Source organism: Amblyraja radiata, chromosome 45, assembly GCF_010909765.2.
Source record: "Amblyraja radiata isolate CabotCenter1 chromosome 45, sAmbRad1.1.pri, whole genome shotgun sequence".
Classification (NCBI taxonomy): Eukaryota; Metazoa; Chordata; class Chondrichthyes; order Rajiformes; family Rajidae; genus Amblyraja; species Amblyraja radiata.
In genome coordinates, this window is record NC_046000.1 from 2,319,890 (window position 1) to 2,463,102 (window position 143,213).

General features: G+C 44.8%; 12 protein-coding genes and 7 pseudogenes across 12 annotated transcripts; 7 read left to right on the plus strand and 12 right to left on the minus strand.

Annotated features, from left to right (window-relative positions):
- Positions 1-23,559: 23,559 nt before the first annotated feature.
- On the minus strand, positions 23,560-47,514 carry LOC116968414 (histone H3.3-like). The gene is made up of 2 exons (XM_033015189.1): positions 47,395-47,514; positions 23,560-23,966 (listed from the first exon to the last, which is right to left on the minus strand). Exons 1-2 carry the CDS (start codon positions 47,512-47,514, stop codon positions 23,607-23,609), a joined length of 480 nt encoding a protein of 159 aa, XP_032871080.1. The 3' UTR covers positions 23,560-23,606.
- A 4-nt stretch (positions 47,515-47,518) lies between these two features.
- Positions 47,519-48,310, plus strand: LOC116968496 (histone H1-like). Its single transcript, XM_033015264.1, has one exon. The coding sequence runs from the start codon at positions 47,564-47,566 to the stop codon at positions 48,251-48,253; it is 690 nt and encodes a 229-aa protein (XP_032871155.1). The 5' UTR covers positions 47,519-47,563; the 3' UTR covers positions 48,254-48,310.
- A 5,296-nt stretch (positions 48,311-53,606) lies between these two features.
- LOC116968585 (histone H4) lies at positions 53,607-53,956 on the minus strand. Its single transcript, XM_033015354.1, has one exon. It carries the CDS (start codon positions 53,931-53,933, stop codon positions 53,622-53,624), a length of 312 nt encoding a protein of 103 aa, XP_032871245.1. The 5' UTR covers positions 53,934-53,956; the 3' UTR covers positions 53,607-53,621.
- A 10,832-nt stretch (positions 53,957-64,788) lies between these two features.
- Positions 64,789-65,369, minus strand: LOC116968568 (histone H2AX-like). Its single transcript, XM_033015338.1, has one exon. The coding sequence runs from the start codon at positions 65,340-65,342 to the stop codon at positions 64,962-64,964; it is 381 nt and encodes a 126-aa protein (XP_032871229.1). The 5' UTR covers positions 65,343-65,369; the 3' UTR covers positions 64,789-64,961.
- Positions 65,370-66,291: 922 nt separating this feature from the next.
- LOC116968577 lies at positions 66,292-66,777 on the minus strand (annotated as a pseudogene).
- Positions 66,778-67,830: 1,053 nt separating this feature from the next.
- On the minus strand, positions 67,831-68,393 carry LOC116968570 (histone H2AX-like). Its single transcript, XM_033015341.1, has one exon. The coding sequence runs from the start codon at positions 68,383-68,385 to the stop codon at positions 68,005-68,007; it is 381 nt and encodes a 126-aa protein (XP_032871232.1). The 5' UTR covers positions 68,386-68,393; the 3' UTR covers positions 67,831-68,004.
- Positions 68,394-69,333: 940 nt separating this feature from the next.
- Positions 69,334-69,819, minus strand: LOC116968575 (annotated as a pseudogene).
- A 6,158-nt stretch (positions 69,820-75,977) lies between these two features.
- On the plus strand, positions 75,978-76,543 carry LOC116968415 (annotated as a pseudogene).
- A 675-nt stretch (positions 76,544-77,218) lies between these two features.
- Positions 77,219-77,616, minus strand: LOC116968587 (histone H4). The gene has a single exon (XM_033015356.1). The coding sequence runs from the start codon at positions 77,574-77,576 to the stop codon at positions 77,265-77,267; it is 312 nt and encodes a 103-aa protein (XP_032871247.1). The 5' UTR covers positions 77,577-77,616; the 3' UTR covers positions 77,219-77,264.
- Positions 77,617-89,666: 12,050 nt separating this feature from the next.
- Positions 89,667-90,163, minus strand: LOC116968550 (histone H2AX-like). The gene has a single exon (XM_033015319.1). It carries the CDS (start codon positions 90,134-90,136, stop codon positions 89,756-89,758), a length of 381 nt encoding a protein of 126 aa, XP_032871210.1. The 5' UTR covers positions 90,137-90,163; the 3' UTR covers positions 89,667-89,755.
- A 6,356-nt stretch (positions 90,164-96,519) lies between these two features.
- Positions 96,520-97,016, plus strand: LOC116968525 (histone H3). The gene has a single exon (XM_033015292.1). It carries the CDS (start codon positions 96,554-96,556, stop codon positions 96,962-96,964), a length of 411 nt encoding a protein of 136 aa, XP_032871183.1. The 5' UTR covers positions 96,520-96,553; the 3' UTR covers positions 96,965-97,016.
- Positions 97,017-97,175: 159 nt separating this feature from the next.
- On the plus strand, positions 97,176-98,362 carry LOC116968416 (annotated as a pseudogene).
- Positions 98,363-98,947: 585 nt separating this feature from the next.
- Positions 98,948-99,351, minus strand: LOC116968588 (histone H4-like). Its single transcript, XM_033015357.1, has one exon. The coding sequence runs from the start codon at positions 99,304-99,306 to the stop codon at positions 98,995-98,997; it is 312 nt and encodes a 103-aa protein (XP_032871248.1). The 5' UTR covers positions 99,307-99,351; the 3' UTR covers positions 98,948-98,994.
- A 9,841-nt stretch (positions 99,352-109,192) lies between these two features.
- Positions 109,193-109,770, minus strand: LOC116968551 (histone H2AX-like). Its single transcript, XM_033015321.1, has one exon. The coding sequence runs from the start codon at positions 109,729-109,731 to the stop codon at positions 109,351-109,353; it is 381 nt and encodes a 126-aa protein (XP_032871212.1). The 5' UTR covers positions 109,732-109,770; the 3' UTR covers positions 109,193-109,350.
- Positions 109,771-110,722: 952 nt separating this feature from the next.
- LOC116968576 lies at positions 110,723-111,277 on the minus strand (annotated as a pseudogene).
- A 9,983-nt stretch (positions 111,278-121,260) lies between these two features.
- LOC116968418 lies at positions 121,261-121,819 on the plus strand (annotated as a pseudogene).
- Positions 121,820-122,256: 437 nt separating this feature from the next.
- Positions 122,257-122,806, minus strand: LOC116968597 (histone H2B 7). Its single transcript, XM_033015363.1, has one exon. The coding sequence runs from the start codon at positions 122,590-122,592 to the stop codon at positions 122,347-122,349; it is 246 nt and encodes an 81-aa protein (XP_032871254.1). The 5' UTR covers positions 122,593-122,806; the 3' UTR covers positions 122,257-122,346.
- Positions 122,807-136,826: 14,020 nt separating this feature from the next.
- LOC116968539 lies at positions 136,827-137,314 on the plus strand (annotated as a pseudogene).
- A 1,915-nt stretch (positions 137,315-139,229) lies between these two features.
- Positions 139,230-139,663, plus strand: LOC116968546 (late histone H2A.L3-like). Its single transcript, XM_033015314.1, has one exon. It carries the CDS (start codon positions 139,230-139,232, stop codon positions 139,611-139,613), a length of 384 nt encoding a protein of 127 aa, XP_032871205.1. The 3' UTR covers positions 139,614-139,663.
- The last annotated feature ends 3,550 nt before the right edge of the window (positions 139,664-143,213 follow it).

A 143,213-nucleotide genomic window follows, 5' to 3' on the forward strand; every position in this document is an offset into this window, starting at 1 on the left:
AAAAGAAAAAAGACGAATGAGTGAAGAAAGTTGAGAAAAAGAAAATAGAAAAAAGAGAATAAAACATAAAAATAAAAAGAGAATAAAAATAAAAAAGTACGGAGATCATGGTTTATAATCTTGACCAACTCTCGTCCAGTCCTGAAACAGTTATTTTTTACAATTGTGTTGCACCATATGATTCCAAAAAGACGACAAATGGAGACCAACTCGTTATGAATTGGTCTGATTTATCCATTAGGAGGAATCGCATTTCCTCAAGATGTGCGGTGTCCAACATACATGCAATCCACATTTTAAGCGTTGGTATTGATGTATTTTTCCAAAATTTAAGTATTCATTTTTTTGCTATTATTAAACCATAGTTAAAAAATAAATTTTGAGATGTGTTCAATTTATTCCCATCTTCCATTACGCCAAATATCATAATTTCAGTATTAGGTTCCATTCTTATCTTAAATAATTTTGTAAATATTTCGAAAATATCACTCCAAAATCTATAAAGTTTTATGCAGGAAACTAAGGAGTGCATTATAGTTGCATTTTGGGATAGACATTTATCACAAATGGCGGATATATTTGGATAAAATTTGTTCAATCTTGTTTTTGAATAATATAATCTATGTAAAATTTTTAATTGAATTAGATTATGTCTTACATTAATCGAACATTTGTGAATATATATAAAGTACTTTTCCCATGTAACCTTCGTAATTTTTATCATTAGTTCCCGTTCCCACTCTTCTCTAAGTACCTCTGTCGATGGTAGGTCTATATTTAGAATACTATTATATAAATATGATATTAATTTTTGTGAGTCAGCTTTAATATTCATTGCTTCTTCCAATAATTCAGGAGTTATTTTTTGATATCCATGTATATATTTTTTCATGAAATCGCAAAACTGAAGATATTTAAAATATTGGTTGTTTTTCAGTTTAAATTTTAATTGTAATTGTTGGAATGATAGTAGATTTCCCATTTCGTACATATCCCCGATCCTTCTAATTCCGAGACTTTCCCATTGGTTATATGTCTTATCAATAAGAGATGGTTTAAATAAAGGATTATTCGCTATTGGCATTAACAATTATAAATTTCTTAATTTTAAAGATAATTTTATTTGTTTCCAAATTCTTATTGTACCATATATAATTGGGTTCTTCTTATATATTGTGTTATTCAGTTTTTTCGGGGAGAAGAGGATCGTTCCTATATTACAAGGATGACAATCCTCTTTCTCCATTTTGATCCATTCTGTCTGTTGGGTAGAACTATCCAGCCAATAAATTATATTCTTAATATGCACTGCCCAGTAATAATACATAAAATTCGGAAGTGAAAGTCCCCCGACCTCTTTTGGTTTACTTAAGTGTTTTTTTGTAATTCTATGTGATCTATAGTCCCAAATAAAATTAATAATATTAGAGTCTAATTTTTATTTTAAGTATTTTGGTATATACACCGCTATAGACTGAAATAGGTATAGTAATTGTTGTAGGAAGATCATTTTTATTGCATTTATTCTACCTAATAATGATAAAGGAAGTGTTTTCCAAAATGTAATCAGCGTAATAAGTTTATTTAATAAAGGTATAAAATTAGCGTTGAATAATGCTTTATATTTTCTAGTAATCTGAATACCCAAATATTTAAATTTTTCTGTTGCGATTTTAAAGGGGAACTTCAATAAATGTGTAGGTTCTTGAGGTTTCAATGTCATGATTTCACTTTTATTCCAGTTTATTCTATATCCAGAAAAAGACCCAAATTCCTCTATTAAATTTAATAAATTTGGAATGCTCGTTTGTGACTTTGTAATATATATAAAAGTATATCGTCTGCATATAATGAGATTTTATTCTTTGAGTCCCTGGTATTATAGCCCTGAATATTCGGATGAATTCTTATACTTTCAGCCAGGGGTTCTATCATAAGGGCAAATAGCAGGGGTGATAACGCACATCTTTATTAACCCTTGATAGTTGAAATTTTTGAGATAACATGTTGTTAGTTAAAATTCTTGCCATCGGTTTATCATACAATAATTTTACCCATGTTATAAAATTCTCTCCCATATTAAATTTTTGCAGTACTTTATATAAGTATTTCCACTCTACTGATCAAATGCTTTCTCTGCATCCAAAGAAATAATTGATATATCTTCTTCCTCTACTTTATGCGAGTACATTATATTAAACAGGCGTCTCAAATTATTAAATGAGTATCTTTTGGGTATAAACCCCGTTTGATCAGGGTTTATCAATTTACTAATATATTTGCTTAATCTTCTTGCTAAAGTCTTTGCTAAGATTTTCTGATCTGTATTTAAAAGTGATATAGCTCTATATGAGCCCGGATCTTCTAAATCTTTATCTTTTTTTGGAATAAGCATAATAGTTGATTCTGATAGTGTTTCAGGTAGTTTGTTTTCTTTAAAAGCATGGGAGTATAAATTAAATAATAAGGGGTCGTTATCTCATGAAATTTTTTATAAAATTCATTACTAAAACCATCTGGTTCCCGTGTCTTTTCAACGATTTTATTGTTTCACCTATTTCTTTAATTGTAATTTGCGCTCCAAGTTCCTCTTGTTCCAAAAGGTCCAGTTTTGGAAGATTACAGTTATCTAAAAATTTTTTAGGTTTGTCACCTAACTCAAAATGTTCCTGTTTTGTAATTTGGAATAGTCTTATTACTCTTGCCGATAAAATTCGATTAAGTTTAAATTTCGGTAATATTATCTTATTGTGTTTATCTGTCGTGGAATCTTTAGCATTATCTAACTCTAACTGTCTGATTTCTTGTTCTAACAACGTTTGTTCTGTCTTATTCTTTTTATTTTGAAAACTTTGATATGAAATTATAATTCCTCTAATAAATGCCTTAAAAGTTTCCCATAAAAAGAAGGCGAAGTACCTGGTGTATCATTTGTATCAAAAAAAAGTTTCATTTGTTGTTATAAATATTGATAGCCTTGCAAGTCATTTAAAATATGTGAATTAAACCTCCAAAAATATTTTTTTACCCGGCATTCCCTCAAATTTTACTGAAAATGTCAACGGAGAGTAATCTGAGATACTACTAATGTGGTATGTTGGATTGTTTGTATATGGCATTAATTTCATATCCACTAAAAAATAATCAATTCTTGAATAGGTTTTATGCACCGAAGAGTAAAACGAGTATTCCCTTCCAACTGGATTAGCACATCTCCATACATCTATTATATTAGTGTTTTTTATATATGTATATAAATCCCATCCATTATTATTATTATTATTTAGAAGTTCACTAGTCTTAGATTTTAAATTACTCCTCCTTTGTCTTGCTGATTTATCTAGATATGAATCTAAAACACAGTTGAAGTTCCCCCCTATTATCACATTTTGGTAATTAAACTGATATTATGTCTATAATTTTATCAAAAAATTGGGGGTTGTCAAAATTCAGAGCGTAAATATTTATCATAGTTAGTGGGGTTGCATAAATTTCTCCCGAAACTATAATATATCTTCCCTCTTTATCTGATATAGTATTCTTTAATTTAAAAGGAATACCTTTTCGAATAAGAATAGCCGTACCTCTAGATTTAGAAGTAAATGAGGAGTAGTATGTTTGGCCTATCCACTTCGCCTTTAATCTCATTTGTGTTTGTTGTTTCATGTGCGTTTCCTGCAAAAACATTATGTCGCTTTTCAAAGATTTTAGTTGGGCAAAAATTTCACCCCTCTTAATTGGTTTGTTGGCACCCCTTGTATTCCAACTACAAAATGTAATTCCTCCATTCTTTATTTGGGGAGAGAGGAGGGGGGGGGGAGAGGAGAGGAGAGGGGGGGAGAGGAGAGAGGGGGGGAGAGGAGGGGGGGGAGAGAGGAGGGGGGGAGAGGGAGGAGAGGAGGGGGGGGGAGAAGGGGGGGGGAGAGGGGAGAGGGTAGGGGGGAGAGGGGGGGGAGGGGGGGGGGGAGAGGAGAGGGGGGGGGAGAGGAGAGGAGGGGGGAGAGGAGAGGAGGGGGGGAGAGGAGAGGAAGGGGGGAGGGGGGAGAGGAGGGGGGGAGAGGAGAGGGAGAGGAGAGGGGAGGTGAGGGGGGAGGGGGAGAGGAGAGGGGGGGAGAGGAGGGGGGAGACAGGAGAGGGGGAAGAGGAGAGAGGGGGGAGAGGAGAGGAGGGAGGGGGGGAGAGGAGGGGGGAGAGGAGGGGGGGGGGAGGTGAAGAGGAAAGGGGGGTGATGGGGAGAGGGGGGAGAGAGAGGATGGGAGAGAGAGAGACTGGGGGGGAGAGAGAGAGAGAGAGAAAGAGAGAGAGGGATAGGGAGAGAGAGAGGTGGGGAGAGAGAGGAGGGGAGAGAGAGAGAGGGTGCCTTTTTACTTCAACCCAAACAACCATTTGCAGGCAGTGCTGTTTTCCTCAAACTAACCATATTTTCATTTTCAAACCACATTATGGGTACTCACAGCTGTGGTGACATTTGTTCAGTGTTATTCAGAGCTCTGATTGATGCACACCACTTGCAGATACTGATTGAGGCACACCACTTCCTGGTTTTATAGTACCTCCCCCTCCCTCCAGCAGGGGCAGCAGAGAGAATGGGGAATTTTGTAAAAACATTGTTATCTCTGTCATTTTTCATCGACGTGAAAAATCCTCGGCCCACATGCGGCGGAGGGGGGCTCTGAGCGAGGTGGCCAAAAATGACGGCCGTAGGTGGCGGCGTTCTCTCGGAAATCGCAGCACAGAAGGCCAAAAGCGGTCAAGAACAGAGATTTAGTAATATAGAAGATAGATATCCACCCAGGATTCTTACATAATATCCCATTCTTTAACTACCATACAAGCAGGTACCAACACCATACAAGCAGGTACCAAAGGGTTAACTACCATACAAGCAGGTACCAAGGGGTTAAACTTTGAGCTTTTCGTTCAAGGTGAAATATGGCCCTGGCTCTCCAATAACACATTCCAGAGAGATAAGCTTTATATTTGTCTGGAAAGCTCGGCCATTTTAACCAGTTCAAAACACTATCATAAGAATTAAAAAGTTCAATCTTCTTCCTTGTCGGCAGCTTCCCCCGATGTTTTCTTAACGATATCCTCTGCATACCTTAAAGCTTTTCCAGGATCTGTAAATGAGCGTTCAGTGATGTTATAAGATACCTTCATTCTTCCAGGAAAGATGACCCCATATCTAATTCCAGGGACATCCTTCAGAGTGTGTCTTGCCGGTGTGAACCATCTCATTCTCCGGACTACCTCGGGTGGGTAATCGCGGAAGATTCGAACATTATCCCCACGGTATGTCAGCTTCTTCCCATGGGTAATCTTTCTCAATATAAATTCCACTGAAGAGATATCACGGAATTTCACGATTATCTTTCTTGAATAATTTGTTCCTCTTGCAACATGCCCAACTCGGTGAGCGACGTCTATTCTTGGTTCTTCCGACAGTTCAAAGACATCTTTGAATAAATCAGTAACGAAAGTACATACTTGAGTTTCATGTCCCTCTCGTCCTTCTTTTAGTCCTAGAATCCTCAGATTTTGTATTCGAGATCTTGCTTCCAGGTCCAGACATTTATCAGTCATTCTTCCAAGTTTTTCCTCTTCTGTTTTCTGTGATTTTTTCAAACTCCTTATTTCCGTGACCATCTCTTTTATCTCATTCTCCATCTCTTCCATTATCTCATCCAGTTTTCCGATATCATCCTGCACACCTTTAAATTTCTTGTTGTAATCATTTTCAATTCTGACACACTCTTTTGTCTTTTATCAAATTCCTTATATTGCTTCTTCAGTTCTTTTAACTCACTGCAAGTATTATCAATTTTTGGAGAAATTCTTTCCATGTTAGTCTCCATACTCTGCTTGTTACTCTCCATATGAGACTCCATACTCTGCATCTTCTCCAGTGTAATATTGATTGTAGCAGTCATATCTAAAAGCATTTGTTTTACCTCCTCCTTCTTGTCTCCCTTTGTCGCCATTTCAAGCAGAGACCATTGGCAGTAAGATTCTTCTTCTTCTGAACCTTCTTCTGTCGTTTGCAGAGTATCCAATACTTTCTCGAGCTCAAGACTAATCGTGTTTTTCTTAGGTGCTCTTGAGCCTTTTTCTTTGCTCATTTAAAACTCCCGATTTTACCGTTAATCTCCCCGATTTTCACGTCACCTTCTGATGATGTCACCTTTACACGACACCCAGCAGCTCCGGTGAGTTTTTTTAAAAATCGGTACTGACTTTAAAACGGCTTTTTCTGCAATTTTTGCGGGAGAGAAGCTCAATGCCGTGCCTTAATGCTCCATGGCGCCACCGGAAGTCCATTTTATATGTTTCTATAAGATATCCTCTCATCCTTCCAAACTCCGGTGAATACAAGCCTAGTCTTTTCAATCTTTCCTCATATGACAGTCCCGCCATCCCAGGGATCAATCTCGTGAACCTACGCTGCACTGCTTCAATCACAAGGATGGCCTTCCTCAAATTAGGAGACCAAAACTGTACACAATACTCCAGATGTGGTCTCACCAGAGCCATATACAACTGGAGAAGAACCTCTTTACTCCTATACTGAAATCCTCTTGTTGTGAAGGCCAACATTCCATTAGCTTTCTTCACTGCCTGCTGTACCTGTAAGCCAACTTTCAGTGGCCAGTGTACAAGGACGCACCTCCCCCTTACCTAACCTAACCCCATTGAGATAATAATCTGCCCCCTTGTTTTTGCCGCCAAAGTGGATAACCTCACATTTATCTATATTATACTGCATCTGCCACACATCTGCTCACTCACCCAACCTGTCCAGGTCACCCTGCAACCTCCTAACATCCTCTTCACAGGTCACACTGCCACCCAGCTTTGTGTCATCTGCAAACCTGCTAGTGTTGCTCCTAATTCCCTCTTCCAAATCATCAATATATGTGGTAAACAGTTGCGGCCCCAACACCGAGCCTTGCGGCACTCCACTCGCCACTGCCTGCCACTCTGAAAAGGACCCGTTCACTCCTACTCTTTGCTTCCGGTCTGCCAACCAATTTTCTATCCATGTCAACACCCTACCCCCAATACCATGAGCTCTAATTTTTGTCACCAGTCTCCCATGCGGGACCTTATCAAAGGCTTTCTGAAAGTCTAGATACACTACATCCACTGGCACCCCTTCATCCATTTTACTTGTCACATCCTCAAAAAATTCCAGAAGATTAGTCAAGCATGATTTCCCTTTCATAAATCCATGTTGACTTGGACTAATCCTTTTACTGCTATCCAAATGCCCCATTATTACCTCTTTAATAATTGACTCCAGCATCTTTCCCACCACCGAAGTCAGGCTAACTGGTCTGTAATTCCCCGTTTTCTCTCTCGCTCCTTTCTTGAAAAGTGGGATAACATTAGCTATCCTCCAATCCACAGGAACTGATCCTGAATCTATTGAACATTGGAAAATGATCACCAATGCGTCCACTATTTCTCGAGCCACCTCCATGAGGACCGTGGGATGCAGACCATCAGGCCCAGAGGATTTATCATCCTTCAGTCCCATTAGCCTACCCAATAGTATTTCTCGCCTAATGAAATTTTCTTTCAGTTCCTCTACCCCCTTATATCCTCTGTCCTCCAGTACATCTGGGAGATTGTTTGTGTCTTCCTTAGTGAAGACAGATCCGTGTACCTATGCCATTTCTTCTGCCATTTCCTTGTTGCCCATAATAATTTCACCTGTGTCTGCTTTCAAGGGACCCACATTTGACTTTGCTACTCTTTTTTCCTTAACATATCGAAATAAACTTTTACTGTCCTTTATATTCCTGGCCAGCTTCCCTTCGTACTTCATCTTTTCAGCCCGTATTGCCCGTTTTGTTTCCTTCTGTTGTCCTATGAAAGTTTCCCAATCCTCTGGCTTCCGGCTACTCTTTGCTGTGTTATACATCTTTTCTTTTAGTTTTATTCTATCCCTAACTTCTCTTGTCAGCTCTTATGATCACTACCTCCAAGTGGTTCCTTTACCTCGAGTTCTCTTATCATATCTGGTTCATTGGACAACACTAAATCCAGAATTGCCTTTTCTCTGGTTGGCTCCATTACAAGCTGCTCTAAGAATCCATCTCGGAGGCATTCTACAAACTCTCTTTCTTGGGGTCCTTAACCAACCTGATTTTCCCAGTCAACCTGCATATTGAATTCGCCCATCACCACAGTGGCATTACCTTTGTTACATGCCAGTCTCATGCCTTCATAGTTCCCTTTGTTCAAGGGATGTGGTTTTGCTGGAGAGAGGGCAAAGGAAATTCAGCAGGATGTTGCCTGGACTGGAGGACTTGAGCCATGGGGGGAGCTTGGAGAGGCTGGTCTTGTTGTCCTTGCAGCAAAGGAGACTGAGGAATAACCTGATGGCTGTATGTATATGAGGTTATGAAACACATGGAAGGGTAAATAGTTCAATAGGTTAATAGTCAATATTGTTTTCCCATGGCCGGTGTTTCAAAAACATGAGGGGACAGGTTTGAGGTAAGGCACGTGGATTTTAAAGGAAATCTGTAGGGTTTTTTTTACACAGGGATTGATTGATGTCTGAATCATGTGCCAAAGAAGGTGGTGGAATCGGATACAGTCACCGTGTTTAAGAGACATTTAGACAGATGGATAAATAGGTAAAGCATAGAAGATGAAGTCCCAATGCAAGCAAATGAGATTAATATACGTGGGCAAAAAGATCAGCATGAATGCGGTGGGCCAAAGGCTCCATTTATTGGCTGGACGACTGTCCATCTGAATATAAAATTATTATATTTGGTGTATTATACATGTTGAAAATTTCAGCGACCTATGACATGTGCCGGCAGTCGCCTGTAAAGGTAGCATAAGTGGGACAGGCCCTTAACCCCCGAGAATCCACAGCACGGGTCGATCGTCGAGGTAATTCCACCCTGGGAATGGTGCAACGGGCCACCTGTCTGAGCTGTGAATGTCAAGTCAAGTCACATTTATTTATATAGCACATTTAAAATACAACTCTCGTTGGCCAAAGTGCTTTACATTTGTTATAAGAATAGTATAAACAAACAAACTACATACATATATACATATAGCCCTCGCTCAGTGGACGTCAGGAAAGGCTTGGGAGTATAGATTAAAATTTAGTCTTGACTTAAAGGAGTCGATGGAGGGGGCAGTTCTGATGGGAAGGGGGATGCTGTTCCACAGTCTAGGAGCTGTAACCGCAAAGGCGCGATCGCCCCTAAGCTTATGCCTAGACCGTGGGATATTCAGCAGCCCCAAGTCGGCCGATCTGAGGGACCTGGAGGTGGAGTGGTGGGTGAGAAGACATTTATTTTAGGAGGGGGCAAGCCCATTGAGGGCTTTGTAGACATAGAGGAGGGTCTTGAAATGTACATGGAACCGCACAGGGAGCCAGTGGAGAGAGGCCAGGATCGGGGTGATGTGGTCCCTTTTTCGGGTGCCCGTCAGGAGTCTCGATGCGGCGTTTTGGACCAGTTACAGGCGGGACAGGGAAGATTGGCTGATGCCAGTGTAAAGGGAGTTGCAGTAATCTAGACAGGAGGAGATAAATGTGTGGATGATCTTTTCGAGATCATCAAAGTGGAGGAATTGTTTTATTTTAGCTATCGTCCGAAGCTGAAAGAAGCTAGCTTTTACCACGGCATTGACTTGTTTGTCAAATTTCAGTGCTGAGTCAAATATCACGCCGAGGTTTTTGACGTGGGGTTTGAGTAGTGGGGTAAGGCTTCCAAGACTGCCTGCTATCATTTTGATTGAGTCCGAGGGGCCTAGAAGGATGACCTCAGACTTACTCTCATTTAGTTGGAGGAAGTTCTGGGCCATCCAGCACTTTATATCCTCGAGGCAGCGAGTAAGGTTAAGTAGATTTGATTGGTTTTTGGGCTTCAGGGGGAGATAGAGTTGTGTATTGTCTGCGTAGCAATGGAAGGAAATGCCGTGCCTTTCAATGACGGCCTAAGGGGAGCATATACAGGGAGAAGAGAATGGGGCCAAGGATGAAACCTTGTGGAACCCCACAGCAGAGATTACCTGGGGAGGAGAAAGAGTTGCCTATGTTAGTCGAGAAACTCCTACCTTTGAGGTAAGAGATGAACCATCTCAGGGCAGTGCCATCAATACCAACCCCGTACCGGAGACGGTCAATTAGGATGGTGTGGTCGACAGTGTCAAATGCTGCACTGAGGTCAAGAAGGAGCAGGATTGTACAGTCGCCGGAGTCAACGGTGAGCAGTAGGTCATTATGTACCTTCAACAAGGCAGACTCTGTGCTGTGGCGAGCCCTGAAACCTGATTGGAAAGTTTCCAGGATAGTGTTTTGGTGTATGTATAGATGTGAACATTGTGTCAGAGAGTGTGTTGAAGGGGCGGGCGGCTCAGGCTGATGTCAATGTGTTTGTGGGTCCGAACACTTTGCCGGGTTTCCCGGCCCCTCTGGTGAAAAATGTAAAGCTATCAGTGGCACGCGATCGCCCCACTTCCCAGCTCAGTCCTGAAGTTGGAATTAACCGGATAGTTTACGTTGCTTCGATATTTCTGACGATAAGCAGCGAGCATGTCAGCGATCGGGGCAGAGAACGCCCTCAGTGCAGCAGTGAAACCGGGCGAAATGGAAAGCGCTGCCTTTAATTCCTATCAAATCAACTGGACAATAAACATTCCGGTCTCAGAGATGTACCGAGACCAGTTTAGGTCTCCGAGCTATCTGATTTTAATTGGAATCGGAGAGTTTTTGAGGACAGAGAAACACAGCGAGGCGAAGGGGCCGTGAGCTGAGACAAAGATCCTATAGCGGAGCAAGATGGGCTACTCCTGCGAAATGCAATGGGCTGACGTGTAGTAGGCCACGGAGGGGATCCTGGGCATGTTTCCCTGCCCATTTTAGTATCCGGAACCTACCCGACCTGACTCGCAGTGTAATCCATAGATCCTATAGCAGAGCAAGATGGCCGACTCTCACGCAAACGCGTAGTACGGTCATGGGCAGATTCATGGGTGATTATAGGACCCATTTTAGCAAACAGCCTCCGCCATCTTGTTCCGCCATCTTGTTCCGCCATCTTGTTCCGCCATCTTGTTCCGCCATCTTGCTATCGGCCAAAGATCGGATCTTTGCTTCCGCCTCCGCTCCCGTATCTTCTCTTTGCTCTTTGTCTTGGGCGGGGAGAGGGGGTGTGCGGCCCGGGGAGAGGGAGTGTGCGGCCCGGGGAGAGGGGAGAGGGGAGAGGGGCATAGGAGGGGGGGAGACATTGTAGTGTGGGGGGAGGCGAGGGAGTGCCGGGGGGGAGGGAGAGTTGAGGGGTGGGATAGGGCCCAGTGTGTGTGAAGTTGCGGGGAGGTTTACAATGTTTCTTATTTAATGTCCCTTGTCTAGTCTGAAATAAAGTTCATCATTGGATATAAAAATCAGAAGAAATATAATTGTGTGTGTTATATGATTGTATACATTTATATCTCTTTCATGTATGTGTGTTCTTTCCAGCACAATCTAGTCAGTTGTATGCTCATGGAATAAAACCATCCTTAAGTTATACATCTTTTGTAAATCTTGCTCAAAACAAAGTTAATTTTGTGAAATTCTTCAATTAGATAACCCCACAGGCAGATCTCATTCCACTCTCTGGCTACTGGCTATATAGACCAGACCCCTTTTTATTTGTGGAGAAACAACTCCATAGAAAATAAGCACAAAAACTTTAAGTAACATTCCAGGGCTAGAGCAACTGGAATCTTCATATTGCTAATTATTTTCCTGCAGCTGTGAACAGTGTGATTACATTAATGTGATTAGATGAATGAATTACAGAGTGCAAGTGTAATACTAAATCAACTCAAACACAGCCTATGAACCATTTAAAAAGAAATGATTTAAAAAAACATTAAAAAAGACAATTACCAGAGTCAAATTTTATTCTTGACAAGAATTAACAGAAGTGTGAACTAACAGAATTACATCAAAGATCCTATAGCTCTGCTATACGATCTTTGGATTTTACTTCGGAGTCACGTGAGTGACTACGTGAAGAGCCCGCTCAGCACGCATGCGCGGCATTACGTTCAGCAGTGCAACAGCGGCCGCATCGGGAGTCAGGCGCTCCCGCCACAAGTGAAAGAACGGACCGTCAGGTAAGCTCTGAGGTCGGGTTTTCTTTCACAGGGAGCCTTCTGCTTTTCAGGCAGAGAAGAAAGGCTCTTGGACAAACATGTCCCCCGCTCGACTCCACGGAGGAGCGTTCCATTTCGGGGGGGGGGCAGCAACAAGGCGGTAGGACCGCTTACCCAGCGCTCCGCTATTTCCCCGACACCGTGCCGAGCCCAGTCCCGCTAGCGCCTGAGCAGCGGGCTGGAAGTAAAGCCACGGAAGAGGCGTCCGGCCGGTGGCTTCCGACTTGTCGGACGGGGACGCCTCTCCACCCGCACGGGGAGGGGAGACAGCCGCCTGAGCCGCATGGAGCGGCTCCTGGAGCAGGAGCTCCAGCGGGACGAGCTTCGTGAGGGGCGCTCTCACAGGGGGAGTTCAGGCACTCCCTCCCCAGTGTCTTGTGCACTTTCCATTGCTTCCTCCTTACCCGAGGGTAGCTTTGGTGACCAGGACTGGGCTGGTCAAGAAGAGGGGACGATGGCTGAAGATCTCGGGAGTATGCAAGGGGTGCAGGAACAGGAAGAGCTGCTAGGTGTAGTGGACCGCTACGTGGCAACCCCACGTGCAGGAGGCCGTTAAAAGCCTGACGTCAGCCATCACATCGTTTGCTCCTTCCGTGGACAAATACGGAGATGACCACAACCTTCGTAAACAAATCATAAGACCTGCCATAAAATCTTAAATTTGCGGGGTTGTGCATACCCCAGCCACTGAGCCAGACCCACTGCTCTTTGGCAAAAACCTCACAAAGCATATGAAGGATATGGAAGAGGCTTTAAAAAACTTTTGGTCTCATGAGGGCAGGCCTGGGACGAGCAAACCAAAAACAATAATTCCTAAGCAGCAGCACCCCATCGCGTCCATCAGTCGACGTCTACCATATGGGACTGATGAAAGCTCGGGGTCCGCATTCAATCCCCGGAAGTCTTCTTTAGACCAGGGCCCAGAGCGGACCCCATGGAAAATGCGCCACCCCCCAACATCACTGCCACTTCAGACAACGTGCAACACTCGTTGGACTGGCAGGAAACAGAAGAATACCCATAACCATGGAAGTAGGTGGGTCTGGTTCCTACCAGCGTATAGAGAATAGGGGCTTAATACTAACAGGGGGGAGATTACACCTGTTTAAAGAAGCATGGGAGTCTATCACGAGTGATCAGTATATACTCAATGGCATTAGTGGATACAAATACAATTCATACTAGAAAAATTGCCACCAGTTCAACATTCACCCCAGAAGGTATTTTCCCCTCTCCGTTAAAGAAACGAGAGGGACAAGCTGAACTGGTGAGACTAATTACAAAGGGTATCATGGGAAAACATGAACCCTTGGAATTCGTATCAAATATATTCACTAAACCCAAAAAAGATGGTGGATGTCGCATCATCATTGACTTAACTTCACTAAATATGTTTGTTAAGTATATACATTTCAAAATGGAAACGGTTGTTACTGCCAAACAACTAATTTCCAAAGGATACTTCATGGCAAGCATTGATCTGAAAGATGTTTACTATTTAGTACCATTCACAAGGATCATCGCAGATACCTGAAATTTACCTGGATGGGGCAGCTATAGCAGTTTAAAGCGTTACCCAATGGGTTCACATCAGCCCAAGATTGTTCACCAAGATACTAAAACCAGCTCTGGCAATAATCAGAAGACAAAAACATATTGTCATGGCATATCTTGATGATATCTTAAATGGTAGGCAAGACCATGGAATTGACTATGTTAGCTGTATCAGCTACCAAACAGTTATTCGAAACCCTGGGATTGTCTTACATCCAGATAAATCTAAGTTGAAGCCATCCATAATCATGAACTACTTGGGCTTCACAAATAATTCAGTCTACGTGACTGCAACATTGCCAAGAGACAAAATAGTTGAATTGGCACAATCATTCAACAATTTAATGGTCAACGAACTACCAACTATTCGACAAGTAACAGAGTAATTGGGAAAATGGTAGCAGCATTTCTGGCTACATAATTCGGACATTTGCACTGTCAAAACTTACAAAGTGCAAAGGTACAGGCACCAAAAACGACATACAGGTCATTATGATCGTGTCATGAAGTTACCCACTGAAGCAATATCAGAACTACAGTGGTGGGCAAAAAACGTTTGGCATAGTTTCAGCCCTATTATCATCACTAATCCTACGTTAGTTATCCAAACAGATGCCAGTGCTCAAGGCTGGGGAGCAACTAACTCTATATCCAGCACAGGTAATAGATGGACTAACCCAGAGTCATCATTACCACTTACACTGGGCATTAATTATCTAGAGATGTTGGGTGACTTTTATGGTTTAAAGCATATGCACAAATATGCATCACTTGCATGTACGGTTACAAACAGATAATACTACGGTGGTGGCCTACATTAACCATATGGGCGGCATAAAATCGGTATCATGCGACAAGTTGGTCAACACAATTTGGCAATGGTGTGTCGAAAGACATATTTGGCTATCAGCAACTTACCTGCCAGGTAAGCTAAATACAGTGGCAGACACCAGGTCACGTAAATTTAATGACAACATCGAATGGATGTTAAAACCTCAAATTTTTTTGCAAAAGTTATCAAGCAATATGGCATATTGCTTGATAACAGATACCAGATATCGATTTATTTGCATCAAGGCTAAATCACCAGGTACCTATGTATGTCGCTTGGGAACCAGACCCTGAGGCAGCAGCTGTAGATGCGTGCGCGCTGGATTGGGGAAATTCTTCTTCTATGCATTTCCTCCCTTCTGCCTCATCAGTCGGGGACTACGCACAATACAAATGGACTCTGCTTCAGGTATTTTGATAGTACCCGACTGGCCTACGCAGCCATGGTTCCCAATACTCCATGACATGGTTGTTGAAACTCCGATGGTATTCCCCAGTGACCCAGAGTTATTAACACCCAGTGTCGGGCACAAGCCACCCGTGCCATGGAAAAAAATCAAACTCCTGGGTTGCAGATTCTGCACAAACCACTTCTGGGACTGGGATTATCAGAACAAACCGTCGACACCATGTCAGCATCCCTCCGAACATCCACTAAAAAACAGCACTTGTCCAGCATCAAAAAATGGGAGAAGTACTGCTTGGATACAGGGACCACCTACTCAACCGCTACAGTTACCAACGTACTGGAATTCCTGGCGAACCTTCACCACGATGAAGGACTCAGCTACAGAGCCATCAACACAGCTAGAAGTGCCCTGTCTGTCTATTTAAAACCAGCTCCAGGACAACAGGCCATGGGGTCCCACCCGCTGGTGGTCAAACTAATGAAGGGTATTTACAACTCTAACCCCCTAGACCAAGGTACAACCATACATGGGATGTCAGTGTGGTCCTGACATACCTCAGGGGATGGCCACCAGCCAGATCCCTCAACCTGGAACAATCTATGCTCAAAACACTCATGTTGATGGCACTTGTATCTGCACAGAGGGTCCAGTCACTACACCTATTGCGACTGGACACCATGCTCACAGCTCCAGACCAGATCTCTGTCATTATCCAGGGAATGATCAAACAGAGGAGACCAGGAACACCTAATCCAGTCGTGGAATTCCGGGCTTACCCACCAGAAACACGGTTATGTGCCATGACCCACCTACTATCCTACATAGACACAACCAAAAATATTCGAGGGAGATGAAAAGCCTTGTGGGTCAGTCATAAAAAACCTTTTGGTCGGGTGACGAGCCAAATCATTTCGAGATGGCTCAAGCAGGTGCTAAAAGCTGCTGGGATAAACACTAACATGTACAAATTTGACTCCACCAGGGCAGCATCCACGTCGACGGCCAAAAGAAAGGACGTGCCTATAGACCACATCCTGGCTACAGCAGGATGGTCGGGGGAAGAGTGTTCAGAAATGTTATAATAAGCCGTTGGGAAAACCTGCTTTATTTGCAGAGAATTTTTTTTTACAGACTGCAAATATTAAATTTAAGCCCAGGGGAGCAATTTAATTTCTTTGTTGTTATTGTTAAAAAATACCATTGTGTTTTTCTACAAACAGATTCATTGGTTGATTACGATAACACACTTCCTCCCTCAAGGACTTCGGCAGTGCGTGAAGTAATACCTGTTACACGGTTTGAAATCACAGAGCTTTGAAGTATTCACGTAGTCACTCACGTGACTCTGAAGTAAAATAGTAAGATTAAACGAGAACATACCAGTTTGAAGTTTGATCTGTATTTTATGAGGAGTTACGATGAGGGATTACGTGCCCTCCGCTCCCACCCTCAATAATATGGGTCAAACTGATAAACTGATGTCTCCTTTTCTTTACTATGTTAACTTCAATAACTGTGTCTATCTGTGATTCCACACCGCTGCTTTGAAGTATGCCGCGCATGCGTGCTGAGCGGGCTCTTCACGTAATCCCTCATCGTAACTCCTCATAAAATACAGATCAAACTTCAAACTGGTAAGTTCTCGTTTAATCTTACTATTACACTGCGAGTCGGGTCGGGTAGGTTCCGGTTACTAAAATGGACGGGGAAAAATGCCCAGGATCCCCTCCGTAGCGTACTACACGTCAGCCCATTGCATTTCACAGGAGTAGCCCATCTTGCTCCGCTATAGAATCTTTGATTTCCACCAACTTCTACGCACAAAGAATGAGGAAATCCTCCCGCACTCGCCCTTCTTGTAGCTTCTAGAGGAATGCGGTGGAGCGCTTCCCATTGGTGGCGCAGCGCTTCATCTCATTGGTGATTTCAAATAGGCCAATCGTACAGCTGCCTCTTCTCCAATGAGCAGACGAAAACCAGAGATGCGCGGAAAATAACCGCCTGGCCCCAAAATAACAGGTTTGAAAAGCCCGCCCAAAAAGAAAATGTCTTTTCAGGCAAAAAAATAAAAATAAAAACCTCCTCCAAGCTCATCTACTGCAACCGCTGTTCCAAGTGTCAACTTCTCTACATCGGCGAGACCAAGCGCATGCTCGGCGATCATTTCGCTGAACACCTCCGCTCAGTCCGTCTCAACCAAGCTGATCTCCCGTTGCCCAGCACTTCAACTCCCCCTCCCATTCCTAATCTGACCTTCCTGTCCTGGGCCTCCTCCATTGTCAGAGTGAGGCCCAGTGCAAATTGGAGGACCAGCACATATTTTGCTTGGGTAATTTAAAACCAGCGGTATGAACGTTGGCTACCTGAAGTTAGAGAACTTCAGGTAGCCCTTGCTCTCTCTCTCCTTCCCAGTCCTCCCACTAGTCCCACTGTCTCTGCCACCTTTGTTTCTTAGTCCTACCCCCTCCCCTGACATCAGTCTGAAGAAGGGTCTCGACCCAAAATGTCGCCTATTCCTTCTCTCCATAGATGCGGCCTCACCCACTGAGTTTCTCCAGCATTTTGTATCTACCTTCGATTTTACCAGCATCTGCGGTTCTTCCTTAAACAGGGAGAAGGAGTTGGTGCAGGGGGCAGGAATTTGGATTTCTAGACCACTGAGATATCTTCTGGGGCATGGGTGACCTGTACAAAAGGAATGGGTTGTACCTTAATGGAGGTATGGACCAACATTCTGGCGGGCAGGTTTGCTAGTGCGACACGGGTGAGTTTAAACTAAACAGTGTGGGGGTCAACAACGTTAAGCGTATGAGTGCTGTTAATGAGAATAAGTGCAGTAAAGGTCACGTTTAAACTAACAGGGCAGGGGGATGGGAACCAATGCAAGGAGACAGAGGGCCTTAAAAGGAGGACAGCAGCAAAATGTAGAAGGGAGATATGAAAAACAAACCTGAAAGCTTTGTTTGTTAATACGAGGAGCATTCGTAATAAGGTGGATGAATTGGATGCGCAGTTAGTAGTTAAGGGATATTATATAGTTGGAATTACAGAGACATGGCTCCATGGTGACCAAGGTTGGAAGCTAAACATCCAGGGGTATTCAATATTCAGGAAGGAAAGACAGAAAGGAAGAGGAGGTGGGGTGGTATCGGTTGTTAAAGAGGAGATTAATGCACTAGCAAGGAGAGACATTAGCTTGGATGCTGTAGAATCGGTATGGGTAGAACTGTGAAATAGCCAAGGGCAGAAAGCGCTTGTTGGAGTTGTATACAGACCACCAAACAGCAGTACAGAGGTTGGGGATAGCATCAATCAGGAAATTAGGAATGCATGTAGTAAAGGTACTGAAGTTATCATGATGACTTTAATCTACATACAGTTTGAGCCAACCAAATTGGTACTGAGCTGACGAGGAGATTTCCTGGAATGTATACGGGATGATTTTCTAAAACAATATGTTGAGGAACCGACAAGAGGGCAGGGCATCCTGGACTGGGTATTGTGTAATGAGGAATTATTAGTTAGTGATCTTGTTGTGCAAAGCCCCTTGGGCAACAGTGACCATAATATGGTGGAATTCTGCATTAGGATGGAGAGTGACATGGTTAATTCACACTATGGTCCTGAACTTAAAGAAAGGAGACCTTGAAGGTATGAGACGGGAATTGGCTAGGATAGATTTGCAAATTATACTTAACGGGTTGACGGTGGAGATGCAATGGCAAAGATTTAAAGACCGCATGGATGAACTACAAAAATTGTTCAACCCTATCAGGCAAAAAAATAAAACTGGGATGGGGTCTCAACTGTGGCTTATGAGGGATTTCAAGGATAGTGTTAAAACAAGGAAGAAGTAGAGAATTGGCCAGAGGAAGCAGCAAACTGGAGGACTGGGAGAAATTATAGAACTCAACAAGGGATAAAGGGGTTATTTAAGAGGGGTAACAATAAGAGCATGAAAGAAACCTTGTGGGGAAATAAAAATGGACTAAAAGCATCTTTAGATATGGAAAAAGGAAAAGATTAATGAAGACAAATATCAGAGTTACAATCAGTCAGATAACTTGAAAATGGGAAACAAGGAAATGGCGGAACTATTAAACGAGTACTTTGGTTCTGTCTTCACTGAAGAAGATACAAACAATCTCCCAGAAATACTAGAGGACCGAGGATCTATTGGGAGGGAGGAACTGAAGGAAATCTACATTAGTCAGGAAATGGTGTTAGGTAAACTGTTGGGACTGAAGGCACATAAATCCCCAGGGCCTGATGGTCTGCATCCCAGAATACTCAAGGAGGTAGCCCTAGAAGTCGTGGATGCATTGGTAATCATTTTCCAATAGACAATAGACAATAGGTGCAGGAGTAGGCCAATCGGTCCTTCGAGCCAGCACCGCCATTCAATGTGATCATGGCTGATCATCACCAATCAGTACCCCATTCCTGCCTTCTCCCCATATCCCATGACTCCGCTATCTGTAAGAGCCCTATCTAGCTCTCTCTTGAAAGTATCCAGAGAACTGACCTCCGCCACCCTCTTAGGCAGAGAATTCCACAGACCCACAACTCGCTGTGAGAAAAAGTGTTTCCACGTCTCCGTTCTAAATGGCTTATACCCTATTCTTAAACTGTGGCCTCTGGTACTGGACTCCCCCGACATCGGGAACATGTTTCCTGCCTCCAGCGTTTCCAAACCCTTATCAATGTTATATGTCTCAATGATGCCCTCTCATCCTTCTAAACTCCAGAGTGTACAAGCCCAGCCGCTCCATTTTCTCAGCAAATGACAGTCCTGCCATCCCGGGATTCAACCATGTAAACCTACGCTGCACTCCCTCAATAACAAGAATGTCCTTCCTCAAATTAGGGGATCAAAACTGCACACAATACTCCAGGTGTGATCTCACTAGGGCCCTATACAACTGCAGAAAGACTTCTTTGCTCCTACACACTCAACTCAATGTTCAATATACTCTGGATCAGTTCTTGACCAATTATAGACCAATTAGCCTTGCATCTGTAGAGGGGAAGATGCTTGAATGATTAATAAAGATGTAATAGCACATGCGTCGGGGGTCGGAGTTGTTGTTGAAGTGCTCCTCAATCCTGAGCTTATGGCAGTGCTTGGCTTTCTTGATGCCCCTCTTTAGGTTAGCCCTGGATGAACTGTAGGCTCGAGCATCGCCTGACCTGAAAGCGGTGTCCTGTGCTTTCAGCAGTACCCTGACCTCGCTGTTCATCTATGGCTTCTGATTCGGGAATATGGTCACCCGTTTGAGGGAGGTGACACTATTGATGGTGGAGTTTATAAAGTCCAAAACAGAGGATGTGTAGGAATCAATGTCCGTGTGGGAGTCAAGGGTGGCCTGGGCTGCAAACGCCTTCCAGTCAGTGTTTCCAAAACACTGCTGAAGTGTGGAGTCCGCTTCCTCTGACCAGACTTTAACTGTCCTAAACCACTGTATGTGAACAGATAAACCATAACTGGTAGAAAGACAGAGGCCATTAACACATGATGCCAACTTTACATACATGTACATCGCCCTTAACAAGACCACAGTCCCATTTGCCTAGGAGTTACATACAAAACAGTTCATGTAACACTGTCCAAAATTCTATCTGCAATCGTCCAGACCTGTTAAGCAGTTTATTATAAATGTTCCGAATGTGCGTTCATCTGATCATCCTGCTGTTGCAAGAATGTGATCAAGAGGAACATCCATTCTTTTGTTTCACCCCCTGTCCGTCCACATTCATCCAGGTAAGTGACTGGCAAACGGTTTCCCCCTATGCCCCCCCGCCATCCCCCACATAAAAAAGACTAACAAACTTTTAAAACATACTTTTTGAAATCCTACAAAAAAGGGTGAAATGATGAACAGCTGCTGGCGAGGCTGCCACACTCGATGGCGCTACTGGATGTTTACAAGGTAATTAGTTTTAGCTCCAGGGGCTAAAGGAAACAAGGGATATGGGGAAATTGCAGGAACAGGGTACTGATTTAGAAGTTCATCCATGAACAAATGGCCTACCCCCGCACCTATTTTTCTATGTTTCTATCATGGTCTAATGTTTCTCAGAGCCGACACAGTAATGTGAACACTTCTTCTTCTTCTTCTTCTTCTTTCCTGTCCATCTTGCTACAAATGTTGACCTCGCTGTCATCGTCTGTCTTGAACAGGATGCAAGCTTCTGACGACAATCAGTGGGAGCCATCACTTGTCATAATAGATGATTGTGGTAGCAGAATTTGCTCAGGATACTTCCAGTTTCCAGCCCCGTGACGTGGACGCTTCTGCTATGGGGCCGTGTGAACACTTAATATGTCGGAAGGAAGGAACAGAAATAGACACAAAAAGCTGGAGTAACTCAGCGGGACAGGAAACATCTCTGGAAAGAAGGAATGGATGACATTTTGGGTCGAGACCCTTCTTCAGACTAGTCTGGGGAAATGGTAACGAGAGATATAGACGATGATGTTGAGAGATAAAAAACAATGAATGAAAGATATGAAAATAAGTAACAATGATAAAGGAAGCAGGCCATTGTTGGCTGTTTGTTGGGTAAAAACGAGAAGCTGGTGTGACTTGGGTGGGTGAGGGATGGAGAGAGTGGGAATGCCATCGTTACTTCAAGTTTGAAAAATCAATATTCATACCACAGGGCTGTGAGCTGCCAAAATGCAATACGAGGTGCTGTTCCTCTAATTTGCATTTAGCCTCATTCTGACCAAGGAGGAGACCTAGGACAGAAAGGTCAGCGTGGGAATAGGAAGGAATACTAATGTGTTTAGGATCCGGGAGATCAGGTTGGTCCAGGGGGACTGAGCAAAGATGTTCAGCGAAACGATCGCCCAGTTTACCTTTGGTAATTGGTGGTGAAGTAGATGAAGTCCATGAGTTTTGCATGGATGCAGGAGGTAGCACCAACACAGTCATCAATGTAATGGAGATAGACTTCAGGGATAGGGCCAGAGTACACCTAGAACAGGGATTGTTTGACTACCCTACAAAGCGGCAGGCGTGGCTGGGGCCCATGTGGGTTCCCACACCAATGCCTTTGACTTGGAGGAAGTGGGAGGAGTCGAAGGAGAAGATGTTAAGGGTGAGGACCAGCTCTGCTAGGCGGAGAGAAATTGGATGGTTCTGCGGTTGAGGAAGAAATGGAGAGCTTTAAGGCCTTCCTTGTGGGGTTGGAGGTGTGGAGTGACTGAATGTCCATAATGAAGATGATGGATTGGGGGCTCGTAAAGCGGAAGTCATTAAAGAGAAGAAGTGTGTGTGAGGTATCTTGGACATAGGTCAGGAGAGATTGGACCTGGGGAGATAGGTTGGACTTGATGTACATGGAAATCATTTCAGTTGGACAGGAGCAGGCAGAAACAATGGGTCTGCCAGGGCAGTTGTGTTGATGGCAAAACCAGGCTGTGCGTGGATGGGAAATGATGAGGATGGAGGGTGTGGAAGGCAGACACACAAAATGATAAAATCAGAAATGTTCTGTGAAATTATAACCTGATGTGTGGGATCCATGGATAGGTAGGAAGAGGTGCCTGAGAGCGGACACTTAATATGTTATTTTTTAGAATAGATAATGGAATGTATGCTTTCAAAACAACAGACTGCAGTCACTAAAAGTCAATCACTTCACAATCAAAACAGCAGCAACAAACACAAACATCTTGTTCACGTTAATCCCCTCTGAAGGGATACATCACGCAGAGAGAAGTATGCAGATATAACCAAACTAACGGGGAAGGAGAGGGTGAAGTTTCCGTTTTAGAGTGACACCTGGATTATAAAAACATAGAAAATAGCTGCAGAAGTAGGCCATTCGTCCCTTCGAGTCAGCACCGCCATTCAAAATGATCATGGCTGATCATCCAAAATCAGTACCCGTTTCTTCTTTTCCCCCCATATCCTTTGATTCAGTTTGCACTAAAACTCTCTTGAATACATCCAGTTAATTGGCCTCCACTGCCTTCTGTGGCAGTGAATTCCGCAGATACACAGCTCTGGGTGAAACAGTTTTTCCTCATCTCAGTCCCAAATGGCATACCGCTTATTCTTAAACAGTGACCCCTGGTTTTGGACTCCTCCAAAGGGGTACACTATACCGGGGTTTGGACGGTTAATTTGATCAAATTATCGCCTGAAGCGGAAATATCGAACCAGTTGCAGCAATGCGGTGTGGAAATATCAACACACTTACAGCGAGACCGGGAACAGAGCCGTTCGGATTTCCGTTTGCTGCGTTAGCGCTGTGTGGAACTTTACTTTGTAGATGTAGATGGAGCAACTCGGTGTCTGTGGAAAGGGCTGATCAGCGGCGCGGGGAAAGGTCTGTTGTCCTTCGACTTAGAGCGCGGAAGAAAAGGGGACGTAGAGCTGGTCGTGTACACATCATCAAAGATCCTATAAAAATACCGCTTTGGTATTTGAATCGTAACCATTTACACTTGAATCATTAGAGTCAGACTCCACTCAGCGGCAGACTATGCGGTATAATTTCAGACTAAACCCCGCAGAAAGAAGAGAACATTGATGTAAAAGGACATTAGAAAGCCACCGCTCTTTCTTCTGCTGGATTAGTGGCTCTTAAAAGAGCCGTTTGTTGTTGGTGGAGAGGTGGAGTTTAGGCGCGCTCCCCGCGGATGCGGCGGGCCAGCTGGATGTCTTTGGGCATGATGGTGACTCGCTTGGCGTGGATTGCGCACAGGTTGGTGTCCTCAAAGAGCCCCACCAGGTAAGCCTCGCTGGCCTCCTGCAGGGCCATGGCGGCCGAGCTCTGGAAGCGCAGGTCGGTCTTGAAGTCCTGAGCGATCTCCCGCACCAGGCGCTGGAAGGGCAGTTTGCGGATGAGCAACTCGGTGGATTTCTGGTAGCGCCGGATCTCCCTCAGAGCCACGGTGCCGGGTCTGTAGCGATGAGGCTTCTTCACTCCGCCCGTGGAGTAATAAGTGACTCTAGCAGTTCCCCCACTACCAATGTTAGACTAACTGGTCTGTAATTCCCCGTTTTCTCTCCCCCTCCCTTTTTAAAAAGTGGGGTTACGTTTGCTACCCTCCAATCCTCTGGAACTAATCCAGAATCTAAAGAGTTTTGAAAAATTATCACTAATGCATCCACTATTTCTGGGGCTACTTCCTTACTCTGGGATGCAGTCTATCTGGCCCTAGGGATTTATCAGCCTTTAATCCATTCAATTTACCTAACACCACTTCCCGGCTAACTTGGATTTAACTCAGTTCCTCCATCTCATTTGACCCCTGGTCCCCTGCTATTTCCGGCAGATTATTTATGTCTTCCTTAGTGAAGATAGAACCAAAGTAGTTATTCAATTGATCTGCCATGTCCTTGTTCCCCATGATCAATTCACCTATTTCTGACTGCAAGGGACCTACATTTGTTTGTAGCATCCTCCCCTCCAAGACGACCTCTTATGAATCCAACTCTGCCCCCAGGGAGCTAGCCTTCCTGATGAGTTTGTTAATCCTGTTGGCATCTGCGGCTTCGCCCTGCTGCCCCAACACACTACAGTGAAGAAGTTGGCACTGGCTACCACCGTTTGCTAGAAAATTGGGTGATTCAATCCACACCACCCAACAAAGTTGTTGAAAACACCTCTGTATTCAGCTTCCCTCTCCTCTAATGCTGCCCACAAGTGTAGAGTCATCCGAAAACTTCTGCAGGTGGCAGGAGTCATAGTTATATCTGAAGTCCGTGGTGTAGATGTTGAACAGGAAGGGAGAGAGATGTCCCATGTGAGCCCCTCGTGTTGCTCATTACCATGTCCGAGACACAATTCTGTAGCCTGACATTGTGGTCATCCAGTCAGGTAGTTGGTGAGCCAGGACACTAATGGAGCATCCACACATATCATCGTCAGTTTGCTGCCTAGCAGTGCAGGCCAGATGGTGGTAAAGTCACTGGAGAAGTTAAAAAACATGACTCTCACATTGTTTCCTGGCTTCATGGAGACATTTTGGTGTAAAATCTGCAACTGGGGAAGCAAAATAGAAACTGTTTTCTCAAGACGGAAACTTGAACAAAATAAAATCTTGTTTCCAAGGCAGTAGCAATGAAAAAGATCAGCGAAAAATTAATGAAAGAGATAAAGAACAAAGTAAGTGGTGAGAGATGCAGCCAGTCAGAATCGTGTAAAGAGTAAACATTCTGGTGAAATAAAATAAAAGGGAAATTTATTGAGAAAGTGAGCGGTGATTCCGTGCAAAGTGAGCCTGAGGGGCAATGGTGGTAAATCGTTGACAGCAGCGTGAGTGGGAATCACTACCAGGTAAGGAAGTCGAGGAGGCGACCAAAATTGGTTCCGCCCTGTCCCCCCCCCCCCCCCTTCCCCCCACCACTCCCTACACAAGACCCACCAAGAGACACCTAACTAACATTTAGACACACCAAAAAAAACAAAAAAAAGTTGAAATAACGAATACGCCGCTGGCAGGCAGCCGGCTCGCTGCGCTCCCACCGACCGAGGGCTCTCAAGACTCAAGAACGTTTAATTGTCACTAGACCAAGTGCAGACCCATTGGGTCTGCTCCGACAACGCAAGGTCCCACCACTCACCAGTTCCCCCAAGGCAAGCCGTTCCCCCAACACAATATTGCACCACTCACTCATAGTCCCCAACTACGCAGGCGCAACTTATTTTTCCTCATCCACCAGCACTACTTCCTCCTCCTCTTCAGCCTCCCTCTTCAATCTCTGGAGAGGGAGGTGGGTAGAGAGGGAGGGGTGGTAGCATAAACACTGCCCAGGCCATCACTGACTCTGACCTCCCCATCATCGAAGGGATCTATCGTAGTCGCTACCTCAAAAAGGCAGCCAAAATCATCAAAGTCCCACACCATTCTGGCCACACACTCATCTCACCAATGCCATTGGGAAGAAGGTACAGGACCCTGAGAACTGTAACATCCAGGTTCAGTAACAGCAACCTCCCTACAGCCATCAGGCTATTAAACATTACAACCTCAAAAGTTGTGAACTACAATAGACGATTATTATAATTATTATTGCACCTGTGTCCACTGTTGTTTATCATCTATGTCCATCATTTGGATGATTCTACAATTGTCATGGTTAGCAAGTTAACGGATGACACATTAGCTGTATCGTGGACAGTGAATAAAGTTATCTAAGATTGACGCTGGGTCTAAATCAGCTGTGACAGAGGCCCAAGTAATGGCAAATGGAACTTAAGATTCAAGTCAAGAGTGTTTTATTGTCATGTGTCCCAGATAAAACAATGACATTCTTATGTGCTGCAGTACAACAGAATATGGAATCATAATAAATAATATCACAAAAACTCAGAAATAAAAGAACAAACATGTGAAAGAGGATTCTCTTGAACTTCTACAGGTGCACAGTAGAGAGCATACTGACTGGTGCATTGTGGCTGGTTCGGCAACGTGAACGTCCAGGAGCTGTAAAGACTGAAATCTCCGTAATGTTCTCAGGAAGTAGAGGCGCTGATGTGCTTTCTATATGATTGCATCAGTGTGCTGGGTCCAGGAAAGATCGGCAGAAATCTGCACGACCAGGAATTTGAACCTTTTAACTCTCTCCACCATAGTCCCATTGATGTAAACAGGATTGTGGGTGGTCAACCTCCCTCTTACAAAATCCACAATCAGTTCTTTCGTTTTGCTGATATTGAGAACCAGGTTGTTGTGCCAGCAGCATATGGTCAGTCCCTCGATCTCACTTTTATACTCTGACTCATCACCATCTGTAATTCAACCCACAACGGTGGTGTCGTCAGCGAACTTGAAAATTGAGTTTGCACTATGTCCGGCTACACAGTCATGAGTATAGAGCAGGGGGCTGAGCACGCAGCCTTGAGGTGCTCCCATACTGATTATCACTGAGGATGAAGTGTTTCTGCCAATTCGAACAGATTGTGGTCTGTGGATGAGGAAGTTGAGGAACCAAATGCAGAGGGATGCGCAGAGACCCAGTTCCATGAGTTTCATAACCAGCTTGGAAGGGATGATGGTATTGAACGCAAGTGCACAGTGTTGCATTTTGGCTGAACAGTAAACGTCACCAGATTGTAGGAAGGATGTGGTTTTGCTGGAGATTCAGCAGAATGTTGCTTATACTGGAGGACTTTAGCCATGGGGAGAAATTTGAGAGAATTTTCTTGTTTTCCTTGCAACGAAGGAAACTGAGGAACATCCTGTTGCAAGTATATGAGGTTATGAAACACATGGAACACATAAGGCCTTTGACAAGGTTCCACATGGTGGTTAAGAAGGTTCAATTGTCGGGTATGAATATTGGAGTAGCAAGATGGATTCAACAGTGGCTGAATGGGAGATACCAGAGAGTAATGGTGGATAACTGTTTGTCAGGTTGGAGGCCGGTGAGTAGTAAGGTACTGGAAGAGAGAAGGTGGGTGACTTTGAGAAATGGAGGGAAACATGGAATGCAAATGTCCCCGGGTGTTGTACCTCTTGTGAACAGGTTCACCCACTTAGAAGGTGTCGGGACAGAAGACATTATCACACTGAGCGGCGGACTGGCTTGTGAAGCCATTGTGGTTGGAGACTCCATTTTAAGAGGTATGGACAGGGGTTTCTGCGGCAACAGATGGGATTCGAGGATGGTGTGCTGCCTTCCTGGTGCCAGGATCCCGGATGTCATAGACAGAGTGCAGAAAATCCTCAAGGGCGAAGGTGAACAGCCGGAAGTGGTAGTGCATTTCGGCACAAACGATGTTGGAAAGAAGGGGATAAATATTCTGCAGCGTGACTTGAGAGCTCGGAAAAATGCTGAAAAGCAGGACCTCCAGTGTTGTTATCTCCGGTTTGCTTCCAGTTCCTCGTGCTGGCGAGAGCAGGAACAGGGAGATATGGGACCTGAATGTGTGGCTGAGGAACTGGTGCACGGGGCAGGGATTTAGATTCTTAGATCACTGGGATCTGTTTTGGAGTAAGGGGGAACTGTACAAAAGGGACGGATTGCATCTTAACAGGTGGGGGACCGACTTCCGGTGGCGCCATGCTGGACTAGCAGTCGCAACTTTTAGCTCCGCTCCTGTAAAATCGCGATTTTACGCGTTAAAATCGGGTCTGGAGGTCGGGACCGATTCAAAAATTCACCGGGTCCCGGGACGTCGCGCTGATGATGTCATCAGTAAGCGCTGTGATTTAAAATGGAGGATAAAGGATTTTAAATGAAAAAATCGTCTTCAGCTCAGAGCCCTCAGAGAACAATCTCAAAACTGCTGAAAACACAGAAAACTGAAGAACAGACCTCTGAAGTGGATTCTGGAATGGCTACAAAGGCCAAGACTGAGATGGCTACTAAGGAGAAAAATGAAATGGAGGAGATAAAGAACTCGGTAAGAGAACTGAGAAAGTATATTGAGGCTGGAAACTCAAAAATGATGGAAAATATTAATGTTAAATTGATGGAAAATATGTTGAACATTAATGCTGGTAATCAAAAAGTTATTGACTGCATTGGCATTATACAAAAACTAATTGAGGATGTGCATGAAGAGCTAATGGGGAGAATTAATAAAGGGGAAGAAGAATCTAAGAAGACGTTTGAGGCTGTGCATGTAATTGTTTCTTCACAAGTAACTGCAATGAAAGACATGGAAACAGTTGTTGATCAAATGGCTGAAGATATGCAGGGAATGAAGTTAGAGCTAGACAGCCTCAAGAGTCAACTGGCGAAAGTCTCAGATAAATGTCTTGATCTCGAAGCTCGCTCAAGGCGCCAAAATTTACGAATACTGGGAGTAACTGAGGGAGCAGAGGGAAATAACGCCCGTGAGTTTACTGCCAACTTAATCGAAAAGGTACTCAATCTACCCGTGGAACCGGAAATTGAAGTGGCACATCGAATACCTAGATTTAAGCCAAGATCACAAGCAGATCCAGCCCACCCACGACAGATCATAGTCAAACTTCGGGACATTTCAGCACTTGAAGAGCTGATGAAAAAAATCAAATATGGAGTGAAGATGACCTTTGGAAATGACACTATCAAACTCCTCCGGGATTATCCCTATGAGATCGTGCAAAAGAGAAGAAAGTTCGCACAGACAAGACAGATTCTCCATGGAGTTAAAGATGTCAGATGTGGTGTTTTTTATCCGGCCAGGATGCGCATTACTTTCAAGGGAAAAGAGAAAACTTTCACTAATTCGGACGCATCTTATAAATATGCCCAAGAGATTGTGGCAGAAACAGAAGATTAATCAAGGCAGCGGGACGATATGGACAATTTCTTTCCTTTTATTACTTCACAGAGAACACCTGAAGATAAGGGAAGAAACACTATTCTCTAAAAGTTTAAAATGGAAGAGCATTTCCACGTGCGCCGGTCTAGACACCTTATCTCCTTTGGACGCTTTGGAATTCAACTCAAGGACATTCTTTGTTCAAAATGAAGGAAAGACTGATAAGCAACGCAGAGACGAACAGCAGAGCCGAATGTGGAAAACACCACAAGGACAAATGGCGGTTTAAGATCTTAAAACTGTTTTACAAAATATAGAGAATTAACAATAATTAACAATACTAATATAGAAATATAAATGGAAACTAACCTGAACTATATAATGGGCAAAATGTAATAATGTGCTAAAAAGACTGACTAGCGCGTATATAGAGATAACAAATTTTAGAATTAAAGTAGATAATACTGAATGTTTAAGTGTTATGTAGTTCGTGTGAAGAAGGGAGGAGACTCAGGCACCGGTCATAATTCCAGGAGCCTGTTTCTGGTTAACCCTTATAGCTAACAGCTTACTATTATCAAAAGTATAACTAATTATAAATAATTAGTAGATGAAAGTGTTAGATAAATACATTTCACAGTAGCTGAACACAGATCTGATATGTCTGAATGAAATATATATATAGTGTAATTGGGTGAAATATAATTGATTTTGAAATGGTACCGCCCTCCTAGGTTTAGAGTAATAAAAGGAGCGGAGCTAATTGTACAACATCAACTTCGGAAGTCGAATAGATGTCGAATTCCACAGACGCATGGGACATGCACTACAGTGTCAAATACTTCAGACACTGTAATTTTACATGTTAAATTTTTTTTTTAAATCACAATATGTCACTACTATGTGTTTTTTTTTCAAGGAAAATCGCAAAAGGGATCTAGCAAGGAAGTTAGTAATATAAACGCCCCCTAAATATCCAGAGTCCTGAGGTATGGATGCACCGTAATAAATAAGGGTATTAAAATCAGAGAAAATGCAAGATGATAAACAAAAGAAAATGGGAGGAATCACATTGTGTAACTGGAATATAAGGGGTATTAATGAACCAATTAAAAGGGGCAAAATACTAGCTCAGTTGAAATCATATAACACGGACATTACTTTTCTACAATAAACGCACCTTAAACATCAAGATCAGATGAGATTGAGGGCGAATTGGATAGGCCAAACATTTCACTCCTCATATACTTCGAAATCCAGAGGCACCGCAATTATTATTCGCAAAGGAATACCATTCAAATCAAAGAACATTATATCAGAAAAGGAAGGGAGATATCTTATAGTTACAGGAGAGATCCATGCTACGCCAATCACCTTGGTAAACATATATGCGCCCAATTTTGATAATCCTCAATTTTTTAATAAAATCCTAAATACAATCGCAGAATTTAACTACCAAAATGTTATAATTGGAGGAGACTTCAACTGTGTTTTAGATCCGTACTTAGATAAATCGATGCAAAAACAAAGAGGTAATATGAAATCTAAAACTAGTGAACTCTTAAATACATATATAAAAAATACAAATATAGCAGACGTCTGGAGGATCGCGAATCCGACTGGAAGGGAATACTCGTTTTATTCAATGGTACACAAAACATACTCACGTATAGACTACTTCCTAGTGGATACAAAACTAATCCCTTATACTATGAACCCTAAATATCACACCAATACGATTTCAGATCACTCCCCCGCTAATTTTCGTTCTAAAATTAGAAGGAATGTCTACGAACAAATCGTTCTGGAGGTTTAACTCGCAAATTTTGAAAGACCCACAAGGGATTATATATCTAAAAAAACAGATGGACCTATTTTTTGAGACAAACGATACACCAGATATATCGCCCACTTTATTATGGGAATCCTTCAAACCATTTATTAGAAGAGTGATTATCTCGTATCAAGCTTTTCAAAACAAAAAGAATAAGAATGAACAGACAATTAGAAGAACAAATCAGGCAACTAGATATACGTAATGCTAAAGATCCAACTATGGATAAACATAATAAAATTTTAATACTGAAATTTAAACTAAATAAATTATTATCAGAGAAGGTTATAAGATTATTCCAAATTACAAAACAAGAACATTTTGAATTTGGGGATAAACCCCATAAACTTTTGGCACGCCAACTGAAAAAACGGGAAAAAGATCATGCAAGTTTAAAGATTAAATCAGATAGAGGGGAATTATTAACACTGCCTAATGATATCAATAAAAGATTTGCTCAATTTTACAAGAATTTATACACATCAAAAATGCTAATAGACAATAATAAAGTTTCAGAATTTTTGGACAATTGTAACCTTCCAAAACTAGAACTGAAGGAACAAGAGGAACTGGGAGCACAAATTACATCTAAGGAAATAGAAGACACAATCAACACACTTAAGAATGGAAAAACACCAGGACCAGATGATTCAGTAATGAATTTTATAAATGTTTTTACGACATAGTTACACCACGTCTACAGAAAATGTATACATACGCTTTTAAAGAACAAATCTTACCTGCAACACTAGCAGAATCAACGATAACATTAATAATTAAAAAAGATAAAGATATAGAAGAACCAGGCTCATATAGAGCTATTGTTTTGTTAAATACGGATCAAAAAATATTAGCGAAAACACTAGCTAGAAGACTAAGTCAATATGTTAGTAAATTAATAAATGAGGATCAAACGGGATTTATACCTAAGAGACATTCATTTAATAACCTGAGACGTCTGCTTAACATAATGCACTCTCACAAACCTCAAGAACAAGAGTTATCTATCATTTCATTGGACGCAGAGAAAGCGTTTGATCAAGTAGAATGGGATTATATGATTAAAGTATTGCAAAAATTTCAAATGGGAGAGAACTTCATCGCATGGATAAAATTATTATATAACAAACCCACGGCTAGAATATTAACTAATAATATATTATCTACGAAATTCCAATTAACAAGGGGCAATAGACAAGGATGTTCATTATCACCGCTGTTATTCGCTCTGGTAATTGAACCTTTAGCTGAAATAATTAGAACACACCCGGATATTTCGGGTTATAATACAAAATATTAAAATAACAAAATATCCTTATATGCAGACGATGTATTACTGTATATCACAAAACCCCAAATCAGTATACCAAACATATTAAATCTAATTGAGGACTTTGGATCTTTCTCAGGATACAGAATAAACTGGAACAAAAGTGAAATTATGTCGATAAAACCGAAAGACTCAACACATCACTTGAAATTCCCCTTTAAAATAGCCACAGAAAAATTTAAATATTTAGGAATTGAAATCACTAGAAACTATCACGCTATGTTTAACGCCAATTATAGCCCCTTACTTAAGAAACTAAATAATCTAATCAAATTCTGGAAAACGCTCCCGATGTCTTTAATAGGTCGAATAAATGCTATAAAAATGATCTTTTTACCACAAATCCTATATTTATTTCAATCAATTCCAATATATCTTCCAAAAAAGTTTTTCAAAAAACTAGACTCAGACATTACAAATTTTATATGGGATTATAAATCCCACAGAATACAAAGAGCACACCTTAGTAAACCAAAAGAGATGGGTGGTCTAGCGCTCCCTAACTTTATGTTCTATAATTGGGCAGTAAATATTAAAAATATGATTCACCTGCTGGACAACTTTGCCCAGCAGGTGGACTGGATTGTAATGGAGAGAGAGGACTGCTCTCCGTGTAATACAGGAGCGACTCTCCTCTCACCAATGAATCTGAATAACAAATATTATAATAAAAATCCAATGATACATAGCACAATTAGAACTTGGAAACAAATAAAACAGAATCTAAAATTAAGAAATCTATCTCTTTTAATGCCAATAGTCAATAACCCATCGTTTAAACCCTCAATTATAGATAAATCATTTACACAATGGGAAAGAATGGGAATCAAAACGCTCGGAGACTTGTATGAATTAGGAAAATTATTATAATTTCAACAATTACAACTGAAATATAATTTGAAAAATAATCAATATTTTAAATATCTTCAAATCTGTGACTATCTGAAAAAATACACAAAAGACTATCATAACATGTCCCCAGACATATTGGATGAAGCCATGAAGACAAAGGCTGAATCAGCAAATCTAATATCATACTTATACAACATTATTTTAAATATAGAAATACCTACAACCGATGGTATTAGAAGAGACTGGGAACAAGAACTAGCTATAAAAATTGCAAAAGAGAGCTGGGATAAACACTTACTATACGTGCATAAATGCTCGATCAACGTACGACATACTCTAATTCAATATAAAACATTACATAGACTATATTATTCAAAAACTAAAATAAATAAACTTTTCCCCAATGTCTCACCCATTTGTGATAAATGTCAGTCACAAGAAGCTACCATAGCGCACTCTTTTGTTTTTTGTAAAAAAATCCAAAAATTCTGGAACGAAATATTTGAAATCTTCACAAAATTATTTAAAATAAAACTTGTACCAAAAGCAGAATGGATCATTTTTGGAATATCGGAAGGTAACCCCGAATTAAACGTGTTTCAAAAGAACTTACTTAATTACGGGCTAATAATGGGAAAAAAGCTTATGCTCAAATTTTGGAAAAATGCTCCAATACCAACAATAAAAATGTGGATTTCAAACATGTTCGAAACACTACACTTGGAAGAGATGAGACTCCTCCTAGCAGGCAAAGCAGACCACTTCCAAAAGACGTGGTCTGCATTTATGGAATTATTACAAGCATAAGGTGCAATAGTAATTTAAAATATAAATGGTACCGACTTCCGGTTGGCGCCACGATGTGAGTGGAATCGCGCCATTACAGCTCCGAAAAAAACTGAATTTAAAACGGGGGTAAAAGGGTCAAACAAACGCACTTACCACAGGAGATCGATTGCGAACGGCTCCGGCAGCGTTTAAAAGGTGCGTGACGTCATCAGGCGCGCGAATTTAAGAAGAAATTATGACCCAGCGCTCCCCTCCCCCCACCACTGGAAAAAAATCTACGAGAAAGGAAACTGGCCTCAGCTCGGGTGCAGCTGCTGCTTCTCAAGAAGATGTCTCACAGAGGAAAGCTGAAATGGAGGAACTTAAGACTACCATTCTAGGTGAGATAAAGAAGCAGAGGAAGGAGTATATGGAGGAGATAAAGAAGCAGAGGAAGGAGTATATGGAGATAAAAAGTTTAAAAGCGGATATGCTGGTGTCTCACGAGAAAAATAAAGAAGATAAAGAAGACTTAATAAAACAAGTTATAACGACGGTAAAAAGTATGATGGATGAGTGGAAGGAAAAGGCTAATGCCGAGTTACAAACTCAAATTGAGGATGTAAAGGAAATAGCTGCTGGGATGGAAAGAAAGCTGGATGACAAGATAGATCCTACTATAATTTCGCTAGACCAACAAGGCGAAGCAATTAAAGAGCTAACTAAAATTGCTGAAGTGAATACTAAGGAGACCGAAAAACTCCGTGCCGAGAACAAACGCCTCTTAGAATTATTACATAAAACAAACGAGAAATGTATTGATCTGGAGGGACGCCAACGCCGTAAAAATTTGCGTATAGTTGGTCTGAGCGAAGGTCGTGAGGGGAGTCAAGATCCTCGAAAATTTGTTGCAAAACTTTTAATGGATATTTTGAATTTGGATCATGAACCCCTGTTGAGCCGTGCACATAGGGCTCTAAGACGGGCCCCTGGGATAGGTTCATCGCCCAGACAAATGATTGTAAAAGTGGCCTTTGACCATGTCTTCGAAGAAATGATGAAGATAATAATAAAAAAGAGAAACCTGAAATACGAGGGAGACAACATCAGTATTTTTAGAGACTTCCCAGCAGAAGTGGCCAAGAAAAGAGCACTATTTAAAGAAACAAAAGGTATCCTGAGGAATTTACAGAATACTAAGAATCTGAGATATGGCTTGATGTACCCAGCAATACTGAGAGTAACTTATGATGACAAGGAATATCGTTTCGTTAAGCATACTGAAGCATTGAAATTCGCCCGAGGCATACAGCAGAAGCCAGAAGATGAAGAGAGAGAAGATGCGGAGGAAGAACCCGAGGGAGAAGGAGAGGACTGAACTTTTATCATCGACCTGTGGTTATGAAATACTCACTTAGAAGGAAGTGGAATAATGGGCATTTAGTAGTAGTTCTGTATTAATTATTAGAAAATATTTAATTATTCCATGATAATAGTATTACATATTATAGTATTAAATACAATTGATATTAGTAATTAGCAAATAGTAATATGAATAATAGAAATAATTACTAAGTACTAAGTATATAAAGTTAGTACCCCACCCCAATATATATAGCATTTAAGATAGGAGCTGGTATAATCAACATCTTTTTTTTTTTATTAAAAAAACGGAAGTCTTTAGATTAATGGCCACGTTAGTGTGGCTTTCACCTTCACATACTACACACTATACAAGTGTAGTTTCTTTTTTTTCTGAGCACCCTATTAACACCCTTTACTTTTTTTTTATTATTGATATTTCTTATTGTTTTTGTTTTTTATTGATCTTATATTATATATTATTTGAATGTAGATGTGAAGGATATTGTGTATTTAGTTTAAGAAGACATAGATGTGGATTAAGGTGGAAAGAAATTCTCATTGGATTGATGTCCGGGTGCAACGGGGAGCTGGGGGAGTCAAGAAGGCTACTCCAAAAAAAGCCGCCCTAATAGTAAAATGCATGATATAAAGGTGAAGACTGGGGGTGATGGAGTAACCTTCTGCAGTTGGAATGTAAAAGGAATTAATGAACCAATTAAAAGGGGAAAGGTGTTAGCTCAGTTGAACAGATTGAAGACAGATGTCATTTTCCTTCAAGAGACTCATCTTAAAAAAGATGCTCAACATAGATTAACAGCTAAATGGATTTCTAAGGTGTATCATTCTACATTTATTCATAAATCTAGAGGAGTTGCAATAATTATTCGCAAAGGTATACCTTTCATACAAAGTTCTATTATAGAGGATAAAGAAGGCAGATATGTAATAATTACAGGGGAATTATATTCAAAAAAGGTAATTTTAATGAATATATATGCCCCTAATTTTGATAATCCATTATTTTTTAAGAAAATATTTAATAATATTCCTATATCCACTCAACACAATTTAATAATTGGAGGTGATTTAAATTGTACTTTAGATAATTATCTAGATAGATCATCTGCAAAAAGGAAAGCTGCCTCGAAATCAAGTAAATTCATAAATGCTTTTATCAATACATCTAATATTAAAGACATCTGGAGGTTAGATAATCCATCCGGACGAGAATATTCTTTTTTCTCGCCCGTACATGGAACCTATTCGAGGATAGATTATTTTTTAATAGATTCTAAATTACTTCCTTTTACGTATGATGCAAAATATCATAATATTATCATCTCGGATCATGCGCCATTAACATTTAAGATAAAATTAAAAGATATCTATTATTATATAAAACTCTCGCCCCAGATTCCGAAACGGAACTCCGTCCGGCCGTCCGGCAGCCTGGCCCACTCCCTTTGCTGGCGCGCTCCCTTTGATTCTCCGCAACTCCAAAACCGGACGCAGGACCGCCCGCGTCTTTTCCATTTCGGTAGAGATTTCACTTTTCTTTCTAAGTATCCGCTCCTCATTACATTCCGTCGTGTTTAAGTACACGTTTTTAATCAAATCCTTCCCCCCCCCCCAAATATTTCAAAACTAAACTGGCTTCTCACTCATAGATTCAGCTTCAGCACCAGCCCCTGCTGAACGTTCCATCGTGTGATGTCACAATGCCCAATGCTCACAGATGTCCAATCGGAATGGAATCATTTACATATGCCAATGCAGGAGCCCCAGCCCCAGCCCATGTTGAACGTTCTATCGTGTGATGTCACAATGCCCAATGCTCAAATACATTCTTGCTATAGAGTGAGTACAGAGAAGGTTCACCAGACTGATTCCTGGAATGTCAGAACTTTCATATGAAGAAAGACTGGATAGACTCGCCTTGTACTCGCTAGATTTTAGAAGATTGAGGGGGATCCTATAGAAACGTTTAAAATTCTTAAGGGGTTGGACAGGCTAGATGCAGGAAGATTGTTCCGGATGTTGGGGAAGACCAGAACAAGGGGTCAAAGTTTAAGGATAAGGGGGAACGCTGAATCGCCGACATCTTTTCCATTTTGGTAGGTATTTCACTTTTCTTTCTAAGTATCCGTTCCTCATTACATTTCGACGTGTTTAAGTGTACGTTTTTAATCAAATCCTAACCCCCCCCCCCAATATTTCAAACCTAAACTGGCTTCACACCCACAGAACCTTCACCAGCCCCAGCCCCTGCTGAACGTTCCATCGTGTGATGTCACAATGCCCAATCTTCACATATGTCCAATCGGAATGGAACCATTTACATATGCCTATGCAGGAGCCCCAGCCAATGGTGAAGGTTCCATCGTGTGATGTCACAATGCCCAATGCTCAAAGACATCGTTGCCATAGAGAGGGATTACAGAGAAGGTTCACCAGGCTGAGTCCTGTTATGTCAGAACTTTCACCACTTAAAAGTGTAATGCCCCAACGCAAAAGTGTAATGCCTCCCCCCCCCCCCCCCCCCCCCCCCCCCCAGTTTTTCAAATAAAAACTGGCTACTCACCCATACAAGCAGCCATTTCGGTAGACATTTCACTTTCCCTTCCAGCTATCCACTCCTCATTACATTTCGTTATGTTTATGTCCATTTTTTTCTTTAAAACATTCTCCTCCCCCCCCCCCCTCACTCATTTTGTCGCCTCCTGCTGGCCTGCGACCATAACGGCTGCTGGTGCCCGCAGCACAACCTCACGCGACGCCATTTAAAAACGGCCTTTCGGGAACGGCTCTACTTCGAGGACCACGTCTCCCGTGGGGGCTACGGGTAGGCAACGGCTGCGTTGGGGCATTACACTTTTAAGACTCTGTGTGTGGGGATGCTTCGTGTGTGTGATGCCGCCCCGCCACCCCCTCCCCCCCCCCGTTGCCGAGACGGACCCGACTTCAACGACTTCAATATACGCTATTTTAAGACGGCCAGAACCCGACTTCGACGACCACGTCTCCGCTGGGGGCTACAGGTAGGGGACGGTCTTTATACACTTTTCCAACTCTGTGTGTGGGGGTGGTTAGTGGGGGTGATGCCGCCCCCCCCCCCCAGTGGGGGCTACGGGTAGGGTACGGCTGCGTTGGGGGATCAGACCCAACGGGTTTGCCATTGGTCGTCGTGTTTAAGTGCACGTTTTTAATCAAATCCTTCACCCCCCCCCCCAATATTTCAAAAATAAACTGGCTTCTCACCCATAGAAGCATCACCAGCCCCAGCCCCTGGTGAACGTTCCATCGTGTGATGTCACAATGCCCTATGCTCACAGATGTCCAATCGGAATGGATCCATTTACATATGCCTTTGCAGGAGCACAAGCACTTGGTGAACGTTCCATTGTGTGATGTCACAATGCCCAATGTTCAAATACATTGTTGCCATAGAGGGAGTACAGAGAAGGTTCACCAGACTAATTCCTGGGTTGTCAGGACTTTCATATGACGAAAGACTGGATAGACTCGGCTTGTACATGCTAGAATTTAGAAGATTGAGGGGGTATCTTATAGAAACTTACAAAATTCTTAAGGGGTTGGACAGGCTAGATGCAGGAAGATTGTTCCAGATGTTGGGGAAGTCCAGAACAAGGGGTCACAGTTTAAGGATAAGAGGTAAATCCTTTAGGACTGAGATGAGAAAAACATTTTTCACACAGAGAGTGGTGAATCTCTGGAATTCACTGGCACAGAAGGTAGTTGAGGCCTGTTCATTGGCTGTATTTAAGAGGGAGTTAGATGTGGTCCTTGTGGCTAAAGGGATCAGGGGGTATGGAGAGAAGGCAGGTACAGGATACTGAGTTGGATGATCAGCCACGATCATATTGAATGGTGGTGCAGGCTCGAAGGGCCGAATGGCCTACTCCTGCACTTAATTTCAATGGTTCTATGTTTCCCTCTCCGCACCCCCTCCCACCCATCCCTCTATCCCCTTCCCTCTCTACGCCACCCCCTTCCTCCTACCCCTCTGTCCCTCTTCCATCACTCCCCCTACCCCTCTCCACCTCCCTCCCCACTCTTCCACCTCTCCCCCTTCCCCCTCCACTCTCCCTCCCCACTCTTTCCCCTCTCTCCCCCACCCCTCTCCCCCTCCCTCCCTCCTCCCTACCTCCCCATCCTCCCCCTCCCCCACATCTCTCTCCCCATCCCCCTCTCTCACCCCCTACCCCGCTCTCCTTTCCCTCCCAAATCTGTCCCATTTCCTCCACCTCCTCTCCCCTCCCTCCCCTCTTCACATCCCCCCCCCTCCCCCACCTGTGTGTTTGGGGGTTGGTTAATATGAGTTTGATGCCGCAGCCCCCCCTCCCCCCCCCCCCGCAAAACGCCGTTGGGGAAACAGACCCAACGGGTCTGCACTTGGTCTAGTATCTAATAAAACTACTACCTGGAGATTTAACCCTCAGATATTAAAGGACAATGACTGTTGTAAATATGTGATGGATCAGATTAAATTATTTTTTGAAACTAATGATAATCCTGAAACTTCTCCATCACTATTTTGGGACACATTTAAGGCATTCATGCGTGGCGCAATAATATCCGCACAAGCACATCTCAATAAAGAAAATCGAAAAATAGAACAAAATTTAGAAAATGAGATAAAACGTCTAGATAATGAAAATATAAAACAGCCTTCCAAAGAGTTAAGTAATAAAATTGCATCAGTAAAATATAGATTAAATAAAATATATTCTAATCAAGTGATTAAACTTTTTCAACAAACTAAGCAAGTGTATTTTGAATTTGGAGATAAACCACAAAAATTACTAGCACGACAGCTTAGAAAATTAGAAGATGAGAAGATGATACACGGAATTAGATCTGAGTATGGAAATATATTAATTACTCCAAAAGATATTAATGATAGATTTTTACAATATTATAAAAATCTTTATTCGTCAAAACTAACAGGACAAACAGATAGTATGGAAATATTTTTACAAGAATGTCAAATCAATAGTTTAGATCAGGAAGGTAGAGAATTGTTAAATGCGGAAATAACAGTAAAAGATATTATAGAATCAATTAGTTCGCTAAAGAACGGAAAAGCAGCGGGCCCAGATGGCCTGAGTGCAGAATTTTATAAAAAATTTCAAGATCTGATTTCCCCAAGATTACAAATAATGTATAGATATGCATATGACCAAGGAAAATTACCAGAATCTTTAAATGAATCCACAATTACACTCATCCCTAAAGTAGATAAGGATTTGGAAGATCCTGGATCATATAGAGCGATTGCCCTTTTAAATACAGACCAAAAAATATTAACTAAGGTCTTATCTAGGAGATTAAGTTTAGTGATCTCTAAATTAATACATTATGATCAAACAGGTTTTATCCCAAAACGTTACTCATCCCATAATCTCAGACGTTTGTTTAATATTATATATTCAAAAAGAATACGAGATACGGAACTAGCGGTTATATCACTAGATGCAGAAAAAGCGTTTGATCAGGTGGAATGGATGTATTTATTTAATATAATGGAAAAGTTTCAATTGGGGGATAGATTTTGTAAATGGGTAAGAATTTTATACTCGAATCCTATGGCAAGAATTTTGACTAACCAAATTTTATCAGCCAAATTCAAACTCTCTAGGGGATGCAGACAGGGATGTCCGTTATCACCCTTATTGTTCGCATTGGTGATAGAACCATTGGCGGAAAAAATTAGATCTGAACCTGAAATATATGGCTATAATACTGATACAACAATTAATAAAATTTCTTTATATGCAGATGATGTTTTGATTTATATTACAAAACCGGAAATTAGTATTCCCAACCTGCTAAACATTATAACTAAGTTTGGTGCATTTTCTGGGTATAGGATTAATTGGGATAAAAGCGAGATTATGCCAATAACAGGAATAAATCTAAATACATTACAACAATACCCATTAAAAGTAGTTACAGACAAACTTAAATATTTAGGGATTAACGTAACTAAAACTCATAACTCATTAATAAAATCCAACTATCCTCAACTATTAGATAAACTTAGAAAAAATATTTTATATTGGAAAACACTTCCTATATCCATGATTGGTAGAATAAGTGCCATAAAGATGGTATTTCTACCGCAGTTGTTATATTTGTTTCAGGCTATTCCTTTTTTTCTTCCGAAAACTTTTTTTTAAAAATTGATAATATTGTCAATAGTTTTATTTGGGATTATAAAAATCACAGAATAAATAAAAAACATCTATGCAAAGCTAAGATAAATGGAGGATTAGCACTTCCAAACTTTTTATATTATTTTTGGGCTGTTCAGATTAAGAATATGAATTTCTGGTGGGTAAATATGGATCATGAACCGACATGGTTAAATATAGAAAAGGAGGACTGTCTACCTTTCAATGTAGGTTCGATAATTTTTGCACCAACGGAAGTACAAAAAAAATATTATAAAGACAACCTAATAATATATAATAATAGACGTATTTGGAAACAAATAGTTAAGACTCTACACTTGGATAATCTCTCATTTAGATTACCAATTATGAATAATCCATCGTTTAAACCTGCTATATTAGATGGGGGGTTTAAACAATGGGATGATTTAGGAATTACAAGGATAGAACACCTGTATAGAAAAGGAAAATTTCTTTTATTCCAGGAGTTACAAGATATTTATGGATTGTCTCCACAACATTTGTTTAGGTATTTACAAATTAGAGATTATATTAAATCCAATACACAAGATTATAAAAATAAAGAAGCAGGATTGTTAGACGAACTGTTTAATTTATATCCAAATACAGAAAAATTAATAGCCTATATATATAACATCATTTTGGATAAGGAGAATCCAATAACGGAAGTATATCGTCAAGCATGGGAAAATGAAATGGGATTGGCTATAACAAAAGAAAACTGGGAAGAAAGTCTACAACGAATACACCGGTGTTCATTAAACGCCAGACATATACTGATACAATTTAAAGTATTATATAGGTTACATTATTCGAAAACTAAATTAAATAGTATTTTTCCGAATCTCTCCGCTATTTGTGATAAGTGCAAGAAAGCAGAGGCAAATTTAATACATAGTTTCGTTACATGTCCTAAATTGAATTATTACTGGACAGAAATTTTTAAAGTTATTTCTGAAGTCATCAAAGTTAAATTGGACCCTAACCCAAAGCTAATAATATTTGGAATTCCGGATTTACATCTATCACTTACAGTAAATCAAAGAAATTTCTTTGATTACTGTTTGATAATTGGAAAAAAAATCATATTGAAATTTTGGAAGGGAACATTATCCCCCACAACCAAAATGTGGGCAACAGAGATGATGGAGACGTTACATCTGGAAAGAATTAGATTTGTCCTATTGGACAAGTATAATTCTTTTGAACAGATATGGTCTCCATATATACAGTATTTAGAGAAGTAGCTGTTCTTGGCAACACAGCTCGGCGTGCACCCTGCGGGATTTGGTGAGAATAATTCATTTTTATATTGGAATTAACATATATGTCTTTATTGATACTATCACTTGTAGTAGTGTTATTAATAATACATATTGTGGTTACTCAAATTTTTTTTTTTTTTTTTTTTTCGTTTCTCTTTTCTTTCTTATATATAATCAAATTATTATTTAATCACTCTCTTAATGATTTATAACTGTTCTATTCTTTCTCTATCATTATTTCTAAAAAAATAGTAGATAAGTATTACTAGTGTTTTACTTAATGCAAATTGAATTAATTTGATATAAAGTTGTTTGAAGCATTGTAATTGATTATCTTTAATAAAAAAATATATTAAATAAATTAAAAAAAATATATATATAAATGGTACCAGGATCTGGTAACGGGGGGTATAAAATATATATTTTTTTAAAACACGGTTGGTATATCCTTTTTCGCGGAGTTTTGTGTTACAATAGAGCGATTGTTTTTCCTTTTTTTTCTTTTCTTTCTAGGGTCTTATTTCCTTTCTTTACTTCCTTCTCTAACTTCTTCCCTAAGGGGCTTTCTTCTCCCAACACTTTCCTGCACCTTCACGATTCTTGCTCACTTTCCTTACTTCTTTTATTTCTATCTTTTTTAAAGCTCGAAAAACGAAGTGGTACAACAAATGTAATAAGATATATCTGATGTGTATTATTGTAATTTACTGTACTTCTAATAAAAATAAAATTAAAAAAATAAAAATAAAAAATAAAAAAACAGGTGGGGGACCAGCATTCTGGCAGGCAGGTTTGCCACTGCTACACGGGTGGTTTTGAACTGAATATGTGGGGTGGGGTGTCAATTGGGATAGACGAGGATGGAGTTAAAGGGAAAGAGAGTAAAGGGATGGCTAATGACCCCAGAATTAATGGGAAAGGAAGCTCACAAAGGGATAGGAGAGTATGACCAAGTTTAATAGGGATTGATGTGAAAGGTGAGATGCGTAAGGAATTAAAAGTATTGTATATGAATGCGCAAAGTATAAGAAGTAAAGTAGATGAGCTTGAGGCTCAGTTAGAGGTTGGTACATATGACATTGTGGGGATTACTGAGATGTGGCTGCAGGAGGATCGGGCCTGGGAACTTAATATTCAGGGTTATACATCCTATAGAAAGGACAGGCAGGTGGGCAGAGAGGGGGGGGGGGGTAGCTCTGCTGGTGAGAGATGGAATTCAGTCCCTTGCGAGGGAAGACATAGTGGCTGACGAGGTAGAGTCACTGTGGATTAAGTTGAGGAATTGAAAAGGCAAGAAGACACTAATTGGTGTTATGTACAGACCCCCAAATAGATGCCCGGATGTAGGGTGTAAGTTGCAGCAGGAGTTAAAACTGGCATGTAACAAAGATAATGCCACTGCAGTGATGGGGGATTTCAATATGCAGGTTGACTGCGAAAATAAGGTTGGTTCAGGACCCCAAGAAAGAGAGTTTGTAGAATGCCTCCGAGATGGATTCTTAGAGCAGCTTGTAATGGAGCCGACCAGAGAAAAGGCAATTCTGGAGTTAGAGTTGTCCAATGAACCAGATATGATAAGAGAACTCGAGGTAAAGGAACTGCTTGGAGGTAGTGATCATAATATGTTTCATTTTAACCTGCAATTTGAGAAGGAGAGCGTTAAATCGGAAGTGGCAGTGATGCAGTTGAACAAAGGGGACTATGAAGGCATGAGAGAGGAGCTGGCCAAGGTAGACTGGAAAGGGATCCTAGCAGGAATGACGGTGGAACAGCAATGGCAGGAATTTCTGGGCATAATCCGGAAGACGCAGGATCATTTAATTCCAAAAGGGAAGAAAGATTAGAAGGGGAGTAGGAGGCAACCGTGGCTGACAAAAGAAGTTAGGGATAGAATAAAACTCAAAGAAAAGATGTATAACATAGCAAAGAGTAGCCGGAAGCCAGAGGATTGGGAAACATTCATAGGACAACAGAAGGAAACAAAACGGGCTGAAAAGATGAAGTACGAAGGGAAGCTGGCCAGGAATATAAAGAAGGACAGTAAAAGCTTCTTTAGATATGTTAAGGGAAAAAGAGTAGCAAAGTCAAATGTGGGTCCCTTGAAGGCAGGCACGAGTGAAATTATTATGGGCAACAAGGAAATGGCAGAAGAGTTGAATCAGATCTGTCTTCACTAAGGAAAACACAAACAATCTCCCAGATGTACTGGAGGACTGAAGATCTAAGGGGGTAGAGGAACTGAAAGAAATTTTCATTAGGCGAGAAATAGTATTGGGTAGTCTAATGGGACAGAAGGATGATAAATCCGCTGGGCCTGATGGTCTGCATCCCAGGGTCCTCAGGGAGCTGGCTCTAGAAATAGTGGACGCATTGGTGATCATTTTCCAATGTTCAATAGATTCAGGATCAGTTCCTGTGGATTGGAGGATATCTAATGTTATCCCACTTTTCAAGAAAGGAGCGAGAGAGAAAACGGGGAATTACAGACCAGTTAGCCTGACTTCGGTGATGGGAAAGATGCTGGAGCGGTAAAAGGATTAGTCCAAGTCAACATGGATTTATGAAAGGGAAATCATGCTTGAGTAATCTTCTGGAATTCTTTGAGGATGTGACAAGTAAAATGGATGAAGGGGTGCCAGTGGATGTAGTGTATCTAAACTTTCAGAAAGCCTTTGATAAGGTCCCGCACGGGAGACTGGTGATTAAAATTAGAGCACATGGTATTGGGGGTAGGGTGGTGACATGGATAGAAAATTGGTTGGCAGACCTGAAGCAAAGAGTAGGAGTGAATGGGTCCTTTTCAGAATGGCAGGCAGTGGCGAGTGGAGTGCCGCAAGGCTCGGTGTTGGGGCCTAAACTGTTTACCACATATATTAATGATTTGGAAGAGGGAATTAGGAGCAACACTAGCAGGTTTGCGGATGACACAAAGCTGGGTGGCGGTGTGAATTATGAAGAGGATGTTAGGAGGTTGCAGGGTGACCTGGACAGGTTGAGTGAGTGGGCAGATGCGTGGCAGATGCAGTATAATATAGATAAATGTGAGGTTATCCACTTTGACGGCAAAAACAAGGGGGCTGATTATTATCTCAATGGGGTTAGGTTAGGTAAGGGGGAGGTGCAGCGAGACCTGGGCTTACAGGTACAGCAGGCAGTGAAGAAAGCTAATGGAATGTTGGCCTTCATAACAAGAGGATTTAAGACTGAGGTGAGAAAAAACTTTGTCACCCAGAGAGTTGTGAATTTATGGAATTCCCTGCCAAAGATGGCAGTGGAGGCCAAGTCACTGGATGGATTTAAGACAGAGTTAGATAGAGCTCTAGGGGCTAGTGGGGTCAAGGGATATGGGGAGAAGGCAGGCACGGGTTATTGATAGGGGAGATCAGCCATGATCACAATGAATGGCGGTGCTGGCTCGAAGAGCCGAATGGCCTCCTCCTGCACCTATTTTCTATGTTTTTATATACAAAATAAACGTTGTCACAATATATTGCTACGTGACAATAATAAACCAACTCTAAATACTGAGATGACAAAGGCCCGAGGTTCACAGAGATCTTAGGGCCCTGCTGCCTGATTTGCAACAATTCGCAAGCAGACGCAGAAAGAATTAGTGAATTAGTGAACTTAACGGGTTACCTGATGTTGGGGAGGGGGTTTGCAGAAAGCTGCAAGTATAACAGGGTTATACTGGTAGGTGATTTAAACTTCTGGGACTGGGACTGCCATAGATTTGAGGCTATGGAAGGGGTGGAATTCCAGGAAAGATTTTGCGAACAATATGTGGAAGGGCTTGACAGAGAGGCAACCCTGGGTCTCCTATTGGGAGATTAGGCAGAGCAAGTGACTGAAGAGTCAGTGGGGAGACAGTGACCATAATACTATCCGTTATATAAAAAGTAAATACATTACATTTCAGACATACAGTGAGTTGTTGAAACCACAACTGGAGTTTGTGTCCGGTGCGGGACTGTTTAAAAATGCAGGGTCGCTCATGTAAGAAAGAGACGAGACGAATTCGAATCCAGGGATCAGAGACTCTGATGAGCGGCGGCGTCAGCGAGTTTACTGAACTGGAAAACTACACGTAACCCCCGAGAATCCACAGCATGGGTCGAGCGGAGAGGTAATCCCACCCTGGGAACTGTGCAACGGGCCAACTGTCTGAGCTGTGAATGTGTAGATGTGAATATTGTGTCAGAGAGTGTATTAAAGGGGCGGGCGGCTCAGGCTGATGTAACTGTGTTTGTGGGTCCGAACACTTGGACGGATTTCCCAGCCCCTCTGGTGAAAAATGTAAATATATCAGTGGCAGGGAATCGCCCCACTTCCCAGCTCAGTCCTGAAGTGGGAATTAACTGCAAAGTTTACGTTGGTTTGGATATTTCTGTCGAAAAGCAGCGAGCATGTCAGTGACGTGGACAGATAACGCGCTCAGTGCATCAGTGAAACGGGGCTAAATGGAAAGCGCTGCCTTTAATTCGTATCAGACTTACTCTACAATAAACATTCCGGTCTCAGAGATGTACCGAGGCCAGTTTAGGTCTCCGAAGTGTCCGATTTTAATTGAAATTACAGGATTTTTGAAGACAGAGAAACACAGCGAGGCGGAGGGGCCGGGAGTTGACAGCAGGATGTCTCCGCCCCGTCCGCTCGCTGCCTTTAAGTTGCTCAGTGCCGCCGCCACTCGCTTCATTTCTCACTCAGTTCTGAGTGTGAGAGAGAGCTTGTGCATAGTTGCCGATATGACGGAGACCGCAGCCGCTGAAGCGGCTCCTCAAGCCGTCCCCACCGCTCAAACTAAGGCTCCCAAGAAGAAGAAGCCGCCCGCCCGAAGCAAGGCAGCCGGTCTCAAGCTGGGCGAACAGATCGACAAGCTTGTGGCGGATTGCCGCGATCGCAGAGGGTTGTCTTTATTTGCGATAAAGAAGGGTCTGGCCGCCAACAGCGTCGATGTGGACAAGTACGGCCATCTGATCAGGATGTGCATCAAGAGGAGATTAGTAAACGGTTTACTGGTCCAGAACAAGGGCTCCTTCAAGACCGGAAAGGGAGAAGCGGCCGTGAAATCAGTAAAGAAAGCGAAGGTTCCAGCAGCCAAGACATCCAAGAGCAAGAAACCGACGGCCAAGAAACCCCCGACCAAGAAATCACTGGCAAAAAAATCTACCCCCAAGAAACCAGCGGTCAAGAAAGTTGGGGCCAAGAAACCAGCGGTCAAGAAAGTTGGGGCCAAGAAACCAGCGGTCAAGAAAGTTGGGGCCAAGAAACCAGCGGTCAAGAAAGTTGGGGCCAAGAAACCAGCGGCTAAACTAACGGCGGCGAAGAAAGCATCGCCCAAGAAGGCGGCGACGAAAACCCCCCAAAAGGCAGCAAAGAAGCCGGTAAAACGCCAGGTGAAGGCGAAATCCAAGAAGGCAGCGTCCAAAAAGTGAAATAAAAAGCACTGTCTGTAAAGACCAGAACCCAACGGCTCTTTTAAGAGCCACCCACGTCTATCGGAAAAGAGCTGATCTAAACTCAAGCGATGCCGGGACCAGGCTCGGTGCGAGGCGGAAATCATTGCAATTAACCCGGGACTCATCCTCCTAACTCTCTCTCCCTCTCTTCCCACCCCCCTCTCTCTGTATATGATTAGGGATGCGGTCACCGACACTGAGCACGCCAAGCGTAACTGCCGTGGATGTGAAGGTACGCTCTGAAGATAGTCACAAAAAGCTAAACTCAGCAGGTCAGGCGGCATCTCTGGAGAGATGGAATGGGTGACGTTTCGGGTCGAGACCCTTCTTCAGACGCTCTTGTAAGGCTCTTAGAGCCAACCACAGAGAGAGCAGTGACCCGGAATGAAAGTGGATGCAGATTGCGATGTGCTTTAATAAAACCTTTCGTTCAACCACTGAACACAAAAGTGTTTAGCTTGATCCCCGCGTTCATTAGAGATGCAAAAAATATCGACAGCCGACAGTAAAAGATCATACACAAGGCGATATCAGCTTCCCTTTTACCTATGTACCTCGTGATTAATGCAACAACAGGAGGGTCGACTCCAAACTGTTCCCCGGTGTAAGGTATTCTCGTCCGAGGTAAGGCTTGGTTGTGACTAGCACAAAGGACAGGTCCACACCGGGTTTGTGTTCCAGAGCAAGAGCACGTTTATTCTGCAATCATTGCCTTTTATCTTGAAGGTCACGACCTCAGTCACGAGGCTCATGCACGAGTTTCTGTTACATTGATTGCAAAGACATCACATCTCCCTCTTTACTTTTAAAATGTTACAGGCACTTGTATTTACATTATATACATATTACATTTATTACATAACGTTATATACATATTATATTTATTACATCACGTTATATACATATTACATTTATTACATAACGTTATATACATATTACATAACGTAGCAAGAAATCACATCTCCCTCTTCATTTTACAGATCATACATCTCCCCCTTTTCACTTTGTTTATCATCATTCTTCAGATCATACATCTCCCCCTTTTCACTTTGTTTATCAATTCCCCTGATGTCCACTTAATTTTACACTCTAGCAGAGGGCCTCTCTCAATTGCCTTCTGGTACGAGTGGGAGACTGGCTCCCACCTCTCGTCTAGCTAGGCTTCTGGGGACTTCTTCTGGCATCTAGGAGACGGGCTCCTCTGGCCATTTCTCACCCCTGGGAGACTGGCTCCTCTGACTAAGTTTCTCCTACTTAAAGACCCTTCTGGGAGACTACTGCTGGATTCTGGAAGACGGGCTCCTCTCTCCAGTTTTCTCCCATCTGGGCATCTGACTTCTGATGCTCCATCCACGGCTATCCAGGGTTTTTTTACACATTGCTACACAGGGCTACAAGAGAAGAGATAATGAGCTGCGGTAATCACCTGCAGCTATTGTAAACACAATTAACAGACACAAACTTAGTTTGGCCTCGATGAGCGAGAAGAGAAAAGATAATTAACTGCATGATCAAGACAAAACATTGATTGCCCCCCAATTAGTACACCCGAATCACCTGTGCAGACTGAACAGTACCAAATGCATGTTTTTTTTAACTCACAGCACAATGGCAGTGTGTATCAGTAGAAAAGAGCAAAATAATTACACGGTTCTGTATTATTTTTACGTCCAAAAGAACCGAGGCAGTACATATCTGTGAAAAAAAGCAACAGTACCGAGGCAGTATATATCAAGTAAACAAAACCCAATTGGGAGAGACCCATTTCTTACAGCATGTCATACAGCATTTCAATATAATTTATTTTACAGCACTTCCACATGTGTCTGTGTCTTTGCACTTCGCTTCTTCTGTTGTGACTTCATCTCTCTGCAGTTCCCGCTTCTCTGCCCACCGTTGGCTCTCGGGCTCACCTGGTTGCTGCCATGCTGGTCGCTGCTTCTTCCGTCGGGGCTGCACCTCGCTCCCCTGCGTCGGGACTGCTTCTTCCGTCGGGGCTGCACCTCGCTCCCCTGTGTCGGGACTGCACCTCTCGTCGGGCTGCACCTCTCTCCACCGCTGGCCACTCCAGACCTCCAATACTGGTTGCCTGCTGACCTTCCTCTTTGCCTCGTTCCCCTGCGTCGGGGCTTTCACGACCGGGCTGACACTCCTTCCGGCCGGGCTCACTCTGTTTCGTCGGTCTTGTAGTGGCTCCACTGTCCTGTTTGAACCTTCCTCTTTTACTTCTCTTCCACGGAGGCTTGAGGCTTGTTCTCCTCTACTTCTTTCCCTTTTTTCTTTGTTTTCTTCTGACACCATGTAAGGTATTCTCGTCCGAGGTAAGGCTTGGTTGTGACTAGCACAAAGGACAGGTCCACACCGGGTTTGTGCTCCAGAGCAAGAGCACGTTTATTCTGCAATCATTGCCTTTTATCTTGAAGGTCACTTGACCTCAGTCACGAGGCTCATGCACGAGTTTCTGTTACATTGATTGCACAGACATCACACCCGGGTAACAGTCGTTTATTTCCAGTCACGGGCAGAGACAAATACCCTCTGTAAATCCGCGCCGCATATTCGTTCAATTATTTAAGGGAGAAGTTGAAATGAATTTGATGTCAAGTTGACAGAAACTGAATGAATTCAGAATTATAAGACAAAAGACTGGCCTCGTTTACCGGCTGCTCCGAAATTGGCGGGCAATTTGAAAATGTATCCTCAACCAATAACACTCCTAGAATGTGTGCTCTCTGGTTGGCTGAGCTTCCCCCACCCCACCCGCAGGTCACAAATCTCGGTATCATCTTGGTACCGCCTCCACCCTCCCTCCCTCTCTCCCCTCTCTCCCCTCTCTCGCCTCAGACCTTCTGAAACAACCGCTTGGTGCTGACAAACCTGCAGCCACTCGCAGGGATGGGACACCGTGAGTGACATCTCTGCTCCATCCATTCAGAGGCTGTGGGCCGGCCCTTCACCAACGCTACAAAAGCGGGTCCCAGAGCCGGTCCGTCATTCAGTCCCTGTATTTCACACTGTGCTCCCGCTGTTGAAGGAGAATGGCCCGGACAAAGCAGACAGCGCGTAAATCGACTGGAGGGAAAGCTCCTCGCAAACAGCTGGCGACCAAAGCGGCGCGGAAGAGCGCTCCAGCCACGGGCGGAGTGAAGAAGCCTCATCGCTACAGGCCCGGCACCGTGGCTCTGAGGGAGATCCGGCGCTACCAGAAATCCACCGAGTTGCTCATCCGCAAACTGCCCTTCCAGCGCCTGGTGCGGGAGATCGCTCAGGACTTCAAGACAGACCTGCGTTTCCAGAGCTCGGCCGTCATGGCCCTGCAGGAGGCCAGCGAGGCTTACCTGGTGGGGCTCTTTGAGGACACCAACCTGTGCGCAATCCACGCCAAGCGAGTCACCATCATGCCCAAAGACATCCAGCTGGCCCGCCGCATCCGCGGGGAGCGCGCCTAAACTCCACCTCTCCACCAACAACAAACGGCTCTTTTAAGAGCCACTAATCCGGCAGAAGAAAGAGCTGTGACTTTCTAATGTCCTTTTACATCAATGTTCTCTTCATTCTGCGGGCTTTTATCTGAATTGATGCCGCAGAGACTGCTGCTGAGTGGAGTCTGACTTCAGTCATTCAAGTGGAACTGGTTTCGATTGAATTAACGTAAACAAGATGTTTGTGTGTTTGTTGCTGCTGCTGTTTTAGTTGTGAAGTGACGGACTTTTATTGACTGCAGTCTGTTGTTTTGAACGTGTGAGTCCCGGTTTCTATTCGAGAAACATTGCTGCGACGGCTCCGAGAGTCATTAGACAATTGATCGTCAATAGTTGATCCGAAAATAGTTGTATTCGCTCCATAGATGCTGCCTCACCCGCTGAGTTTCGCCAGCATTTTTGTCTACCGCCAATACTCTAATGTCGTTTAAGCAAAGAGCGATCTTGTTCCCATAGGTTAGCGGTTTAAAATAGTAAGAATGCATTCCTAGGAGTCTCACCATGAAACTAATTCACACTCGGTGTGTTTTGTAGGTGGGTCAGCATAGAATAACTGGATGCGGGGACCCATTATCATACATAAATGTGTAATTAATTTCTTAAAGTCTAAGGTATTGATGAAAATATATGTTATTTTTGGGCGGGCTTTTCAAATGTCAGTTCTTTTGTGGAGCGACGGTTGTTTTCCTATTGGCGTCTGGTCATTGGAGAACGAGGCAGCTCTACGATTGGCCTATTTCACATTACCAATGAGATGAAGCGCTGCGCCACCAATAGTAAGCGCCCCACCACAATCCTCTCTAGAAGCTACAAGCAGGGCCAGTGCAGGAGAATTTCCACCAAAGATCCTATAGGATCTTTCATTTCCACATTCTCTTTCCGCAGAAGTTTGTAGAAATTGACCGGACGAGGGAAAACCGGGGGCAAAGCCAAGACCAAGCCTCAGTCACGCTCGTCCCGAGCTGGACTGCAATTCCCGGTGGGCGGTGTTCACAGGCTCCTAGAGAAAAGGCAACGGTCTATCTGGCTGCTCTGCTCGAATATTTGACGGCTGAAACCGTCGAGCTGGCCAGCAACGCGGCCCGGGACAACAAGTAGACCCGCATCATCCCCAGACATCTGCACCTGGACGTCCGCAACGACGAGGAGCTCCACAAGCAGCTGGGAGACGTGACCATCGCTGGGGTGGGCGCGGTGTATTTCCGTTCAGTTTACCCGCTGTCGTATGAAACACCCGGACTAACTCACATTCCACGTTACGTCCCTCCAGTTGCCATGAATAAAGCCAACATCTTCCCCACACAAAGCGCGCCGCCTCTATCCGGGTTTCTACACAGTCCGCATTCTCTCCGTCAGATACACGGAGCTCTCTCCCAACGGGGTGCAGTGAGTGGGGAGCTGGGGAATTTCAGACAGGTCGAATGTGGGAAAATTTATCAATCCGCAGAGGGAAAATTTAATCTACTTTCATTTGTGTGACGACTCCAATTACGTGAAATAACTTAACCGGTCAAACTGCATTTGTGGAGGGAAGGAATAGGCGACATTTCGCCAACCCGAATCTGTGTGTCTCCATGTAGCAACGCCTCTCTTCATCACCTAATGCCACCCAGACTGTTCGACACAAGACCGGTGACACCACTCCACAACAGTACAACCGATCACCAATGTAACAAAATGTCCATTTACAGGAACACATTGACTGCTGCAGGATGCAATATAATTAGTTGCAAATCTCATCGGCCCCAGTTAACCTATAATAAATTATAATTAATCAGATCTCGTGGTCATTGCTCCCTCTGTGAGGCTGTGGGCGGCTCTTAAAAGAGCCTTTGTTTTTTGTTGGAATAAAGGGGAGTTATTTAGCCGCCGAACCCGTAGAGTGTGCGGCCCTGTCGTTTCAGAGCGTACACCACATCCATGGCAGTGACCGTCTTGCGCTTGGCGTGCTCGGTGTAGGTGACCGCGTCCCTGATCACATTCTCCAGGAAAACCTTCAACACCCCGCGGGTCTCCTCGTAGATCAGACCCGAGATCCGCTTGACCCCACCACGCCGAGCCAGGCGGCGGATAGCTGGCTTGGTGATGCCCTGGATGTTATCGCGAAGCACTTTGCGGTGCCGCTTTGCGCCGCCTTTGCCTAATCCTTTGCCTCCTTTCCCTCTGCCAGACATGATTCTGCTTCACTCGAGTCGCTGCTCAGTGATAATTTACTGGTGCTATCTCGTTTTATACACAGCGCCCCGACCTGCCCGAGATACGCTGAGAGTGAGAGGCGGGGAGAGGAGACAAAGTGATAGACAGAAAGAGGGTCGTCTCTCATCTTCCAGCTCCGCCCTCGGTTTTTTGCAACAGAAAGACGCCCACAGACCTAGATTGTGCCGATGACATTGCACTACTAGCAGAGTCGAGACAAATCCTTAAAGAGATATCAGCTCTGGACGAAAATGCATCAAAGGTTGGATTAAAGGTCAGTTGCCAAAAGACAAACACCATTCAGACTGCAGACCAGCAGCCAATAAACCAACTGATAATCAATGGGGAAGCTGTGGAAAACGCCACAAGATTTACCTTTCTTGGCAGCATAGAACCACAGAAAACAGGTGCAGGAGTAGGCCATTCGGCCCTTCGAGCCTGCACCGCCATTCCATATGATCATGGCTGATCATCCAACTCAGTATCCTGTACCTGCCTTCTCTCCATACCCCCTGATCCCTTTAGCCACAAGGGCCACATCTAACTCCCTCTTAAATATAACCAATGAACTGGCCTCAACTACCTTCTGTGGCAGAGAAATCCAGAGATTCACCACTCTCTGTGTGAAAAATGTTTTACTCATCTCGGTCCTAAAAGATTTCCCCCTTATCCTTAAACTGTGACCCCTTGTTCTGGACTTCCCCAACATCAGGAACAATCTACCTGCATCTAGCCTGTCCAACCCCTTAAGAATTTTGTAAGTTTCTATAAGATCCCCCCTCAATCTTCTGAATTCTAGCGTGTACAAGCCGAGTCTATCCAGTCTTTCATCATATGAAAGTCCTGATCTCCCAGGAATCAGTCCGGTGAACCTTCTCTGTACTCCCTCTATGGCAAGAATGTTTTTCCTCAGTTTAGGAGACCAAAACTGTACGCAATATTCCAGGTGTGGTCTCACCACAACCCTGTAAAACTGCAGTAGAACCTCCCTGCTTCTATACTCAAATCCTTTTGCTATGAATGCTAACATACCATTCTATTTCTTCACTGCCTGCTGCACCTGCGTCCTACATCCAGACTTGAGTCTGAAGAAGGGTTTCGGCCCGAAACGTCGCCTGAGTCTGAAGAAGGGTTTCGGCCCGAAACGTCGCCTGAGTCTGAAGAAGGGTTTCGGCCCGAAACATCGCCTATTTCCTTCGCTCCATAGATGCTGCTGCACCCGCTGAGTTTCCCCAGCCATTTTGTGTACCTTCCTACTTTCAATGACTGGTCTACCATGACACCTAGGTATCGTTGCATCTCCCCTTTTCCTAATCGACCACCATTCGCATGTTCACAGTAGATGGAGATGTAGAGATCGACATCAACTCACGAATTGGTAAAGCTTCATCAGTCTTCAGAAAAATGCAGGCATTTTGTTCTAGTGGCGGGATATCCAAGATGCTAAAAGTCAAGCTCGTCCAGTCTGTAATCGTCCTTACAGCCCTCTCTGCCAGTGAGACATGGAAAATCAATGTGAAGATGAAAAATAAATTGAATGCATTCCAACAACATTGCTTGAGGAAGATCCTGAAGACTAGCTACAGAGACCGCATCACAAATGAGGATATCTACTGGGAAACTGCTACAAAGCCTCTCAGCCAGGACATAGAGGTACACAGGATGAAATTTGCAGGACATGTGCTCAGAATGTCACCAGATCGTGCATCTAAGATAGCAATAACCTGGCAACCTGACGGAAGAAGAAAAAGAGGCCGAACAATACTCACATGGAGGCGGAAATTCCAGAAGGATTTGGAAGCCCGGGACACAAACCTATCGAGGGTGGAACACATTGCACATAACCAAACAGAATGGCGAAAGCTTGCTGCACAATGCACTCAACAGTGGGAGGAACTAAGTAGTAGTAAACATAAAAACATAAAAAATAGGTGCAGGAGGCGGCCATTCTGCCCTTCGAGCCAGCACCGCCATTCATTGTGATCATGGCTGATCCTCCCGTATCAATAACCTGTGTCTGCCTTCTCCCCATATCCCTTGACTCTACTAGCCCCTAGAGCTCTATCTAACTCTCTCTTAAATCCATCCAATGATTTGGCCTCCACTGCCCTCTGTGGCAGGGAATTACATAAATTCACAACTCTCTGGGTGAAAAAGATTTTTCTCACCTCAGTCTTAAATGACATCCCCCTTATTCTTAGACTGTGGCCCCTGGTTCTGGACTCGCTCAACATCAAGAACATTTTTACTGCACCTAGCTTGTCCAGTCCTTTTATAATTTTACATGTTTCTATAAGATCCCCCTCATCCTTCTAAACTCCAGTGAATACAAGCCTAGTCTTTTCAATCTTTCCTCATATGACAGTCCCACCATCCCAGGGATCCATCTTGTGAACCTACGCTTCACTGCCTCAATCACAAGGATGTCCTTCCTCAAATTAGGAGACCAAAACTGTACACAATACTCCAGATGTGGTCTCACCAGAGCCCTATACAACTGCAGAAGAACCTCTTTACTGAAATCCTCTTGTTATGAAGGCCAACATTCCATTAGCTTTCTTACATAGAAACATAGAAAATAGTTGCAGGAGTAGGCCATTCGGCCCTTCGAGCCTGCAGCAACATTCAATATGATCATGGCTGATCATCCAACTCAGTATCCTTTACCTGCCTTCTCTCCATACCTCCTGATCCCTTTAGCCACAAGCTTCACTGCCTGCTGCACCTGCACGCCAACTTTCAGTGACCGGTGTACAAGGACACCGAGGTCTTGCTATACCTCCCCCTTACCTAACCTAACCCCATTCAGATAATAATCTGCCACCTTGTTTTTGCCGCCAAAGTGGATAACCTCACATTTATCTATATTATACTGCATCTGCCACGCATCTGCCCACTCACTCAACCTGTCCAGGTCACACTGCAACCTCCTAACATCCTCTTCACAGTTCACATTGCCACACAGCTTTGTGTCATCTGCAAACTTGCTGATGTTGCTCCTAATTCCCTCTTCCAAATCATTAATATACATGGTAAACAGTTGTGGCCCCCAACACCGAGCCTTGCGGCACTCCACTCGCCACTGCCTGCCATTCTGAAAAGGACCCGTTCACTCCTACTCTTTGCTTCCGGTCTGCCAACCAATTTTCTATCCATGTCAACACCCTACCCCCAATACCATGTGCTCTAATTTTAGTCATCAGTCTCCCATGCGGGACCTTATCAAAGGCTTTCTGAAAGTCTAGATACACTACATCCACTGGCACCACTTCATCCATTTTACTTGTCACATCCTCAAATAATTTCAGAAGATTAGTCAAGCATGATTTCCCTTTCATAAATCCATGTTGGAAACATAGACATAGAAACATAGAAAATAGGTGCAGGATTAGGCCATTCAGCCCTTCGAGCCTGCACCGACATTCAATATGATCATGGCTGATCATCCAACTCAGTATCCTGTACCTGCCTTCTCTCCATATCCCTTTAGCCACAAGGGCCACATCTAACTCCCTCTTAAATGTAGCCAATGAACTGGCCTCAACTACCTACTGTGGCAAAGAATTTCAGAGATTCACCACTCTCTGTGTGAAAAATGTTTTCCTCATCTCGGTCCTAAAAGATTTCCCCCTTATCCTTAAACTGTGACCCCTTGTTCTGGACTTCCCCAACATCGGGAACAATCTTCCTGCATCTAGCCTGTCCAACCCCTTAAGAATTTTGTAAGTTTCTATAAGATCCCCCCTCAATCTTCTAAATTCTAGCGAGTACAAACCGAGTCTATCCAGTCTTTCTTCATATGAAAGTCCTGACATCCCAGGAATCAGTCTGGTGATATTGACGTGGACTAATCCTTTTACTGCTATCCAAATGACCCATTATTACCTCTTTAATAATTGACTCCAGCATCTTTCCCACCACCGAAGTAAAGACATTTCCAATCGTCAATCAACAACAGAATTTAAATTTAGCAAACCCGCTAATCCCTGTGTTGAACTGGTTGAAATAAGAAGCTGCAGATGCTGGTTCATAATAAAGATAGACACAAAGTGCAGGAGCAACCAGCATCTCAGGCGAAAAGGGATAAGTGACGTTTTTGTTCAGACTGAAATTGAGGAGGGGGTGTCGAGAAATTGGGGAGGGGGTGGGGAGGGCGGAAAGTTGGAGGTGAGAATAGACTGGGACAAATCAGGGACGGCAACAATTTACCTTTCCGTCTGGACATTGGAGGAACAGCACCTGATGTTTAGCTTGTGAAGCGGTATGAACGGTGATTCTCTGTGTTTAAATTACTTCTACTAACACCCTCCTCTCCTAGGATGGGCAGATGGCAAATAAGAGATGTTGCATTTTGGTCCATGAAACAATGGACAAGACTTGCACATAAATGGTAGGACCCTGAAGCGTGTGGCAGAACATAGAGATCTGGGTGTACAGCTCCCTGAAAATGGTGAGTCAGGTGGACAGTGCGGTGCAGGCGGTGTTTTGCATGTTTTACTTCACTGGGAAGGATATAGAGTACAAATGTTGCCACATCATGATGCAGCTGCACAAGTCGTTGGTGAGACCATGATTGCAGTATTGTATGTAGTTCTGGTCGCCCAGCTTTTACAAGAATGTCATTAAATTGGAACGGGTGCAGAAGAGATGCACCAAATGTTACCTGGGCTTGCATTATAGGGAGAGGATGGATGGGCTGGACCTTTTAACTTTGCAGCATTGAAGGCTAAACAGTGACCTTTTTGATGTGTACCTGAAACTGATGGGCAGGATAAACTGAATGAACAGTTTTTCCCCCAGGGTAGAGGATTCATAAAAAAGGCACACGGTGAAGGTGAAATGAGATAAACTTAAGAGAAACCTCAAGGGCAACACTTTTATTCAGCGTGTCGTCCACATCTGGAATGAGCTTCCAGAAGATTATATAGGGGTGGATATAATTATGACATTTGGACAGATACAAGGCCAGGAAGGTTTTAGAGGGATATGGGCCAAAAGTAGGTAAAAGAGACTAGCCCATTATGTCAACTTAGTTGGTATGGACAAGGTTTCCATGCTGTACAGCTCTATCACTTTATGACTTGTATGTTATACAATGACAGATGACTGGCACTCACTGTGTGAATTAAAAACATTTAGGTTTATTATTGTCACGTGTACCAACAGGAAACAATAAAACTTCCCTGCACTGTACTGCAAGGAGACAGGCCTGGAAAACACACTATTTGACCATCACACCGCACAATAATGTAATGACATGGACCTCACACTTCCCTGTGGGGCAACAGATTTCCAACACCAACCCCTCGTGTACAGATAAAGACAGGAACACCCCCTGCACTACACTGTGAAGTCACAGCCCAGTACAGACCACACAGCCTGTGGTCTGAGAGATTTGCACCAGCCACTCCCAACATTGTAAGGGCACAGACCTGCACAAACCATCTCAAAACTGCATGGAGACTGCCCAGTACAGCTCCAGCACTGACAGCAGGGAGATGGACAAAGGGAAATCAGCCACAGTCCAAGACCAAGCTCAGGGAACTGGGTCTCTGCACATCCATATGCAACTGTATCAAATTCCTGGGCATGCATATTTCTGAAGATCTGTCCTGGCCCCAGCACATTGATGCAATCATAAAGAAAGTGCATCAATGTTTCTACTTCTAAGACTGGGGAAATTCAGTATGCCAACAAATACGTTATTTAATTTCTATAATTGCATCATGGCCTAGTTCAGCAACTTGAACGTCCAGAATCAAAGATGATTGGACAAATGGATGAACACTGCCCAGTCCATAGACACAAAAAGCTGGAGCAACTCAGTGGCACAGGCAGCATTTCTGGAGAGGTTGACGTTTCAAGTCAAGACCCTTCTTCAGGCTGGTTAGGGAAAAGGGATACAAGCGATATGGAAAGGTAAAGAACAATGAATGAAAGATATGTAAAATAGAAACAATGATAAAAGTAACAGGCCATGCCTAGCTAAGAAGCTAGTGCGTCTTGTGTGGGGGAGGGATAGAGCGAGAGAGAATGCCGGGGCTACCTAAAGTGAGAAACATAGAAAAAGGTGCAGCACAAGGCCATTCGGCTCTTTGAGCCAGCACCACCATTCATTATGATCACGGCTGATCATCTAAAATCAGTACCCAGTTTCGGCTTTTTCCCCCATATCCCTTAATTATTTCAGCCCTACGAGCAAAACCTAACTCTCTTGAAAACATCCAAAAAAGTGTAGTTACAGTGTCTACCCTCCAGTACAAGGAACTGATCCAGAGTCGAGTGAAAATTGGAAAATGATCACCAATGCATCCATGATTTCTGGGGTGCACCTCCTTGAGTACGCTGGGATGTCGACCACCAGGCCCTGGGGATTTATTTGCCTCCAGTCCCAACGGTTTACTAACACCATTTCTTGACTAATGTGAATTAGTTTCAGTTCCTTCCTCTCATTAAATCCTCGGTCCCCCAGTATTTCTGGGAGATTGTTTGTGTCTTCCATAGTGACGACAGAACTAAAGAACTCATTTAACTGTTCTGTCATTTCCTTGTTTCTCCATTATAAATTCATCTGTCTCTGCTTATAAGGGACCTACATTTGTGTTCACTAATCTGATACTATTTACATATCTAAAGAAGCTTTTACAGTCTGTTTTTATATTCCCGCAAGCTTTCATTCATGCTCTTTTTCCACCCTCTTAATTAACCCGAGCGAGAAAGAAAACCAGGAATTACAGACCAGGTTCGGTGTTGGGGCCGCAACTGTTTACCATATATATTAATGATTTGCTAGAGGGAATTAGGAGCAACACTAGCAAGTTTGCGGATGACACAAAGCTGGGTGGCAGTGTGACCTGTGAAGAGGATGTTAGGAGGTTGCAGGGTGACCTGGACAGGTTGAGTGAGTGGGCAGATGCATGGCAGATGCAGTATAATATAGATAAATGTGAGGTTATCCACTTTGGCGGCAAAAACAAGGTAGCAGATTATTATCTGAATGGGGTTATGTTAGGTAAGGGGGAGGTACAGCGAGACCTGGGCGTCCTTGTACACCGGTCACTGAAAGTTGCTGTGCAGGTACAGCAGGCAGTGAAGAAACCGAATGGAATGTTGGACTTCATAACAAGAGGATTTCAGTATAGGAGTAAAGAGGTTCTTCTGAAGTTGTATCGAGCTCTGGTGAGACCACATCTGGAGTATTGTGTACAGTTTTGGTCTCCTAATCTGAGGAAAAACATTCTTGCCATAGAGGGAGTACAGAGAAGGTTCACCGGACTGATTCCTGGGAGATCAGGACTTTCATATGAAGAAAGACTGGATAGACTCGGCTTGTACACACTAGAATTTAGAAGATTGAGGGGGGATCTTATAGAAACTTTCAAAATTCTTAAGTGGTTGGACAGGCTAGATGCAGGTAGATTGTTCCTGATGTTGGGGAAGTCCAGAACAAGGGGTCACAGTTTAAGGATAAGGGGGAAATCTTTTTGGACCGAGATGAGTAAAACATTTTTCACACAGAAGGTAGTTGAGGCCAGTTCATTGGCTATATTTAAGAGGGAGTTAGATGTGGCCCTTGTGGCTAAAGGGATCAGGGGGTATGGAGAGAAGGCAGGTACAGGATACTGAGTTGGATGATCAGCCATGATCATATGGAATGGCGGTGCAGGCTCGAAGGGCCGAATGGCCTACTCCTGCACCTATTTTCGATGGTTCTATGTTGCCAAGAAAGGTAAATCTTGTGGCGTTTTCCACAGCTTCCCCATTGATTATCAGTTGGTCTATTGGCTGCTGGTCTCCAGTCTGCATGGTCTTTGTCTTTTGGCAGCTGATCTTTAATCCAACCTTTGATGCATTCTCCTCCAGAGCTGATATCTCTTTAAGGATTTGTCTCGACTCTGCTAGTAGTGCAATGTCATCGGCAAAATCTAGGTCTGTGGGGCGTCTTTCTGTTGCAAAAAACCGAGGGCGGAGCTGTGAAGAGGATTTTAGGAGGTTGCTGTGTGACCTGGACAGGTTGAGTGAGTGGGCAGATGCGTGGCAGATGCAGTATAATATAGATAAATGTGAGGTTATCCACTTTGGCGGCAAAAACAAGGTGGCAGATTATTATCTGAATGGGGTTAGGTTAGGTAAGGGGGAGGTACAGCAAGACCTGGGTGTCCTTGTACACCAGTCACTTAAAGTTGGCGTGCAGGTGCAGCAGGCAGTGAAGCTTGTGGCTAAAGGGATCAGGAGGTAATGAGAGAAGGCAGGTACAGGATACTGAGTTGGATGATCAGCCATGATCATATTGAATGTCGCTGCAGGCTCGAAGGGCCGAATGGCCTACTCCTGCAACTATGTTCTATGTTTCTATGTAAGAAAGCTAATGGAATGTTGGCCTTCATAACAAGAGGATTTCAGTATAGGAGTAAAGAGACCACATCTGGAGTATTGTGTACTGTTTTGGTCTCCTAATTTGAGGAAGGACATCCTTGTGATTGAGGCAGTGAAGCGTAGGTTCACGAGATGGATCCCTGGGATGGTGGGACTGTCATATGAGGAAAGATTGAAAAGACTAGGCTTGTATTCACTGGAGTTTAGAAGGATGAGGGGGCTCTTATAGAAACATGTAAAATTATAAAAGGACTGAACAAGCTAGATGCAGTAAAAATGTTCTCGATGTTGGGCGAGTCCAGAACCAGGGGCTACAGTCTAAGAATAAGGGGGAGGTCATTTAAGACTGCGGTGAGAAAAATCTTTTTCACCCAGAGAGTTGTGAATTTATGGAAATCCCTGCCACAGAGGGCAGTGGAGGCCAAATCACTGGATGGAGTTAAGAGAGAGTTAGATAGAGCTCTAGGGGCTAGTGGAGTCAAGGGATATGGGGTAAGGCAGGCACGGGATATTGATAGGGGATGATCAGCCCTGACCACAATGAATGGCTCGAAGGGCCGAATGGCCTTCTCCTGCACCTATTTTCTATGTTTCTATGTATCTATGTTAGCCCCGTTGTCCTCGTCCATTGAGTTCTAAATGTTGCGGTTCTTCTCACAGTCCTGGTGTCGCTGTTATGTTCCCGCCCTCTGCACTGACACGGAAAATTTATCTTCTTATTCCCTCAGCTTGTCTCTATCTCCAAATATTTCACCCACAACATTACATATAGAGCAGACTAATATGAACAAGGTACTGCATTTGCATTTTGCTGCTGTTGGTGTGGTTTAATTGCTGTGGTGAACATGATATATTAACTGTAACCTCCTTTGTTGTAAGTCCCCTGAAATCTCACTTCTTATCAAGATCACTACAAGTTCTCGGTCCTTTCACTGAACCAACTTTTACACCTGAGGATTTGACCCAGCTATATGAATAATAACCTGTCCATAACTTAATCCCCTTTGCACAAAAATCCAACCGCTGTTATGTTCCATGAATCGTATTTGTTTCGAATGGTTAGCCGGTGAAATTAATGGGAGGTTACATTCCCAGAATCTCCTATCAGATAATTAATTCACTCACAGTCTGTATTGTAAATGGATCGGGATCAAGTGAAGGGTGAAGTGGCTAAACCACATTCACACATTTATAAACTACTAGACTAAGTGGGACCCGTTGGGTCCCAGCATCACACGGGAGGGCTGGTCACCCAAAGCAATATTCCAGCTCTCCACCAATTCCAATATTGCTCGCCAGTGTGTGGGGGGCGGGGGCTTTCTGTTGCACTAGTATGGGTGTTGTGCGCCGAAGGTACTGGTTTCCAGAGGGCTAGTATAGACATTGTGGGCAGAATGGATTATTGGGCTGGCAGTTCAGTCACTGAGGCCTGCCATACTGGCAGCTGAGAAACTGGCAGAAATTCTGCCCAAAACAGGTGACATACTGGCAGTTCATTCGTTATCGCTCCTCCCTTCATCCCCCCACTCTGCTCCTTGCCATTCCCCTCCCTCCCCCCCCACACATTCAGTCCATCTCCCTACAACATGCACTCTTAGCGGCTCTCCCACAGAGCAGCCATTCCTGCCTATTAGGTTCCCATTGTGATGAAGAACACGCAGGCATTAAAAGAGGAAAGAGGATTTATTAACGTTTAAATTGCGAATTACTCTTAAAATATAAGAACAATTTAAATGTTAAAGATGAGAGTTATTAAGTTATTACTTGTTGTGATCTGCTGCTCACTGCCTCTTTGCTGTTGATAAAAAAAGAGACAATTTTAATATAGAGATTGTGCGGTTGTAATTTGTTGTAATTCTCAATCCTCTGTACTCACTGAAGAATTTGTGCAAAACATTTTTTGAGGCGGGGGCTGTCGAGGTGTGGTGGGGGGTGGCTTCTTGTTTCGTGCGGCGTGCACAGCCTAAAGTTGTAGGACAACTTGTTCTATTTGATCTTCTGTTTGTGCACGTCGAGTTGATTGCATTACTCCAAACGGGGCGGACCACGTGAAGGTTGCAATCTTCCACCCCGGGGGTGGCAAACGTCCTGCAGCCGAGAGAGGGGGGGCAGCTTCAGGCGGGGGCTCTCGTGGGCTGACTGACTTATGTTGACTTCTGGACTTCTGGAGTCATGTCCGACTTTTGTAAACTGAAAACTGTAACATCCACATTGAGGACCAGCTTCAACCTGACAGCCATCACATACACACAATTAACTAATTGACTCACTTACTTCCAGCCAATACTAGCTCTCGCTGCTTCTCTCCTCTCTCCGGCTGTCGGAGCTCAGTCAATCGGAGAAAAGACTGCAGTGTGATTGCCGACCAATTTCGTTTCCATCAATTTATATCGACTTTAAATTGTGTACAGGGAAGCGCCCGTAGTCGGGATCGAACCAGGGTCTCCGGCGCTGTAAGGCAGTTGGTCTACCGCTCCGCCACCGTGTAGACAACTCAATGTGCAGTCAGTTTTCGACAACGACAAGGAAGACTTGTCCCGCACTAAACATAATCGATGATCAGCCCTTCCACAGACATGGTGAGTGGCTCTGAAAAGAGCCTTTGGGTCACTATGTTGAGTTTCTCTCGCTTACTTGCCCGCTGCGCCGGTTTTCTTGGGCAACAGCACGGCCTGGATATTGGGCAACACACCGCCCTGAGCGATGGTCACCCCTCCCAGCAGCTTGTTGAGCTCCTCGTCGTTGCGTACGGCCAGCTGCAGATGTCTGGGGATGATGCGGCTCTTCTTGTTGTCCCGGGCCGCGTTGCCGGCCAGCTCGAGGATTTCAGCCGTCAGATACTCGAGCACAGCAGCCAGATAGACAGGGGCTCCTGCACCCACCCGATGAGCATAGTTGCCTTTCCTCAAGTGCCTATGAACACGACCGACCGGGAACTGCAGTCCAGCCCGGGACGAGCGAGACTTGGCCTTGGCCCGAGCTTTGCCGCTGGTTTTTCCTCGTCCAGACATCTCCTGATGTTTTGTACACGCAGAATGAGAAAATGTTCACAGACTCGCCTTTCTTATACCTGTTTGAGGAATCCAGAGAACCGCTGGTGATTGGTGAAAAAGGACATAATCTCATTGGTGTGAAGAATGACCCAATCACAGAACTGTTTTATTTACCAATCAAAACCCACAACAGAAAAGCGCTGAAAATAACTGCCAGTCCCTCCAAAACTCGAACTTTGAAATAGCCGCCAAACTATAAATCTGTATGTCAATACAATTTGCTACATCACATAATCATTGCTTTTTTAATTATCATTTTTTATGTAAGCGCATTGCGTTAAGATGTTAATTATACTGCTGCGAGTAAGAATTTCATTGTTCCGTTCACGGTACATATGACAATTAAATACTCTTGATTGTTGACCATCTTGAACCCCGGGAAATACAGCACAATATTTAATTAACGATTTATTTGGGCCGGTAACCGATTACAATAAAAATCGATCCTCGGCATCAATTAGCGATCGGTCACTATGTAAACGGTCTCGGATTATCGTCTGGTTCATTTTCACAAAAGACGGAATTTGGGCGAAAGTGTGAAATGTTCCTCATTGAAAAACTGGACGAATTGCCGAGTAGAAATGCAATTCAGAACAGTAACAGAGATGAAGACAGGAGTTCATAAACCCCAATACCCACAGCAAATAAAACAGTAAAGGCAGCACTAGTCGACTGGCCGTGGGCACAATTTATGATGACTGGGACAAGTTGACGTGAAGGGAAAGGAGTTTTACTTCTGTTTGATGGACAGGAACGCAACATGGATACCGGGAATATCCCGCGTATATTGGAATTTAATTTAATCACTAAACAGAATGTGAAATAAATTCGCCAAACAGAAATATCCTGAAACAATTCTGCTGCGATTGAATGTCGAAACATTAGTACAACTCTTTCTGCGAAAATGTGGGTGGCTCTTATAAGAGCCGTTGGGTTTTGGGTGTTTTTTCAACAATGTGTGGATCTTTATTTGGAACTGGTGTACTTGGTCACCGCCTTTGTCCCTTCCGACACGGCGTGCTTGGCCAGCTCCCCGGGAAGAAGCAGGCGCACGGCGGTCTGAATCTCTCGGGAGCTGATGGTCGCCCGCTTGTTATAATGCGCCAGGCGGGAAGCCTCGAAAATATCGTTCACGAACGAGTTCATTATGCCCATGGCCTTGGACGAGATGCCGGTATCCGGGTGAATCTGCTTCATCACTTTCTATATCTAGATGGAGTAACTCTCCTTCCTCGACCTCCTGCGCTTCTTGCCCCCTTTGCCTGCGGATTTCGGCAAAGCTTTATTTGCTCCCTTCTTGGCGGCTGTTTTCGGCGGATCAGGCATTTCCTCGGTGGATTTCAAACACAAAAACAAAACACGATCTTTGCACAGAAGTGACCAGAAACCGCTCGGAGCGCGGATTAAATAGGCAGTGACGTCATCCTATGCTAATGAGGGATGGAGCAAGAGCGGATCGTCATTGGACGGTCGGTGCGGACCACGTGAAGGTTGCAAACTCCCACCACGGGGGTGGGAAACGTCCTGCAGCCGAGAGAGGGGGGCAGCTTCAGGCGGGGGCTCTCGTGGGCTGACTGACTTATGTTGACTTCTGGACTTCTGGAGTCATGTCCGACTTTTGTAAACTGAAAACTGTAACATCCACATTGAGGACCAGCTTCTTCCTGACAGCCATCAGGCTATTAAACATAACGAATAAGCTCTGAACTACGAAATACTATATTATTTGTCCTATTTGTTATTTGTTGATTACACACACACCCTCCACCACACATACACACAATTAACTAATTGACTCACTTACTTCCAGCCAATACTAGCTCTCGCTGCTTCTCTCCTCTCTCCGGCGGTCGGAGCTCAGTCAATCGGAGAAATGACTGCAGTGTGATTGCCGACCAATTTCGTTTCCATCAATTTATATCGACTTTAATGTCCCCATAAATTGTATGCGGTGCGGATTTACTGATCCACTAGCGAAACTGAAGGAATTCAGCTCTGCCCGAGGCTGGATATTAGTCGCTGTTTTCGCAGAGAGACCTTGAGTCGATGTTAGTGTTGCTGCATTAATTGTTCTGTAGGTGAGAGAGAAACGCAGTTGGTTTCGAGGAGGATCTTACTGTCGGTCGCTGCCAATGTTCTGAGGAATATCTGCCAAAATGCAGCTTTCCGCATCAGCCAACCGTTGTTTCATGTTTAGTTTTGAGGTACAACGCGGAAACTGACCCTTCGGACCAGCGAGTCCGCACCGATTAGCGATCCTCACACATGAACACTATCCTACAAATGGTAAGTGTTTGAAAAACATATATTTTTAAACATTTATATCAAACCAATTAACCTCCATCCCTGGACGTCTTTTGAGTGCGGGAGGAAACGGAGAGAACGTACAAATTGTGTACAGGGAAGCGCCCGTAGTCGGGATCGAGCCAGGGTCTCCGGCGCTGTAAGGCAGTTGGTCTACCGCTCCGCCACCGTGTAGACAACTCAATGTGCAGTCGGTTTTCGACAACGACAAAGCACACTTGTCCCGCACTAAGCATAATCGATGATCTGCCCTTCCACAGACATGGTGAGTGGCTCTGAAAAGAGCCTTTGGGTCACTATGTTGAGTTTCTCTCGCTTACTTGCCCGCTGCGCCGGTTTTCTTGGGCAACAGCACGGCCTGGATATTGGGCAACACACCGCCCTGAGCGATGGTCACCCCTCCCAGCAGCTTGTTGAGCTCCTCGTCGTTGCGTACGGCCAGCTGCAGATGTCTGGGGATGATGCGGCTCTTCTTGTTGTCCCGGGCCGCGTTGCCGGCCAGCTCGAGGATTTCAGCCGTCAGATACTCGAGCACAGCAGCCAGATAGACAGGGGCTCCTGCACCCACCCGCTGAGCATAATTGCCTTTCCTCAAGTGCCTATGAACACGACCGACCGGGAACTGCAGTCCAGCCCGGGACGAGCGAGACTTGGCCTTGGCCCGAGCTTTGCCGCTGGTTTTTCCTCGTCCAGACATCTCCCGATGTTTTGTACACGCAGAATGAGAAAATGTTCACAGACTCGCCTTTCTTATACCTGTTTGAGGAATCCAGAGAACCGCTGGTGATTGGTGAAAAAGGACATAATCTCATTGGTGTGAAGAATGACCCAATCACAGAACTGTTTTATCTACCAATCAAAACCACAACAGAAAAGTGCTGAAAATAACTGCCAGTCCCTCCAAAACTCGAACTTTGAAATAGCCGCCAAACTATAAATCTGTATGTCAATACAATTTGCTACATCACATAATCATTGCTTTTTTAATTATCATTTTTTATGTAAGCGCATTGCGTTAAGATGTTAATTATACTGCTGCGAGTAAGAATTTCATTGTTCCGTTCACGGTACATATGACAATTAAATACTCTTGATTGTTGACCACCTTGAACCCCGGGCAATACAGCACAATATTTAATTTACGATTTATTTGGGCCGGTAACCGATTACAATAAAAATCGATCCTCGGCATCAATTAGCGATCGGTCACTATGTAAACGGTCTCGGATTATCGTCTGGTTCATTTTCACAAAAGTCGGAATTTGGGCGAAAGTGTGAAATGTTCCTCCTTGAAAAACTGGACGAATTGCCGAGTAGAAATGCAATTCAGAACAGTAACAGAGATGAAGACAGGAGTTCATAAACCCCAATACCCACAGCAAATAAAACAGTAACGGCAGCACTAGTCGACTGGCCGTGGGCACAATTTATGATGACTGGGACAAGTTGACGTGAAGGGAAAGGAGTTTTACTTCTGTTTGATGGACAGGAACGCAACATGGATACCGGGAATATCCCGCGTATATTGGAATTTAATTTAATCACTAAACAGAATGTGAAATAAATTCGCCAAACAGAAATATCCTGAAACAATTCTGCTGCGATTGAATGCCGAAACATTAGTACAACTCTTTCTGCGAAAATGTGGGTGGCTCTTATAAGAGCCGTTGGGTTTTGGGTGTTTTTTCAACAATGTGTGGATCTTTATTTGGAACTGGTGTACTTGGTCACCGCCTTTGTCCCTTCCGACACGGCGTGCTTGGCCAGCTCCCCGGGAAGAAGCAGGCGCACGGCGGTCTGAATCTCTCGGGAGCTGATAGTCGCCCGCTTGTTATAATGCGCCAGGCGGGAAGCCTCGAAAATATCGTTCACGAACGAGTTCATGATGCCCATGGCCTTGGAGGAGATGCCGGTATCCGGGTGAATCTGCTTCATCACTTTCTATATCTAGATGGAGTAACTCTCCTTCCTCGACCTCCTGCGCTTCTTGCCCCCTTTGCCTGCGGATTTCGGCAAAGCTTTCTTTGCTCCCTTCTTGGCGGCTGTTTTCGGCGGATCAGGCATTTCCTCGGTGGATTTCAAACACAAAAACAAAACACGATCTTTGCACAGAAGTGACCAGAAACCGCTCGGAGCGCGGATTAAATAGGCAGTGACGTCATCCTATGCTAATGAGGGATGGAGCAGGAGCTGATCGTCATTGGACGGTCGGTGAGATGTTTAATGACACTCCTCCTGTAAACGCTCTGATTGGATATCTAATCATAATCGCTCGCTCCGCCAATTAGAAGCCGCTCTCACTCACTGTTCGTGTCCTGTCCGGTCCCAGAAAGCTGTCGTTTGTCATCCTTTAGTTTTAGAGACACAGCGCGGAAACAGGCCCTTCTGCCCACCGAATACTCGCCGACCAGCGATCCCCCTACACGAGCACTATCCTACACACTGGGGACAATTTACAATTGTACCAAGCCAATTAACCTACCAACCTGAACGTCATCAATGTGATAGGTAACCCGAGCACCCACAGAAAACCCACACAGGTCACGGGGAGGACGTAAATCGGTTTCAGAATCATTTCACCAAAACGCATGTCCAGGGACCACGACTGTCCTTTCAGACGCCTCCTATATATATCAAAGATCTATAAGATCTTTGATATATATCGTCTGAATAAAGGCTTTGACCCGGTTAACTGAGAGTAGTTCATATTTGGAATGAGCTGTTGAGGAAACAGGTACAATTACAATGTTTAAAATATATTTTGACCAACATTGGGATAGGACGGGATTAGAAGCTAAGGGTCAAATGTGGGCAAATGGAACTGACCCAGAATGCATACATGGTCACCATGGCCAAGGTGAACAAGGTGGCCTGTTTCTGTGCTATAAAGCTCCATGAAATTCAAGAGATGTTCCACCAGTGTTAATATCCCGGGCCCAGCGCATTGTTAGCTAAGGTGACATGGAGGCATAAAATCAGTAAAATTATCAGAACAACAGTGCAACTAGTCGCAGAATTAGGGTGGGGGAGAGTCAGAACTAAACCAAGGTCAGCACATTTGCTTATTTATCTCACAGGGACTTGCTGACTCCGACCTCGTACTCCCTCACTGTTTAATGCGTCCCACACACCAGATCGTTTCCCCCTTTAGCCGTTGCTTCCAAATACTTCCAATGGTCTTTGACATAACAATCCCCTTTGACACCAAATTCCGTAATCTTCTCAGAAAGTGGAGGCGCTGATGTTTAAGAAAGAACTGCAGATGCTGGAAAAATCGAAGGTAGACAAAAAATGCTGGAGAAACTCAGCAGGTGAGGCAGCATCTATGGAGAGAAGGAATAGGTGACATTTCGGGTCGAGACCCTTCTTCAGCCCAATGTCGGAGGGCGGGGGGGGGGGGGGGGATAGGGACAAAGAAAGGAACGGGTGGAGAAAGTAGGCTTTGTGGGAGAGCTGGGAAGGGGGAGGGGAAGGAGGGAGAAAGCAATGGCTTTCTAAAATTAGAGAGTAGAGTAGGACTATGGAGTAGAGGCACTGATGTGCTTTCTTTATAATTGCAATAGTGTGCTGTGTCCAGGAAAGATCTTCGGAAAAATGCATGCCCAGGAATTTGAAGTTTTTTACTCTCTCCACGATCGTTCCATTGATATAAACAGGATTGTGGGTCCTCATCCTTCCTCTTCCAAAGTCCACAACCAGTTCCTTGGTTTTACTGGTATTGGGAGCCAGGTTATTGTGCTGGTACCATCTGGTCAATTTGTCAATCTCACTTCTATACTCTGACTCATAGCAGGGCAAACATTGGGTGAGAGTTGGGAGTGAGAAATTGCGAGAGTATGGATTCATGCGATATAAGAGTCTGTATAGGAGGTGTGCGGACGTCACCTGTATGTGCACTACAGGTGGAAACTGGGGAGATGCCATTGATACTGCGCCGCAGACAACTAATGGCTAATTACTGGCTAAGCCTTAAGGGTCATGGAGAGAACCACCCAACAAAACAGGTAGTACAGGAATGCTGGGAGAGAGGGGTGGCTCAGTCTGGAAGCTTCGGCTGGGTTGGAGGAGTTGTGGCAAGGGACATGGGAGTAGAGGACAAAGAGTTCTGCCCTGCAGTATTGTGGCCATCTGTGCCAATATGGTTACTGAACATCCCAAAAGTTGATCTGGAGATATGGGAGGCAAAAAGGAGGAACAAAAATTCAGACCTAAAGACAGAATTTCATAGCCATATAGATACAGGGAACACCTCTTAATTTTCACAGATGGATCAAAGGACCCAGTAGCTGAAACAACAGGGGCGGCTGTGGTAGTCCAGGGGATGAATGTTGAGCTTTGCAAAAGAACAAATAACTATTTGACAGTATATACAGTGGAACTGTACGCTATTTTGATGGCAGTTCGGTGGATGGAACAGGTGCAACAATGCAAAGTATTAATTTGTAGCGACTCATTATCTGCAATCCAGAGTATTGGGTCGGGTGCATCCCATAGGCGGTCTGACCTAGTTTATGAAATCCTACTACTATTAAGCCAAGTGACAAGGAGGGGCAGTGACGTGACTTTGTTGTGGGTCCAGCACACATTGGTGTTCTAAGAAATGAAAAGGTGGATAAATTAGCAAAGGAGGCTTTAAAAAAAAGAAACATAGAGGTAAACTTACAATTATCCAAATCTGAAGGAAAACACATTGTGTGGAAGAAAATAAATCAGGAATGGCAACAATACTGGGAACAGGAGACAAAGGGGAGACACCTCTATTCGCTACAAAACAGAGTGGGCATTACAGCAAGAAGAGGGGGGAAGAGGAGGGAACAGGTAGTATTAGCAAGATTGAGGATAGGACACACTCAGCTGAACAGCACATTAAAAATATTGGGAAAACACCCTACTGGGCTGTGTGAGGAATGCCATCAGCCGGAAACAGTTCAGCATGCCCTAATTGCATGTAGGAGATATGAGACAGAAAGAGGAGTTATGACCAGTGAAATGAAGAAAATTGGAGTGACAGAAATATCAGTAAAGAACATTCTAGAGTGTGGAGGGAAAGGAAAAGGAATAAAGTTGTTGTTTGATTTCTTGAGGGCCTCTGGGCTTATAAAAAGGATATAATGTAAAGACATGAGTACTGTGGAATGAAGCCAGAAGGTGGCAGCAATGCAACATTGCGGATGCCAGCTGCCGTAAAACTCCGAAGAAGAAGAAGAATTGCCTTCTGCTACGACTGGGAGACTGGCTCCCACCTCTCGTCTAGCTAGGCTTCTGGGGACTTCTTCTGGCATCTAGGAGACGGGCTCCTCTGGCCATTTCTCACCCCTGGGAGACTGGCTCCTCTGACTAAGTTTCTCCTACTTAAAGACCCTTCTGGGAGACTACTGCTGGATTCTGGAAGACGGGCTCCTCTCTCCAGGTTTTTCCCATCTGGGCGTCTGACTTCTGATGCTCCATCCACGGCTTTTTTACACATTGCTACACAAGAGAAGAGATAATGAGATAAAGAGATAATGAGCTGCGGTAATCACCTGCAGCTGTTGAAAACACAATTAACAGACAGAAACTTAGTTTGGCCTCGATGATAGAGAAGAGATAATGAACTGCGGTAATCACCTGCAGCTATTGTAAACACAATTAACAGACACAAACTCAGTTTGGCCTCGATGAGCGAGAAGAGAAAAGATAATTAACTGCATGATCAAGACAAAACATTGATTGCCCCGCAATTAGTACACCCGAATCACCTGTGCAGACTGAACAGTACCAAATGCATGTTTTTTTTAACTCACAGCACAATGGCAGTGTGTATCAGTAGAAAAGAGCAAAATAATTACACGGTTCTGTATTATTTTTACGTCCAAAAGAACCGAGGCAGTACATATCTGTGAAAAAAAGCAACAGTACCGAGGCAGTATATATCAGGTAAACAAAACCCAATTGGGAGAGACCCATTTCTTACAGCATGTCATACAGCATTTCAATATAATTTATTTTACAGCACTTCCACATGTGTCTGTGCCTTTGCTCTTCGCTTCTTCTGTTGTGACTTCATCTCTCTGCAGTTCCCGCTTCTCTGCCCACCGTTGGCTCTCGGGCTCACCTGGTTGCTGCCATGCTGGTCGCTGATTCTTCCGTCGGGGCTGCACCTCGCTCCCCTGTGTCGGGACTGCACCTCTCTCCACCGCTGGCCACTCCAGACCTCCGATACTGGTTGCCTGCTGACCTTCCTCTTTGCCTCGTTCCCCTGCGTCGGGGCTTTCACGACCGGGCTGACACTCCTTCCGGCCGGGCTCACTCTGTTTCGTCGGTCTTGTAGTGGCTCCACTGTCCTGTTTGAACCTTCCTCTTTTACTTCTCTTCCACGGAGGCTTGAGGCTTGTTCTCTACTTCTTTCCCTTTTTTCTTTGTTTTCTTCTGACACCATGTAAGGTTTCTCGTCCGAGGTAAGGCTTGGTTGTGACTAGCACATAGGACAGGTCCACACCGGGTTTGTGTTCCAGAGCAAGAGCACGTTTATTCTGCAATCATTGCCTTTTATCTTGAAGGTCACTTGACCTCAGTCACGAGGCTCATGCACAAGTTTATGTTACATTGATTGCAAAGACATCACACCCGGGTAACAGTCGTTTATTTCCAGTCACGGGCAGAGACAAATACCCTCTGTAAATCCGCGCCGCATATTCGTTCAATTATTTAGGGGAGAAGTTGAAGTGAATTTGATGTCAAGTTGACAGAAACTGAATGAATTCAGAATTATAAGACAAAAGACTGGCCTCGTTTACCGGCTGCTCCGAAATTGGCGGGCAATTTGAAAATGTATCCTCAACCAATAACACTCCTAGAATGTGTGCTCTCTGGTTGGCTGAGCTTCCCCCACCCCACCCGCAGGTCACAAATCTCGGTATCATCTTGGTACCGCCTCCACCCTCCCCCCCTCTCTCCCCTCTCTCCCCTCTCTCGCCTCAGACCTTCTGAAACAGCCGCCTGGTGCTGACAAACCTGCAGCCACTCGCAGGGATGGGACACCGTGAGTGACATCTCTGCTCCATCCATTCAGAGGCTGTGGGCCGGCCCTTCACCAACGCTACAAAAGCGGGTCCCAGAGCCGGCTCCGTCATTCAGTCCCTGTATTTCACACTGTGCTCCCACTGTTGAAGGAGAATGGCCCGGACCAAGCAGACAGCGCGCAAATCGACCGGAGGGAAAGCTCCTCGCAAACAGCTGGCGACCAAAGCGGCGCGGAAGAGCGCTCCAGCCACGGGCGGAGTGAAGAAGCCTCATCGCTACAGGCCCGGCACCGTGGCTCTGAGGGAGATCCGGCGCTACCAGAAATCCACCGAGTTGCTCATCCGCAAACTGCCCTTCCAGCGCCTGGTGCGAGAGATCGCTCAGGACTTCAAGACAGACCTGCGCTTCCAGAGCTCGGCAGTCATGGCCCTGCAGGAGGCCAGCGAGGCTTACCTGGTGGGGCTCTTTGAGGACACCAACCTGTGCGCAATCCACGCCAAGCGAGTCACCATCATGCCCAAAGACATCCAGCTGGCCCGCCGCATCCGCGGGGAGCGCGCCTAAACTCCACCTCTCCACCAACAACAAACGGCTCTTTTAAGAGCCACTAATCCGGCAGAAGAAAGAGCTGTGGCTTTCTAATGTCCTTTTACATCAATGTTCTTTTCTTTCTGCGGGGGTTTATCTGAATTTATGCCGCAGAGACTGCTGCTGAGTGGAGTCTGACTTCAGTGATTCAAGTGGAACTGGTTTCGATTGAATTAACGCAAACAAGATGTTTGTGTGTTTGTTGCTGCTGCTGTTTTAGTTGTGAAGTGACTGACTTATTGACTGCAGTCTGTTGTTTTGAACGTGTGAGTCCCGGTTTCTATTCGAGAAACATTGCTGCGACGGCTCCGAGAGTCATTAGACAATTGATCGTCAATAGTTCTATTCGCTCCATAGATGCTGCCTCACCCGCTGAGTTTCGCGATCTTGTTCCCATAGGTTAGCGGTTTAAAATAGTAAGAATGCATTCCTAGGAGTCTCTCACCATGAAACTAATTCACACTCGGTGTGTTTTGTAGGTGGGTCAGCATAGAATAACTGGATGCGGGGTTCCATTATCATACATAAATGTGTAATTAATTTCTTAAAGTCTAAGGTATTGCTGAAAATATATGTTATTTTTGGGCGGGCTTTTCAAATATCAGTTCTTTTGTGGAGCGACGGTTGTTTTCCTATTGGCGTCGGGTCATTGGGGAACGAGGCAGCTCTACGATTGGCCTATTTCATATTACCAATGAGATGAAGCGCTGTGCCACCAATGGTAAGCGCCCCACCACATTCCTCTCTAGAAGCTACAAGCAGGGCCAGTGCAGGAGAATTTCCACCAAAGATCCTATAGGATCTTTCATTTCCACATTCTCTTACCGCAGAAGTTTGTGGAAATTGACTGGACGAGGGAAAACCGGGGGCAAAGCCAAGACCAAGCCTCAGTCACGCTCGTCCCGAGCTGGACTGCAATTCCCGGTGGGCCGTGTTCACAGGCTCCTAGAGAAAAGGCAACGGTCTATCTGGCTGCTCTGCTCTGCTCGAATATTTGACGGCTGAAACCGTCGAGCTGGCCAGCAACGCGGCCCGGGACAACAAGAAGACCCGCATCATCCTCAAACATCTGCACCTGGCCGTCCGCAACGACGAGGAGCTCCACAAGCAGCTGGGAGACGTGGCCATTGCTCAAGGCGGGTGCTGCTATGATCTTTGGTGCTGCCTAATATCCAGGCCCAAGAAAAGCAGCGCAACCTCTGGCAGTAAGAGCAAACAAATCAGCGAAACGTCAATCTAACGACCCAACGGCTCTTTTCAGATCCACCCACCGTGTATGTCGAAGGGCTGAATACCGGCTGGGGTGGGCGCGGTGTATTTCCGTTCTGTTTATCCGCTGTCGTATGAAACACCCGGACTAACTCACATTCCACGTTACGTCCCTCCAGTTGCCATGAATAAAGCCCAACAACTTCCCCACACAAAGCGCGCCGCTTCTATCCGGGTTTCTACACAGTCCGCATTCTCTCCGTCAGATACACGGAGCTCTCTCCCAACGGGGTGCAGTGAGTGGGGAGCTGGGGAATTTCAGACAGGTCGAATGAGGGAAAATTTATCAATCCGCAGAGGGAAAATTTAATCTACTTTCATTTGTGTGACAACTCCAATTACGTGAAATAACTTAACCTGTCAAACTGCATTTGTGGAGGGAAGTAATAGGCGACATTTCGCCGACCCGAATCTGTGTCTCCATGTAGCAACGCCTCTCTTCATGACCTAATGCCACCCAGACTGTTCGACACCAGACCGGTGTTTTGACACCACTCCACAACAGTACAACCGATCACCAATGTAACAAAACGTTCATTTACAGGAACACATTGACTGCTGCGGGATGCAATATAATTAGTTGTAAATCTCATCGACCCCAGTTAACCTATTACAAATTATAATTAATCAGATCTCGTGGTCACTGCTCCCTCTGTGAGGCTGTGGGCGGCTCTTAAAAGAGCCTTTGTTTTATGTTGGAATCAGGGGGGTAGTTATTTAGCCGCCGAACCCGTAGAGAGTGCGGCCCTGTCGTTTCAGAGCGTACACCACATCCATGGCAGTGACCGTCTTGCGCTTGGCGTGCTCGGTGTAGGTGACAGCGTCCCTGATCACATTCTCCAGGAAAACCTTCAACACCCCGCGGGTCTCCTCGTAGATCAGACCCGAGATCCGCTTGACCCCACCACGCCGAGCCAGGCGGCGGATAGCTGGCTTGGTGATGCCCTGGATGTTATCGCGAAGCACTTTGCGGTGCCGCTTTGCGCCGCCTTTGCCTAATCCTTTGCCTCCTTTCCCTCTGCCAGACATGATGCTGCTTCACTCGAGTCGCTGCTCAGTGATAATCTAACTGGTGCTATCTCATTTTATACACAGCGCCCCGACCTGCCCGAGATACGGATAGAGTGAGAGGCGGGGAGAGGAGACAAATTGATAGACAGAAAGAGGGACGTCTCTCATCTTCCAGCTCCGCCCTCGGTTTTTTGCAACAGAAAGACGCCCACAGACCTAGATTGTGCCGATGACATTGCACTACTAGCAGAGTCGAGACAAATCCTTAAAGAGATATCAGCTCTGGACGAAAATGCATCAAAGGTTGGATTAAAGATCAGTTGCCAGAAGTCAAACACCATGCAGACTGCAGACCAGCAGCCAATAAACCAACTGATAATCAATGGGGAAGCTGTGGAAAACGCCACAAGATTTACCTTTCTTGGCAGCATAGAACCACAGAAAACAGGTGCAGGAGTAGGCCATTCGGCCCTTCGAGCCTGCACCGCCATTCCATATGATCATGGCTGATCATCCAACTCAGTATCCTGTACCTGCCTTCTCTCCATACCCCCTGATCCCTTTAGCCACAAGGGCCACATCTAACTCCCTCTTAAATATAACCAATGAACTGGCCTCAACTACCTTCTGTGGCAGAGAAATCCAGAGATTCACCACTCTCTGTGTGAAAAATGTTTTACTCATCTCGGTCCTAAAAGATTTCCCCCTTATCCTTAAACTGTGACCCCTTGTTCTGGACTTCCCCAACATCAGGTACAATCTACCTGCCTCTAGCCTGTCCAACCCCTTAAGAATTTTGTAAGTTTCTATAAGATCCCCCCTCAATCTTCTAAATTCTAGCGTGTACAAGCCGAGTCTATCCAGTCTTTCTTCATATGAAAGTCCTGATCTCCCAGGAATCAGTCCGGTGAACCTTCTCTGTACTCCCTCTATGGCAAGAATGTTTTTCCTCAGTTTAGGAGACCAAAACTGTACGCAATATTCCAGGTGTGGTCTCACCACAACCCTGTAAAACTGCAGTAGAACCTCCCTGCTTCTAGAGGAGGAGGAGCCATCTTGGTGAACGGCTGCTAGCCAGCAGCCGTCCGTCTTAAATTCGTTTTTTTTTTGTTTTTAGTGAGTCCTGTTTTTTTGTTTGTAGGGGATATGGTCTTTTAATGTGGGGGGGGTAGGTGTTACTTTATTTATAGGTCCCTACCTGGTCGGTGTGGCAGCCTTTTTTCCGGGCTGCCCGTCGACCCGTCCTCGTGGCCTACCAGCGGGCTTGGAGCGCCGTTTCTTGGCGGGAACCACCCAGCACCTCGGCCTGGGTGGCGGCACAGCATTGGAGCGCTGGAGCGGAGCGGGCGATGCCTTGCCTGGGTCGCCGCGCTGGAGCTTTGGCGAGCTGGACCGCCGTGAGCAACATCTCCGGGCTGCGGGTTTGCGGAGCGGAGAGGCGGCGTGCGGAGAGACGGTGTGCGTAGAGGCGGCAAGGCGGCAGTGCGGAGAGCGGGCGCCGACTTTTTCATCTGGAGCCTGGGAGCGCCAAACCGGCGCGGCCTTGTCGGCTTCGGCAGCCGCGGGCTCCAACCAAGAAGCGGCCGTTCCAAGTGGCCCAGCCGCCGAGAGGACTCTCCCGACGCCGGGGCAAGACCACCCGGTGAGAACGGCCAGGGACATCGGGCCTCCGTAGAGGCAATTGCGGTGGCCTCAATAGGCCTGACTTTGGGGTGAACATGGGGTGGGGACTGGACATTGTGCCTTCCTCCACAGTGCTATCCACTGTGGGGGGATGATTTTTTTGTCTAATTGTAGTACTGTAGGTCTGTGTCCAAGATGGCTGCCGTGAAGAGAGAGTGAACGCTGGCGCGCTTTGGCTGCCGCTGCTCTCTTTTCACACTGTGTTTTTGATTTTCTGTTTTTGGATTGAATTCTGTTTTTAATTTGTGTCACTGTGATGTCTTTAATTACTTGTTTTATTCCGATTATATGTTTTTATTCCGATTACTATGTAAGGTGTCCTTGAGATGTATGAAAGGCGCCCATTAAATAAAATTTATTATTATACTAAAATCCTTTTGCTATGAATGCTAACATACCATTCGATTTCTTCACTGCCTGCTGCACCTGCATCCTACTTTCAATGACTGGTGTACCATGACACCCAGGTCTCGTTGCATCTCCCCTTTTCCTAATCGACCACCCACCCGCATGTTCACAGTAGATGGAGATGTAGAGATCGACATCAACTCACGAATTGGTAAAGCTTCATCAGTCTTCAGAAAATGCAGGCATTTTGTTCTAGTGGCGGGTTATCCAAGATGCTAAAAGTCAAGCTCGTCCAGTCTGTAATCGTCCCTACAGCCCTCTCTGCCAGTGAGACATGGAAAATCAATGTGAAGATGAAAAATAAATTGAATGCATTCCAACAACATTGCTTGAGGAAGATCCTGAAGACTAGCTACAGAGACCGCATCACAAATGAGGATATCTACCGGGAAACTGTAACAACGCCTCTCAGCCAGGACATAGAGGTACACAGAATGAAATTTGCAGGACATGTACTCAGAATGTCACCAGATCGTGCATCTAAGATAGCAATGACTTGGCAACCTGACGGAAGAAGAAAAAGAGGCCGAACAATACTCACATGGAGGCGGAAATTCCAGAAGGATTTGGAAGCCCGGGACACAAACCTATCGAGGGTGGAACACATTGCACATAACCAAACAGAATGGCGAAAGCTTGCTGCACAATGCACTCAACAGTGGGAGGAACTAAGTAGAAGTAAACATAGAAACATAAAAAATAGGTGCAGGAGGCGGCCATTCTGCCCTTCGAGCCAGCACCGCCATTCATTGTGATCATGGCTGATCGTCCCGTATCAATAACCTGTGTCTGCCTTCTCCCCATATCCCTTGACTCCACTAGCCCCTAGAGCTCTATCTAACTCTCTCTTAACTCCTTCCAGTGATTTGGCCTCCACTGCCCTCTGTGGCAGGGAATTCCATAAATTCACAACTCTCTGGGTGAAAAAGACCTCAGTCTTAAATGACCTCCTCCTTATTCTTAGACTGTGGCCCCTGGTTCCCAACATCGAGAACATTTTTACTGCATTCAGCTTGCCCAGTCCTTTTATAATTTTACATGTTATATTGTATTGTATTGTATATCTTTATTGTTATTTTCCTGAGTACTCGCATACCCAGAGGAAACAAAAAAACGTTACTCAAACCAGTGTCCATTCAGTGTGCAGTAAAAAATAAATAAATAGAAATAAAAATACATATATCATGAACAAGTTTAACACTACTCTCAACTAAACATCAACAGGCGTTCCGATCGGCAGCGGCACGATAGTGGCTCTGTCCAGGTTGGTGGTTGGTGTGCGATACTTTGGCAGGGGGCAAAGTCCGTTTAACAGTCTTATAGCCTGCGGGAAGAAGCTGAGGAGCATCCTGCTGGTTTTGCAGCTAATGCTCCTGTACCTCTTCCCAGATGGCAGGATGGAGAATATGTGATGCGATGGGTGGTAGGGGTCTTTGATGATGGAGATGGCTCTGTTGATACATCTCTTCCTGTATATGTCCAGCAAGAAAGGGAGTGGAGCACCAATGTTTCTATAAGAACCCCCTCATCCTTCTAAACTCCAGTGAATACAAGCCTAGTCTTTTCAATCTTTCCTCATATGACAGTCCCACCATCCCAGGGATCCATCTCGTGAACCTATGCTTCACTGCCTCAATCACAAGGATGTCCTTCCTCAAATTAGGAGACCAAAACTGTACACAATACTCCAGATGTGCTCTCACCAGAGCCCTATACAACTGCAGAAGAACCTCTTTACTCCTATACTGAAATCCTCTTGTTATGAAGGCCAACATTCCATTAGCTTTCTTACATAGAAACATAGAAAATAGTTGCAGGAGTAGGCCATTCGGCCCTTCGAGCCTGCAGCGACATTCAATATGATCATGGCTGATCATCCAACTCAGTATCCTGTACCTGCCTTCTCTCCATACCTCCTGATCCCTTTAGCCACAAGCTTCACTGCCTGCTGCACCTGCACGCCAACTTTCAGTGACCGGTGTACAAGGACACCCATGTCTTGCTATACCTCCCCCTTACCTAACCTAACCCCATTCAGATAATAATCTGCCACCTTGTTTTTGCCGCCAAAGTGGATAACCTCACATTTATCTATATTATACTGCATCTGCCACGCATCTGCCCACTCACTCAACCTGTCCAGGTCACACTGCAACCTCCTAACATCCTCTTCACAGTTCACATTGCCACACAGCTTTGTGTCATCTGCAAACTTGCTGATGTTGCTCCTAATTCCCTCTTCCAAATCATTAATAAACATGGTAAACAGTTGTGGCCCCAACACCGAGCTTTGCGGCACTCCACTCGCCACTGCCTGCCATTCTGAAAAGGACCCGTTCACTCCTACTCTTTGCTTCCGGTCTGCCAACCAATTTTCTATCCATGTCAACACCCTACCCCCAATACCATGTGCTCTAATTTTAGTCATCAGTCTCCCATGTGGGACCTTATCAAAGGCTTTCTGAAAGTCTAGATACACTACATCCACTGGCACCACTTCATCCATTTTACTTGTCACATCCTCAAATAATTTCAGAAGATTAGTCAAGCATGATTTCCCTTTCATAAATCCATGTTGGAAACATAGACATAGAAACATAGAAAATAGGTGCAGGAGAAGGCCATTCAGCCCTTCGAGCCTGCACCGACATTCAATATGATCATGGCTGATCATCCAACTCAGTATCCTGTGCCTGCCTTCTCTCCATATCCCTTTAGCCACAAGGGCCACATCTAACTCCCTCTTAAATATAGCCAATGAACTGGCCTCAACTACCTACTGTGGCAGAGAATTTCAGAGATTCACCACTCTCTGTGTGAAAAATGTTTTCCTCATCTCGGTCCTAAAAGATTTCCCCCTTATCCTTAAACTGTGACCCCTTGTTCTGGACTTCCCCAACATCGGGAACAATCTTCCTGCATCTAGCCTGTCCAACCCCTTAAGAATTTTGTAAGTTTCTATAAGATCCCCCCTCAATCTTCTAAATTCTAGCGAGTACAAACCGAGTCTATCCAGTCTTTCTTCATATGAAAGTCCTGACATCCCAGGAATCAGTCTGGTGATATTGACGTGGACTAATCCTTTTACTGCTATCCAAATGACCCATTATTACCTCTTTAATAATTGATTCCAGCATCTTTCCCACCACCGAAGTAAAGACATTTCCAATCGTCAATCAACAACAGAATTTAAATTTAGCAAACCCGCTAATCCCTGTGTTGAACTGGTTGAAATAAGAAGCTGCAGATGCTGGTTCATAATAAAGATAGACACAAAGTGCAGGAGTAACCAGCATCTCAGGAGAAAAGGGATAAGTGACGTTTTTGTTCAGCCTGAAATTGAGGAGGGGGTGTCGAGAAATAGGGGAGGGAGTGGGGAGGGCGGAAAGTTGGAGGTGAGAAAAGACCGGGACAAATCAGGGACGGCAACAATTTACCTTTCCGTCTGGACATTGGAGGAACAGCACCTGATGTTTAGCTTGTGAAGCGGTATGAATGGTGATTCTCTGTGTTTAAATTACTTCTACTAACACCCTCCTCCCCTAGGATGGGCAGATGGCAAATAAGAGATGTTGCATTTTGGTCCATGAAACAATGGACAGGACTTGCACATAAATGGCAGGACCCTGAAGCATGTGGCAGAACACAGAGATCTGGGTGTACAGCTCCCTGAAAATGGTGAGTCAGGTGGACAGTGCGGTGTAGGCGGTGTTTTGCATGTTTTACTTCACTGGGAAGGATATAGAGTACAAATGTTGCCACATCATGATGCAGCTGCACAAGTCGTTGGTGAGACCATGTTTGCAGTATTGTATGTAGTTCTGGTCGCCCAGCTTTTACAAGAATGTCATTAAATTGTAACGGGTGCAGAAGAGATGCACCAAATGTTACCTGGGCTTGCATTATAGGGAGAGGATGGATGGGCTGGACCTTTTAACTTTGCAGCATTGAAGGCTAAACAGTGATCTTTTTGATGTGTACCTGAAACTGATGGGCAGGATAAACTGAATAAACAGTTTTCCCCCCAGGGTAGAGGATTCATAAAAAAGGCACACGGCGAAGCTGAAATGAGATAAACTCAATGGAAACCTCAAGGGCAACACTTTTATACAGAGTGTCGTCCACATCTGGAATGAGCTTCTAGAAGATTCTATAGGGGTGGATATAATTATGACATTTGGACAGATACAAGGAAGATTTTAGAGGGATATGGGCCAAAAGTAGGTGAAAGAGACTTGCCCAATATGTCAACTTAGTTGGTATGGACAAGGTTTCCATGCTGTACAGCTCTATCACTTTATGACTTGTATTTTATACAATGACAGATGACTGGCACTCACTGTGTGAATTAAAAACATTTAGGTTTATTATTGTCACGTGTACCAACAGGAAACAATAAAACTTCCCTGCACTGTACTGCAAGGAGACAGGCCTGGACAACACACTATTTGACCATCACACCGCACAATAATGTAATGACATGGACCTCACACTTCCCTGTGGGGCAACAGATTTCCAACACCAACCCCTCGTGTACAGATAAAGACAGGAACACCCCCTGCACTACACTGTGAAGTCACAGCCCAGTACAGACCACACAGCCTGTGGTCTGAGAGATTTGCACCAGCCACTCCCAACATTGTAAGGGCACAGACCTGCACAAACCATCTCAGAACTGCATGGAGACTGCCCAGTACAGCTCCAGCACTGACAGCAGGGAGATGGACAAAGGGAAATCAGCCACAGTCCAAGACCAAGCTCAGGGAACTGGGTCTCTGCACATCCATATGCAACTGTAACAAATTCCTGGGCATGCATATTTCTGAAGATCTGTCCTGGCCCCAGCACATTGATGCAATCATAAAGAAAGTGCATCAATGTTTCTACTTCTAAGACTGGGGAAATTCAGTATGCCAACAAATACGTTATTTAATTTCTATAATTGCATCATGGCCTAGTTCAGCAACTTGAACGTCCAGAATCAAAGATGATTGGACAAATGGATGAACACTGCCCAGTCCATAGACACAAAAAGCTGGAGCAACTCAGTGGCACAGGCAGCATTTCTGGAGAGGTTGACGTTTCAAGTCAAGACCCTTCTTCAGGCTGGTTAGGGAAAAGGGAAACAAGCGATATGGAAAGGTAAAGAACAATGAATGAAAGATATGCAAAATAGAAACAATGATAAAAGTAACAGGCCATTCCTAGCTAAGAAGCTAGTGCGTCTTGTGTGGGGGAGGGATAGAGCGAGAGAGAATGCCGGGGCTACCTAAAGTGAGAAACATAGAAAAAGGTGCAGGACTAGGCCATTCGGCTCTTTGAGCCAGCACCACCATTCATTATGATCACGGCTGATCATCTAAAATCAGTACCCAGTTTCGGCTTTTTCCCCCATATCCCTTAATTATTTCAGCCCTACGAGCAAAACCTAACTCTCTTGAAAACATCCAAAAAAGTGTAGTTACAGTGTCTACCCTCCAGTACAAGGAACTGATCCAGAGTCGAGTGAAAATTGGAAAATGATCACCAATGCATCCATGATTTCTGGGGTACACCTCCTTGAGTACGCTGGGATGTAGACCATCAGGCCCTGGGGATTTATTTGCCTCCAGTCCCAACGGTTTACTAACACCATTTCTTGACTAATGTGAATTAGTTTCAGTTCCTTCCTCTCATTAAATCCTCGGTCCCCTAGTATTTCTGGGAGATTGTTTGTGTCTTCCATAGTGACGACAGAACTAAAGAACTCATTTAACTGTTCTGTCATTTCCTTGTTTCTCCATTATAAATTCATCTGTCTCTGCTTATAAGGGACCTACATTTGTGTTCACTAATCTGATACTATTTACATATCTAAAGAAGCTTTTACAGTCTGTTTTTATATTCCCGCAAGCTTTCATTCATGCTCTTTTTCCACCCTCTTAATTAACCCGAGCGAGAAAGAAAACCAGGAATTACAGACCAGGTTCGGTGTTGGGGCCGCAACTGTTTACCATATATATTAATGATTTGGAAGAGGGAATTAGGAGCAACACTAGCAAGTTTGCGGATGACACAAAGCTGGGTGGCAGTGTGACCTGTGAAGAGGATGTTAGGAGGTTGCAGGGTGACCTGGACAGGTTGAGTGAGTGGGCAGATGCATGGCAGATGCAGTATAATATATATAAATGTGAGGTTATCCACTTTGGCGGCAAAAACAAGGTAGCAGATTATTATCTGAATGGGGTTATGTTAGGTAAGGGGGAGGTACAGCGAGACCTGGGCGTCCTTGTACACCGGTCACTGAAAGTTGGCGTGCAGGTACAGCAGGCAGTGAAGAAACCTAATGGAATATTGGCCTTTATAACAAGAGGATTTCAGTATACGAGTAAAGAGGTTCTTCTGCAGTTGTATCGAGCTCTGGTGAGACCACATCTGGAGTATTGTGTACAGTTTTGGTCTCGTAATCTGAGGAAAAACATTCTTGCCATAGAGGGAGTACAGAGAAGGTTCACCGGACTGATTCCTGGGAGATCAGGACTTTCATATGAAGAAAGACTGGATAGATGCGGCTTGTACACGCTAGAATTTAGAAGATTGAGGGGGGATCTTATAGAAACTTACAAAATTCTTAAGGGGTTGGACAGGCTAGATGCAGGTAGATTGTTCCTGATGTTGGGGAAGTCCAAAACAAGGGGTCACATTTTAAGGATAAGGGGGAAATCTTTTTGGACCGAGATGAATAGTGGCAGATTATTATCTGAATGGGGTTAGGTTAGGTAAGGGGGAGGTACAGCAAGACCTGGGTGTCCTTGTACACCGGTCACTTAAAGTTGGCGTGCAGGTGCAGCAGGCAGTGAAGCTTGTGGCTAAAGGGATCAGGAGGTATGGAGAGAAGGCAGGTACAGGATACTGAGTTGGATGATCAGCCATGATCATATTGAATGTCGCTGCAGGCTCGAAGGGCCGAATGGCCTACTCCTGCAACTATTTTCTATGTTTCTATGTAAGAAAGCTAATGGAATGTTGGCCTTCATAACAAGAGGATATCAGTATAGGAGTAAAGAGGTTCTTCTGCAGTTGTATAGAGCTCTGGTGAGACCACATCTGGAGTATTGTGTACAGTTTTGGTCTCCTAATTTGAGGAAGGACATCCTTGTGATTGAGGCAGTGAAGCGTGGGTTCACGAGATGGATCCCTGGGATGGTGGGACTGTCATATGAGGAAAGATTGAAAAGACTAGGCTTGTATTCACTGGAGTTTAGAAGGATGAGGGGGCTCTTATAGAAACATGTAAAATTATAAAAGGACTGGCCAAGCTAGATGCAGTAAAAATGTTCTCGATGTTGGGCGAGTCCAGAACCAGGGGCTACAGTCTAAGAATAAGGGGGAGGTCATTTAAGACTGCCGTGAGAAAAATCTTTTTCACCCAGAGAGTTGTGAATTTATGGAAATCCCTGCCACAGAGGGCAGTGGAGGCCAAATCACTGGATGGATTTAAAAGAGAGTTAGATAGAGCTCTAGGGGCTAGTGGAGTCAAGGTATATGGGGTAAGGCAGGCACGGGATATTGATAGGGGATGATCAGCCCTGACCACAATGAATGGCGGTGCTGGCTCGAAGGGCCGAATGGCCTTCTCCTGCACCTATTTTCTATGTTTCTATGTATCTATGTTAGCCCCGTTGTCCTCGTCCATTGAGTTCTAAATGTTGCGGTTCTTCTCACAGTCCTGGTGTCGCTGTTATGTTCCCGCTGTTAATGGGAGGTTACATTCCCAGAATCTCCTATCAGATAATTAATTCACTCACAGTCTGTATTGTAAATGGATCGGGATCAAGTGAAGGGTGAAGTGGCTAAACCACATTCACACATTTATAATCTACTAGACTAAGTGGGACCCGTCGGGTCCCAGCATCACACAGGAGGGCTGGTCACCCAAAGCAATATTCCAGCTCTCCACCAATTCCAATATTGCTCGCCAGTGTGTGGGGGGCGGGGGCTTTCTGTTGCACTAGTATGGGTGTTGTGCGCCGAAGGTACTGGTTTCCAGAGGGCTAGTATAGACATTGTGGGCAGAATGGATTCTTGGGCTGGCAGTTCAGTCACTGAGGCCTGCCATACTGGCAGCTGAGAAACTGGCAGAAATTCTGCCCAAAACAGGTGACAGACTGGCAGTTCATTCGTTATCGCTCCTCCCTTCATCCCCCCACTCTGCTCCTTGCCATTCCCCTCCCTCCCCCCCACACATTCAGTCCATCTCCCTACAACATGCACTCTTAGCGGCTCTCCCACAGAGCAGCCATTCCTGCCTATTAGGTTCCCATTGTGATGAAGAACACGCAGGCATGAAAAGAGGAAAGAGGATTTATTAAAGTTTAAATTGCGAATTACTCTTAAAATATAAGAACAATTTAAATGTTAAAGATGAGAGTTATTAAGTTATTACTTGTTGTGATCTGCTGCTCACTGCCTCTTTGCTGTTGATAAAAAAAGAGACAATTTTAATATAGAGATTGCGCGGTTGTAATTTGTTGTAATTCTCAATCTTCTGGACTCACTGAAGAATTTGTGCAAAACATTTTTTTGAGGCGGGGGCTGTCGAGGTGTGGTGGGGGGTGGCTTCTTGTTTCGTGCGGCGTGCACAGCCTAAAGTTGTAGGACAACTTGTTCTATTTGATGGTACACAAAATTGCTGGAGGAACTCAGCGGGTGCAGCAGCATCTATGGAGCGAAGGAAATAGGCGACGTTTCGGGCCGAAACCCTTCTTCAGACCCTTCAGGAATATGTGGTAATAGAAGTGTGGTCTTCAGGGTTTCGGCCCGAAACGTCGCCTATTTCCTTCGCTCCATAGATGCTGCTGCACCCGCTGAGTTCCTCCAGCAATTTTGTGTACCTTCGATATTCCAGCATCTGCAGTTCCCTTTTGAACACTTGTTCTATTTGATCTTCTGTTTGTGCACGTCGAGTTGATTGCATTACTCCAAACGGGGCGGACCACGTGAAGGTTGCAAACTTCCACCCCGGGGGTGGCAAACGTCCTGCAGCCGAGAGAGGGGGGCAGCTTCAGGCGGGGGCTCTCGTGGGCTGACTGACTTATGTTGACTTCTGGAGTCATGTCCGACTTTTGTAAACTGAAAACTGTAATATCCACATTGAGGACCAGCTTCTTCCTGACAGCCATCAGGCTATTAAACATAACGAATAAGCTCTGAACTACGACATACTATATTATTTGTCCTATTTGTTATTTGTTGATTACACAAACACCCTCCACCACACATACACACAATTAACTAATTGACTCACTTACTTCCAGCCAATACTAGCTCTCGCTGCTTCTCTCCTCTCTCCGGCGGTCGGAGCTCAGTCAATCGGAGAAAAGACTGCAGTGTGATTGCCGACCAATTTCGTTTCATCAATTTATATCGACTTTAATGTCCCCATAATTGTATGCGGTGCGGATTTACTGATCCACTAGCGAAACTGAAGGAATTCAGCTTTGCCCGAGGCTGGATATTAGTCGCTGTTTTCGGAGAGAAACCTTGAGTCGATGTTAGTGTTGCTGCATTAATTGTTCTGTAGGTGAGAGAGAAACGCAGTTGGTTTCGAGGAGGATCTCTTACTGTCGGTCGCTGCCAATGTTCTGAGGAATATCTGCCAAAATGCAGCTTTCCGCATCAGCCAACCGCTGATTCATGTTTAGTTTTGAGGTACAACGCGGAAACTGACCCTTCGGACCAGCGAGTCCGCACCGACTAGCGATCCTCACACATGAACACTATCCTACAAATGGTAAGTGTTTGAAAAACATATATTTTTAAACATTTATATCAAACCAATTAACCTCCATCCCTGGACGCCTTTTGAGTGCGGGAGGAAACGGGGAGAACGTACAAATTGTGTACAGGGAAGCGCCCGTAGTCGGGATCGAACCAGGGACTCCGGCGCTGTAAGGCAGTTGGTCTACCGCTCCGCCACCGTGTAGACAACTCAATGTGCAGTCGGTTTTCGACAACGACAAAGCACACTTGTCTTGCACTAAGCATAATCGATGATCAGCCCTTCCACAGACATGGTGAGTGGCTCTGAAAAGAGCCTTTGGGTCACTATGTTGAGTTTCTCTCGCTTACTTGCCCGCTGCGCCGGTTTTCTTGGGCAACAGCACGGCCTGGATATTGGGCAACACACCGCCCTGAGCGATGGTCACCCCTCCCAGCAGCTTGTTGAGCTCCTCGTCGTTGCGGACGGCCAGCTGCAGATGTCTGGGGATGATGCGGCTCTTCTTGTTGTCCCGGGCCGCGTTGCCGGCCAGCTCGAGGATTTCAGCCGTCAGATACTCGAGCACAGCAGCCAGATAGACAGGGGCTCCTGCACCCACCCGCTGAGCATAGTTGCCTTTCCTCAAGTGCCTATGAACACGACCGACCGGGAACTGCAGTCCAGCCCGGGACGAGCGAGACTTGGCCTTGGCCCGAGCTTTGCCGCTGGTTTTTCCTCGTCCAGACATCTCCTGATGTTTTGTACACGCAGAATGAGAAAATGATCACAGACTCGCCTTTCTTATACCTGTTTGAGGAATCCAGAGAACCGCTGGTGACATAATCTCATTGGTGTGAAGAAAGACCCAGTAAGGGCTTTGAGGGTCGCTTACATACTGTTGCACAATTATGCCTTGACTGTCACTATCTGTTATCATTGTATGTATGCAAATTGCTGTGAAATTCAAATAAAAAGATTTAAATCATAAAAAGGACATGATCTCATTGGTGTGAAGAATGACCCAATCACAGAACTGTTTTATCTACCAATCAAAACCCACAACAGAAAAGCGCTGAAAATAACTGCCAGTCCCTCCATACTCGAACTTTGAAATAGCCGCCAAACTATAAATCTGTATGTCAATACAATTTGCTACATCACATAATCATTGCTTTTTTAATTATCATTTTTTATGTAAGTGCATTGCGTTAAGATGTTAATTATACTGCTGCGAGTAAGAATTTCATTGTTCCGTTCACGGTACATATGACAATTAAATACTCTTGATTGTTGACCTCCTTGAACCCCGGGCAATACAGCACAATATTTAATTTACGATTTATTTGGGCCGGTAACCGATTACAATAAAAATCGATCCTCGGCATCTATTAGCGATCGGTCACTATGTAAACGGTCTCGGATTATCGTCTGGTTCATTTTCACAAAAGTCGTGTTGCAGTGAGATGTGATTGGGGAAATGGGGGAGGAGGGGGTTGCGCCACTTTCATTAAAAAAGGGATACCATACAGGGTATTAGGAATTGGGCAGGAACAGGAATATGTGGTAATAGAAGTGTGGTCTGAGAGGAGGAAAATAGCGGTAATAAATTACTATAATCCATGTAAGCGATTAGAGGTCAGTAAGTTACAGGAAGTAGAAGGCCAGAGCAAATCTAATGTTATTTGGTGTGGGGACTTTAACGCACATAATACATTATGGGGCAGTGGAAAGTCAGATAATAATGGGCAGGTAATTGAGTAATTATTAAATGATGGTAATCTAGTGTGTCTAAATGATGGAAAGAAGACCAGGGTAGATGTTAGGACAGGGAAGGAGTCTGTGTTGGACCTTACACTTGTTTCTAATAGGATTGCTGCTAAATGTAACTGGGAAATATATGAGAAGGGTACCATAGGAAGTGATCATCATCCTGTGCTATGCAAAATAAATGTTACTTTAATTATGAGTAAAGAAAACAGAAGTGGACGATGGGTTTTTGGAACGGCTAATTGGGAGAAATTTAAGGAGGAAAGTGATAGATATGTAAAACCGATACAAGAAGAGACAGATATAGAAAGCTTTGAGAATAAATTGTCAGAAGGTATCAAAAGAGCAGAATTAGTTTCCATACCTAAAAGTAAAGGAAGATCAAAAAGGAAAGCTGTGCCGTGGTGGGACAATAAGTGTAAAGAGGCGGTGGTGAATAGAAACAGAGCATTCAGATTATTAAAAAGAACTCATAACTACCAACACATGATTAATTACAAACAGGCTCAGGCAATTGTCAGGAGGACTATAAGACAAACAAAAAGAGCATATTGGAGGAAGTATTGTGATTCAATTGGAAACACAACACAGGTAGGGGAGATATGGGGGATGATTAAAAAAATGGAAGGTGATAAAAGGGAGTGGAGTTATCCTATCCTAACAAATGGAGATCAAACTAGTCTCAAATAAAGACAAAGCAGAACTAATGGTTAACACTTTTAGTAGGGTTCACAGCTCCCACATCTTGTCAGATGAAGGAAGAAGAGGTAGGGAAAGGACAAGAGAGGAAAATGTTGAGGCCTTACAAAGGAAAGGTATCACAGAGGACAAGTACAATATTCCATTTAATTTGGGGGAGCTAAAGAGAGCTCTGGCCAAGTGTAAGAACTCAGCCCCAGGGAAGGATGATATTTGTTACATAATGATAAAGCATCAAAGTGAGGAGGGACTCCAAAAGATACTTGCACTATATAACAAGGTGTGGGAAGAAGGGCGAATACTGAGAGGTGGAAGGAAGCAATCATTGTGCCTATTAGGAAACCAGGGAAAGATGCAAGTAATCCAGTAAATTATAGACCTATAGCTTTAACAGCACACATGTGTAAACTGATGGAAAGAATGGTACTAGAGACGGAAATTAGCTACTGATTGGCTACAATCTCGCATATTTACATGCAAATGTTCATTAATATGCACTGTCCCTATAAACAAAAAAACAAACAAAAAATGAAAGATTAATGCATCTAATAGAAGAAAAAGGTATAGTGGCTAATTATCAGAGTGGCTTTAGAAAAGGGAGAGGTACTAATGATCCAGTTCTGTGCTTGGAAGATGATATAAGGAAAGCACAAGTCAAAGAAGAATCTGTAGTTACCATATTTTTTGATGTAGAGAAGGCTTACGATATGTTGTGGAGAGAAGGTCTTCTAATAAAGCTGCATTTAATGGGAGTAGGAGGAAATATTTTTTACTGGATAATGGATTTTCTCAACGGTAGAAGTATCCAAGTTAAAATAGGGTCAGACATCTCTAGTAAATGTGTAGTCGAGAATGGAACTCCCCAGGGAAGTGCGATAAGCCCGATCCTATTCTCAATCATGATCAATGATATATTTGCAAACATTCAACCAGAGATGGGGCGATCGCTCTTTGCAGATGATGGCAGCCTATGGAGAAGGGGGAGGAATATAGATTTTATCGTGGAAAAAGTACAGCAAGGGATAGCCCAGGTGGAAGAGTGGGGAGGGAAATGGGGTTTTAAATTCTCTATAGAGAAGACAAAGACAATGGTTTTCACAAGGAAAAAAATTAAAGAGGATGTCCAGTTAAAACTATACGGCAACGATTTGGAAAGAGTAAAAGATTTCCGTTTCCTGGGGGTTCATTTTGACTCCAGATTAACATGGAGGGTCCACATTACAAAAATAATTGAACAATGCAAAAAAGCCATCAATGTAATGAGATGCTTGGCAGGTTTAGAGTGGGGAGCAGATGTATTATCTCTTAAACGTATTTATGTATCACTGATCAGATCCAGACTAGAATATGGCAGTATAGCTTATGGGTCAGCATCTAAGTCAGTGTTGTCCGAGTTAGACAAAGTCCAAGCGGAAGCTCTAAGAGTCTGTATAGGAGGTGTGCGGACGTCACCTGTATGTGCACTACAGGTGGAAACTGGGGAGATGCCATTGAGACTGCGCCGCAGACAACTAATGGCTAATTACTGGCTAAGCCTTAAGGGTCATGGAGAGAACCACCCAACAAAACAGGTAGTACAGGAATGCTGGGAGAGAGGGGTGGCTCAGTCTGGAAGCTTTGGCTGGGTTGGAGGAGTTGTGGCAAGGGACATGGGAGTAGAGGACAAAGAGTTCTGCCCTGCAGTATTGTGGCCATCTGTGCCAATATGGTTACTGAACATCCCAAAAGTTGATCTGGAGATATGGGAGGCAAAAAGGAGGAACAAAAATTCAGACCTAAAGACAGAATTTCATAGCCATATAGATACAGGGAACACCTCTTAATTTTCACAGATGGATCAAAGGACCCAGTAGCTGAAACAACAGGGGCGGCTGTGGTAGTCCAGGGGATGAATGTTGAGCTTTGCAAAAGAACAAATAACTATTTGACAGTATATACAGTGGAACTGTACGCTATTTTGATGGCAGTTCGGTGGATGGAACAGGTGCAACCATGCAAAGTATTAATATGTAGCGACTCATTATCTGCAATCCAGAGTATTGGGCCTGGTGCATCCCATAGGCGGTCTGACCTAGTTTATGAAATCCTACTACTATTAAGCCAAGTGACAAGGAGGGGCAGTGACGTGACTTTGTTGTGGGTCCCAGCACACATTGGTGTTCTAAGAAATGAAAAGGTGGATAAATTAGCAAAGGAGGCTTTAAAAAAAAGAAACATAGAGGTAAACTTACAATTATCCAAATCTGAAGGAAAACACATTGTGTGGAAGAAAATAAATCAGGAATGGCAACAATACTGGGAACAGGAGACAAAGGGGAGACACCTCTATTCGCTACAAAACAGAGTGGGCATTACAGCAAGAAGAGGGGGGAAGAGGAGGGAACAGGTAGTATTAGCAAGATTGAGGATAGGACACACTCACCTGAACAGCACATTAAAAATATTGGGAAAACACCCTACTGGGCTGTGTGAGGAATGCCATCAGCCGGAAACAGTTCAGCATGCCCTAATTGCATGTAGGAGATATGAGACAGAAAGAGGAGTTATGACCAGTGAAATGAAGAACATTGGAGTGACAGAAATATCTGTAAAGAACATTCTAGAGTGTGGAGGGAAAGGAAAAGGAATAAAGTTGTTGTTTGATTTCTTGAGGGCCTCTGGGCTTATAAAAAGGATATAATGTAAAGACATGAGTACTGTGGAATGAAGCCAGAAGGTGGCAGCAATGCAACATTGCGGATGCCGGCTGCCGTAAAACTCCGAAGAAGAAGAAGAATTGCCTTCTGCTACGACTGGGAGACTGGCTCCCACCTCTCGTCTAGCTAGGCTTCTGGGGACTTCTTCTAGCATCTAGGAGATGGGCTCCTCTGGCCATTTCTCACCCCTGGGAGACTGGCTCCTCTGACTATGTTTCTCCTACTTAAAGACCCTTCTGGGAGACTACTGCTGGATTCTGGAAGACGGGCTCCTCTCTCCAGGTTTTTCCCATCTGGGCGTCTGACTTCTGATGCTCCATCCACGGCTATCCAGGGGTTTTTTACACATTGCTACACAAGAGAAGAGATAATGAGATAAAGAGATAATGAGCTGCGGTAATCACCTGCAGCTATTGTAAACACAATTAACAGACACAAACTTAGTTTGGCCTCGATGAGCTAGAAGAGAAAAGATAATTAACTGCATGATCAAGACAAAACATTGATTGCCCCCCAATTAGTACACCCGAATCACCTGTGCAGACTGAACAGTACCAAATGCATGTTTTTTTTAACTCACAGCACAATGGCAGTGCGTATCAGTAGAAAAGTGCAAAATAATTACACGGTACTGTATTATTTTTACGTCCAAAAGAACCGAGGCAGTACATATCTGTGAAAAAAAGCAACAGTACCGAGGCAGTATATATCAGGTAAACAAAACCCAATTGGGAGAGACCCATTTCTTACAGCATGTCATACAGCATTTCAATATAATTTATTTTACAGCACTTCCACATGTGTCTGTGTCTTTGCTCTTCGCTTCTTCTGTTGTGACTTCATCTCTCTGCAGTTCCCGCTTCTCTGCCCACCGTTGGCTCTCGGGCTCACCTGGTTGCTGCCATGCCGGTCGCTGCTTCTTCCGTCGGGGCTGCACCTCGCTCCCCTGCGTCGGGACTGCTTCTTCCGTCGGGGCTTCACCTCGCTCCCCTGTGTCGGGACTGCACCTCTCGTCGGGCTGCACCTCTCTCCACCGCTGGCCACTCCAGACCTCCGATACTGGTTGCCTGCTGACCTTCCTCTTTGCCTCGTTCCCCTGCGTCGGGGCTTTCACGACCGGGCTGACACTCCTTCCGGCCGGGCTCACTCTGTTTCGTCGGTCTTGTAGTGGCTCCACTGTCCTGTTTGAACCTTCCTCTTTTACTTCTCTTCCACGGAGGCTTGAGGCTTGTTCTCTACTTCTTTCCCTTTTTTCTTTGTTTTCTTCTGACACCATGTAAGGTATTCTCGTCCGAGGTAAGGCTTGGTTGTGACTAGCACAAAGGACAGGTCCACACCGGGTTTGTGTTCCAGAGCAAGAGCACGTTTATTTTGCAATCATTGCCTTTTATCTTGAAGGTCACTTGACCTCAGTCACGAGGCTCATGCACGAGTTTATGTTACATTGATTGCAAAGACATCACACCCGGGTAACAGTCGTTTATTTCCAGTCACGGGCAGAGACAAATACCCTCTGTAAATCCGCGCCGCATATTCGTTCAATTATTTAGGGGAGAAGTTGAAATGAATTTGATGTCAAGTTGACAGAAACTGAATGAATTCAGAATTATAAGACAAAAGACTGGCCTCGTTTACAGGCTGCTCCGAAATTGGCGGGCAATTTGAAAATGTATCCTCAACCAATAACACTCCTAGAATGTGTGCTCTCTGGTTGGCTGAGCTTCCCCCACCCCACCCGCAGGTCACAAATCTCGTTATCATCTTGGTATCGCCTCCACCCTCCCCCCCTCTCTCCCCTCTCGCCTCAGACCTTCTGAAACAGCCGCCTGGTGCTGACAAACCTGCAGCCACTCGCAGGGATGGGACACCGTGAGTGACATCTCTGCTCCATCCATTCAGAGGCTGTGGGCCGGCCCCTCACCAACGCTACAAAAGCGGGTCCCAGAGCCGGCTCCGTCATTCAGTCCCTGTATTTCACACTGTGCTCCCGCTGTTGAAGGAGAATGGCCCGGACAAAGCAGACAGCGCGTAAATCGACCGGAGGGAAAGCTCCTCGCAAACAGCTGGCGACCAAAGCGGCGCGGAAGAGCGCTCCAGCCACGGGCGGAGTGAAGAAGCCTCATCGCTACAGACCCGGCACCGTGGCTCTGAGGGAGATCCGGCGCTACCAGAAATCCACCGAGTTGCTCATCCGCAAACTGCCCTTCCAGCGCCTGGTGCGGGAGATCGCTCAGGACTTCAAGACAGACCTGCGCTTCCAGAGCTCGGCCGTCATGGCCCTGCAGGAGGCCAGCGAGGCTTACCTGGTGGGGCTCTTTGAGGACACCAACCTGTGCGCAATCCACGCCAAGCGAGTCACCATCATGCCCAAAGACATCCAGCTGGCCCGCCGCATCCGCGGGGAGCGCGCCTAAACTCCACCTCTCCACCAACAACAAACGGCTCTTTTAAGAGCCACTAATCCGGCAGAAGAAAGAGCTGTGGCTTTCTAATGTCCTTTTACATCAATGTTCTCTTCTTTCTGCGGGCTTTTATCTGAATTTATGCCGCAGAGACTGCTGCTGATTGGAGTCTGACTTCAGTGATTCAAGTGGAACTGGTTTCGATTGAATTAACGCAAACAAGATGTTTGTTGCTGCTGCTGCTGTTTTAGTTGTGAAGTGACTGACTTTTATTGACTGCAGTCTGTTGTTTTGAACGTGTGAGTCCCGGTTTCTATTCGAGAAACATTGCTGCGACGGCTCCGAGAGTCATTAGACAATTGATCGTCAATAGTTGTATTCGCTCCATAGATGCTGCCTCACCCGCTGAGTTTCGCCAGCATTTTTGTCTACCGCCAATACTCTAATGTCGTTTAAGCAAAGAGCGATCTTGTTCCCATAGGTTAGCGGTTTAAAATAGTAAGAATGCATTCCTAGGAGTCTCTCACCATGAAACTAATTCACACTCGGTGTGTTTTGTAGGTGGGTCAGCATAGAATAACTGGATGCGGGGACCCATAAATGTGTAATTAATTTCTTAAAGTCTAAGGTATTGCTGAAAATATATGTTATTTTTGGGCGGGCTTTTCAAATGTCAGTTCTTTTGTGGAGCGACGGCTGTTTTCCTATTGGCGTCTGGTCATTGGAGAACGAGGCAGCTCTACGATTGGCCTATTTCATATTACCAATGAGATGAAGCGCTGCGCTGCGCCCCACCACATTCCTCTCTAGCAGCTACAAGCAGGGCCAGTGCAGGAGAATTTCCACCAAAGATCCTATAGGATCTTTCATTTCCACATTCTCTTTCCGCAGAAGTTTGTGGAAATTGACTGGACGAGGGAAAACCGGGGGCAAAGCCAAGACCAAGCCTCAGTCACGCTCGTCCCGAGCTGGACTGCAATTCCCGGTGGGCTGTGTTCACAGGCTCCTAGAGAAAAGGCAACGGTCTATCTGGCTGCTCTGCTCTGCTCGAATATTTGACGGCTGAAACCGTCGAGCTGGCCAGCAACGCGGCCCGGGACAACAAGAAGACCCGCATCATCCCCAAACATCTGCACCTGGCCGTCCGCAACGACGAGGAGCTCCACAAGCAGCTGGGAGACGTGGCCATTGCTCAAGGCGGGTGCTGCTATGATCTTTGGTGCTGCCTAATATCCAGGCCCAAGAAAAGCAGCGCAACCTCTGGCAGTAAGAGCAAACAAATCAGCGAAACGTCAATCTAACGACCCAACGGCTCTTTTCAGATCCACCCACCGTGTCTGTCGAAGGGCTGAATACCGGCTGGGGTGGGCGCGGTGTATTTCCGTTCTGTTTATCCGCTGTCGTATGAAACACCCGGACTAACTCACATTCCATGTTACGTCCCTCCAGTTGCCATGAATAAAGCCCAACATATTCCCCACACAAAGCGCGCCGCTTCTATCCGGGTTTCTACACAGTCCGCATTCTCTCCGTCAGATACACGGAGCTCTCTCCCAACGGGGTGCAGTGAGTGGGGAGCTGGGGAATTTCAGACAGGTCGAATGAGGGAAAATTTTTCAATCCGCAGAGGGAAAATTTAATCTACTTTCATTTGTGTGACGACTCCAATTACGTGAAATAACTTAACCGGTCATACTGCATTTGTGGAGGGAAGTAATAGGCGACATTTCGCCAACCCGAATCTGTGTGTCTCCATGTAGCAACGCCTCTCTTCATGACCTAATGCCACCCAGACTGTTCGACACAAGACCGGTGACACCACTCCACAACAGTACAACCGATCACCAATGTAACAAAATGTTCATTTACAGGAACATTGACTGCTGCAGGATGCAATATAATTAGTTGCAAATCTCATCGGCCCCAGTTAACCTATAATAAATTATAATTAATCAGATCTCGTGGTCACTGCTCCCTCTGTGAGGCTGTGGGCGGCTCTTAAAAGAGCCTTTGTTTTGTGTTGGAATAATGGGGGTAGTTATTTAGCCGCCGAACCCGTAGAGTGTGCGGCCCTGTCGTTTCAGAGCGTACACCACATCCATGGATGTGACCGTCTTGCGCTTGGCGTGCTCGGTGTAGGTGACCGCGTCCCTGATCACATTCTCCAGGAAAACCTTCAACACCCCGCGGGTCTCCTCGTAGATCAGACCCGAGATCCGCTTGACCCCACCACGCCGAGCCAGGCGGCGGATAGCTGGCTTGGTGATGCCCTGGATGTTATCGCGAAGCACTTTGCGGTGCCGCTTTGCGCCGCCTTTGCCTAATCCTTTGCCTCCTTTCCCTCTGCCAGACATGATGCTGCTTCACTCGAGTCGCTGCTCAGTGATAATCTAACTGGTGCTATCTCATTTTATACACAGCGCCCCGACCTGCCCGAGATACGCTGAGAGTGAGAGGCGGGGAGAGGAGACAAAGTGACAGACAGAAAGAGGGACGTCTCTCATCTTCCAGCTCCGCCCTCGGTTTTTTTGCAACAGAAAGGCCCACAGACCTAGATTTTGCCGATGACATTGCACTACTAGCAGAGTCGAGACAAATCCTTAAAGAGATATCAGCTCTGGACGAAAATGCATCAAAGGTTGGATTAAAGATCAGCTGCCAAAAGACAAAGACCATGCAGACTGCAGACCAGCAGCCAATAGACCAACTGACAATCAATGGGGAAGCTGTGGAAAACGCCACAAGATTTACCTTTCTTGGCAGCATAGAACCATAGAAAACAGGTGCAGTAGTAGGCCATTCGGCCCTTCGAGCCTGCACCGCCATTCCATATGATCATGGCTGATCATCCAACTCAGTATCCTGTACCTGCCTTCTCTCCATACCCCCTGATCCCTTTAGCCACAAGGGCCACATCTAACTCCCTCTTAAATATAACCAATGAACTGGCCTCAACTACCTTCTGTGGCAGAGAATTCCAGAGATTCACCACTCTCTGTGTGGAAAATGTTTTACTCATCTCGGTCCTAAAAGATTTCCCCCTTATCCTTAAACCATGACCCCTTGTTCTGGACTTCCCCAACATCAGGAACAATCTACCTGCATCTAGCCTGTCCAACCCCTTAAGAATTTTGTAAGTTTCTATAAGATCCCCCCTCAATCTTCTAAATTCTAGCGTGTACAAGCCGAGTCTATCCAGTCTTTCTTCATATGAAAGTCCTGATCTCCCAGGAATCAGTCCGGTGAACCTTCTCTGTACTCCCTCTATGGCAAGAATGTTTTTCCTCAGATTAGGAGACCAAAACTGTACGCAATATTCCAGGTGTGGTCTCACCACAACCCTGTAAAACTGCAGTAGAACCTCCCTGCTTCTATACTCAAATCCTTTTGCTATGAATGCTAACATACCATTCGATTTCTTCACTGCCTGCTGCACCTGCATCCTACTTTCAATGACTGGTCTACCATGACACCCAGGTCTCGTTGCATCTCCCCTTTTCCTAATCGACCACCGTTCGCATGTTCACAGTAGATGGAGATGTAGAGATCGACATCAACTCACGAATTGGTAAAGCTTCATCAGTCTTCAGAAAAATGCAGGCATTTTGTTCTAGTGGCGGGATATCCAAGATGCTAAAAGTCAAGCTCGTCCAGTCTGTAATCGTCCCTACAGCCCTCTCTGCCAGTGAGACATGGAAAATCAATGTGAAGATGAAAAATAAATTGAATGCATTCCAACAACATTGCTTGAGGAAGATCCTGAAGACTAGCTACAGAGACCGCATCACAAATGAGGATATCTACCGGGAAACTGCAACAACGCCTTTCAGCCAGGACATAGAGGTACACAGAATGAAATTTGCAGGACATGTACTCAGAATGTCACCAGATCGTGCATCTAAGATAGCAATGACTTGGCAACCTGACGGAAGAAGAAAAGGAGGCCGAACAATACTCACATGGAGGCGCAAATTCCAGAAGGATTTGGAAGCCCGGGACACAAACCTATCGAGGGTGGAACACATTGCACATGACCAAACAGAATGGCGAAAGCTTGCTGCACAATGCACTCAACAGTGGGAGGAACTAAGTAGAAGTAAACATAAAAACATAAAAAATAGGTGCAGGAGGCGGCCATTCTGCCCTTTGTGCCAGCACCACCATTCATTGTGATCATGGCTGATCGTCCCGTATCAATAACCTGTGTCTGCCTTCTCCCCATATCCCTTGACTCCACTAGCCCCTAGAGCTCTATCTAACTCTCTCTTAAATCCATCCAATGATTTGGCCTCCACTGCCCTCTGTGGCAGGGAATTCCATAAATTCACAACTCTCTGGGTGAAAAAGATTTTTCTCACCTCAGTCTTAAATGACCTCCCCCTTATTCTTAGACTGTGGCCCCTGGTTCCCAACATCGAGAACAGTTTTACTGCATTCAGCTTGCCCAGTCCGTTTATAATTTTACATGTTTCTATAAGAGCCCCCTCATCCTTCTAAACTCCAGTGAATACAAGCCTAGTCTTTTCAATCTTTCCTCATATGACAGTCCCACCATCCCAGGGATCCATCTCGTGAACTTACGCTTCACTGCCTCAATCACAAGGATGTCCTTCCTCAAATTAGGAGACCAAAACTGTACACAATACTCCAGATGTGGTCTCACCAGAGCCCTATACAACTGCAGAAGAACCTCTTTACTCCTATACTGAAATCCTCTTGTTATGAAGGCCAACATTCCATTAGCTTTCTTACATAGAAACATAGAAAATAGTTGCAGGAGAAGGCCATTCGGCCCTTCGAGCCTGCAGCGACATTCAATATGATCATGGCTGATCAGCCAACTCAGTATCCTGTACCTGCCTTCTCTCCATACCTCCTGATCCCTTTAGCCACAAGCTTCACTGCCTGCTGCACCTGCACGCCAACTTTCAGTGACCGGTGTACAAGGACACCCATGTCTTGCTATACCTCCCCCTTACCTAACCTAACCCCATTCAGATAATAATCTGCCACCTTGTTTTTGCCGCCAAAGTGGATAACCTCACATTTATCTATATTATACTGCATCTGCCACGCATCTGCCCACTCACTCAACCTGTCCAGGTCACACTGCAACCTCCTAACATCCTCTTCACAGTTCACATTGCCACACAGCTTTGTGTCATCTGCAAACTTGCTGATGTTGCTCCTAATTCCCTCTTCCAAATCATTAATATACACGGTAAACAGTTGTGGCCCCAACACCGAGCCTTGCGGCACTCCACTCGCCACTGCCTGCCATTCTGAAAAGGACCCGTTCACTCCTACTCTTTGCTTCCGGTCTGCCAACCAATTTTCTATCCATGTCAACACCCTACCCCCATTACCATGTGCTCTAATTTTAGTCATCAGTCTCCCATGCGGGACCTTATCAAAGGCTTTCTGAAAGTCTAGATACACTACATCCACTGGCACCACTTCATCCATTTTACTTGTCACATCCTCAAATAATTTCAGAAGATTAGTCAAGCATGATTTCCCTTTCATAAATCCATGTTGGAAACATAGACATAGAAACATAGAAAATAGGTGCAGGAGTAGGCCATTCAGCCCTTCAAGCCTGCACCGACATTCAATATGATCATGGCTTATCATCCAACTCAGTATCCTGTGCCTGCCTTCTCTCCATATCCCTTTAGCCACAAGGGCCACATCTAACTCCCTCTTAAATATAGCCAATGAACTGGCCTCAACTACCTACTGTGGCAGAGAATTTCAGAGATTCACCACTCTCTGTGTGAAAAATGTTTTCCTCATCTCGGTCCTAAAAGATTTCCCCCTTATCCTTAAACTGTGACCCCTTGTTCTGGACTTCCCCAACATCGGGAACAATCTTCCTGCATCTAGCCTGTCCAACCCCTTAAGAATTTTGTAAGTTTCTATAAGATCCCCCCTCAATCTTCTAAATTCTAGCGAGTACAAACCGAGTCTATCCAGTCTTTCTTCATATGAAAGTCCTGACATCCCAGGAATCAGTCTGGTGATATTGACGTGGACTAATCCTTTTACTGCTATCCAAATGACCCATTATTACCTCTTTAATAATTGATTCCAGCATCTTTCCCACCACCGAAGTAAAGACACTTCCAATCGTCAATCAACAACAGAATTTAAATTTAGCAAACCCGCTAATCCCTGTGTTGAACTGGTTGAAATAAGAAGCTGCAGATGCTGGTTCATAATAAAGATAGACACAAAGTGCAGGAGTAACCAGCATCTCAGGAGAAAAGGGATAAGTGACGTTTTTGTTCAGCCTGAAATTGAGGAGGGGGTGTCGAGAAATAGGGGAGGGAGTGGGGAGGGCGGAAAGTTGGAGGTGAGAAAAGACCGGGACAAATCAGGGCCAGCAACAATTTACCTTTCCGTCTGGACATTGGAGGAACAGCACCTGATGTTTAGCTTGTGAAGCGGTATGAATGGTGATTCTCTGTGTTTAAATTACTTCTACTAACACCCTCCTCCCCTAGGATGGGCAGATGGCAAATAAGAGATGTTGCCTTTTGGTCCATGAAACAATGGACAGGACTTGCACATAAATGGCAGGACCCTGAAGCATGTGGCAGAACACAGAGATCTGGGTGTACATCTCCCTGAAAATGGTGAGTCAGGTGGACAGTGCGGTGTAGGCGGTGTTTTGCATGTTTTACTTCAATGGGAAGGATATAGAGTACAAATGTTGCCACATCATGATGCAGCTGCACAAGTCGTTGGTGAGACCATGATTGCAGTATTGTATGTAGTTCTGGTCGCCCAGCTTTTACAAGAATGTCATTAAATTGTAACGGGTGCAGAAGAGATGCACCATATGTTACCTGGGCTTGCATTATAGGGAGAGGATGGATGGGCTGGACCTTTTAACTTTGCAGCATTGAAGGCTAAACAGTGACCTTTGTGATGTGTACCTGAAACTGATGGGCAGGATAAACTGAATGAACAGTTTTTCCCCCAGGGTAGAGGATTCATAAAAAAGGCACACGGTGAAGGTGAAATGAGATAAACTCAAGAGAAACCTCAAGGGCAACACTTTTATTCAGAGTGTCGTCCACATCTGGAATGAGCTTCCAGAAGATTCTATAGGGGTGGATATAATTATGACATTTGGACAGATACAAGATTTTAGAGGGATATGGGATTTATTTGCCTCCAGTCCCAATGGTTTACTAACACCATTTCTTGACTAATGTGAATTAGTTTCAGTTCCTTCCTCTCATTAAATCCTCGGTCCCCTAGTATTTCTGGGAGATTGTTTGTGTCTTCCATAGTGACGACAGAAGTAAATAACTCATTTAACTGTTCTGTCATTTCCTTGTTTCTCCATTATAAATTCATCTGTCTCTGCTTATAAGGGACCTACATTTGTGTTCACTAATCTGATACTATTTACATATCTAAAGAAGCTTTTACAGTCTGTTTTTATATTCCCGCAAGCTTTCATTCATGCTCTTTTTCCACCCTCTTAATTAACCCGAGCGAGAAAGAAAACCAGGAATTACAGACCAGGTTCGGTGTTGGGGCCGCAACTGTTTACCATATATATTAATGATTTGGAAGAGGCAATTAGGAGCAACACTAGCAAGTTTGCGGATAACACAAAGCTGGGTGGCAGTGTGACCTGTGAAGAGGATGTTAGGAGGTTGCAGGGTGACCTGGACAGGTTGAGTGAGTGGGCAGATGCATGGCAGATGCAGTATAATATAGATAAATGTGAGGTTATCCACTTTGGCGGCAAAAACAAGGTAGCAGATTATTATCTGAATGGGGTTATGTTAGGTAAGGGGGAGGTACAGCGAGACCTGGGCGTCCTTGTACACCGGTCACTGAAAGTTGGCGTGCAGGTACAGCAGGCAGTGAAGAAACCTAATGGAATGTTGGCCTTCATAACAAGAGGATTTCAGTATAGGAGTAAAGAGGTTCTTCTGCAGTTGTATCGAGCTCTGGTGAGACCACATCTGGAGTATTGTGTACAGTTTTGGTCTCGTAATCTGAGGAAAAACATTCTTGCCATAGAGGGAGTACAGAGAAGGTTCACCGGACTGATTCCTGGGAGATCAGGACTTTCATATGAAGAAAGACTGGATAGATGCGGCTTGTACACGCTAGAATTTAGAAGATTGAGGGGGGATCTTATAGAAACTTACAACATTCTTAAGGGGTTGGACAGGCTAGATGCAGGTAGATTGTTCCTGATGTTGGGGAAGTCCAGAACAAGGGGTCACAGTTTAAGGATAAGGGGGAAATCTTTTTGGACCGAGATGAGTAAAACATTTTTCACACAGAAGGTAGTTGAGGCCAGTTCATTGGCTATATTTAAGAGGGAGTTAGATGTGGCCCTTGTGGCTAAAGGGATCGGGGGTATGGAGAGAAGGCAGGTACAGGATACTGAGTTGGATGATCAGCCATGATCATATGGAATGGCGGTGCAGGCTCGAAGGGCCGAATGGCCTACTCCTGCACCTATTTTCGATGGTTCTATGTTGCCAAGAAAGGTAAATCTTGTGGCGTTTTCCACAGCTTCCCCATTGATTATCAGTTGGTCTATTGGCTGCTGGTCTGCAGTCTGCATGGTCTTTGTCTTTTGGCAGCTGATCTTTAATCCAACCTTTGATGCATTCTCCTCCAGAACCGAGGGCGGAGCTGTGAAGAGGATGTTAGGAGGTTGTAGTGTGACCTGGACAGGTTGAGTGAGTGGGCACATGCGTGGCAGATGCAGTATAATATAGATAAATGTGAGGTTATCCGCTTTGGCGGCAAAAACAAGGTGACAGATTATTATCTGAATGGGGTTAGGTTAGGTAAGGGGGAGGTACAGCCAGACCTGGGTGTCCTTGTACACCGGTCACTTAAAGTTGGCGTGCAGGTGCAGCAGGCAGTGAAGCTTGTGGCTAAAGGGATCAGGAGGTATGGAGAGAACGCAGGTACAGGATACTGAGTTGGATGATCAGCCATGATCATATTGAATGTCGCTGCAGGCTCGAAGGGCCGAATGGCCTACTCCTGCAACTATTTTCTATGTTTCTATGTAAGAAAGCTAATGGAATGTTGGCCTTCATAACAAGAGGATTTCAGTATAGGAGTAAAGAGGTTCTTCTGCAGTTGTATAGGGCTCTGGTGAGACCACATCTGGAGTATTGTGTACAGTTTTGGTCTCCTAATTTGAGGAAGGACATCCTTGTGATTGATGCAGTGAAGCGTAGGTTCACGAGATGGATCCCTGGGATGGTGGGACTGTCATATGAGGAAAGATTGAAAAGACTAGGCTTGTATTCACTGGAGTTTAGAAGGATGAGGGGGCTCTTATAGAAACATGTAAAATTATAAAAGGACTGGTCAAGCTAGATGCAGTAAAAATGTTCTCGATGTTGGGCGAGTCCAGAACCAGGGGCTACAGTCTAAGAATAAGGGGGAGGTCATTTAAGACTGCGGTGAGAAAAATCTTTTTCACCCAGAGAGTTGTGAATTTATGGAAATCCCTGCCACAGAGGGCAGTGGAGGCCAAATCACTGGATGGATTTAAGAGAGAGTTAGATAGAGCTCTAGGGTCTAGTGGAGTCAAGGGATATGGGGTAAGGCAGGCACGGGATATTGATAGGGGATGATCAGCCCTGACCACAATGAATGGCGGTGCTGGCTCGAAGGGCCGAATGGCCTTCTCCTGCACCTATTTTCTATGTATCTATGTTAGCCCCGTTGTCCTCGTCCATTGAGTTCTAAATGTTGCGGTTCTTCTCACAGTCCTGGTGTCGCTGTTATGTTCCCGCCCTCTGCACTGACACGGAAAATTTATCTTCTTATTCCCTCTCAGCTTGTCTCTGTCTCCAAATATTTCACCCACAACGTTACATATAGAGCAGACTAATATGAACAAGGTACTGTATTTGCATTTTGCTGCTGTTGATGTGGTTTAATTGCTGTGGTGAACATGATGTATTAACTGTAACCTCCTGCGTTGTAAGTCCCCTGAAATCTCACTTCTTATCAAGATCACTACAAGTTCTCGGTCCTTTCACTGAACCAACTTTTACACCTAAGTGAGGATTTGACCCAGCTATATGAATAATAACCTGTCCATAACTTAATCCCCTTTGCACAAAAATCCAACCGCTGTTATGTTCCATGAATCGTATTTGTTTCGAATGGTTAGCCGGTGAAATTAATGGGAGGTTACATTCCCAGAATCTCCTATCAGATAATTAATTCACTCACAGTCTGTATTGTAAATGGATCGGGATCAAGTGAAGGGTGAAGTGGCTAAACCACATTCACACATTTATAATCTACTAGACTAAGTGGGACCCGTTGGGTCCCAGCATCACACGGGAGGGCTGGTCACCCAAATCAATATTCCAGATCTCCACCAATTCCAATATTGCTCGCCAGTGTGTGGGGGGCGGGGGCTTTCTGTTGCACTAGTATGGGTGTTGTGCGCCGAAGGTACTGGTTTCCAGAGGGCTAGTATAGACATTGTGGGCAGAATGGATTCTTGGGCTGGCAGTTCAGTCACTGAGGCCTGCCATGCTGGCAGCTGAGAAACTGGCAGAAATTCTGCCCAAAACAGGTGACAGACTGGCAGGGTTTCGGCCCGAAACGTCGCCTATTTCCTTCGCTCCATAGATGCTGCTGCACCCGCTGAGTTCCTCCAGCAATTTTGTGTACCCTGGCAGTTCATTCAGTTATCGCTCCTCCCTTCATCCCCCCACTCTGCTCCTTGCCATTCCCCTCCCTCCCCCCCCCACACATTCAGTCCATCTCCCTACAAAATGCACTCTTAGCGGCTCTCCCACAGAGCAGCCATTCCTGCCTATTAGGTTCCCATTGTGATGAAGAACACGCAGGCATGAAAAGAGGAAAGAGGATTTATTAAAGTTTAAATTGCGAATTGCTCTTAAAATATAAGAACAATTTAAATGTTAAAGATGAGAGTTATTAAGTTATTAATTGTTGTGATCTGCTGCTCACTGCCTCTTTGCTGTTGATTAAAAAAAGAGACAATTTTAATATAGAGATTGTGCGGTTGTAATTTGTTGTAATTCTCAATCCTCTGGACTCACTGAAGAATTTGTGCAAAACATTTTTTTGAGACGGGGGCTGTCGCGGTGTGGTGGGGGGTGGCTTCTTGTTTCGTGCGGCGTGCACAGCCTAAAGTTGTAGGACAACTTGTTCTATTTGATCTTCTGTTTGTGCACGTCGAGTTGATTGCATTACTCCAAATGGGGCGGACCACGTGAAGGTTGCAAACTTCCACCCCGGGGGTGGCAAACGTCCTGCAGCCGAGAGAGGGGGGGCAGCTTCAGGCGGGGGCTCTCGTGGGCTGACTGACTTATGTTGACTTCTGGACTTCTGGAGTCATGTCTGACTTTTGTAAACTGAAAACTGTAACATCCACATTGAGGACCAGCTTCTTCCTGACAGCCATCAGGCTATTAAACATAACGAATAAGCTCTGAACTACGAAATACTATATTATTTGTCCTATTTGTTATTTGTTGATTACACACACACCCTCCACCACACATACACACAATTAACTAATTGACTCACTTACTTCCAGCCAATACTAGCTCTCGCTGCTTCTCTCCTCTCTCTGGCGGTCGGAGCTCAGTCAATCGGAGAAAAGACTGCAGTGTGATTGCCGACCAATTTCGTTTCCATCCATTTATATCGACTTTAATGTCCCCATAAATTGTATGCGGTGCGGATTTACTGACCCACTAGCGAAACTGAAGGAATTCAGCTTTGCCCGAGGCTGGATATTAGTCGCTGTTTTCGGAGAGAAACCTTGAGTCGATGTTAGTGTTGCTGCATTAATTGTTCTGTAGGTGAGAGAGAAACGCAGTTGGTTTCGAGGAGGATCTCTTACATCGGTCGCTGCCAATGTTCTGAGGAATATCTGCCAAAATGCAGCTTTCCGCATCAGCCAACCGCTGATTCATGTTTAGTTTTGAGGTACAACGCGGAAACTGACCCTTCGGACCAGCGAGTCCGCACCGACTAGCGATCCTCACACATGAACACTATCCTACAAATGGTAAGTGTTTGAAAAACATATATTTTTAAACATTTATATCAAACCAATTAACCTCCATCCCTGGACGTCTTTTGAGTGCGGGTGGAAACGGGGAGAACGTACAAATTGTGTACAGGGAAGCGCCCGTAGTCGGGATCGAACCAGGGTCTCCGGCGCTGTAAGGCAGTTGGTCTACCGCTCCGCCACCGTGTAGACAACTCAATGTGCAGTCGGTTTTCGACAACGACAAAGCACACTTGTCCCGCACTAAGCATAATCGATGATCTGCCCTTCCACAGACATGGTGAGTGGCTCTGAAAAGAGCCTTTGGGTCACTATGTTGAGTTTCTCTCGCTTACTTGCCCGCTGCGCCGGTTTTCTTAGGCAACAGCACGGCCTGGATATTGGGCAACACACCGCCCTGAGCGATGGTCACCCCTCCCAGCAGCTTGTTGAGCTCCTCGTCGTTGCGGACGGCCAGCTGCAGATGTCTGGGGATGATGCGGCTCTTCTTGTTGTCCCGGGCCGCGTTGCCGGCCAGCTCGAGGATTTCAGCCGTCAGATACTCGAGCACAGCAGCCAGATAGACAGGGGCTCCTGCACCCACCCGCTGAGCATAGTTGCCTTTCCTCAAGTGCCTATGAACACGACCGACCGGGAACTGCAGTCCAGCCCGGGACGAGCGAGACTTGGCCTTGGCCCGAGCTTTGCCGCTGGTTTTTCCTCGTCCAGACATCTCCTGATGTTTTGTACACGCAGAATGAGAAAATGGTCACAGACTCGCCTTTCTTATACCTGTTTGAGGAATCCAGAGAACCGCTGGTGATTGGTGAAAAAGGACATGATCTCATTGGTGTGAAGAATGACCCAATCACAGAACTGTTTTATCTACCAATCAAAACCCACAACAGAAAAGCGCTGAAAATATCTGCCAGTCCCTCCAAAACTCGAACTTTGAAATAGCCGCCAAACTATAAATCTGTATGTCAATACAATTTGCTACATCACATAATCATTGCTTTTTTAATTATCATTTTTTATGTAAGCGCATTGCGTTAAGATGTTAATTATACTGCTGCGAGTAAGAATTTCATTGTTCCGTTCACGGTACATATGACAATTAAATACTCTTGATTGTTGACCACCTTGAACCCCGGGCAATACAGCACAATATTTAATTTACGATTTATTTGGGCCGGTAACCGATTACAATAAAAATCGATCCTCGGCATCAATTAGCGATCGGTCACTATGTAAACGGTCTCGGATTATCGTCTGGTTCATTTTCACAAACGTCGGAATTTGGGCGAAAGTGTGAAATGTTCCTCCTTGAAAAACTGGACGAATTGCCGAGTAGAAATGCAATTCAGAACAGTAACAGAGATGAAGACAGGAGTTCATAAACCCCAATACCCACAGCAAATAAAACAGTAACGGCAGCACTAGTCGACTGGCCGTGGGCACAATTTATGATGACTGGGACAAGTTGACGTGAAGGGAAAGGAGTTTTACTTGTTTGATGGACAGGAACGCAACATGGATACCGGGAATATCCCGCGTATATTGGAATTTAATTTAATCACTAAACAGAATGTGAAATAAATTCGCCAAACAGAAATATCCTGAAACAATTCTGCTGCGATTGAATGCCGAAACATTAGTACAACTCTTTCTGCGAAAATGTGGGTGGCTCTTATAAGAACCGTTAGGTTTTGGGTGTTTTTTCCACAATGTGTGGATCTTTATTTGGAACTGGTGTACTTGGTCACCGCCTTTGTCCCTTCCGACACGGCGTGCTTGGCCAGCTCCCCGGGAAGAAGCAGGCGCACGGCGGTCTGAATCTCTCGGGAGCTGATGGTCGCCCGCTTGTTATAATGCGCCAGGCGGGAAGCCTCGAAAATATCGTTCACGAACGAGTTCATGATGCCCATGGCCTTGGAGGAGATGCCGGTATCCGGGTGAACCTGCTTCATCACTTTGTATATCTAGATGGAGTAACTCTCCTTCCTCGACCTCCTGCGCTTCTTGCCCCCTTTGCCTGCGGATTTCGGCAAAGCTTTCTTTGCTCCCTTCTTGGCGGCTGTTTTCGGCGGATCAGGCATTTCCTCGGTGGATTTCAAACACAAAAACAAAACACGATCTTTGCACAGAAGTGACCAGAAACCGCTCGGAGCGCGGATTAAATAGGCAGTGACGTCACCCTATGCTAATGAGGGATGGAGCAGGAGCGGATCGTCATTGGACGGTCGGTGAGATGTTTAATGACACTTCTCCTGTAAACGCTCTGATTGGATATTTTATCATAATCGCTCGCTCCGCCAATCAGAAGCCGCTCTCACTCACTGTTCGTGTCCTGTCCGGTCCCAGAAAGCTGTCGTTTGTCATCCTTTAGTTTTAGAGACACAGCACGGAAACAGGCCCTTCTGCCCACCGAATACTCGCCGACCAGCGATCCCCCTACACGAGCACTATCCTACACACTGGAGACAATTTACAATTGTACCAAGCCAATTAACCTACCAACCTGAACGTCTTCAATGTGATAGGTAACCCGAGCACCCACAGAAAACCCACACAGGTCACGGGGAGGACGTAAATCGGTTTCAGAATCATTTCACCAGAACGCATGTCCAGGGACCATGACTGTCCTTTCAGACGCCTCCTATATATATCAAAGATCTATAAGATCTTTGATATATATCGTCTGAATAAAGGCCTTGACCCGGTTAACTGAGAGTAGTTCATATTTAGAATGAGCTGTTGAGGAAACAGGTGCAATTACAATGTTTAAAATATATTTTGACCAACATTGGGATAGGACGGGATTAGAAGCTAAGGGTCAAATGTGGGCAAATGGAACTGACCCAGAATGCATACATGGTCACCATGGCCAAGGTGAACCAGGTGGCCTGTTTCTGTGCTATAAAGCTCCATGAGTTTCAAGAGATGTTCCACCAGTGTTAATATCCCGGGCCCAGCGCATTGTTAGCTAAGGTGACATGGAGGCATAAAATCAGTAAAATTATCAGAACAACAGTGCAACTAGTCGGAGAATTAGGGTGGGGGAGGGATGGGGAGAGTCAGAACTAAACCAAGGTCAGCACATTTGCTTATTTATCTCACAGGGACTTGCTGACTCCGACCTCGTACTCCCTCACTGTTTAATGCGTCCCACACACCAGATCGTTTCCCCCTCTAGCCGTTGCTCCCAAATACTTCCAATGGTCTTTGACATAACAATCCCCTTTGACACCAAATTCCGTAATCTTCTCAGAAAGTGGAGGCGCTGATGTTTAAGAAAGAACTGCAGATGCTGGAAAAATCGAAGGTAGACAAAAAATGCTGGAGAAACTCAGCAGGTGAGGCAGCATCTATGGAGAGAAGGAATAGGTGACGTTTCGGGTCGAGACCCTTCTTCAGCCAAATGTCGGTGGGGGGGGGGGGAGGGATAGGGACAAAGAAAGGAACGGCGGAGACAGTAGGCTTTGTGGGAGAGCTGGGGAGGGGAAGGAGGGAGAAAGCAATGGCTTTCTAAAATTAGAGAGTAGAGTAGGACTATGGAGTAGAGGCACTGATGTGCTTTCTTTATAATTGCATTAGTGTGCTGGGTCCAGGAAAGATCTTCGGAAATATGCATGCCCAGGAATTTGAAGTTTTTTACTCTCTCCACGATCGTTCCATTGATATAAACAGGATTGTGGGTCCTCATCCTTCCTCTTCCAAAGCCCACAACCAGTTCCTTGGTTTTACTGGTATTGGGAGCCAGGTTATTGTGCTGGTACCATCTGGTCAATTTGTCAATCTCACTTCTATACTCTGACTCATAGCAGGGCTGCAAGCATTGGGTGAGAGTTGGGAGTGAGAAATTGCGAGAGACCAAGCCCGAGGGGGGGGGGGGGGGGGGGGGGGGTGGGGTTAGACTGTGGGAGGGGGGTGTCCCCCGCCCATTGGTATGGAGCTTTTGCATTTTTCAGCTTGAAATTGTGCAATCTGGTGCATACTGTAGCCAGTCTTTTAATTTACAATTGAATGCTATATTTATGCTTTAAATTGGATTAGCTATGAATAAGGTTATGCTAAATTACATTCCTAATTATATTCCACAGTAGAGCCAGACTGTGATCAACAGGTGCAGCACATGAATGATCATAGTGTATTCATGTATGGAAATCAGGTTATAATCAAGCACTTGGCCCAAGTTGACCTTCCTGGGTCTCACTGCACACCTGGTACTACTCCTGACCCTGACTCCGGTTGCATACCTTCTCTCATTCATGACCCTGAGTTCAGCCTTGCACCTGGCCCCTTATTCTACCCTGATCATATCTGCTTACCTGCTTTGTTCCCAGTGCTGAACACTCCCATTGTCCCAGCTTTGACTGCACACCTAGTACTATTCCAGACCTTGACTCTGGATGCACACTTGTCCTTGTTCCTAGCCCCTCTGCACTGACAATATATCTGGCCCACGCATAAAGCTAACTAGGGCCCTATACAACTGCAGAAGGACCGCTTAGCTCGTATATTCAACTCCTCTTGTTATGAAGGCCAGCATGCCATTCACTTTCTTCACTGCCTGCTGTACCTGCATGCTTACTTTCATTGACTGGTGAACAAGGACCTCTAGATCCCATTGTACTTCTCCTTTTCCCAACTTGACACCAGCATCCAGTGTCCCAGAACCTCACCCGTGTGGAATCATGATCGATAAATCTCAGCTAGGGTTCATGTAATTTCTTCCCCAGCTTTGCACAGTATCCTTGAATATGGCTGATCAGTCCATCAGTCTGAAGAAGGGTCTTGATCCGAAATGGCGCCTATTCCTTCGATCCATAGATGCTGCCTCACCTGCTGTTTCTCCAGCATTTTTGTCTACCTTCGATTTTTCCACCATCTGCAGTTCTTTCTGAAAGTCCTTAAAGAATGATCTGCTTCATACATCCAGCACCTGCTCTACCATATTGAAGACTTCCCCAGTGAGAATAGTGGGAGGAATGGGAAGGAGAGAGAGAGCAAGGTCTACCTGAAGTTAGAGAAGTCAATGTTCATACCGCTGGTTTTAAATTAACCAACCGAAATATGTGCTGGTCCTCCAATTTGCACTGGGCCTCACTCTGACAATGGAGGAGGCCCAGGACAGGAAGGTCAGATTAGGAATGGGAGGGGGAGTTGAAGTGCTGGGCAAACGGGAGATCAGCTTGGTTGAGACAGACTGGGCGGAGGTGTTCAGCGAAATGATCACCGAGCCTGCGCTTGGTCTCGCCGATGTAGAGAAGTTGACACTTGGAACAGCAGTTGCAGTAGATGAGCTTGGAGGAGGTGCAAGTGAACCTCTGCCTCGCCTGGAAAGATTGGATGGAGTCGAAGGGGGAGGTAAAGCGGCAGGTGTTGCATCTCCTGTGGTTGCAGGGGAAAGTACCTGGGGAGGGGGTGGTTTGGGTGGGAAGGGACGAGTTGACCAGGGAGTTACGGAGGAGCGGTGGAAAGTAGAAAGGGGTGGAGATGGGAAGATATAGCCAATAGTGTGATCCCTTTGGAGGTGGCACCAGGGAGACAACATGCCATCCTCGAGTCTCGCCTGTCACCACAGAATCTCCTGTCCGCACATCACAATGGAGTAACCCACCACTGTTGATGACCCACAATAGTCTAATGTCCTTTATGCAAAGAGCGATCTCTAACATTTCTATGAATAGCGTTTGTACCCATAAGTTAGGAATTTTAAATGATAAGAATGCGTTCTTAAGAATCTCTCATGTAATTAATTCACATTGGGTGTGTCTTGTTGGTGGGTTAGGATAGAATAATTGGGATGCGGGGATCCAGTATCACACACAGATGTGTAATTATTTTTATTTTTTTGCCTGAAAAGACATTTTCTTTTTGGGCGAGCTTTACAAACCTGTTATTTTGGGGCCAGGCGGTTATTTTCCGCGCATCTCCGGTTGTTGTCTGCTCATTGGAGAAAGAGGCAGCTGTACGATTGGCCTATTTGAAATCACCAATGAGATGAAGCGCTGCGCCACCAATGGGAAGCGCTCCACCGCATTCCTCTAGAAGCTACAAGAAGGGCGAGTGAGGGAGGATTTCCTCATTGATCGCGGAGGCTGAGCAGATAGAGGAAGCGGCGGCTCGTCGCAGACGCGGAGGACATATTGTGTCGGGGTATCGGCCGACGACCTGTGTAGGTCCGGTAAACGGTGCTCTGGCACTATTCCCTGCTGTTACAAAATGATAGGAGAGAGTGGGTCTAGTGGTACGGAGGCCAGTGGAAGAGAGGATAACGAAGAAAGTGTTGAGAAGGAGTGGGAAACCGTGGGAGCACGGGGTAGTCCCAGGAAGAGCAACCGTGTAAAGGGGTTATCTATGGAATCTCTCTCAAAGTTAATATGAGTGAACTGGTTCAGGAACTCAGGAAGAGATGTGAATTAATTATGAATGCCAAAAGAATGACCAAAGGAGCAAAGAAAGAGGAGACTGAGTCAGTCCTGGTCGAATTCAAGACAGAATCCCTTCCAAAAGTGGTCCATTTTGGATTCATGCGATATAGCATAAGAGAGTACATACCCAAACCAATGAGGTGCTTCAAATGTCAGAAATTTGGGCATATAGCTAAAATGTGCAAGGGGGCGAGGAAATGCGCAAGGTGTAGTGGGGACCATGAATATGGTCAGTGTGGAGAGGGGGTCAGACCAAAGTGCTGTAATTGTGGAGGAGAGCATAGTGTGGCTTACTGGGGCTGTGAGGTGATGAAACGCGAAGCTGAAGTACAAAACATAATAGTGAAGGAAAAGGTCTCCTATGCAGAGGCAGCAAAAAAGGCTGACCCTACAAAACAGATGAATGAAAGAAGGATCAGGAGGGAGCAAGATGTGGGCATAATGGAGACAATAAAAGAAAAAGAAAAGAGTATATGGAAAGAAAAGAAAAACCTGGTTATATTTATAGCAGGAGTAATAAATGTGACAGCAGAAGTAAAATCCAAAACAGAAAGGATCCAAATCATTGTAAAGGCTGCAGTCCACCACTTGGGCATGGCAGGATTGAAGTGGGAGGAAATACATGATGGTCTCAGTATCCAGGCGAGCCAAGAGTCAACATGTGTGGGTTAATAATATTAATGTTAATCCTACAATGGAATGCAAGAAGCTTGTTAGCCAATGGGCAAGACTTTAAGCAATTCATAGACAGTAGGAAGGAAAAACCAGATGTCGTATGTATCCAGGAAACCTGGTTGAAACCAAGTTTAGATTTTGTTCTATATGATTATGTTGCAGTGAGATGTGATAGGGGAAATGGGGGAGGAGGGGGTTGCGCCACTTTCATTAAAAAAGGGATACCATACAAGGTATTAGGAATTGGGCAGGAACAGGAATATGTGGTAATAGAAGTGTGGTCTGAGAGGAGGAAAATAGTGGTAATAAATTACTATAATCCATGTAAGCGATTAGAGGTCAATAAGTTACAGGAAGTAGAAGGCCAGAGCAAATCTAATGTTATTTGGTGTGGGGACTTTAACGCACATAATACATTATGGGGCAGTGGAAAGTCAGCTAATAATGGGCAGGTAATTGAGGAATTATTAAATGATGGTAATCTCGTGTGTCTAAATGATGGAAAGAAGACCAGGGTAGATGTTAGGACAGGGAAGGAGTCTGTGTTGGACCTTACACTTGTTTCTAATAGGATTGCTGCTAAATGTAACTGGGAAGTATATGAGAAGGGTACCATAGGAAGTGATCATCATCCTGTGCTATGCAAAATAAATGTTACTTTAATTATGAGTAAAGAAAACATAAGTGGACGATGGGTTTTTTGGAAAGGCTAATTGGGAGAAATTTAAGGAGGAAAGTGATAGATATGTAAAACCGATACAAGAAGAGACAGATATAGAAAACTTTGAGAATAAATTGTCAGAAGGTATCAAACGAGCAGCATTAGTTTCCATACCTAAAAGTAAAGGAAGATCAAAAAGGAAAGCTGTGCCGTGGTGGGACAATAAATGTAAAGAGGCGGTGGTGAATAGAAACAGAGCATTCAGATTATTAAAAAGAACTCATAACTACCAACACATGATTAATTACAAACAGGCTCAGGCAATTGTAAGGAGGACTATAAGACAAACAAAAAGCATATTGGAGGAAGTATTGTGATTCAATTGGAAACACAACACAGGTAGGGGAGATATGGGGGACGATTAAAAAAATGGAAGGTGATAAAAGGGAGTGGAGTTATCCTATCCTAACAAATGGAGATCAAACTGTAGTCTCAAATAAAGACAAAGCAAAACTAATGGTTAACACTTTTAGTAGGGTTCACAGCTCCCACAACTTGTCAGATGAAGGAAGAAGAGGTAGGGAAAGGACAAGAGAGGAAAATGTTGAGGCCTTACAAAGGAAAGGTATCACAGAGGACAAGTACAATATTCCATTTAATTTGGGGGAGCTAAAGAGAGCTCTGGCCAAGTGTAAGAACTCAGCCCCAGGGAAGGATGATATTTGTTACATAATGATAAAGCATCAAAGTGAGGAGGGACTCCAAAAGATACTTGCACTATATAACAAGGTGTGGGAAGAAGGGCGAATACTGAGAGGTGGAAGGAAGCAATCATTGTGCCTATTAGGAAACCAGGGAAAGATGCAAGTAATCCAGTAAATTATAGACCTATAGCTTTAACAGCACACATGTGTAAACTGATGGAAAGAATGGTACTAGAGACGGAAATTAGCTACTGATTGGCAACAATCTCGCATATTTACATGCAAATGTTCATTAATATGCACTGTCCCTATAAACAAAAAACAAAACAAAAAATGAAAGATTAATGCATCTAATAGAAACATAGAAACATAGAAATTAGGTGCAGGAGTAGGCCATTCGGCCCTTCGAGCCTGCACCGCCATTCAATATGATCATGGCTGATCATCCAACTCAGTATCCCGTACCTGCCTTCTCTCCATACCCTCTGATCCCCTTAGCCACAAGGGCCACATCTAACTCCCTCTTAAATATAGCCAATGAACTGGCCTCGACTACCCTCTGTGGCAGGGAGTTCCAGAGATTCACCACTCTCTGTGTGAAAAAAGTTCTTTTCATCTCGGTTTTAAAGGATTTCCCCCTTATCCTTAAGCTGTGACCCCTTGTCCTGGACTTCCCCAACATCGGGAGCAATCTTCCTGCATCTAGCCTGTCCAACCCCTTAAGAATTTTGTAAGTTTCTATAAGATCCCCTCTCAATCTCCTAAATTCTTGAGAGTATAAACCAAGTCTATCCAGTCTTTCTTCATAAGACAGTCCTGACATCCCAGGAATCAGTCTGGTGAACCTTCTCTGCACTCCCTCTATGGCAATAATGTCCTTCCTCAGATTTGGAGACCAAAACTGTACGCAATACTCCAGGTGTGGTCTCACCAAGACCCTGTACAACTGCAGTAGAACCTCCCTGCTCCTATACTCAAATCCTTTTGCTATGAAAGCTAACATACCATTCGCTTTCTTCACTGCCTGCTGCACCTGCATGCCCACTTTCAATGACTGGTGTACCATGACACCCAGGTCTCGCTGCATCTCCCCTTTTCCTAGTCGGCCACCATTTAGATAATAGTCTGCTTTCCTGTTTTTGCCACCAAAATGGAGAACCTCACATTTATCCACATTATACTGCATCTGCCAAACATTTGCCCACTCACCCAGCCTATCCAAGTCACCTTGCAGTCCCCTAGCATCCTCCTAACAGCTAACACTGCCCCCCAGCTTAGTGTCTTCCGCAAACTTGGAGATATTGCCTTCAATTCCCTCATCCAGATCATTAATATATATTGTAAATAGCTGGGGTCCCAGCACTGAGCCTTGCGGTACCCCACTAGTCACTGCCTGCCATTGTGAAAAGGACCCGTTTACTCCTACTCTTTGCTTCCTGTTTGCCAGCCAGTTCTCTATCCACATCAATACTGAACCCCCAATGCCGTGTGCTTTAAGTTTGTATAATGGAAGAAAAAGGTATAGTGGCTAATTATCAGAGTGGCTTTAGAAAAGGGAGAGGTGCTAATGATCCAGTTCTGTGCTTGGAAGATGATATAAGGAAAGCACAAATCAAAAAATAATCTGTAGTTACCATATTTTTTGATGTAGAGAAGCCTTACGATATGTTGTGGAGAGAAGGTCTTCTAATAAAGCTGCATTTAATGGGAGTAGGAGGAAATATTTTTAACTGGATAATGGATTTTCTCAATGGTAGAAGTGTCCAACTTAAAATAGGGTCAGACATCTCTAGTAAATGTGTAGTCGAGAATGGAACTCCCCAGGGAAGTGCGATAAGCCCGATCCTATTCTCAATCATGATCAATGATATATTTGCAAACATTCAACCAGAGATGGGGCGATCGCTCTTTGCAGATGATGGCAGCCTATGGAGAAGGGGGAGGAATATAGATTTTATCGTGGAAAAAGTACAGCAAGGGATAGCCCAGGTGGAAGAGTGGGGAGGGAAATGGGGTTTTAAATTCTCTATAGAGAAGACAAAGACAATGGTTTTCACAAGGAAAAAAATTAAAGAGGATGTCCAGTTAAAACTATACGGCAACAATTTGGAAAGAGTAAAAGATTTCCGTTTCCTGGGGGTTCATTTTGACTCCAGATTAACATGGAGGGTCCACATTACAAAAATAATTGAACAATGCAAAAAAGCCATCAATGTAATGAGATGCTTGGCAGGTTTAGAGTGGGGAGCAGATGTATTATCTCTTAAACGTATTTATGTATCACTGATCAGATCCAGACTAGAGTATGGCAGTATAGCTTATGGGTCAGCATCTAAGTCAGTGTTGTCCGAGTTAGACAAAGTTCAAGCGGAAGCTCTAAGAGTCTGTATAGGAGGTGTGCGGACGTCACCTGTATGTGCACTACAGGTGGAAACTGGGGAGATGCCATTGAGACTGCGCCGCAGACAACTAATGGCTAATTACTGGCTAAGCCTTAAGGGTCATGGAGAGAACCACCCAACAAAACAGGTAGTACAGGAATGCTGGGAGAGAGGGGTGGCTCAGTCTGGAAGCTTCGGCTGGGTTGGAAGAGTTGTGGCAAGGGACATGGGAGTAGAGGACAAAGAGTTCTGCCCTGCAGTATTGTGGCCATCTATGCCAATATGGTTACTGAACATCCCAAAAGTTGATCTGGAGATATGGGAGGCAAAAAGGAGGAACAAAAATTCAGACCTAAAGACAGAATATTATAGCCATATAGATAATAGATACAGGGAACACCTCTTAATTATCACAGATGGATCAAAGGACCCAGTAGCTGAAACAACAGGGGCGGCTGTGGTAGTCCAGGGGATGAATGTTGAGCTTTACAAAAGAACAAATAACTATTTGACAGTATATACAGTGGAACTGTACGCTATTTTGATGGCAGTTCGGTGGATGGAACAGGTCCAACCATGCAAAGTATTAATATGTAGCGACTCATTATCTGCAATCCAGAGTATTGGGTCTGGTGCATCCCATAGGCGGCCTGACTTAGTTTTTGAAATCCTGCTACTATTAAGCCAAGTGACAAGGAGGGGCAGTGAGGTGACTTTGTTGTGGGTCCCAGCACACATTGGTGTTCTAGGGAATGAAAAGGTGGATACATTAGCAAAGGAGGCTGTAAAAAAAAAAGAAACATAGAGGTAAACTTACAACTATCCAAATCTGAAGGAAAACACATAGTGTGGAAGTAAATAAATCAGGAATGGCAACAATACTGGGAACAGGAGACAAAGGGGAGACACCTCTATTCGCTACAAAACAGAGTGGCATTACAGCAAGAAGAGGGGGGAACAGGAGGGAACAGGTAGTATTAGCAAGATTGAGGATAGGACACACTCACCTGGACAGCACATTAAAAATATTGGGAAAACACCCTACTGGGCTGTGTGAGGAATGCCATCAGCCGGAAACAGTTCAGCATGCCCTAATTGCATGTAGGAGATATGAGACAGAAAGAGGAGTTATGATCATTGAAATGAGGAAAATTGGATTGACAGAAATATCAGTAAAGAACATTCTAGAGTGTGGAGGGAAAGGAAAAGGAATAAAGTTGTTGTTTGATTTCTTGAGGGCCTCTGGCCATATAAAAAGGATATCATGTAAAGACATGAGTACTATGGAATGAAGCCAGAAGGTGGCAGCAATGCAACATTGCGGATGCCGGCTGTCGTAAAACTCCAAAGAAGAAGAAGCAGAAGCAGGATTTCCTCATTCTTTGTGCGTAGAAGTTGGTGGAAATGACTGGACCAGTGAAAACCGGCGGCAAAGCCAAGGCTAAACCTAAGTCACGCTCGTCCCGGGCCGGACTGCAGTTCCCGGTGGGTCATGTTCACAGGCACTTGAGGAAAGGCAACTATGCCCAGCGGGTGGGTGCAGGAGCCCCTGTCTATCTGGCTGCTGTGCTCGAGTATCTGACGGCTGAAATCCTCGAGCTGGCCGGTAACGCGGCCCGGGACAACAAGAAGAGCCGCATCATCCCCAGACAACGACGAGGATCATCATCCCCTCCGCAACGACGAGGAGCTCAACAAGCTGCTGGGAGGGGTGACCATCGCTCAAGGCGGAGTGTTGCCCAATATCCAGGCCGTGCTGTTGGTTGCCCAAGAAAACCAGCGCAGCCTCTGGCACCAAGAGCAAGTAGATCAGCGAAACCTCAATCTAACGACACAAAGGCTCTTTTCAGAGCCACCGACAGTGTCTATCAAATGGCTGAGCACCGGCTTCAGAGGACCGCTTCGTATGTCTTGTGTGGACGCGCCTCCACTCGCGCGTCTTGTTATAAACCACCCGGGCTAACTCTCACTCCCCGTTACGTCCTCATGAACAAATCCCACATCTACAGCAAACAACGACCCACTACTGTCCGGGTTCCAGAATCACAGATGTATAGATATGTGTTTATTGTTTGATATTCTGTTTAGAGCCTTATTATACTCCTGTTCCGATGTCAGTACTGATGTGATTCAAAACAGTTAAAGAAATGAGGACATTAGCTTATAAACCGCAATACCTTCAACAAATAAAACAGCAACAATAGCACTAATCGGCTCCCCGTGGACACAACTTATGATGACTGGCACAAACTGATTCGAAGGGAATGAAGTTTCATGTCTGGTTGCTTGCCGGGAAAGTAACCGAGACACCAGGGTACTGAAACCACATTTAATCAGTAAACAGCATCTGCAATAACTAAGATACCATTCAGAAAGTATTCTGCTGTAATTCAATGTCGAAATATTAGTGTAGAACTTTTAAGTGAAAATGTGAGTGGCTCTTAAAAGAGCCTTTGGGTTTTCGGTGTTTCGTCAGCATTGAGTGGATGTTTACTTGGAGCTGGTGTACTTGGTTACAGCCTTTGTCCCTTCCGACACGGCGTGCTTAGCCAGTTCCCCGGGCAGCAGCAGGCGCACGGCGGTCTGAATCTCCCTGGAACTGATGGTCGATCGTTTGTTGTAATGGACCAGACGGGAAGCCTCGCCCGCGATGCGCTCGAAAATATCGTTCACGAACGAGTTCATGATGCTCATGGCCTTAGAGGAGATGCCGGTGTCAGGGTGAACCTGCTTCATCACTTTGTAGATCTAGATGGCATAACTCTCCTTCCTTGACCTCCTGCGCTTCTTGCCCGCCTTGCCTACAGCCGGTTTCGCCAATGCTTTCTTGGCGCCCTTCTTGGCTGTTGGTTTCGGCTCAGGCATTTCCTCGGTGAATTTCAAACACAAAAGCAACCAAAGATACTTCGCTCTATGATCCTCTATGAAGTGACCAGAAGCCGTTCGGAGCAAAGATCCTATAGCGGAGCAAGATAGACCACTCCTCCGAAATCCAATGGACTGACGTGTAGAACGTGACGGAACGTCACGGCCGCCATTTCTTTAAGCGACACGCGACTTCCGGTATGCCACCCGCTGTGATCCAAAGCAAAGATTATAGAGCTCCTCTATAATCTTTGATCCAAAGCAAAGATCCTCGAGTATCTTGTAGCGGGAACAGCCCCCCCCCCCCCCCCCACTTTGCGTAGTTTCCCTTGCATTGTATTGTGCAGTTTCCCTTTAACACACACTGCACAAAATTAAATTTAACGTATATATATTTTATATATTTATATGAATGTGTCTGTGTGTGAGAGGCAAGTTAGAGATAATAAAGTTTATTCTCATGGATCAGAAGCAACTTTGATTTAAATAATCACTATTAATTCATTTGTCTTGTAAGATGATGTGCATAAACCATAAAGGCAATTATATATATAATTATATAGTAATAATAAATATATGCATATAAATATATGTTTATACACATACATATATATACACATATACATACATACACACGTATACACATACATATGGATACATTTATATGCATACATACACACATATATAAACATATATATACATACATATATACACACATATACATGCATATATACACATACATGCATATATACACATACATATACATTTATACACATGATCATTTTCCAACGATCAATAGATTTACGATCAGTGGATTGGAGGATAGCTAATGCTATCCCACTTTTCAAGAAAGGAGCGTGAGAGAAAACGGGGAATTACAGACCAGTTAGCCCGACTTTGGTGGTGTGAAAGATGCTGGAGTCAATTATTAAAGATGTAATAATGGGGCATTTGGATAGCAGTAAAAGAATTAGTCCAAGTCAACATGGATTTATGAAAGGGAAATCATGTTTGACTAATCTTCTGGATTTTTTTGCCGCAAGGCTTGGTGTTGGGGCCGCAACTGTTTACCATATATATTAATGATTTGGAAAAGGGAATTAGGAGCAAAACTAATGCATACATACCTACATATTTAAATTCATCTGATAAGTTGGTCAAATAACATGGGCACCTTCTTGCTTTTTTTGAGACATGGATTTTTTAAATGTGAATGTCTCATAGCAACACATTTGTGGGTCAGCAGTATTTTGTACCAACCCCCACAATTTCAAATAATTGTAAATTGAACTTCTTAAACAAGGAAAACAATTTTTATTTACATCATTTTGTGTGGCTGTCAAGGTGGCTGTGTTGACTGTAATTATGAGACTGCCGGGCAGTATCACTGTGAATGGCGGTGGCTGTGTGTTTTAATGCAAGTGTGAAAAGGAGAGTAAATTTAAAGAGACAATGTGAGAACCATCAGGGTTTCATCCAAGAACCAATTTAAAGGCAAGGTTCCATCAATTACAGTATTTTAATTGAAAATCTTACTCTTAATATTCTTCCTAATTAGGCTTTTTGTGTTCCCTCTTGAACCTTGTGTCTCCCAGAGCCTCTGGAGAGGTTCTGGAGATACAATAATCCAATCTTGAGGCAAATAACCATCTTTAAAACTGGCATTGCCTGCCTTTAATTCTACATTCTCCGAGGATGCTGGATGCCACGACAATCTCTTGCAACAAGTACAGAAAGGCAGGCAACTGCAAAAAGCTCAGAGAGGAAAGAGTATGGAAGGGAAAGGCTTTTCAGAATCATAATCAGATTTTATTTGCCATGTTTTGCAACATACGAGGAATTTCATTGGCCAGGTCAGTCATACAATTAAAAGCAACAGCACTCAAAAACACATTTTAATACGGACATTCACCACAGTGACTCCTACACATTCCTCACTGTGATGGAAGGCGAAATAAAGTTCAAGTCCCTTCCTTTTGTTCTTCCTCGGTTGGGGGCCTCAAGCCCCCCGTTCAAACTCCGTTCAATGGTGAACTCCTCTTGGTCTCCAGGCCTATAGTGCTGCACAAATCACTGCACCACATGCATCTATTTATTCCCTTTTCACATGGTTCATGCAGCTGGATATTAACTTGCCGACATGGAAAGAGATGCAGTGAGCATTCAATAGTTCAGACTTCTGGGTGAATTAAGGGGCTGCTTGATGGGCTGAGGGTTATCGAGATTGTCTGATTGTCATTCTTTTGGAAGAACTGATGGAAGTTCTTATGGAAAAGCTGATGAATTGACTACGGGATGAGCTGGTGGGCTCGAGGATTGCTGGATGAGTGTTCTAGAAACATAGAAAATAGGTGCAGGAGGAGGCCATTTGGCCCTTCGAGCCAGCACCGCCATTCATTGTGATCATGGCTGATCAGCCCCAATCGATAACCCGTGCCTGCCTTCTCCCCATATCCCTTGATACCACTAGCCCCTAGAGATCTATCTAACTCTCTCTTAAATCCACCCAGTGATTTGGCCTCCACTGCTCTCTGTGGCAGGGAATTCCACAAATTCACAACTCTCTGGGTGAAAAAGTTTTTCTCTCACCTCAGTCTTAAATGGCCTCCCCTTTGTTCTAAGACTGTGGCCCCTGGTTCTGGACTCGCCCAACATTGGGAACATTTTTCCTGTATCTAGCTTGTTCAGTCCTTTTATTCATTTATATGTTTCTATAAGATCCCCTTGCATCTAACAAGAGTGTTTTATTGTCATGTAGAACAATTTCCTGCATCTAGCTTGTCCCAGATAGAACAATTAAATTCTTACTTTCAGCAGCACAACAGAATCTGTAAACATAGTACACTGTAGACAATATGATAAGATTCCCCCTCATCCTTCTAAACTCCAGTGAATACAAGCCTAGTCTTTTAAATCTTTCCTCATATGACAGTTCTGTTAGGTTATTTGATGGTTAGGACAGGTTTAGAGGTGTATGGGCCAAATGCAGGCATGTGGGACTAGTGTAGATGGGACATGTTGGCCAGCGTGGGCAAGTTGAGCTGAAGGGCCTGCTTCTAAGCTGTGAGACTCTATGACTAGGTGATCTGTTGAGGCTGGTGGTATGCCATGAGGAACAATGGGCATGGACCTTTGTAAACCACCACCTGGTTGAGTCTCCTTGAGTCACCATCGGCATTGATAACATCAGTCAGGGGTTGATGATCTGCAAAAAACAAGTTGGTCTCATTCTTGTTCTCTCATGCGATACAGGCAGCAGCTCTGAACTGCCTGTGTTTGCCCTCTTGGCTGTCTTGTCAAATTACGCTGGAGATTAGAGTCAGCCCTGAAACAAACAGTGCCTTGTGATCCACAGGGGAAAAAATAAAATCTAAATGCAGAACAATGGATGGTTTAAATCAAAGAAAATGATACAAAGAGGCCATTAGAGCAATACCGATCTAGGAAACTGACAGCAGATTTTACAATGCATTTAAACCTCTCCCATTTTTATGAGATGCATTCCTGGAATATGTAGGAAGTTTATTGTAACCTAGTGCCCTAGTGGATTAAGGGCGGCATGGTGGTGCTGCGGTAAAGTTGCTGCCTTACAGTGGGTGCTGTCTGTACGGAGTTCGTAGGTTCTCTCCATGACTGAATGGGTGTTCTCCGAGATCTTCGGTTTCCTCCCACACTCCAAAGACATACAGGTTTGTAGGCTTGGTATAAGTGTAAATTGTCCCTAGTGTGTGTAGGATGGTGTTAGTGTGCGGGGATCGCTGGTCAAAGCGGACGCGGTGGGCCAAAGGGCCTGTTTCCGCGCTGTATCTCTGTAAGAAATAGAAGCAAGGATAAGCCATCTAAGTTCACACCACCATCAGTAAGATTATTGTTGATCCTGCACCTCAACACCTTATTCCCACATTCTCTCCATTATCCTTCATCCTTTTCGTATTTGAAAAAAAATATCTCTCCTTTCAAGGACTCGACTTCCACCAACTCACGCGATCAAGAATTCCAAGATTCCCAGCCCTTGAGTGAAGAAACTGCTCCTTGTCTCATTACTAAATATCATTATCCATATTCTGAGACTTTGGCCCTCGTTCTAGATCACCAGACCAGCCGCAATCTCCACCCACGAGCCCAATCTAAACAGAGATAGACACAAAATGCTGGAGTGACTCAGTGGGTCAGGCAGCATCTCTGGAGAAAAGGAATAGGTGACGTTGCAGGTCGGAAGCCTTCTTCAGACTGCGTTCTGACACTTCTACTTCTTCTTGCGTATGGCGTGCACAGCCTAAAGTTGTAGGACAACTTGTTCTATTTGATCTTATTTGACTGTGCACACCGGGTTGATTGCATTTGTCGAAACAGGGCGGACCACGTGAAGGTTGCAATCTCCCACCCCGCGTTCTGACACCAAAGAGCAAAATGTCCAACGTAGATACAATAATAAATATATCGCCATTTGCATTAGTTTTGTGCAGTTAACAAATCACAATTTCACACAATGTACATAAGACGGCAGTTATTTGACAAATACTCTGCAGTTCGGTGCAGGAGATCTTGTTGACGAGTATTCTGGACCCACTGTTGACATCTGAAATTACAGGAGATATCATTTAGGATTAACTAATAAGACAAAAGATGATCATAACTACATGCCTGAACAATGGATGATATATCACTTAAATGCAATTGTTTTCAGCTGTGTGGAGAGACCTGTATATTGAAGATGCTTTTTGCCTCTAATATGTCAATTTACCTTAAATGTAGAAGAGCTTATTAAAATCTTCTTACAAAGTATTTTCTTTCTATCCTCTTTTGGACCCAAGGCATAGCAGAGCTGCCAACTCTCACGAAGAGGTAAGGGAGGGAGAGAGGGAAGGGAGGGAGATCGAGAGAAGAGAGGGAGAGAGAGAGAGAGATCGAGAGAAGAGAGGGAGAGAGAGATCGAGGGAAGAGAGGGGAGAGAGAGATCGAGAGAAGAGAGGGAGAAGGGGGGAGAGGGAGAATGGGAGAAGGGGGAGAGGGAGAAGGGGGGAGAGGGAGAAGGGGGGAGAGGGAGAAGGGGGGAGAGGGAGAAGGGGGGAGAGGGAGTGGAACGATAGCACATTATAACGTGCAGCCGTCCCATTCCGACCAAAGATTATAGAGCAGAGCTCCTCTCGTACCTTTGATTGCGGCCGCCGCCGCCGAACCCCCCGGCCCACCATTGCACCCAAAGATGCTAGAGCAGAGTTGTATAATCTTTGATTGCACCCTTCTTCACGGCGGGCTTGTGATCTTTGCTTGTGATGTCTCGACAATTCGAGGGACATAACGGGTAACAGCCGTCGCGTTCTCGGACTTGAATCTGAGCTCGAAAAATCTCCTGGTCACTGGGCCTAATGTGTCCCGCGGGCCATATTTTGGAGACCAATCCCTTACAAGAACAAAACCAAAAACGTACAGAAGTGTTAAAATTGTCTTTATTATAGTGGTAAGTAAAGATCTATTAAAAATAAGTCTACTAACTTTCTAATGTACCGACAAACCTAGTTTCCCAATGGCCGTTGATGGGAGAACAGAAAATAACATTTTCACCACAGAATATCGACAAAAAATAATAATAATATTTTCTTACCTTTCTTTTTTATCGGGGAACCTAAAGAATGACAGGTCTGGTCGTTTAGATTTACGATTAGAACAATTGATAGCGGAGCAGTGAGATGAAGATTTACAGGAGGACGCCATGACAGTGTGGGGGAAGCCCAAAAAAATGCTCAATAAAATGGCGTAGACAATCACACACGTGATACTACGCGTTTGTCGAGGAGTGGTCTATCTTGCTCCTCTATGATCTTTGGTTCGGAGCAAAGATCTTATATTCCGCTATAAGATCTTTGGTTCGGAGCGCGAATTAAATAGGCAGCGGCGTCACCCTATGCTAATGAGGGATGGAGCAGGAGCGGATCGTCATTGGGTGGTCGGAGACATGAATCACACTTCGCTATAAACCTTCTGATTGGATATCTGCGGTGAAACATTGCAATCCCTCGCTCCCCCAATCAGAAGCCGCTTCCACTGCCCCGTTCGCGTCACACCAAGCTCCAGTATCTTTGGCGTGACACTACATTTACATGGATAGGAAAGGTTTATAGGGATACTAGACGAAGTGGGACCCGTTGGGTCCCATGTTCACACGGGAGGGCTGGTCCCCCAACGCAATATTCTACCTCTCCACCAATTCCAATATTGGTGGCCAGTGGGGAGGGGGCTTTCTGGAGCGCTAGTATGGGTGTTGTGGGCCGAAAGGACTGGTTACCGGAGGGCAAGTATGGACATTGTGGGCGGAATGGATTCTTGGGCTGACAGCTCAGTCACTCAGGCCTGGTGGGAAACTGCCAGAAATTCTGCCCAAAACAGGTGAGAGACTCTGAGAGAGAAGGGGCATTATTTTCTGCTGCTGGACGCTCAAGTTGCCGAACCAGGCCACGATGCAACCAGTCGGCATGCTCACTACTGTACACCTTTAGAAGTTCGAGAGAGTCCTCTTTCACATACCGACTCTCCGTAATATTCTCAGGAAGTAGAGGCGCTGATGTGCTTTCTTTATAATTGCATCAGTGTGCTGGGGCCAGTAAAGATATTTGGAAATATGCACGCCCACGAATTTGAAGTTCTTGACCCTTTTCGCCATCATCCCGTTGATATAAATGGGATTGTGGGTCCCTATCCTACCCCTTCCTAAGTCCACAATCAGTTCCTTGGTTTTGCTGGTGTTGAGAGCCAGGTTATTGTGCTGGCACCATTTGGTCAATAGGTCGATCTCACTTCTATACTCTGACTCGTCACCATCGGTGATTCCTCCCACAACAGTGGTGTCATCAGCGAACTTGATGAGGCAGTTCGCACTATGTCCGGCTACACAGTCATGAGTATAGAGTGAGTAAAGCAGGGGCTGAGCAGGCAGCCTTGATGTGCTCCCGTGCTGATTGTTATCGAGGATGACACATTTCCACCGATATGGACATTCTGTGGTCTGCGGATGAGGAAGTCGATGATCCAATTGTAGAGGGATGCACAGAGACCCAGATCTGAGAGCTTGGTAACCAGCTTGGAGGGGATGCTGGTATTAAATGCCGAGCTGTAGTCAATGACTAACAGCCTGACATATGGGTTTTTATTTATGAAGTCTGTAACGACTGTGGCGTATTCATTCAGGTCCATTGCCAAGTCCCTGAACATTGCCCAGTCTACAGATACCAAACAGTCCTGGAGTTGTTTCCCCCCCCCCCCCGACCAGCTCTGTACAGTCCTCACGTCCGGGTTGCGCTCTTCAACTGCTGCTCAATAGGCTGGAAGAAGCGGCACCACATCAGTGATGTGGATGAGAGACTCAGTGTAATGTATCCAAGTCCGCTGGTGTTACAGAGCTGGGTGGCAGTGTCAGTGGTGAGAAGATTGCAGAGAGGGTTTGGGGGACAAGGACACGAGAGGTGAATGTGACAAATGGAACAGAGTAGGGATAAAATGTAAGCTTGTCCACTCTGAGAGGGTAAATAGTAAAGACAAGAACTTTTATATGGGAACAGATTGAGATGTTAAGAGTCCTTGTTAACAAAGTGATGAAAGTTAACATGCAGGCTCAGCAAGTAGTTCAGGAGAACATTTGTATTTTGCCCTGTGACTAGGATTTGTGATCAGTGTAGAGATATCTCATTGGGATCACGTGGAGACCTGGTAAGACGGCATCTTGTATGTTATGTCCAGGTCTATCATAGGAAGAATGTATGTGCAATAGAGGGAGTGCAGTGACTGTTCACACAGTGTGTCTGGTCTGTGGGGTTGGAAATTGAAGGGGTTTGAAGGACAGTTTATCTGAAGAAATCTGAATATTTTATGATGTTTGTGCATCCAAGATGGTTGATTTGCACATTGGCGCATAGTGTGACAAATCAGGTTGATCTGAGGAGTGAAAACATGGCATCTGTGTGACATGCAAGTTTATCCCAAGACTGTGTCAGTGACAGGATTGAGTACAGTTGTTGACAAATGCTTTAGTGCCCGACGGCTGCTGGCAGTGGGACTCACTGGGAACTTGTGTCATGGCCATGCTGTTGATGAGAAGCGGAAAATCTGATGTCAATGTGAAGAAATGTTGGACATGGTGGAAAACTCAGCAGGTCAGACAGCATCTGTGGAAAGAGAAATGGCTGACATTTTAACTCTGACATGCTTGATTGGAACAGAGGAAGAAAAAAATGTGTCTCAGCAGCAGAGAGGGCTGGGGAGGGCAGTGGGTGGAACAGAGTGAAGTTCGCTGATAGTTGCACCAGGGCTACTCAGTAGTTAATCTAGTGATGCAGGGGGCTGGGATCCACAGTGACTCTGATCAGGTGGGCTATGTAGAAAATAGGATAGTAAAATCCAGTGGGATGAGTAGATAGAGACAGGAGGGGAATCTCGCGAAGGGCCGGTGGGGTTAACTGCATTTACTTGAATGAAAGGAGCCTCACGGGTAAGATGTGTGAGCTGAGAGTTTGTGGATCAGCACATGGGAGAATACTGTTGTTACAATCACAGAACCATGACTGAAGGAAGGGCAGGACTGGCAGCTTCACGTCCCTTTGAGGAGAAGTTAAATTCTCCCCGGGTGAATTCAGAGCCGGGTGCAAAAGGGCAGAAGCTTTGCACTTCTAATCAGGGAGAGCATTACAGCAGTACTGGGGATATCCTGGAGGGATCGGCTCTTGGGACTGTATGGTTACAATTTAGGAATAAGAAATGGACAATCACTATGATGGGATTATACTGTCTGCCTCTCAATAGTCAGCATGCATGAGGAGACCAGACATGTCGGCTGAATGAGGAAGGATGTGAAATCAATGTGTTTGTAGTCGTGGGTCATTTTAACTGTTGGGGAGGGAGAGCCAGTGATGTTGCAACAGAAAGCAACATCCAGGTCTGTGCTACTAGGACTGGCTCTGTGGCACAGTGGGGATGAATGAGGCCAGTCAGGCGACAGTGATAGGATACTTGATAGTCAGGGGAAAAGAAGGAAATTCTGTGAGGATGGGACAGATGAATGCATGGTGGAAAAATTGGAGCAGGGAGTGAGATTATTGGATTATAGCATTTAAGAAGGAACTGCAGATGCTGGAATTGGATTATAGGGATCTTTTCTGCTGCAGCAGTTACCTGCACAAGAGGGACGGGTTACAGCTGAACTGGAGGGTGACCAATATTCTGGCGGACAGATTTGCTCACGATACCAGGGAATATTTTAAATTCATTGGCAGTGGTGTGGGATCCAAAGCAATAGTGAGGCAAGTGGAAGCTGCAAGTTGATTGCAAAGTCAGCAACACCAAGTTCAGTATATATGTCATGCAGCAACAGGGCAGGGAGTGAGCAAAGGGTGTCTGATTAAATGACATTTATTTCAGTAAAAGAGGCCGTACTGGACGTGAATAAGTACATGGGATTGGGATATTATAGCTCCTGCAGAAATATAGTTAATGGAGGGTCAGGCTGGTAGCTTAATGTTCCAGGGTACCAGTGCGACAGGCTAGATGGAGCAGGAGAAAGAGAGGAGAGGTAGTTGAATTTTTGATGAGGGGGAACATCACGCAGTTATCTAAAATGAAAGTATTGAGGATTAATGAATGGAACATTGAAATGCAGGGGTGATCTTGTTGGGAATTAGAGGAGCAAAGATGCAGGATGATTGAAGAAAGTTGCAAGAATAACAAGGCTTTGAAATAGATTTTACATTTCTGGATATAGACCTGGACAGCCATGGTGCAAAGGGCTCAGATGGGGTCAGCAAAGCTTAACCTATTCTTGTTAAAACTATAGATGGGGAGGCATTTTAGTTCTATTTGTGTTGATACAGTTATGGTAAAATGCAGAACTGCTCCTCAAACTGCAGCTAGACAAATGTTAACAGTATATGACAGAATCTTACAAAAATGATAGGAGTATGTTGTTTGAGTATAAAGGAACGTCCAGCAAGTGAGATAGTGAGCGGTCAAGTTCTGAATATTCCTGTTGGTGTGAAGGGCAGGGCCAGCAGGAGGAGGGAGCTCTGGGTCACAAGAGGTGTGGAGGCTCTGGTCAGAAAAAAGGAAGGTGTGTTCAGGTACAGCCAGCTGCTATCAAGTGATCCCTGGATATGTACAGGAGATGCAGAAGTATTCATGGGAAGGAATAAGGAAGTTAAAAATGGGGGAATGAGATGACTTTGGCATAGAAGAGAAAAATGGAAAAAGTAACTGGAGAGAATATGGTTCCATCAAAGACCAAAGTCTATGTGTGGAGCTGCAGGAGGTTGGCAAGGACCTTGGAGAGTATTTCTCCTCTGTTTTGAATATATATAAAAATACATGAAGGTGACGGAACTTGAAGAATTCACGGGGAAGTCTTCAATATGTTGTACTTCCGGTGGCGCTGGTGCCAGCTGCCTCCACCTTCAGCCCGGTATCTTTTTGTTTTTTTGTTTTTATTGTTATGTTGAAGTGTGTTTTTTTTTTTTTTTTTAATGTTTTATTGTGGGGGAAGAGGGTACGGTAAGGGGGATACCGTCCTTCAGTCACTTCCTGGAGAGGACGCGACTATTATTCGAGTCGCGTCCTCGCCCCCCCCAGCGGCCTACCTACTGGATTGGCGCGGCCTTTCCTGCCTGGACCGACCAGAGCTCCAGCAGCGGCGGGACAGCGCTGATACATCGCGGGGCTGGCGATGCCTTACCGGGGATCGCCGTCTGGAGCCCGGAGTGCTGGGCCTGCGGCACCGACATCCTGGAGCTGTGGTTCGCGGAGCTCCCAACGCTTGCGACGCTGACAAACATCATGGGGTCCTGCGACTCTGCCCGCTTGGCCTGCGGACTCGGGAGCTGCGGACTCCGGTGGGAGGCGGCTGATTGGGAGGTCCGGGCTGCTGATGAGGATTTTCACCGTCGGGGTTCGGCGTCGGCGTTCCATCAGCCCGGCGAGAGGGCCTGAGCATCGGGCCGCCCGGGGTGGCGACTGCGGGTGCTCGGAAGGCCCCGACCACGGGTGAACATCTGGGAAGATCGGAGGGGAGGCTGGCTGGACTATGGTACCTTCCTCACCTTGGTGCCACTGTGTCATGTTGTGTCGTGGACTTTCTGTGTTTGTGCTTTTTTTTAATTCTATTTTATTTTAAATTTGTTTTATTATTTATTATTTATTTATTTTTATGATACTGACTGTAAAGGGAAATTCATTTCGGTGTCTCTAATTGAGACAATGACAATAAATTTGAATACAATACAATACAATACAATACAATACAATATGGTAGAGCAGGTGCTGGATGTATGAAGCAGATCATTCTTTAAGGACTTTCAGTAAGAACTGAAGATGGTGGAAAAATCGAATGTAGACAAAAATGCTGGAGAAACAGCAGGTGAGGCAGCATCTATGGATCGAAGGAATAGGCGCCATTTCGGATCGAGACCCTTCTTCAGACTGATGGACTGATCAGCCATATTCAAGGATACTATGCAAAGCTGGGGAAGAAATGACATGAACCCTAGCTGAGATTTATCGATCATGATTCCACACGGGTGAGGTACTGGGACACTGGATGCTAGTGTCAAGTTGGGAAAAGGAGAAGTACAACGGGATCTAGAGGTCCTTGTTCTATGTTCTATTGTCAATGAAAGTAAGCATGCAGGTACAGCAGGCAGTGAAGAAAGTGGCATACTGGTCTTCATAACAAGAGGAGTTGAGTATAGGAGCTAAGAGCTCCTTCTGCAGTTGTATAGGGCCCTAGTAAGCTTTATGCGTGGACCAGATATATTGTCAGTGCAGAGGGACTTGGTGCAAGGACAAGTGTGCATCCAGAGTCAAGATCTGGAATAGTACTAGGTGTGCAGTCAAAGCTGGGATAATGGTAGAATAAGGGGCCAGGTGCAAGGCTGAACTCAGGGTCAGGAATGAGAGAAGGTATGCAACCGGAGTCAGGGTCAGGAGTAGTACCAGGTGTGCAGTGAGACCCAGGATGGTCAACTTGGGCCAAGTGCTTGATTATAATCTGATTTCCATACATGAATACACTAAGATCATTCATGTGCTGCATCTGTTGATCACAGTCTGGCTCTACTGTGGAATGTAATTAGGAATGTAATGTAACCTTATTCATAGCTAATCCAGCTTAAAGCATAAATATTGTATTCAAATGTAAGTTAAAAGACTGGCTACAGTATGCACCAGATTGCACAATTTCAAGCTGAAAAATGCAAAAGCTCCATACCAATACACGGGGGACACCCCCCTCCCACAGTCGAACCCCATTCCCCCCCCCCCCTCCCACAGTCTAACCCCATCCCCCCCCCCCCCCTCCCCCTCAGTCGCTACGCTCCCTCGGGCTTGGTCTCTCGCAATTTCTCACTCCCAACTCTCACCCAATGTTTGCAGCCCTGCTATGCGTCAGAGTATAGAAGTGAGATTGACAAATTGACCAGATGGTACCAGCACAATAACCTGGCTCCCAATACCAGTAAAACCAAGGAACTGGTTGTGGACTTTGGAAGAGCAAGGATGAGGACCCACAATCCTGTTTATATCAATGGGACGATCGTGGAGAGAGTAAAAAACTTCAAATTCCTGGGCATGCATATTTCCGAAGATCTTTCCTGGACCCAGCACACTAATGCAATTATAAAGAAAGCACATCAGTGCCTCTACTCCATAGTCCTACTCTATTCTCTAATTTTAGATAGCCCTTGCTTTCTCCCTCCTTCCCCTCCCCCTTCCCAGCTCCCCCACAAAGTCTACTGTCTCCGCCTCTTCCTTTCTTTGCTCCTACCCCCCCCCCTCCCCCCCCCCCACCCCCACCGACATTGGGATGAACAAGGGTCTCGACCCGAAACGTCCCCTATTCCTTCTCTCCATAGATGCTGCCTCACCTGCTGAGTTTCTCCAGCATTTTGTGTCTACCTTCGATTTTTCCAGCATCTGCAGTTCTTTCTTAAACATTGGCGCCTCCACTTTCTGAGAAGATTACGGAGATTTGATGTCAAAGGGGATTGTTATGTCAAAGACCAGTGGAAGTGGATTGGGAGCAACGGCTAGAGGGGGAAACGATCTGGTGTGTGGGACGCATTAAACAGTGAGGGAGTACGAGGTCAGAGTCAGCAGGTCCCTGTGAGATAAATAAGCAAATGTGCTGACCTTGGTTTAGTTCTGACTCTCCCCATCCCTCCCCCACCCTAATTCTCTGACTAGTTGCACTGTTGTTCTGAGAATTTTACTGATTTTATGCCTCCATGTCACCTTAGCTAACAATGCGCTGGGCCCGGGATATTAACACTGGTGGAACATCTCTAGAATTTCATGGAGCTTTATAGCACAGAAACAGGCCACCGGGTTCACCTTGGCCATGGTGACCATGTATGCATTCTGGGTCAGTTCCACTTGCCCAAATTTGACCCTTAGCTTCTAATCCCGTCCTATCCCAATGTTGGTCAAAATATATTTTAAACATTGTAATTGTACCTGTTTCCTCAACAGCTCATTCCAAATATGAACTACTCTCAGTTAACCGGGTCAAGGCCTTTATTCAGACGATATATATCAAAGATCTATAAGATCTTATATAGGAGGCGTCTGAAGATCTTATAGATCTTTGATACATATAGGAGGCGTCTGAAAGGACAGTCATGGTCCCTGGACATGCGCTCTGGTGAAATGATTCTGAAACCGATTTACGTCCTCCCCGTGACCTGTGTGGGTTTTCTGTGGGTGCTCGGGTTACCTATCACATTGATGACGTTCAGGTTGGTAGGTTAATTGGCTTGGTACAATTGTAAATTGTCCCCAGTGTGTAGGATAGTGCTCGTGTAGGGGGATCGCTGGTCGGCGAGTATTCGGTGGGCAGAAGGGCCTGTTTCCGCGCTGTGTCTCTAAAACTAAAGGATGACAAACGACAGCTTTCTGGGACCGGACAGGACACGAACAGTGAGTGAGAGCGGCTTCTGATTGGCGGAGCGAGCGATTATGATTAGATATCCAATCAGAGCGTTTACAGGAGAAGTGTCATTAAACATCGCACCGACCGTCCAATGACGACCCGCTCCTGCTCCATCCCTCATTAGCATAGGGTGACGTCACTGCCTATTTAATCCGCGCTCCGAGCGGTTTCTGGTCACTTCTGTGCAAAGATCGTGTTTTGTTTTTGTGTTTGAAATCCACCGAGGAAATGCCTGATCCGCCGAAAACCAAAGATGCTGTAGGATCTTTGCCGAAAACAGCCGCCAAGTAGGGCGCAAAGAAAGCTTTGCCGAAATCCGCAGGCAAAGGGGGCAAGAAGCGCAGGAGGTCGAGGAAGGAGAGTTACTCCATCTACATCTACAAAGTGATGAAGCAGGTTCACCCGGACACCGGCATCTCCTCCAAGGCCATGGGCATCGTGAACTCGTTCGTGAACGATATTTTCGAACGTATCGCGGGCGAGGCTTCCCGCCTGGCGCATTATAACAAGCGGGCGACCATCAGCTCCCGAGAGATTCAGACCGCCGTGCGCCTGCCTCTTCCCGGGGAGCTGGCCAAGCACGCCGTGTCGGAAGGGACAAAGGCGGCGACCAAGTACACCAGTTCCAAATAAAGAACCACACATTGTTAAAAAAACACCCAAAACCCAACGGCTCTTATATGAGCCACCCACATTTTCGCAGAAAGAGTTGTACTAATGTTTCGACATTGAATCGCAGCAGAATTGTTTCAGGATATTATTGCTTGGCGAATTATTTCACATTCTGTTTAGTGATTAAATATACGCGGGATTTTCCCGGTATCCATGTTGCGTTCCTGTCCATCAAACAGAAGTAAAACTCCTTTCCCTTCACGTCAGCTTGTCCCAGTCATCATAAGCCAGAGTATGATGAAGGGTTTCGACCCGAAACGTTGCCTATTTCCTTCGCTCCACAGATGCTGCTTCACCCGCTGAGTTTCTCCAGCACTTTTCTCTACCCTGTCGTTGCTGTTTTATTGTTTTCACCTCTGTAACTGTTCTGAATTGCATTTCTACTCGGCAATTCGTCCAGTCTTTCAAGGAGGAACATTTCACACTTTCGCCCATATTCCGATTTTTGTGACAATGAACCAGACGATAATCCGACACCGTTTACATAGTGACCGATCGCTAATTGATGCCGAGGATCATTTTTTGTAATCGGTTACCGGCCCAAATAAATCGTAAATTAAATGTGTTGTGCTGTATTGCCCGGGGTTCAAGGTGGTCAACAATCAAGAGTATTTAATTGTCATATGTACCGTGAACGGAACAATGAAATTCTTACTCGCAGCAGTATAATTAACATCTTAACGCAATGCACTTACATAAAAAATGATAATGAAAAAAGCAATGATTATGTGATGTAGCAAATTGTATTGACATACAGATTTATAGTTTGGCGGCTATTTCAAAGTTCGAGTTTTGAAGGGACTGGCAGTTATTTTCAGCGCTTTTCTGTTGTGGGTTTTGATTGGTAGATAAAACAGTTCTGTGATTTGGGTCATTCTTCACACCAATGAGATCATGTCCTTTTTATGATTTAAATCTTTTTATTTGAATTTCACAGCAATTTGCATACATACAATGATAACAGATAGTGACAGTCAAGGCATAATTGTGCAACAGTATGTAAGCGACCCTCAAAGCCCTTACCCTTACCCACCTTCAACCCACCCGAATCAGGTCGGAACCAAACGGGGACAAACAACACTCACATACATACACATACACACAAATATGGTAAGATAAACGAAACAAAAAGTACTAAAAAAAAATAAATAATAATAATAATAATTTAAAAAGGGGTCACTAATAACAGTAAATAAGTAAGTAATTAAATAAATAATTGTGTGTGGGGGGGGGGGGGGGTTAAGGGGAGAGCATCTGCAGTAGAGCAGTACAATGGTGGAGAGCACTCAGTCCGAGTCCGGGGACAAGTTGAGAGAGTTAACAAGTTCCAAGAAAGGGTTCCATGTATCTAGGAATGTCTTGGTAGAGCCTTTGAGAGAGAACCTACGTTTTTCAAGCTTTAAATTGTAAAGCACCTCCTTAGGCCCTGAACCGGCCCTAATGAGTGCCCCCCCCCCCACCCACCCCCTTTGGACAGTCTTCCTCAGATGGTCACGTCAATCAATTCAGCTTGTTTATTTATGTATTGTATTTATTTACCTTTCTTGTACATCAGTGGAGCTGCACACTAAATCTCGTTGCACTGACGTGCAATGACAATAAAAGATATATTATTATTATTATTATTATTATTAATCCAGCGGGCGTGTGTCGGGGGACAGGTGAGCCTCCAGTTAACCAAGTTCAGTCTCCGGGTTAACAAGGTTGTAAAAGCTAGAACCCGTTTCACCGCAACAGAGAGGTTGGTGTTGGGAGGGGTACCGAAAATGGCTGACAGTGGGTTTCGAGGAATAGTCTGGCCGTAGGCTCTGCTTATCAAGTCGAAAGCACTCCTCCAAAAGGCTGCTAGCTTAGGGCAAGACCAAAACATATGGCTATGGTGTCTGGTCGAGGAAAAACCAGCGGCAAAGCTCGGGCCAAGGCAAAGTCTCGCTCGACCCGGGCTGGACTGCAGTTCCCGGTCGGTCGTGTTCATAGGCACTTGAGAAAGGGCAACTATGCTCAGCGGGTGGGTGCAGGAGCCCCTGTCTATCTGGCTGATGTGCTCGAGTATCTGACGGCTGAAATCCTCGAGCTGGCCGGCAACGCGGCCCGGGACAACAAGAAGAGCCGCTTCATCCCCAGACATCTGCAGCTGGCCGTCTGCAACGACGAGGAGCTCAACAAGCTGCTGGGAGGGGTGACCATCGCTCAGGGCGGTGTGTTGCCCAATATCCAGGCCGTGCTGTTGCCCAAGAAAACCGGCGGAGCGAGCAAGTAAGCGAGAGAAACTCAACATAGTGACCCAAAGGCTCTTTTCAGAGCCACTCACCATGTCTGTGGAAGGGCTGATCATCGATTATGTTTAGTGCGGGACATGTGTTCCATGTCGTTGTCGAAAACCAGGGGAGGGGGGGTGTGTGTGTGTGGGTGTGTGTGTGTGTGTGTGTGTGTGTGTGTGTGTGTGTGTGTGTGTGTGTGTGTGTGTGTGTGTGTGTGTGTGTGTGTGTGTGTGTGTGTGTGTGTGTGTGTGTGTGTGTGTGTGTGTGTGTGTGTGTGTGTGTGTGTGTGTGTGTGTGTGACAAATGACAAATAATATAGCATTTCGTAGTTCAGAGCTTATTCGTTATGTTTAATAGCCTAATGCCTGTCAGGAAGAAGCTGTTCCTCAATGTGGATGTTACAGTTTTCAGTTTACAAAAGTCGGACATGACTCCAGAAGTCGGGCATAAGTCAGTCAGTCCACAAGCTGTGATTCAGTCTGTCAGTCCACAGGCCATGAGTTAGTCAGTCCAGAGACCACAAGTTAGTCCCAAGGCAGTGAGTTCAGAGGCCATGAGTGGGTCACTCACTCCTCACTCCCCCCCCCCCCCCCCACTAGCATCCCCACCTCAAGACACTACCCTCCGCCTGGCTATAGGATGCTCCCCCTCCTGAAGCCGTCCCCATCCCCAGCTGCAGGACACCCCCTCCCTCATCAGCCCACAAGAGCCCCCGCCTGAAGCCGTCCCCCTCTCTCGGCTGCAGGACATTTACCACCCAATTGCAACCTTCACGTGGTCCGCCCAGTTTCGAGTAATGCAATCAACTCGACGTGCACAAACAGAAGATCAAATAGGACAAGTTGTCCTACAACTTTAGGCTGTGCACGCCACACGAAATAAGAAGCCACCCCCCACCACACCTTGACAGCCCCCGCCTCAAAAAAATGTTTTGCACAAATTCTTCAGTGAGTCCAGAGGATTGGGAATTACAACAAATTACAACCGCACAATCTCTCTATATTAAAATTGTCTCCTTTTTTATCAACAGCAAATAGCCATCAAGAGGCAGTGAGCAGCAGATCACAACAAGAAAAAACTTAATAACTCTCATCTTTAACATTTAAATTGTTCTTATATTTTAAGAGTAATTCACAATTTAAACTTTAATAAATCCTTTTTCCACTTTAGTGAATTAATTATCTGATAGGAGATTCTGGGAATGTAACCTCCCATTAATTTTAGGTATGTTGCAAAGCCTACCTGAAGCGTCCTTGAAAATCTTCCGTTACGGGTGTGCGCGATTTTGGCGCCGTTTAGAGGGGGCGGGTTTAAAACGCGATTTTCTCTAAGCTGTTCCAATCGAAAATGTTCAGCCTAGTTAATTATTAACGAAAAATCGCTGGAAGACCCCGTCGCAAAAGCTATTATTAGGTTTAAAGGCCTTGAATAATAGTTATAGTAGTTTAAAAATCAATCTCTAAACCCGCGACCGTCAGCAACCGCAGGGTCTCATAAAGCAAATAGCAGAAGTTAGGTTGTATATTTTTACATTAAAAAGGGCTTCTAAAGATCCCTTTATACAAAGTTTAATATTGCGAGTAGCTCAATTTGGGCCCATTATATCCCGCAGTATTTTTCTCGGCATTTGGGGCACAAATCTACCGCAATGTGAACGTTCTAAACCAGCGCGTTCCACAGGGACCCACTGGAAAGCTGATTTAAATGGGCATTTATTTACAGCAATTAAACACTAAATTCCTTCCATTTGGCCTATAAATTAATGTAAATGAGATTTAAAAATCATGTTTTATTGTGAATTATTTGTGAATATTATTTGGACATTTAGGCTATTTAAAAATGTTAATCATTTATTAAGAAATGGATAGATGTTTAGATCTAGTAATTGAAGTCTGAAATTAGCTACAATTAGGTAACTAACTAATTATATGCTTTAATTTCAGGTCATCCAAGTAAGATTATTTTATATTTGTTTCAGAATGCTTCAATCTATGATAACTGAAAATTTCATTCAGTTCTCTTAATTTTTAAGAAAGTTATGGGCTTTTGACTGTTCACGATCACAGCTTTTTTGTTATGTCCATAGAAAATCAATAGGGAACAAGATGCTAATTTCCGAGTATGAAAATGGCCATAACTTTTTAAATACTTGAGATATGAAAGTGAATTAGGTGTCAAATTAAACTTATTTTTATGCTTTATCTGATGGGATAAATTACAGACTTGATTTTTAAAATCTCAAAATTTCACCTGGTAACCATTCGAAACAAATACGATTCATGGAACATAACAGCGGTTGGATTTTTGTGCAAAGGGGATTAGGTTATGGACAGGTTTTTATTCATAAACTGGGGTCAAGTCCTCACTTAGGTGCTGCCGTGGTGCTGATGGCGGCGCGTCCAGACGCAGCGGCTTTGCGCTCCCAAGCCCGAGTTTACTCGGAGCAGCCCGGTACCGAACGCGGCTGGAAAAACAAGGTAATTAAAAACCCCAGAACCCCTAGAACCCATAGGAACCCTAGTAACCCCGGAAACCCCAGGAACCATAAGAACCATAAGAAGAAACTCACCTACAGGACGAGGGAATCCAAGACCCGCATCGCAATCCCGACTGGTCGCACATGGAGCCGCTCGGAACTACTCAGCATCGGACGCGGCTGCGAGAAACTGGCGTGTGAGTACTACAGTACCCTTACCGTCCCGTCGGAGCTGGGCAGGAAAGCCCCTTGGATCACCACTCCGGAAGGCAGGAGACGGAGCAAGCGCCGGGAACGTAAGCAGACACGTGGAAGGCGAGCGGGGGTGCAGGACAGGCTACGGAGGGCTCCACATAGACCATCGCTCCCAAGCGTCTTTCGCGCGAATGTCCGGTCATTCACCAACAAGATGGATGAGGTAAGGCTCTGGATCATCACCCAGCGATCCCTGGAAGACTGCTGTGTGCTGATCTTCACAGAGACCTGGCTCAGCGCGCTGGTTCCCGATGGGGCTGTGGACCTGACCAACCGGTCACTGCATCGTGCTGATAGAACAAAGGACTCCGGTAAGAGCAAGGGTGGCGGGCTCTGCATCTACATCAACAATGACTGGTGCACCAACCACACTGCAGTAGAGAGCTACTGTTCCCCAGACCTGGAATACCTACTGCTTAAATGTAGACCGTTTTACCTGCCTCGGGAGTTTACTGTGGTTATCATCATGGCCATATACATCCCACCACAGGCTAATGCTAACCTAGCACTAGCACAGCTGCACTCGGCCATCAGTAAGCAGCAGGATGCTCACCCCGACGGTGCCTTTATTGTTGCAGGGGACTTTAACCAGGTCGACCTTCGAGCCACACTCCGCAAATTCCACCAGCATGTGCAGTGCCCTACCAGGGGCTCAAACACGCTGGATAAAGTGTACACCAACATCAAGGACGCTTACAGAGCTCTCCCCTGCCCATCCCTGGGACAATCTGATCACCTCTCACTGTTTCTTCTGCCTGCATACAAACCCCTCATCCGTAAGACCAAACCTGCAATAAGGACGGTCAAAATATGGCCCAAGGATGCCACCCTACAACTCCAGGACTGCTTTGATCGCACCAACTGGGAC

Coding starts and splice junctions, on each gene's coding strand:
- LOC116968525 (XM_033015292.1), top strand. CDS start 96,554: ATGGCCCGGACAAAGCAGACAGCGCGTAAATCGACCGGAGGGAAAGCT.
- LOC116968587 (XM_033015356.1), bottom strand. CDS start 77,576: ATGTCTGGCAGAGGGAAAGGAGGCAAAGGATTAGGCAAAGGCGGCGCA.
- LOC116968496 (XM_033015264.1), top strand. CDS start 47,564: ATGACGGAGACCGCAGCCGCTGAAGCGGCTCCTCAAGCCGTCCCCACC.
- LOC116968550 (XM_033015319.1), bottom strand. CDS start 90,136: ATGTCTGGACGAGGAAAAACCAGCGGCAAAGCTCGGGCCAAGGCCAAG.
- LOC116968585 (XM_033015354.1), bottom strand. CDS start 53,933: ATGTCTGGCAGAGGGAAAGGAGGCAAAGGATTAGGCAAAGGCGGCGCA.
- LOC116968597 (XM_033015363.1), bottom strand. CDS start 122,592: ATGAAGCAGGTTCACCCTGACACCGGCATCTCCTCTAAGGCCATGAGC.
- LOC116968570 (XM_033015341.1), bottom strand. CDS start 68,385: ATGTCTGGACGAGGAAAAACCAGCGGCAAAGCTCGGGCCAAGGCCAAG.
- LOC116968588 (XM_033015357.1), bottom strand. CDS start 99,306: ATGTCTGGCAGAGGGAAAGGAGGCAAAGGATTAGGCAAAGGCGGCGCA.
- LOC116968546 (XM_033015314.1), top strand. CDS start 139,230: ATGGTGTCTGGTCGAGGAAAAACCAGCGGCAAAGCTCGGGCCAAGGCA.
- LOC116968414 (XM_033015189.1), bottom strand. CDS start 47,514: ATGAAGCGAGTGGCGGCGGCACTGAGCAACTTAAAGGCAGCGAGCGGA. Junction 23,967..47,394: donor TCTCTGTCTTCAAAAATCCT/GTAATTTCAATT, acceptor CAGACCAGTTAG/TCTAACATTGGTAGTGGGGG.
- LOC116968568 (XM_033015338.1), bottom strand. CDS start 65,342: ATGTCTGGACGAGGAAAAACCAGCGGCAAAGCTCGGGCCAAGGCCAAG.
- LOC116968551 (XM_033015321.1), bottom strand. CDS start 109,731: ATGTCTGGACGAGGAAAAACCAGCGGCAAAGCTCGGGCCAAGGCCAAG.